Source organism: Ornithorhynchus anatinus, chromosome 9 (assembly GCF_004115215.2).
Source record: "Ornithorhynchus anatinus isolate Pmale09 chromosome 9, mOrnAna1.pri.v4, whole genome shotgun sequence".
Taxonomy (NCBI): domain Eukaryota; kingdom Metazoa; phylum Chordata; class Mammalia; order Monotremata; family Ornithorhynchidae; genus Ornithorhynchus; species Ornithorhynchus anatinus.
The window spans coordinates 35,308,603-35,452,781 of record NC_041736.1 but is presented as its reverse complement, the minus strand read 5'-3'; the positions used below and the strand labels follow the sequence as shown (position 1 = coordinate 35,452,781).

General features: G+C 43.5%; 1 protein-coding gene across 2 annotated transcripts; it reads right to left on the bottom strand.

Annotated features, from left to right (window-relative positions):
- Window positions 1–24,623: 24,623 nt before the first annotated feature.
- On the bottom strand, window positions 24,624–141,914 carry PTCHD4 (patched domain containing 4). 2 transcript variants are annotated; one of them, XM_029072311.2, is made up of 3 exons: window positions 141,309–141,914; window positions 96,676–97,156; window positions 24,624–26,404 (listed from the first exon to the last, which is right to left on the bottom strand). In XM_029072311.2, exons 1-3 carry the CDS (start codon window positions 141,912–141,914, stop codon window positions 24,771–24,773), a joined length of 2,721 nt encoding a protein of 906 aa, XP_028928144.1. In that variant the 3' UTR covers window positions 24,624–24,770. The 2 variants fall into 2 exon arrangements, with proteins under 2 accessions (XP_028928144.1, XP_028928143.1); XM_029072310.2 differs by having other exon boundaries at window positions 141,483–141,914.
- Between the last annotated feature and the right edge of the window lie 2,265 nt (window positions 141,915–144,179).

Genomic DNA, 144,179 nt, shown 5'->3' with positions numbered 1-144,179 from the left:
TGTAATTATTTTTTACTGTTTTTTAAATGTTATTTGTTAAGCGCTTACTATGTGTCAAACACGGTTCTAAGCACTGGGGTGAATACAAGTGAATTAGGTTGGACACAGTCCCCATCCCACTTGTGGCTCAGTCTAAGTAGGAGGGAGAACAGGAGAGGTGAGGCACAGAGATGTTGATGATCTCCCAGCACCTAGCATATTTTGAGACTATGCTTCAATATTTTTTAAAACACCTTTGATTTCCCCATCTCTGCTGGCATGTGACCCCTTCCAGTTCACCACGCATTAGTAATAGTAGTATTTAGTCTTTATTGTGTGCTGAGCACTGTACTAGGTGCTGGGAGAGATTACACAGGTGGGAATTAGATTTTTTAAAAAATAATAATGATAATGTTGGTATTTAAGTGCTTACTATGTGCTGAGCACTGTTCTAAGCACTGGGGTAGTTACAAGATAATCAGGTTGTCCCACGTGAGACTCGCGGTCTTAATGGCATTTGTTAGGTGCTTACTATGTACCAGGCACTGTACTAAGTTCTGGGGTAGTTACAGTTCGTCCTCTAAGCGGTAAGCTCGTTGTGGGCAAGGAATATGTCGGTTTACTGTTGTATTGTACTCTCCCAAGTGCTTAACACAGTATTCTGCACACAGTAAGTACTCAATAAATAATTGAATGACTATGAGCTAATCAGATTGGACATAGTCCCTGTCCTACATAGGATTTAAAGTCTTAATCCCCATTTTAGAGATGAGAACTGAGGCATGAAATGACTTGCCCTAGGTCACAGAGCAGACAAGTGGAAGATCCATTATTGGAAACCAGGTGTTCTACCTCTCAGGCCTATGCTCTTTCCCATATACCATTATGCTTCCTGTCCACCAGAGTGCCCAGTACCTCCTCGATGTCCCATCAACAGAGCAAGACTCCAGCAACTGCTAAGCCATTTTGGTAGCCTAGAGAAGTGCACCTTTAGGGACTGTGTCAATTCCGACTATCTTGTATCTACCCCAGTGCTTGTAACAGTGCTTGGCACAAGGTAAGCGCTTAACAAATACCATCATTATTATTATTATTTTTATTGCTCCATCACCACTGGAGTCTAACAGGGCTTTGTGTAAGGGCAAGTTCCTGTTCAAACAATTCTAAACCAACGATTCAGTGAGGGATTTGGAGTGCTAATCTGCTTCAGATACATTGGGACCCTCTTATAATAGCAACGTGGGACATTTAAGTTCTTACTGTGTGCAAATACTGTTCTAAGTCTTAGAGAAGATATAATATAGGCAGATCAGAAAAAGTCCCTGTCCCACATGGAGCTTCCAGTCTAAGGATTCCAATCCAACAAGCTGCAAGCATGAAAAGACTTTGAAACAATTCTGTAGGAACTACTGTGACCTTGTGCATGCATGTATGAGTGAGGCAGGCTCACAAACAGAGAGAGGCCCTCATTAATAATAACTGTGGTATATGTTAAGCACTTACTGTATGCCAGAAGCTGTATTGAGCACTCAATTCTGTAGGATCTACTGTGACCTTGTGCATGCATGTATGTGTGAGGCAGGCTCACAAACAGAGAGAGGCCCTCATTAGTAATAACTGTGGTATATGTTAAGCACTTACTGTATGCCAGGAGCTGTATTGAGCACTAGGGTGGATACAAGCTAATAATAATAATAGTAATGTTGGTATTTGTTAAGCACTTACTATGTGCAGAGCACTGTTCTAAGCGCTGGGGGAGATACAGGGTAATCAGGTTGTCCCACGTGAGGCTCACAGTCTTCATCCCCATTTTACAGATGAGGTAACTGAGGCACAGAGAAGTTAAGTGACTTGCCCACAGTCACACAGCTGCCAAGTGGCAGAGCCAGGATTCGAACCCATGACCTCTGACTCCCAAACCCGGGCTCTTTCCACTGAGCCACGCTGCTTCAGGTTGGACACAGTCCCGTCCCACATGAGGCTCACGGTCTCAACCCCCATTTTACAGATGAGGAAACTGAGGCCCAGAGAAGTGGTGTGACTTACCCAAAGTCACACAGCAGACAAGTGTCAGAGCAGCGATTAGAACCCGTGACCTTCTACCTACCAGGTATGTGTCTATCCACTATGCCATATCACTTCTCTAACAGAGTGGGCTGTGTTATTCATGGCTAAGCCTTTTCAGTTGCATTTGTGCACAAGGGTAGGCTCTTCTTGCAGCACCTTCTTTGAAAATGAAGAATCGCATATATAGATATGCAAACACACTATTAATAATAATAATGTTGGTATTTGTTAAGCGCTTACTATGTGCCGAGCACTGTTCTAAGCGCTGGGGGAGATACAGGGTAATCACGTTGTCCCACGTGGGGCTCACAGTCTTAGTCCCCATTTTACAGATGAGGTAACTGAGGCACAGAGAAGTTAAGTGACTTGCCCAAAGTCACACAGCTGACAAGTGGCCGAGCCGGGATTCGAACCCATGATCTCTGACTCCAAAGCCCGTGCTCTTTCCAGCAATCCACAGTGAAGAAAGAGTAATAAAAGAGACTGGTATAGTATTTGGGAGATGGATGGAGCTGGGTGACCACAGGACATCAGGCTTTTTACTGAAAGATTAGAAAATCTGAGCCGGCGTCTAACCTTCTATCTGATTCACAGATCCAGACTGTTGCTGGAGACACATCCCGCTTTGTAGGCAGTTTCATCAGTGACATCAATGGCAGCTCCACTCAGTATTGAATGGCAGAACAAGATTGCCAATAAGGAGATCCTGGACCACCACCATTGAGACAATGCTATCCACGCTACACCCTCCCCAAGTGGGACAGTTTAGGGTAAGGAATCTCTACCACATTCTCAGAATTCTATACAAGTACTGATGTTTTAGGATGGAATATGCATCGTCCATTAAAATCAAGGAAAGTTTCTCAGAAGAATGAATCGGTCAATGGTATTTATTGAGAGGCTTACTCGGTGCAGAGCACTGGACTAAGCGTTTGGGAGAGTACAGTGCCACAGAGTTGGTGGACAAGTTCCCTTTTTGCAACAGTGTAGAATTCCTGACATAGTTGCTTGGGGAGCAGTGACCTGCATCCCGTTGTCCCTAGGGGCCTAGTGAACTTGGACCAGGGGATGGGTTAGAAATGTTGGCTTCATCCCTTCTGATGGGCTTTGACTCCACTGTGAAACCACTAATGATTCCAAATGATGCAGAGGCTTTCTACACTGGGCCCTCATAAGAAATGTCTTTTTTTGGATTTAAGCATTTGTTCTTTGCTTTTCTTGGAGTCAGTCGATTGAATTTGAATGCTTACTGTGTGCAAAGCACTGTACTAAATGCTTGGGAGAATGCGATAAAACAGAGTTGGTTGATATGGTCCTGGCCCACAATGAGTTCAAAGTTTAGAGAGAGAGACAGACATTAATGTCATTTACAGATATGTACATAAGTGATGTGAGGTTGAGGGAGGGGTGAATCAATATGACAGGTCAGAGGAAGTGGGGTGGAAAGTCTAAAGTTACTGTTGATCTTTTGCTCCTTCCACTTTAAACTCTAAATGGAGTGCTGACATGTCCTAGCTTGAATTCTCATGCCATATCAGGAAATATTATCCTTTGCTGGCTTCAGGTTACCAGATTCCCATACAGATTTGTATATGATGGAAAATCAGATGGTGAGTGCTAGAATACGAGTTTTCCTTTAAAGGAAATCTCCCCAAACTAGTATCAGTGCATTTCTTCTTACCAAACATTGCAACTTTCTAACCAGGTGAGTGATTTCTGTCTGGGCTGTGATTTCCACAATAATCAGTACACTGAATACTGATGTTTTCAGGATTTTAAAAAACCCATTTGCTTTAATCCAGTTCTTTTCTAATCCAAATCACATTTGGTTCCTCTCTGCTAGAACTGTGAATATCTTTAATTCCAGATTTCTTAATTTTCTGCTCCTGCTGGTCTTAACCACATGCCTGCCGCCTTACTGCCCTGTGAGTTTCACTTATTTGCTGTTCTGATTCATTAATGAAGATATAAAATCAAACCAAATGGCAATGGTGTTTCACAAGATCCTTCCCTTTAGCGGAATTCATTTTCATGCATTTGTTTCTGTGCTCTGAGCCAGTCTTTTTACCTTCCCTGTGGATGCTCCAACCCAAAGCAGTTTGAAATAATTTTGCAAGTGAAAATTTGTGACAGCCTTGGAAATTCCTTGCCAAAGTCAGAATATGGACATGTAGTCTTCGCAGACTCATGCCTAACCTGGATTTGAACGCTTCTTTTAGACTCCCGCTAGGGTTCATTTTGTAATGGCTTAGATATTTTTGAATTCTCATCTGACATCTTATCACAGTACTGGTTCTGTTGGAAATAATCTAGTCAAATGTACAAATGAAAATTTCCAAGATATGTCTGTTATCTCCTGGAGGTAGGTAGTAAAGGGACTCGGCTACTTCAAGAGGAATTCTCTGTAAGTATGAACTTCTCCTTCCTTAACCTTCCTGTTCACACCTTGAACAGAATCAGGTTGGAAGTTTTTAGTTTTCTATGCTGCATCTTTACTTTATTGGAGTTCTCCACCTCCTTTTCCTTCATAGAATTACCACCCTCAGAAGTAGCAGTAGCCCTTCTTGTGCCCAAGGACTTGTTCACTTACCTGCGCAGACTTCACTTTAGTATTTAAACCCTATTTTGCCAGGGTTGTAATCTAGACAGGAACCAGTTTGTTCTTATCATGGGACTTCAAGAAACCTGATGAAATAGGACTGATAGTGTCAGTTGAGAAGCAGAATGACACAGTGGATAGAGCATGGGCCTGGGAGACAGAAGGTCATGGGTTCTAATCCCAATTCCACCACTTGCCTGCTGTGTGACCTTGGGCAACTCACTTCACTTCTCTGTGCCTCAGCTACCTCATCTGTAAAATGGGAATTGAGATTGTGAACGCTTTGTGAGAAATTATGTCTAACCCGATTTGCTTGTGTCTTCCCCAGCATGTAGTAAGTGCTTAACAAATTCCACAATTATTAATTAGTGATTAAAGAGATTTTACAACAGAAATTCCATTTTGCCATTTTCAGTTCCTCCCTTGGGAAAGATGCACTCACTTTCTGCTGCAACGGATGTTTCCCGGCTACCCTGTAGTGAGACAGTTTGTTCAATAACAGAAGCCTGTTTGGATATGGCATCAGATGGTGAGTGCTGCAGTGCGAGTTTTCCCTAACACAAGGTTTTGCATGCAGTTCTAGGAACACTGGTTGTAGCATGTATTTCTAACTGCTAAATCCATTCTGTTTACCTCCCCTCTCTATTCTACACATCCCTTTTTCCTTCGATTTTTAAACCATTTCTAGCCACTGTATTTAATTGAACGTTTAAAATCTTGTTCTGTAAAGTGCCAACCACCAATCTAATTTGGGGTCATCAGAAAGGTAATTGAGAGTGTTTTCTATTCCTTCCAAGTCACTAGACTCCTCCAAACTGACACAGGACCAGTGAGAAATGATCTTTGGGATCAAACCTGGAGATGCCTTCTCTGATCTCCCAGCGGAGCCACACTAATCAAGAAGGTAATTAAGTTAATCTGATCATTTATTTCTGTTTTCCTTCCAGGATAAGACTAGATAAGTTAAATTGACTGCATCAATTTTGGTTCACAGCTCCATGATATGATGTCACAGGCTCTGAGGAAATAATGGAAGCCTGGAGTTCCGCTTTCTTCTTGTCTTGTAAATTCTAGGAGCAAGCTCCTTGCTTTCTAACCTACCACATCTGTGGAGGCCTAGAGTTGCCAAATCAGGAAGGTGGCATCACTCTATCAGTCACATCAGGGAGAGTAGCTTTAAACTCACCCTTGGTGCTTGGAACTCCTAAGCAGCTTCCATGGCTGCTGTCTGGAGAAAATTCTAAAACAGATCCTAAACATAATCATATCCTGTTGGGTTTTTTTAAAATGCATGAAGTCAGAGTTGACAAATCAGGAAGGTGGCAACACTCTACCAGTCACATCAGTGGAGTGTAACTTTAGACTCACCATTGGTGCTTGGAGCTCCTAAGCAACTTCCATGGCTACTGTCAGGACAAAATTCTAAAACAGACCCAAAACATAATCAAATCATGCTTTTTTAAATGCATTGTTTCCAAATGGATCATCCATTAGTACTCACAGAATGGTGACATCTTGCAAACTGCAGTAACTTTGTGAACCATTTTAAAAACCTATTATTTGAAAGTCTATTATTTAAAGCTGATGCCAGCAGCAGTTTTTTTCTAGCAGATTGAGAGGTGAAAAATGCTCATTTATCTCAGTCTATTCCTTAGATTTCCTCTTTGGTTTTTCTGAGACAGAAAAGATGGTCCAGAGCAGAGATGGGAGGTAGGATCTGGGTCACACTGCATCCCCACGAGATGTGACCAAGAGCTCCTCTCTGCCCTTACATGCTATCAGAGAGGAGAGGTATGGAATCATGATGGCATTTTTTAACTTTTGTTTGTTTCTCTGTTCCTGTTTGCCGGGAGGAAAGGGATAAGGGGCGAGAGAAACAGAAAGAAGGAATCAGAGTCCAATATTCTTCTAGAACAGTTGTACTGTTTTTAATGCTATGCTTGAAAGGGAAAAAAGGAACAGGAACACACTTCATTTTCTTTGACAAAATTTTAATTAGAAAACCAGTTCTGATTATAAAAATTACACAAGCTGATAAATCTTGGTAAGTTAGAGAGAGAATACTTTATGAACATTTGATACCTAATAAAAAAGTTAAAATTAACAGCATCCATCAGATTATTTTTTCACACTATGTTTTCTAATATAAAAAAAGCTTATAGTCATCAACCTTTATAGAAAGTCATCATATATGGTTTGTAAATAGCTTTTCAAGACACGAAGGGACAATATTCATATTGAAATGTTATAATTTGGAATGAATCAAAACTGCCAAAAGCTCAAGCATGATAGGTTTATGACCCAGTCCATGTGCAGAATTTAAATCTTCTGGATCCAGCCAAAATGATCTTTTGGGAGCAACCCAAAGATAAAACTGATGTTACATAGTATTGCCCTATTTTCTTGAAATATTTCAGTTCCATTTTTACTTCAAAACATTTCACAATGCTTGCTTTTTTACAGTTTTGCATCAGTGGTGATACCATTGTGCTGGTGTATTGTGCTACCTACTGTAAGCGGGGTGTAATTACCCATAAACTGGAAATCTTCCAGGTGACAACTTCTTTCCTTTTCCATGAATTGGCTATGAACAGATTTTGGAATGCCATTACAAAAATCTTACCTGAACGTGTTTTGTTTTTGTTTTTTTGACACTGACAGGGTTCCTAAGAGATGGCTGAAAAGTTCTCTTCCAATGCTACATTGATATGGGAGGCTAAAAACAATATTCCTGCCGTTAATTTAGGGGCTTTGGCTACAGCCTTGCACAGGAAAACCTTCCATTGACTTTATAGCTATTTTATATTTGCAAGGTCTGAAGTCTTGGCTCCTAACTGTGACAATATTCTCTTCTCCAAAGAAAAGTTTCCAAGCTACAGATAACAGGAAGCATTCGTATAAAATATCGACATTCTTATTGCCCTCAGTAATATTATTTTGTATATGAAACAGAGTTAAAGTAACAATTTAAAATATGCTTTTTCTATATAGTGCATGAGGTGGGAATGTTGACTTGTCTGTGCTATTACAATTCAATTATGAAAAATAGTTATGGGCACAAAAATTACTCATGGTAGTTACATGATAAACCATGTGGCAAAAGACCCTGCATCAAGTGTATGGCTATGACAAATGCCAAAACTGACATCTCTTCATTTTCTTCTGTGAGACAAGGCCAGATAATTTACTGTGCTTTTTTTCTCTCCTCCCCTCTTAAAATGAATCAATGTTATCTTTTGACAAGATGAATGAAAATCATACACTGTGCACTTTGGACCAAAAGAAATGCAGTTATGTTTATGTGCACTGCATGTTTCTAGTATCAATCAATGGCATTTACTGAGTGCTTACTATGTGCTGAGCACTGAACTACTTGGGAGAGTGAGAGTACAATACAATCTAGCAGACACATTCAGTGCCCATAATGAGTTTACAGTCTAGAGTATCCAGCCAAGCGACTTGTACTCTTTAAATAACTTTCATCTCACTCTCATCTTTGCTTCCAAGCAGGTGAAGATGGAATTATGGATTCTTCTTGGGAAGTTTTACCAAATTCTGCATCTCTGATGAGAATCCCCTGTCGCTGTGCCTACAGAAGATTGCTCTTGTCAAGTAATTTCTGCCAAACTGGTGAGCACTGGGGCCAAAAGGGGACATGGGAGGAGGATGGAGGGGTCACTCGCTTCACCTCCCCAACCAGAACCCCAGAATGCTGTGTGGTTCCTATCTTCATCCTTCCCCATTTTGCCAGGAGCCCCTAGTCTATAGTGTTCTGGGCTCAAGCTAACAATTTACCCCACATCTTAACAAAATTTATACTGATTTTTTGATCTGAGTTTCAAAACTTTTGACAAAAAAAATCACTGGTGGCAGACTCCACCTTCCACTGTAAAAAAAACTATTTTAAGGCTATGATTTTTTCATACAATAGAACTCAGTATAATCCAACCTTTAGTTAAATATGAAAAATAGAAGAGAAATTGAACTTTAGCAGAGATGGGCACATTGGGAAATAAGTATGGCTTTTCTTGAATAGCTAGCACCAACCAAGCATCTCTCACAAGGGCCCTGCTCTGGTTTGATGAGTAGAGTAGCAGCAATTTCAATTCACAGCTTTTAGACAAACAACTCACCTACTGCAATATCTAATATTTGTGCTCAAATTTCAAAGGAGCTCAAATGGATGGCTTCTTAGGTTAGTACTGGACTCATGCACAGATCTGGTTATTCTAGACTAAAATAATCACCATCATACCCAACCACGTACAAAATAAAAACAAATATTCAAAGAAATGAAATAGGAGAGGAGAAGGGCAACTAGGGAAGGCAGGTATGAAGCAAAATTGAGGAAAAAAAGCCAGCTAAAAATCTCTGAAAACAATGCAGTGATTCAAGAGGTAATGTTCTACAAGGAATGCATATCATTTCTCCTTTTATTCTAACTGACAAAGTTACCATGACAGACTATCTAATAAGCTTGAACCCATTACCTGATCACCAGAATCTCTAGAACCATCATAGTCTTGGCAATGACAAGTTAAAAGGCTAATATTATTCATCTGCAGGTGAATCCTGTCCAACTACTGGTATTGCAAATTTCACGGGGGTGGGGCATGTACAGAAAGTTTTTCTGGAGCATCACCTGAAAAGAGTCCTGTGCTGTAGCCTCCTTTGACCCTCAGTTTCGAGAAAAAAGTAACCAAGTCCCCATCTAGACAAAACCTGGGCCTACGTGGCCATTTTGCTGTTTTAATGAGATGTTCTTGTCTATCTGTCTCCCCCGATTAGACTGTAAGCCCGGCAAAGGGCAGGGACTGTCTCTATCTGTTACCGATTTGTACATTCCAAGTGCTTAGTACAGTGCTCTGCACATAGTAAGCACTCAATAAATACTATTGAATGGATGAATTTTTGACTTACTTGCTTTCCTCAGTGAAAGCCATGTATCACTGAAAGCTGTTTGTTAATACGGTCCTTGCTGGGGCTGGACTTCCAGAATAGTTTGCAGTGCCACATACAAGGTTTACACCTCTTTTGAAGGTGGAAAGTGAAGCAGCCGACTGAAATTAAGTAAATTAGAGGTAAGCAGAGAGAGGGATTGGCAAAGTAGTCCTCCATTTTGTCTGGATCAGGTTGGACACTGTCTCACATGGGGCTCATGGTTTTAATTCCCTTTTTACAGATGAGGTAATTGAGGCACGGAGCAATTAAGTGACTTGCCCAAGATGATGCAGCAGACATCTGGGATGCAGCAGAGTTGGGATTGGAACCAACGTCCTTCTGACTCTCAAGTCGGTGCTTAGGCCTCGCTGCTTGGCTTTAACTTGGAAACACATAGCCATTCAACTCAGTCTCAGGGCAACAAGAGACCCCTCCAAACCATGAAGGCTTTGGCAGCAACTTGGGGACCTCATTGGTCTCCTTTACTACTAGACCTGCTGGACTCAGGTTTGTTTATGTTATTTTTCCATTTCCATGAAGAACACATGGCCTACTGGAAAGAGCAGAAACCTGGCAGCCAGGAGATCGGGGTTCCAGTCCTAATTCTCCCAATTTTTTTTAAAATGGTATTTGTTAAGCACTTACTATGTGCCAGGCACTGTGCTAAAAGCTGGGGTAGATACCAGTTATTCCTGTCCCACATGGTGCTCCCAGTCACCCTCTATTTTACAGATGAAGTAACTGAGGCACAAAGAAGCAAAGCTACTTGCCTGTCACCCAACAAACAAGTGGCAGAGCAGGGATCAGAACCCAGATCCTTCTGACTTCCAGGCCCATGCTCAATTCAATAGGCCATGCTGTATCACACACTTGCCCGTTGTGTGACCTGAGCAAGTCACTTAATATCTCTGGGCTTTAGTTTTCTTCTCCGTAAAATGGGGATTCAATACCTGTTCTCCTTCCCTTTTAGGCTGTGAGCCCCAAGTGGGACAGGGACTGTGTCCAGCCTGATTAGCCACAGTTATTTCAAGTCTCTCTTTTTCATCTTTTATCTCCCCACTTAGATTATCAAGCCCTGGAAAACCAATTACCTTGTCTAATTTTCACCCAGTTCTCAGTACAGTGCTTTGCACACAGTAAGTGGTTTATAATAGTGTTATTTATTAAGTGCTGGGATAAATACAAGATTATCAGGTCCCACATTGGGCTCACAGTCTACATGGGAGGAAGAAGAGGTACTGAGTCCCCATTTTACAGATGAGGAAACTGAAATACAGAGAAGTTAAATGACTTGCCCAAAGTCATATAGGTTCATGGTGGAGTTGGGATTACCATTACAAGAAGGAAACTTCAGCTTACCTCAACCAAATTGTTCTCCAGACAAGCAAACTAGCAGAAAAAGTTACTCGAATTGTACTTTCCAAGCGCTCTGCACACAGTAAGCACTCAATAAATACGAATGAATGAATTCTGCCAACCACACTTTTCCACCAATGCTAACATCTCATTTGAAAATTTTTGACAAATGCTCAATATTGTCTATGAATTTTCTGCCTGGAAGATGTCAGTCATCATGGGTACAAAGTGCTTTGTTAGCTATTTAATTGTTAAATGTTGTTTTTATTTCAAGGAGAGCCCTGTTCAATCTTTACCAATAGAGAAATGAACTTCATCTCAACTATATGAACCTCAAAAGACAATCTGGGTGGCAGAAATGAAAAGATCTAAGATAAATAAATGCTGGTATGTAAAAATAGGCTGCTCTTGTTTTCTTTTAAAAAATTATTGGAACTTTATGCTTGCTAACTAGCTCAGCTAAGGTACTTTCTTTTATGAATCCAAGTCTGCTGCTGCCTGGGATTTTGCGGGGCAGGGGACATGTCTACCAACTCTGTTACATTGTACTCTCCTAAGATCTTAGTACAGTGCTCTGGTCACAGTAAGTGCTCAGTAAATATGACTGATAGGAAAACTTCATTACTTTCTTCTCTGAGAATCAACATTTAACTTGGGCTTCAAACACCAGTTTCCTTTAATCCTCCCCTTTTTCTGTGTGAAAACATCTGTAGTAAATGTATCTCTAGCCTGTAAACTCATCTGGGCAGGGAATGTGTCTGTTACATTCTCCCAAATGCTTAGTGCAGTGCTCTGCACACACCAAGGGCTCAATAAATATGATTGATTCAAATATTTATTTTTCAGGGACCACTCATTGAAAACAGATAGGATGGGAAGAATTAGTGAACTAGGTGATCCTCATAGATTGTAAACTCCTTATGGTCAGGGATTATATCTACCAACTCTGTTCTGTTGTACTCTGTTGTGTAAGTGCTTAGTATAGTGCTCTGCACACTATAAGCACTAAAATACCATTGATCATTTGATCTGAGTCATTTTCAGGAAGACACAAATGAGTCACTTTTTAGAGCTTTTCAGTATTTTAGAGGGTCTCTTAGTTTTGGGGATTTTTTGAAATGGTATTTAAGGGCTTAGTACGTGCCAGGCACTGTACTAAGCCCAGGGCTAGCTCAATCAGTCATATTCACTGAGCACTTACTGAGTGCTTAATACCATAAAAAAAAAATCAAAATTGTCCAGGTATTCCAGTCTAAGATCTAAGGAAAAGGACACTCAAAAACAGTTTAGGCAAAGAGCCTGGTCAAGTCAAAACTTCCCTTGCATGATTCAAAAAACAAAAAGACCTCTACATGCACTTACCATTGATGTTATTTGATTTCTTTTTGCATTTCATTCTAGGTGGGTAATAAAATCAGCCAAGTCAGTTTCACTGTAGCTTCCAGACAGCTCACAGCTCTTTTATGCTAAATTGTATTGAAATGGAATAGAGAAGATTAGCACAATACCACTTCAATTTGCAGGGAAGTGAAAGAATGAACTTTTTAAATGTTGTTTTTCTTTTGTGTCGCTTCTATCCAAACTGAGTTTTGGAGAGTATAAAATGAACTGGATTATTTACATATACAAATCAGAATGCAACTGATCCAGGCCTGTTAGTAATGTCCTGATGAGGAACTATATAGCCTGTAATACAGTAATATCTTGAATTTGAGGAGCAATTATAATTTTCCCAAATTCAGTGAATTAAATCTGGAACCAATCCCAGTCACGCCCCAAGGGAAATAGGTTAGGAGACACTACTATAGTCCTGATGAAAACGAACTTGGAAGAAGAATAGATAGAGAACAGTAGGTATTCACTTTTCTAAGGGATTCTTTTCATCCAGAAGCATTTAGTGGCAATTAGGCATTAGCAAATGCTAATTGCAAAAAGAAAGTAACATTTATCCTTGCATTTTCCCCTGAATAATGAAGGACTCACAGAGGATAGTGAGGAGACAGTTCAAAATCTCCCTAAAATGTTAGTGCTACAGAGGATTATTAGGTGTTTAGGATCATACGACAGCATGAACAGCAATAAACCCTACCCTAGAATCAGTAATAAGCACTTTCAGTGGCCCCTGCTTCAACACAGCTCACAGGCGATGCTGACTGTCTCGACAGCAGGTTTGGAAGCTGAGAAGGAATCACTGACAGAGAAAGCACACCTATTTCCACATCTCCACTTCCCTTTCCCTCCTCCTTCCACTGTTTCTCAGTAGTGTGCAGATGACTTGTTAAGCAGTTGCATACCCATCCAAATCACTTCCCGCCTCTGATCTAGAAAGATTAAAACAAATGCTGATATATTGCATATAGACAGACATATATATCGACATATCTATAGATATGTACGTGTGTATACTCAGGAAGTAGGTGCGGGCTGGTATATATGTAGACTGGCGGGAATCTGTGAGGCTATACATGCAAGGGAAAAATGTACAGAAGGAATCTCCTGTAAGACTGTATCAAATTATTTTCTCTAATTCACTTTTCCTCCCCCTCTCTCAGTTTACTGCAGTTGAATTATGTCTTCCTGTGGAACAAATGAAACCAGGAATCACCCTACGGCAGTTGGGTGAAGTACGCCCAAGGACTGTAATAATTCATCTGTAATCCAATCAAACACCCCTTAGGTAAATGGCACCTTTGTCTCATACCTAGCAGGTACAATGAAATGTTGTCTTCAGTTGACATTCTGTCAGCATCAGTACTTTCCAGCCAGATCAGAGTGTCTCACCCAGAGAGATGGGATTCCACCACTGTGAACACCCAAGAAAATATATGAGAAATCTTCTGGTGTTATACTCTTGAAACCTAAAGAGTAGTGAAGAAGCTGAGCATAGGAAATGGCATTTTAGCTGGAAAGCCTTGCTGTGCACTGCTACAACACAGGTTGTAGAGGACTTCACTTAGACTGTAAGCCTGTCAAAGGGCAGGGACTGTCTCTATCTGTTACCAATTTGTACATCCCAAGCGCTCTGCACATAGTAAGCGCTCAATAAATACTACTGAATGAACTTCACTGACAAAGGTACATACTTGATTTTTAGGACTCACCCATACAGTGCCCTAGTGGATAGAGCATGGACCTGAGAGGCAGAGGGATCTGGGTTCTAATTCTGACTCTACCATTTGCCTGCTGTGTGCCCTCAGGTAAATCACTTAACTTCTCTGTGCCTCAGCTACCTCAGCTATAAAATAGGGGATAAGACGATGAGCCCCATGTGGGACAGGGACTGTGTCCAACCTGATTAGCTTGTATCTACCCCAGCGCTTAGAACAGTGCTTGACACACAGTAAGTGCTTAACAAATACCATCATCACCACCGTAGCTCCATGCCAGAGGTGTGGGGCCAGACTAGGGAGGATCACTCCACATATGGAAACACCGCAAGATTGCTTGGACTGTTCAGCCTCTGGGTCTCTGAGTCAGAGCTGGAGAGCTCCACCCTGGAGTTTTCCAGTCTGCTCATGGGGCCTGAGGAGAAAAACTCTCAGAGTCAATACAGCCTTTCATAGTTACCTCCCAGGTCTGTACATTCTCCATCCCTTGGGTGCTGGCAAACTGACCCATAATTTTCAGTAGAATAAAAAAAATCACTACCCTAAGAATGCATCTCTTTGAATGTCTTTTTGCCAACTGAGAGGGGCAAAGCATTCTGTCAAATATCTATTGACAAACATTTTCCTACTGAGGACTTAGCACAGTGCTTTCCACATAGGAAGCACTCAATACATACTCTTGATTGAGAACTAAATGACTTTAAACAAATTTCCAAAAGACAACCTCACACATTTCTCAGGAGGATTTCAGATAGACATCCGAGAGAGAATTCCAAAGCAGTCATTCTCTATCAACTCTGTTGTCAATCTCCCAAGCACTTGGTATAGTGCTCTGCTCAGAGTGAGTGCTAAATAAATGCCACTGATAGGTTGGTTAATTCTCCAGAGGTTTAGTTTTCAAACTTACAGGTTAACACCTCACCCGATCCTTTGGCTATACAGAAAACCTAAAAATAAATATCAAGGAAATCACCTAACAGTATAAATCCATGACTACAATGGCCTCACATCTAATACAGCTCTTTTAAAGGTGTGAGGACTCTATTTCTCCTCAGGCTAGAAGGGTAGGGTAAACTTGCTCTTTTTTTCACCTACCTCTGGAGCTGAAAAGAAGTCAGAGGCAGATGAAAGGAGAAGCTGGTGGGCTGCAGGTCACCACGGGGTGAGAACTAGTATCCATTTTAGGTGTGCAGTGATTCTGAAGAGGAAAAGTAGACTCCATATTGCATCCTGCCCCAACCCATCAGGCACCCAATATCAGAAGGCCTCATCAGTGATAAAGTGGGGAGTTTGGGCACTGCTTCATTGTTTGGACTCTTTCCTACATTATTTTTCCTTGGACACACTCTCTGATTATGATTAGTGGTTTTGTCTTTGTTCTTTCTTTTTCACACACACACACTCTCTCTCTCTATCCCCCTCCCCGCCCCCCCACTCCTTCTCTTTCTCTTGACATCTTCTTGCCCTTTATTTTCCATGCTATTTTATTTAGTAAGCACTCAATAAATACAGTTGAAGTGAATGAATGAAAGCAACAGACCATATAGCCAATTGTCCATCTTAGATGCTTAGGGTGATTCATCTGACCAAGCTGTTCTAGAGATCCATGCTGTCTCCTTCCAGATATTCCCCTCTTATTTCCATCCCTGCTGGTGTGGATACAGATGAGGCCTGGGAAGGTGTCTTGAAAGTGGCCACCCACTGAATTAGCCTGGTGAATGCTCAAAGGATCAAACAGATCCTGAACCTCTGTTATTAGCAACACTACCTTTGGCAAAAATCTGCCTTGTAAAGCAACTGGCAAGGAGGTTCAGGAGGACAGACATTTAAACAACTGCCTGCCTTCAATGTCATCCCTGATTATCATCCACGCTTGCAAAGTAGGAAGAAGTGTGGCCTAGTGAAAAGAGCACAGGCCTGTAAGTCAGAGGACCTGGGTTCTATCCCCAGCTTCGCCACTAATCTGCTGTGTGAATTTGGGCAAGTCACTTAAATTATCGGTGCTTCAGTTCCCTCATCTGCAAAATGGGGATTCAATAGCTGGTATCCTTTCTACATAGAAGGTGAGCCCCATGCGGAACCTGATTATCTTGTATCTACCCCAGTGTTTAATATAGTACTTGGCATATAGTAAGAGCTGAACAAATTACCACAATTATTATCCTAACATCCTATCAATATTAGGTTTCAATGTCTCTGAAATCATTTTTAGAAATGACCCAAACTAAGCAAGAAGAGCACACCAAAGTAAAAGTAACCAATAAAAGTCTTGAAACAAATAATCATCTAGTCAGCGAAGAATGTCACTGAGTAAATTCATGTGAACAGACTTATTTAGAATCTTCCAATGGTAAAAAATAAAATTCTATTACCGCATACTGCATGTTTTTTGAAGACATCACTAATTTAAGGTAGAACTGAAGATTCAGTAAGACTGCAAGGAAGCAAAGATATTAGTAAATTCCCTGCTATAGGTGTATATTGCTCGTGAGAAAAAGCAGCAGATTTCAGTATTGTTAGTTTCTCGTCTACAAGAGACACTAGCACTCCATTTGATTGCAACCTTAATAATCTGCCAATACCTGAGGAGCCCTATTCATGCTACTATATGCTAGTCATAGTCTGAATTTCATTTAAATTTGGGAGTTAAGAAGGCTAAAATGTCATCGATTAAATTCATGTGTGCAGATTTATTTTGGTTAATCCTAGGAATCTACCTGTTGACCAAAAATATAATTCTATAACCATGTAATTCATGTTTTCTTGAGATCTATGGATTCAATAAGACTGTAAGGAAGCACAGATCTTAATAAAAAGCTTTAGATAATGCCATGCTCGTTAGAAAACAAACACATTTCAGTACTGTTTGCTCTACATGTATGGATTGAAAGAAGACCTTAGCCCTCAATTGTTAATTTACAGCCTTATTAAATGCCAGTACCTGAGTAAACGTATTACACTTAGTACAGTGCCTTAGCACTTAATACAGTGCCTGGTACAGAGTAAGCATTTAACAAATACAATTATTATTATTTTCATGCAGCTAGACACTAACCTCACTGCAGATTTCAAATGAACAAGAAAAGTTAGTATGTGGATGGAGACCATCTTGGGAACCATTTCCTGAAGTCAGGCAATTGAACAGTATCATAAAGTCATTGAAGACCCTCCTAGCATTCATGATGCTATATTTTACAAAATATGTCAGCCAAAACCATGATTAAAAGGGAGGATACTGCAATCACCTACCACTGATTTTTGTGGGGAAGTTTCTTTCCCATAAAAAAATAGGGTTTGTGAGTTTGTAGGCCAGACCTTGTCCCAATATGTAAACTAGAAAGGCAGAGTTTAGACAGGTAAATGTCTTAACTATGAAGACTATTAAAATTACTTAGATTGTGTGTTCCTTGTGGAATAGGAATCATTTAATTGATCATCTTCTCATCTCTTAAGATGGTGCTTTACATTTAGTCATCACTGCATTGCTCTTTATCAAAATAAGTGAAAATAAATTATCAAAGTTCTCAGATTGTAAGCCCCTGGTGGGATAGGAATCATGTTTTATGTTTGTTTTTAATAATATCTGTTAATTGCACACTGTACTAAGTACTGGAGTAGATACAAGTAATTCAGGTTGGACACAGTCCACATCCCAAATAGGGCTCACAGCTTTAATCCTCATTTTACAGATGAGATAACTGAGGCCAGATAAATTAAGTGACTCACCCAAGGTTACAACAGCAGACAAGAGGTGGATCTGGGATTAGAATTCAGATCCTTCTGACTCCCAGAACTGTGTTCTATCCATAAGGCCATGCACCTTCTTAGGATAAAAATCATGCATTAATTGATCATCTTCTATTGATCCTACCACTTAATACAGTGCTTTGCATATAGTCCAGTGCTAGAAATAAAAACAAATTAAAAAACCCTTTTTGCTAAGACAGAGTCAGAGAGGTCACATGAAATCCTATGGCTGGAAAGGACAACATTCAGTTCATGCCTCTAGCTCTGGAAAGTGTTGCTCTCATGTCACCTCAAGCAGAATGGCTATGCGGCCTAATCTTAGAGATCTATAGGACAGAAGATGAAAATATTTGCCCTAGGAGTCTTGATCTTTGTAATCAGTTGAACCAAGAGGTTCAAACTTGTGTAAAGTTTTTCAGGTTGTTTTTCTGAAATCCAGAGATGAAGGAACGGGAGAATCTGGGAGGCTAATAGTATGAACTGAAGAACTGAAATGAAAGTATCCAATTTCAAACCAGAGCCTGAACTTCATGAATAGCTAGTGAGAAATCAGAGCTACAGCAGTACCTGGTCCCTTAGCCATCTACAAACCACAATTACCTGGCTCATTCAGACCTAAAACCAACCACTTTTGGTGCAATTACTTAGGTATGAGTTTTAAAAAATATTTTACCCAAATTATCTCAGTCTCCAGTTCACTTGGGGTGTGTATACGCACAGTTGCCTGCATATTTGACGAAGATGCTACTCGAGATGGTTTTCACCTCTATAGGGTGGCTGAAAGTTGCAACGCTATAGCCTCATTTCCAACTACTCTGTGCCCACACTAAGACTGTCCTTTCTCATAGAGACATGACTTGAATTTCTAACTACAAATTTTCATTTACTGGGTAAAAGTTTAATCAATAAATGGTAGTAAAGTATCATTATTAAGAAAAAATATGGCTAATATTACAACTATTAAAAGCCCCTGAGATGTTGCATGGCAGAAAATACTGCACTTAGAAAGATATGAGTAGGTGTGCATATATAGTTCTGTTAAATTTGGCCTGGTCTGAACTTAGGAGGTTTTACAGTAGTATTAAGATTAGTTCTTTCATGAAGAATAACAGTGAAGGACAATGCTTTGTTCTTCATATTGACTTTTAAAATCAAATATTTTCTTTCACTTATTCTCAAATCATTTGAGGTAGCTGGGAAAAAAATCTCTACCATTTTCTTTCAGAGATGGATTTCCCTTTTAAAAAAATACAGCAAGAAAGCCTACAGGTAGACTTCTGCAATGTCAATGCAAATGGTCTCGAAAGCATACTCATTCTTCATTTGGAAGTTAAGGATGCTATTACCTCTCTACCTCTATTATATTGTTGCTAAGTGAGCAGAACAAGCATATATAATAAAGAAAGCTATGAAGTTACAGGCAGCATAATGCTGGCCCTAAGCGGTATAACTTAAAGGTTTATACATAATAGAGAAAGACCATTATTGTTAAAAAGGAGGCAGAAACAGCCACCCCTCACAGCATATGCGCTACACTGTGGTCAGTTATGCCTCTTTTTGTGGCTCTTCCTTCTATTAGCTGAGGGGAAAAATGTTTAAGACCTTCATGTGAGTTTACCCAAAGCAGCCATTAAGGATTTCATACTGACCCACTGGTTTTGCAGATGGCTTCCGTTCAATCACCCTGTAAATAGGGTGAAAACTCCATTAACTGTTTCACTTTGGTTCGGAAGTCCAGGAGAAGAATTCTATTTATAGTTACCAAGATACATAAGCTTTGCAAGGTGCATATTGAGAAGTAGGACACACAATTATCGACTGAGCAGTAAATAGTATTTGAGCATTTACTGTGTATATAATACACAGCAGTTGGGAGAGTACAGCAGAATTAATGGATACGGTTCCTGCCCTCGAGGACCTTATAATCTAGCAGGAGAAACAGACACTGTTTAGTACTGCCAGGGAGATGTGTCATAGACAGCCTTAAAAGCCTTAGAATGCATAGTCCTCTTGCCTAAGCTTGCTTCAGAGCAGAGATTTCTGGATGACTATTCTTGCTTGATGAACTTGCTTTGTTTTTTCAGTAATTCTGTGGTGTCTTCATTTCCCTGCTGCTTGCTCTGTGATCATGTGCCTCCACTATCAAAACTGAAGTGGCAGAAAAAGGATAAAATGACTCCTCTATTGTCTTAGGCTAGTGAAGAGTATTTTCATGGCTTCAGGAGGAGACTGGGGAGAAGGGAAAAAAAAAAAGTATCTAGGTCCTAAGAGATAGCTGCTGGTTGACAACACAGACTTTAGAACTTTCAATGAGGCCAAAAGATGCCTCCATCTCATCTCCCTTTCAATTGTGGGTGGCCATTTGAAGAGGTTGGGCAAGACCAATTCTAATAGTGAATAACCTGTAGCCCCATCACCCATCTCTCCCCATGACCACCTTACCCTCACAGTCCATTGGAAGACTTAACGACAAACCTGTCTCCAGGGATATCGGGATGGCTCATTTGTTTTTAGTCACTAACCTGAGTTTGGAAGCATATCAGCTGTATGTAGGGGTGAAGGCTCTCACTGAAATTTGTGGTAGTTCATCTGATCATATGAATCAATCAGTCAATTGTACTTATTACACTCTTACTGTGTGCAGAATCCTACACTAAGTACTACACTGTATTAGAGTTCAACATCTTGATGGGAAATAAAATGTCAGTCCATAATTAAGTGAATTACCTGGTCAGATTCCCATGAGGAGGAAATCCTACAAGAATGGAAGAAGCAGAGAACTATCATTCTGAATGTTAACAGGATGTCATTTCCTGCTTCAGAACGTTGAGCAATTATGAAAGACCCTTGGTTGGGTTATTCTGCTCTCAGATTCATTCATTGGAACAGCGTTCTAATTCTGGCTCTGCCACTTGCCTTGCTATGTGACCTTGAGCAAGTCATATGTGACCTTGAGCAAGTCACTTAACTTTTTGGTGCCTCAGTTTCCTCATCTGTAAAATGGGCATTTAAATCCTACTCCTATCTAGATTGTGAGCCACATATGGGGCAGATACTGTATCCAACCTGATTATCTTGTATCTACCCCAGTGCTTAGAATAGCGCTTGGAACATAGTAAGCACTTAAATACCATAATTATTATTATAGGATGACATTAAAGCAATATCAACACTGAGATTGATTGTGCCCCAATTTGTAAAGGATCTAGTGGCCCCATTAATGAGAAGATGCCAAGTGAGGAGACGCTTTAAGAGAAGGCTGCCTAGTTTTACCCTTTTGTTCACCCACTGATAGGATTTTCCTGTTTATGGAAGGGAAGTTGCTTCTTTTCCCAAAGAAACCTTCTCAGTACGACAAAGACTTGGCACACATATTTATGGACAATGAAACAAAGATGTAAATAACCCTGAAAGGAATGGCTTTACAATCTGAGCAGTATTAATATACATGCATTATGCTGGGCATTTATATCTATTTTAGTCATCGAAATGATGTTACTTAGTATATCTATGGTACTTTGGAGAATACCTACAAGCTGTTGTGAGTGGCAGAGGTCATTTCCTAACACAAACCAGAGCAAGCAGACTGGGAAAGTGCAATGGCTAATTGCAAAGTGGAGAATGCCCTCATTTTAGCCTCCTAAAACAGAATATAAGAGTTGCACAGGTCATTCTTTTAGCAACTCCATTAGTGAGGGAGACTCACTCTTTATCTAGTTTCACCTACAGGTGACAACCTACATTCTGAGGCAACTGAAGGAAATCAGAGGGGTACCAACATTGCTTATCACAATAAACTAGATGGGGACACAATTTCACTTTTAAGAAATACCGGGGATGTGCAGAATTCCACGAGGGGCACATTCATTGGAAGAGTCCATAAGACATCACCTCAGATACCACTCAGGTCAAAATATCAGCTTAGTAGTTCACTGTGATTTGGCAATGTTATTCCCTTTACCCAAATAGAGACGAAAAAGAAAGATGAAGAACAAGAACCAGAGGCTTTTAGAAAAATAAATTAATTAATAAATTAAATTCTACCTCCTAAAAAAATCCCCTTTCTGATTTGCCTTGACATGCCTTTTTCAAAGTCCAATGCTGAATTATCAGGCATGGAAACTCACATGACCTTTGTTAACCTCCCCCAAAACACTGCTTCCAAACTCTGCCAAAAAAACTCCCTCAAATTCCAGCATCAGATTACCTCCAAAAGAAAACTTTTTTTTTCTTTTAAGGAAATCATTCTATGGACCTCACACCCTTTAGAGTACAAACTGAAAAACCTTAGAGAGACAACTTCTTATTGATCCAACAACAATTGATCCTACCACAATTATTCCTCTAGATGTGGCCTCTGTGTCTTCTCCCATGAGTTATTTGGGAAGCTACACTAGACATGAATAATGAACCCGTGCGGCAGAAGTGCTTTAAGAACTGATTTGACAAAAATAGAGATTCACACCCAAATTTCTACAAGTGCCCAAGTAAGGAGAAGCGAGTTACTCCAAAGCACACCACCAAATTTCAGAACTCCATCTTAAGTGGTCAGTAAGTAGGTTGATGGGGGATTTGTCTCCATATTCCACAGAGGTGAAAGCAAGCCACAGAAAGGAGCTTAGAGTTGGTGGACATAGCAGATTCTGCCTGGGTCTGAGTTCCCTGCTGCACCTCAATAGAGTATTTTTGAGAGTTGATCCAACCAACTCTTCAGGACCTGGGGTGCCAACTTGTCAATTATTGCTGTCATACTAATGTTAGCCCCATGCTTTGAGAAACAATTAAACATTAAGACGATATAGCCAATAATTCAGAAATTTTAGACATTGTCATTCTTGAAGACCATATCCTTAGGAAGGCAACTTATTTCCAATCACACTCTTAATTCAGATACCCTTCCCTGTGGGTTGGATGAAATGTGAATTGGAACTATATCTATTTAAGCAAACAGTGGGTCTAATCTCCTCCTCTCCACCCCATGTTGACAATCCTACCTCAGCAGGTCCCCAGAAAACTGGTCCACTAAGGCAACTCCTCTGGATATGAAGGAGAACATATGCACACTGGGGAAAAAACAAACAGATAGGTGGATACTTAATGGAAATTCCCTGCCTGAACTTTCTCCACCCTCTCTAAATAATACTGGTTGACAAGAGGAGGAAGGGGACACGGCTAAAGGAGGGCCGTCTGAGATGAAAGCATTTCTGTAAAAGCAGGCTTTTGGAAGCTGTGCAGAAACTTGCATTCAGATGTGAGTGCTGGGAGACAGGAGCATACACACACCACTCCTTATGAGGTAAGTGTCTCATGCATTTTTGCACGAATCCACAAATGAGGTGGTCTTAAATCCACCCTAATTGTAAAAATGTTCACTATAATACACCTAGGAAACAGAGTGCCCTTTCAGGGCACTGTCAGGAAGACATTACGAAGTCATTTAAAAATAAATCTATTCGAAAGGTAGGACAAAGCAAACCCTCCCTGTTTTTTTTAAAAGAAACGAATTCTGATTTTTCAATGGCAGGAGAGGGATTTTCCTTTTATCGGGTACAAATTCAGGGAAAGGAGGAACTGACTTGTCTGCTTTGGACATTGAGGAATCTATCCATTTCACCGACACTCTCATCCCAGGTGAAGCCGAGAGGATGGACTGCAACGTTCTATCAGCTTGCGTGGCTCTCCCCGAAATTTAGTACTGCAGAAAATCACTCACAGAACACAGAAAAGGGGTGAGAGTCAGAGAAGCTATTTCCACAGCTGGATAAGGAGATTCCTAATGGACTCCGAAAGCTGGGAGCTTTTTTTATTTTTGGTCCTACCTGACATTATTAATCTGCTTGGAGCATAGCTAAAGGCATCTTCTAGTAACCTTCTCTAAAGGAAAGTGCAAAATAAACCCAAGGAAGCATACTGCAGACCTTAGATTTGTCTGCCAAGTAAGCAGTTCTGCACCTCGATTCAGAAGCAGGCAGCCGACACGGTGCATTTTCCAGTCAGCCCAACTGGAGAAGAGCCGTGGGATGGTCTGGACAGAGGAGCAATTTACATTTCTCCAGGTCTAATGAAAGGGTAGGATTCTCCTTGATTGTACTGCAGCCATTATAGTGACCATCGCTAACATAGTGGCCTGGGTTAATTTCCACAACCATGAATGCAAGAGAAGTGCTAGAATTAGTAGGTATCAGAATATCTTTATGCTAGGAAGCAATAGGCTTAGAGTCCTTGTGGTGATCTATTGAACCTTGTCCATCCGTCAATCTGTCTAATGATTTCTTTCCCTCTCTCTTATCCAGCACCTTCATCCAAAGGCAGTAAAGTTTTACCATCTAAGTGAATGATAAAACCGTGACTGGACTATAGACACAAACGCATATACATATATACACATACTTGAATATATGTGCACATATATATATATACATATATAACAGAGTTGGGAAGTCCTTTGGTTTATGTGGCTTCGAATATCTACTTCCCAAGTGCATAGGTTTTCTTTGACCAATCTGCTCAGAAAATTCTGAAAGCAATACTAAAGGTCCCACAGCAATTGTGTTATTTCCTGTGCATTTTTTTAGTATGAGAAAGCCTTTTTTCTTCAATTCTTCTAAGCATTTTTCTCTTTAAAATGCATATATATATATATTTTTGGCTTTCTATCCTACAGGCTATGTATTTATCAGTTTTTCTCAGAGCACCAACATCTCCTAAAATCTTGCCCTTTCTGGAGAACAAGGTTCAAAGAAAACTGGCTCTTTCACTTTGTGGCCTTCCCCCCCACCCCGCCCGCCCTCCCTCCCTCCCCTAGCCCCACCCCTGACCCAAAATAAGATGGCTCCTGGGCATGTCATAAATAACCTCCTTCCTCTCTGCCTGCCTCTCTTCACTGCGGCCAACACAAGCCGCTGAGATCTAGGCTCTCCGTTCACCACATCTCTGTGGAACTCAGGGAAAAATAAGCAGCCGGTCTCCGCCGTTCAGACCGTGGTTACGTGATCAGTGTTCTCTTGGATCTCAATGCACTCGATCTCTTCGCGTTCCTTCCTTTTGGCCCGTTTCTTTTTCTTGTGATGCTTTTTGGAGGGAGGAAAGAAAGTTAGGAACACGGGTAAGATGACAAAACAGTGCAGCAGGGTGCAGCCGCCAGTGAGCAGCAAGCATTTGAACAGTGTGAAGGTCAAGTTTGAAGGCACAAAAAGGAGGGGGACCAACCCAATAAGGAAAGTAGTCACGTTCTGCAAAATGGCTGTCCCATGCTCTTGCAGGGAGTTTTTGATACACTGAGTCCGGGTGTGCTCGGTCGCTAATACGAATGTGTAAAGCAGGGGTGCACAGTGATCCATGGCAAAATTTAAAGTGTAGATAAGGCACAAGATAGAAATGCAATCCATGTCCACGTTCCACAGTGTCATCAAGCCTAGGACTCCCAGCTCTATGGAGGTGACGCTGAGGATGAGCCAGAAGTTTCCCAGGGGATGGATCACAAGGAAAAAGGTCAACACCAACACCACCAGGACCCCAAAGCCCGAGATGAGGACCGGCATGGTTACCGATAAGCCGTACTGGTCCATGAACACAAAGGAAGGATTGAAGACAATGAACCTGATGCTCTGTAATAGGGAAAGTGGCCTTAGCTTTTCCAGCAGCTCAATGACTTCCTTCTGCTTGTTCTCGCTCGTCCTCGCCACCAGGTAGACCCGAGAGGCGATGATGTCGCTCTCGTCTCCGGCCTTGGAGAAGATGATGTCGTTGCGGAAGTGCTGGAACTCCGGTTTCTTCAAGAAGGTGTTTTGCAGCACGCCGATGAAGTCGCTTCTGTTGCTGGCACTGATGTTGCCGGCCTTCAGGAACTGATAGAACTGCTCGATCCAGGACACCGTGTGAAAACCGCTGCAGAGTTTCTTCAGATCCTCTTGCACGGTGCTGTTCCAGTACTCGAGCGGCTCGTAGACGTAGAAGCCGATCACCGGGCTGTAGTTGCTAAAGTACTTTTGCTGGACGACTGCATAGGAGACGCTTGGGGAATCGCTGGCAAGGAGGTTGATGATGTTGGCCCCGTCGCTGATCTGTAAGCACCCCATGAAGGAGAAGGAGGCGTAGATAAGATAGAGGATGACCACAAAGGGCTTCACATAGATGTTGGTGATCCATTCGTTGTAGTGCTCACGGAGGAAATGCTGAATGAAATGGTTCTGGTAGGGGTTGGTCTCATGATGGGAGGTCTGTTGTCGCCCGTCGTTCATCATGGTTTGGAACCAAACGGGCTTCCGGTCCAGGTACTCAGGGGAAGGAATCTTGCAGCAAAAGACACTGTGGTAACGGTTCTGCTCCAATTGGCCGGCAAAGACTAGGCAAGACCCAAAGAAGGAGAATATGTAGAAGTAGTTCAACAGGATGGACACGCACATGTTCTGGCAGAAGACTTTGACGGCCTCGATGTTGGTGAACGGACTGGCGCCCATGCCGAAGGTGATGAAGTACAGGCAGCTGGTCATCGTGTAAGTGACCATGACGTCCGAATAGGCATCTGCCACCCTGTCCTTGAATGGCAGGGTCTCCCTGGTCCTCCGCCATCCAGACAGAAGCTCAAATATCCCTTTAGTTCCATGACCTAAAAGCATTAATAAAAAAAAAACATATATATATGCATATATATGTGAATAGAGCTTCCTACTTACCAGCCCCAGCACATTCAAATGGGGTCAATCACTAAAGAGCACTTGGCTTTTCAGTGCTTATCGCTTTTAATGACAATATACAGTGACAGATTCAAGGCTACTGCAATCAGTTTCCATTCATTCACTCATTCAGTTGTATTTTTTTGAGTGCTTACGGTATGCAGATCACTGTACTAAGTGCTTGGGAGATGAGGACATCAAGGAAGGAGGCCGGGGAGACCGTGGAGGGCCTGGGTTGCTGATCCAGGGCAGCACACAGCCTGGGGCTCACAGGCTTAGTCTCCACTGAACAGATGAGGTTCAGAGAAGTTAAACCACATGCCCAAGGTCACACAGCAGACAAGTGACGGAGCCGGGACTAGAACCCAGCTCCTTCTGACTCCCAGGCCCATTCTCTACTCACTAGGCCATGTTGCTTCTCCTCCCTTCTACCTCCTACCCCGGCATGTCTTTTCTAACACTGCCTGTAGGGAGTGGGATGAACAGGTCACTCCTGAGCTAACCAGTCAACTCATGGTACTTTACTGAGCACTCACTATGTGCAGAACACTGTACTAAACACTTGGGTGGGTATAATGCAGCAGAGTCGGTAGACACATTCCCTGACCGCAAAGAGCTTACAATCTCGTGCAGGGCCCTTTGCCAGCACCTGGCCCATTTCAGCTGAAACACTAGAACTGCCTTTCCTTGAGATTTGACCAGCAGAAGACAAGGCATAAACCAGTTATTGAGGTTGGTCTATCTGATGATGCTGCATTCCTTACTTTCCTCAGAAACCTGGAAATTATAGGAACATTCTAAATGTTGTACAACTTAACTGTTCATTTTTAAATGACTGGGGACATTGGGCCTGACCCCATAGCACACCGGGACAGTGAGATTTTCATCAGCAGTAACTCACTGGATTGCCAAACACAAATAAATACGCTAGCCAACATCTAGACAAGTAGGGGTTTAGGCCTTCAATTGATACCCAAACTGCTTTTGCTATCGAGAAGCAAAGTGGAAGCAATTTTGAGCAGTCAGTGTTTGTTCTTGCTACCTCCTCAATCTCATGCTTCTCTGAAGAATTTAGAGGAGTAAGGAAAGGGGAAAGGCTGAAGCTAGCAGGTCCCTTCATAATAAATGACTCTACGGCTCACCTCTTTCCCTTCCATCGAAGCTGAAAGTTCCAATAGATGGCTCGGAAATGGACAACTTTCCAAGAGTTATGATTATCTTCCGTGTGCCTCTACTCTTCACAGCATGGACTAGTGGTAAGAGCATGGCCTGGGAGTCAGAAGGACCTGAGTTCTAATGGTGGCTCTGCCACCTATCTTCTCTGTGACCTTGGGAAAGTCACTTTGCTTCTCTGTGCCTCACTTTCCTCATTTGTAAAATGGGGATATTTGTTCTCCCTCCCCCGCTTTGACTGTGAACCCTTTGTGAGACAGGGACTGTGTCTGACCTGATTATCTTGTATCTACTTCATTCATTATTATAGTGCTTGGTGCATTGTAAGCACTTAAATACTACTATTTTTATTAGTACAATTATCATTGATAATAAAGCTGCTACCTCTTCCGCTGCTTCTTGCTGACCTCAAATTCTGCACTGGAATCTTCTCTGCCAATGGATTCCAATTGCTCTTGGGCTACTCTCCAAGAACACCATTAGGAATCACATCTGACTTGAGAACAAAGTGGCATCACCCACCATGGAAAATGGACAATCCACTTCCTACCATTAAGGTAAGAGAATGATCTGCTGCACTTTCTGCAAATGAGAAGGGGTGAGGGCAGAACTGCAGCTTTCCATGCTTTTATTTTCTTAATTTAACATTCATTCATGGGAATTTTCCCTGTGAACAATGATCCTCTTAAGGAAAATCCCCAAGAATTACCATTAGACATATGGAAAAAATGAAAAAATAGGAAGTCATGGCTAGCCCCAAGTCTGCAGTCATCTGAGGACCTGAAGATGCATCATGACATGTAGGTAGAGCACACACATGTTGTGTGTTTATCTAGGCTGTAAACTTATCTCTAGAATGTAGCTCGCTGTAGGCAGGGAATGTGTCTGCTTATTGTTATAGTGTACTCTCCCAAGCACATAGTCAGTCCCTTTGTTCTTCCCCTTACCAGCTCCACAGCAATTATGTACATATCTATAATTTTCAGTGGAAAGAGCCTGGGCTTCGGAGTCAGAGGTCATGAGTTCGACTCCCGGCTCTGCCACTTGTCAGCTGTATGACTGTGGGCAAGTCACTTAACTTCTCTGTGCCTCTGTTACCTCATCTGTAAAAAATGGGGACTGTGAGCCTCACGTGGGGCAACCTGATTACCCTGTATCTACCCCAGCGCTTAGACCAGTGCTCTGCACATAGTAAGCGCATAACAAATACCAACATTATTATTATTATTATTATTATTTGTATTGATGTCTGTCTCTTCCCACCTTTAGGCTGTACGCTCGTTTTGGGCAGGGAATGTCACTGTTTATTATTGTATTGTACTTTCCCAAGCGCTTATTACAGTGCTCTGTACACAGTAAGTGCTCAATAAATACAATTGAATGATTGAACGCTTTGCATACGGTAAATGCCCAATATGATTGAATGAATCTGATAGTTCCGTCGGATTGTACTCTCCCAAGTGCTTACTGCAGTGCTCAGCACATAGTAAGTGCTCCATAAATACCACTGATTGACTGATGTGCAGATGCCACTAGAACATATCCTGTTATATTAAATCTGCGCTATACCTCATTTTAAAACATGAATGCTCTATGACAAATGGATTAAGTAGTTTTGCACTGAACTACTCCTGAAGAATGGGATATACTGAGATATTTTAAATGATTAGGACTAAATTGTGGAAAAAACAATCCAGGCTTATTGCTCTTTTCTGCCTACACCTCCCATTCAAGCTGCTGGTTTTCATCTTTAAATTTCAAAGTGATTTGGGGGACATTTTAGAGGTTCTCGCCCTCTCCTGGATTATCATTACTGGAACTGAGAACTCCTGAAAACAGTTCTCTCACTTTGTGTTTCCTGAGCCAAGGGCAGAGAGCTTGCTGTCCTTAAAGGGCCAACTCCCCTGGAGCTCAAAACTCCAGTGCTCGAGTGCACAGTGCATCTGGTCATGGTGCCAGCCCCATCTGTTCCATTAAGCAAATGCCTGAACAATGTGGTGAATCAACACGGTTGAGAAGTCACAAATGAATTTAATTATTGGGTCTCTGAGGTGAATGGTGCCCAGAGAACTACTTACTCATTCAATCAACCTTCCCTAGGAGTTGTTTGAAATGATAGTAGATTGTGAACTAATTCGGTTGCAAAATCCCTGAGGGCAGGGATTTTTTTTTTATAACTCCGCCAAGCACTTGGTCCGGAACCAATAGATTTAGTAATACCCTCCATATTTTGATCGTGTTGTTGGTTTCCCAGTTAGAGTGTAAGCTCCCTGTAGGCACAGAGTGTTTCACTTCCATATTCTGTACTTCCCCAGCACGTAGTTCAGTGAATTGAACCAAGTGGGTGCCCAATAAAAGCTTCTACTATTATGACTACTACTTCTACTATTACTCCTTCAATCAATCAACTATTAACTGAGTGCTTACTATGTGCCAAACACTGTATTGAGGACTTGGGAGAATACAACACAACAGAATTAGCAGACAGTTTCCCTACTTCTATTTCTACTACTACATCTACTTCTTACTACTCCTACTCGAGAAGGAGCATGCTTAGGAGGGAGGCCCAGAAGACAAAAGAACCTGGATTCTAAATCTGGCTCTGCCACACTCCTGTTATGTGACCTTGGGCAAGTCACTTAACTCCTCTGGGCTTCAGTTACCTCATCTGTAAAATGAGGATTAAGAGTGTGAACCCCATGTGGGACAGGACTACATCCAACCTGCTTAACTTGTATCTATCCCAGCTCTTAGAACAGTGCTCGGCACCTAGTAAGAGCTTAACAAGTACCATAATTGCTATTATTATTACTCCTACTTCTCCTCCTCTTCCTTTTCTAAGGTCAGAGCTCTGTGCTCTGTAGGCATACAATAAATACAGTTGAATGCTGCAGAACCCTGGTGGATAGCAGTTGAGAAAGGGATTGTTCCCCTTGAGTGTGGTGGCTTTGTGAATATCGAGATGCGACGACTTGATCTCAAAAACAGACAAGCCATGTATGAGGTAAAAGATGTTATTGCAGCAAAGAACTAGTGATAAGGTCACCCAAGGCTGATCCTTCCAGCTACCAATTTGAAATTTGAATCAAATTTGAATTTGAAATTTGAAAATGAAATCAAATTTGAAAATGAAGGAGGGACACACACACACACCCCTCCCCCGTCCTTTCTCAGCCTGCTTTGGAGCTATCACTTAACTCATTCCTTCTATTTGTAAGTTAGCTTCCCAGACTTTCAGCAAAAATGGAACATGAACTGTTCGTTGTGGGCAGGGAATGTGTCTGCCAACTCTCTTGTATTGTACACTCTCTAGCGCTTGGTATAGTGCTCTGCAATAAAATACCATCGATGATAATGATGTTCTAGACATTGTTCTGTATTTGTAACAAAGACAAAGGTAAAGAAGTGATTAAATCCCTCATCTTTTTTTCCCCAACTTCTGCTCTCAGTTTTTCAATTTTGCCTAATGAAATATTTTTGACAATAATTTCCTACTGTTTCTCTTTTGTCTAATACAACTGTAGATGCCTTTTTTCCTTTTATGCCTCACACTAGATTCATCTTATGGGCAGGGAACACGTCTGCTAATTTTGTTGTACTGTACTCCCCCAAGTGCTTAGTACAGTGCTCTGCACCTAGTAAGTGCTCAATAAATGCTATTGACTGATTGATATTCCTAGTCTTGTTCCTTCACAGTTATGCATTATGTTCTAGTGGAAAGTATACAGTTCAAGGCACCTGGATTCTAATCCTGGCTCCACCCCCTTACCTGCTGGAGAATCTTGGGCAAATTAACTTCTCTATGCCTCAGTTTCCTCATCTATCAAAATGGGGATAAGATACCTGTTCTTTTCTCCTCGACTATGAGCCCCATTTGGTATAACAACTGTGTCCACTCTGATTACACTGCACTGTATTTGTTTCTACTCAAGAGCTTAGTATGGTGTTTGGCATGTAGCACTTAAACATCACAATCATCATTACTGCTTTATATGCGTGACTAGTGATTTGTGTTAATGTCTACTTTGTTTAATTTTGTTATATGCTCTATCATATGCTCTAGTGTCCATTTACACCCATTCCCTGGGGTGGCTTAACCCTATCCTAACTTTCCCTCCACCTCTTCGCCAATGACTCCCAAATCTACATCTCCAGACCAGACCTCTCCTAATCTCTGCAATCTTTCTTTTCCACCTGCTTTCTCTACCTACTTATCCCACTGTCACCTCAAGATAGCTTCTCATCTTCTCTCCCAAACTCTCCCCACCCTGTGACTTTCCATCACTGTTGAGCACACCACCATCCTCCTTGCCTCACCTGTCTCTTTTTTCGACTCTTTTCTGTCTCCTTCAGCGAACACATTAAGCTCTTGGTGGGCAAGGAACATATCTGTCTTTATATTGTACACTTAGTACAGTGCTTGGCACGCAGTAGGCACTCAATAAATACAATTGAATGAATTCAGTCATCCAATCCTGCCTGTTCTATTTCCTATCATCTCCAGAATCTACCCTTTCCTCTCCATCCAAACTACCTCCACACTGTTCCACACACTTGCCATAACCCGTCTTGCCTACTGGCTCAGCCTCCTTGCTGACGTTCCTGCCTCTAACCTTACTCCTTACCAGACCTCAGTTCACTGGGCTGCCAGAATCATTTTTCTAATATGACATTCTGCTTATTTCTTCTCAGTCCTTGAAAACCTCCAGCAGTTGCCCATCTATCTTCATCAAGCAGAAATCCCTCACCATTGGCTTTAACTGTGGTATTTGTAAGGCACTTACTATGTGCCAGGGACTGTTCTAAGTGCTGGGGTAGGTACAAGATAATCGGGTTGGAAACAATCCCTATCCTACATACTGCTCATAGTCTTAATCCCCATTTTACAGATGAGGGAACTGAAGCACAGAGAGATGAAGTGACTTCCAAAGGTCACACAGCCAACACGTGGTGGAGCCAGGCTTAGGAGCCAGGTCCTTCTGATTCCCAGGCCTGGGCTTTATCCACTATGCCAAGTTGCTTCTCCTAGGAAACCAGCTCTCTCCCTCCTACTTATCCCTGCTCTTTCCTATGACCATCCAACACACACATTTCCCTCCTCTAATGATACCCTACTTCCCACTGGGCCTTGCTCTCATTTGTCTCATAATTGGATCTTTGGCCGCCCGGTCTTGCCCGGAACTCCATTCCCCTTCATATTTTGTAGATCACTACTCTCCTCATCTTCAAAGCCCTACTAAGATGACCCCTCCTCTAAAAAGCCTTCTCTGACTAATCTCCCATCTGCCCACTCTCTCTCTCCCTATTGCATCAACTCTGCATTTGAGTTCTTCCCCGACCCTCACCGCTATAAAGCACTTAGGAAGCTCACTCCACCCTAAACCCACAGCACTTTCCTTATATTATAAGTATTATATTGGTCACTTTCCTTACCTATGGTTTATTTTACTGTCCATCTTTCCCACTAGACTGTTAGTTCCTTGAGGGTACAGATCATATCGACTTACTCCATTGCACTCCAAAGATTTCTGCACAAAGTGTTCAGTAAATACAATTGATTAATTGATTGCTCCTTAGCTCTCTGAATGACTGGGTTTAGTCAATTTACCACCTTGTTACTTCCGAGATGTTACCAAGCAGAAAATCATTACATACTCTCTATCACTGGATCCAAGTAATATAGCATGTAGTTTTAGCTTTGCAAGTTCATTCATTCATTCAATAGTATTTATTGAGCACTTACTATGTGCAGAGCACTGTACTAAGCGCTTGGATTTGTACATCGGTAACAGATAGAGACAGTCCCTGCCCTTTGACGGGCTTACAGTCTAATCAAAGTGAAACTGGGAGTGGTAGTAGTTCTAAACTGGGGTTGTAGGTGACCCCAGGAACCAATCCTCCAATTATATTTTGTATTCCCTGAGGGTGGGGAACATTTGTCTGATTCTTTGTAATCTTCCAAGGCAGTAATATAATGCTTCATATTCAGTAAGGCGCTCAAAAATTTGGTTTAATGATGCTGTCCATTATACTGATTTTTATCATTCTGTGAATTTGAGGCCAGTCTGCCTCAGTACAACTTGAGAAAGTTCTCTACTGGCAATTAGCTCCTGGATTGGATTTAAACAGTGAGTGAGGTCCTTGGGTCTCAATTTACCCTTTCTAGTCAGAAGAAAGTCAACGTTTTTTCTCCCTCAACTGACTGCATCTAGATCATACATTGGAGAGCTGCCTAAAACCTACTCCAGTGCCTGCCCATCAGTTGCTCGCTATGTTTTTACAAGCTATGGGGCTTTTTGTGATCCCAGAATTAGAACAGGGGGAGCTGTATAGCAATAAAGCAATCAATCATATTAATTGAGCACTTATGTGCAGAGCACTGTACTTAGCTCTAGGTAGAGAACAATATAACAGTAGAACAGAGTTGGTAAACATATTCTCTGTCTCCACACAGCTTACAGTCTAGAGGGGATAGCAGAGAAATTACAGGGGTCAGAGCCCCCTTTGATTAAGAATTCCTGGGCCAAAGAGGTATTTAACGCTGGGAAGCAGCGTGGCTCAGTGGAAAGAGGACGGGCTCGGGAGTCGATCATTCTCGGTCTCCTTCGCTGGAGCCTCTTCCCCCTCCCATCCTTTAACTGTTGGAGTTCCTCAAGGGTCAGTTCTCGGCCCTCTTCTGTTCTCCATTTACACTCACTCCCTCGGTGAACTCATTCGCTCTTATGGCTTTGACTACCATCTCTACGCAGATGACACGCAGATCTACATCTCCGCCCCTGTCCTCTCCCCCTCCCTTCAGGCTCGCATCTCCTCCCGCCTCCGGGATGTCTCCACCTGGATGTCGGCCCGCCACCTAAAACTCAACATGAGCGAGACTGAGCTCCTCATCTTCCCTCCCAAACCCGGTCCTCTCCCAGACTTCTCTATCACCGTGGATGGCACGACCATCCTTCCCGTCTCTCGGGCCCGCGATCTCGGTGTCATCCTTGACTCGTCTCTCTCGTTCACCCCACACATCCTATCCGTTACCGAGACCTGCCGGTTTCACCTCTACAATATCGCCAAGATCCGCCCTTTCCTCTCCACCCAAACGGCTACCTTACTGCTACAGGCTCTCGTTATATCCCGGCTAGACTACTGTGTCAGCCTTCTCTCTGACCTCCCTTCCTCCTCTCTCGCCCCGCTCCGGTCTATTCTTCACTCCGCTGCCCGGCTCATCTTCCCGCAGAAACGATCTGGGCATGTCACTCCCCTTCTTAAACAACTCCAGTGGTTGCCTATCGACCTCCGCTCCAAACAAAAACTCCTCACTCTAGGCTTCAAGGCTCTACATCACCTTGCCCCTTCCTACCTCTCCTCCCTTCTCTCTACCACCCACCCCGCACGCTCCACTCCTCTGCTGCCCACCTCCTCACCGTCCCTCAGTCTCGCCCATCCCGCCGTCGATCCCTGGGCCGCGTCCTCCCGCGGTCCTAGAACACCCTCCCTCCTCACCTCCGCCAAACTGATTCTCTTCCCCTCTTCAAAACCCTACTTAAAACTCACCTCCTCCAAGAGGCGTTCCCAGACTGAGCTCCTCTTCTCCCTCTACTCCCTCTACCACCCCCCTTCACCTCTCCGCAGCTAAACCCTCTTTTCCCCCTTTCCCTCTGCTCCTCCACCTCTCCCTTCCCCTCCCCACAGCACTGTACTCGTCCGCTCAACTGTATATATTTCCATTACCCTATTTATTTTGTTAATGAATTGTACATCGCCTCGATTCTATTTATTTGCCATTGTTTTTACGAGATGTTCTTCCCCTCGACTCTATTTATTGCCATTGTTCTTGTCTGTCCATCTCCCCCGATTAGACCGTAAGCCCATCAAACGGCAGGGACTGTCTCTATCTGTTGCCGACCTGTTCATCCCAAGCGCTTAGTACAGTGCTCTGCACATAGTAAGCGCTCAATAAATACTATTGAATGAATGAGTCAGTGGTCGTGGGTTCGAATCCCGGTCCTGCCACTTGTCAGCTGTGTGACCGTGGGAAAGTCACAACTTCTCTGTGCCTCAGTTCCCTCATCCGTCAAATGGGGATGAAGACTGTGAGCCTCACGTGGGACAACCTGATTACCCAGCATCTACCCCAGCGCTTAGAACAGTGCTCTGCACATAGTAAGCACTTAACAAATACCAACATTATTATTATTATTATTTAACTTGTAGTCTGAGGGATTTTACCCAAGTTGGCAGGTGGGAAGTAGGAGGCCGTTGGAACTGGAAGAGACTGTGTGGAAGAGAGCATGGAAGAGAGTGGGAGCAGGAACATATGGGACCAAAGGATAACAGTTTGGCTAGAGCCGAGGGAATGAGCAGAGAACAAAGGAACATGATGGAGAGTTGCATTTGGGGAAGGATGGGCTGATGGAGAGCCCGGTGGCCAATAGGAGCAAAGAGTTCCTACCATGTGACTGAGGATTTGGGAGAGGGGAGATGTGTCACTATCACATAAACAGCATGTTCATGTCTTGTGCCTGGGAAGGAAGAAGTGCTGAAGTCTGGTGAATAAACTTGAACTGCAGAAGAAAAAGACAAACAAGATTTTTGGCATCGGAAACACCGGCCCGGCTGATTTGAAGCCCACATCGCATCTGCGGGTCTGAATTCAGCTGACGAGTCATTAAAAGCTCACAGTCCTCCCTTCCCCTATCTAAACAGCCTGGGAAGCAGGGAGCCGCTACCGCTGCTCATTTAACATTCCCGCGCCCCTTTAGAAATGTAAAATGCCTATTAATCAATCAGTGATAGTCATTGGATGCTTACTATGTGCAGAGCACTGAACTGAGCACTTGGGAGAGTACAAATTCAGAGCTGGTAGACACGTTCCCTGCCCACAGCGAGCTTACATTCTAGACAGGGAGACAGAAATTAATACACATAAATTGTAGATATGTACATAAGTGCTAGGGGGCTGAGGGAAAAGGTGAGTACCAAGAGTCCAATAGGTAATAATTTCAGTTCTACAACAATGGCTGGTTTTGTTACTAGAAAATATAGTTGAGCTTGAAAGAGGCAACACTTAGGAAATGTAAAACCCTCATTTCCCCACCCATTCACCTTCCTCTCTGCATCTCCTAGGGGCTTGCGTCTGTATCCCTTAAGCAGCATGCATGGCTCAGTGGAAAGAGCACGGGCTTTGGAGTCAGAGGTCATGAGTTCGAATCCCAGCTCTGCCACTTGTCAGCTGTGTGACTGTGGGCAAGTCACTTCACTTCTCTGAGCCTCAGTTACCTCATCTGTAAAATGGGGAGTAAGACTGTGAGCCTCACGTGGGACAACCGGATTACCCTGTATCTACCCCAGCACTTAGAACAGTGCTCTGCACATAGTAAGCACTTAACAAATACCAACATTATTATTAAGCACTTTGATACCCTACAGCACTGATGTAGAGATCTTTATCTCTGAAGCATCCTCTATCCTTACTTTATTTTAGTGTTTGTCTTCCCAACTAGACTGATGTCTCCTCGGTGGCAGGGATCAAGTCTACTACCTCTGTTGCACTGTACTCTTCCAAGTGCTTAGTATCAATCGATGGTATTGATTGAGCATTTACTTGTGCAGAGGACTGTACTAAGCACTTGGGAGAGTACAGTACCATGGAGTTGGTGGATATGTTCCCTTCCCACAATGAAAAGATCCATTATTTTTTCAGATACCACAACTGCCAGATATTACTGTCCAACTACAAACTAATTGAGTCTGATGTACTGCCTTTGTATTATCAGCATGAACTTTAATTTCTGGTACTGACACCTGGTACACAGTGGAGAACAAGAGTGTTTCCAAAAGTCATACATAAGACAATATACGGGGTGGGGTCAAAGACGGACAAAGAGAAAAGGAACATAGAAATAGAAGAGGGGGTTTTTGTTTCTTTTAGCTTTTCTTCATGTCCAACATGAACAAAACCAAAATAACCACTTGTACCTTTCTTGAGTCACAAACATACCTTTATGGACTGATATAAAACCAACTTTACCTCCAAAAGGTCAAAATAAACCTGCTCAAATAGGCTTTGTAAAAAATAAATCTTGTCTCATCAATTTTAAAGTTTCCCTAAACTAAGGAGTACAAGAAAGTTAATGCTTGATTTCTGGAAATCTTCCAAGTGCTCAGTACAGTGCTCTGCATGCATAAGCGGTCAATAAAGACCACTGACTGATTAATGAATAAAACATTCATACCTGGCTCTGGTAAGGGCCAGCCTGAACAGCTGCAATCCCAGAGCTCTGGAATCTCACCGACTTGGTTGGATCCAATCCTGGAGTCCCCCTGATCGTGCAATGGAGTCTGCTTTTCTCTAGCAAAAGATGAAAATCCCAGTGGTGTGTTGTACTCACCCAAGCACTCAGTACAGTGCTTTGCACATAATCAGTGCTCAATAAATATGATCGATTGATGGGTGAATGCGAACCTCTCGGACCTCCTTCCCTAGTCAGAAGGGCAGGCAGATAATCTGGAGGGAGGAAGGGACATTTGCCTCCAAAGTGAAAAGTGGTGAGGAGAGAGAGAAGGTTTAAGAGGCAGGAAACTTCTGCAGATCTGAACAAATCTTTAGTCCTCTAAGGGTGCTGTCAGCATTCCCATAGCATTACACCCTGGGAGTTAGGATGTGGGGATCCTCAGTTGCACCAGAGTCTGCTTCAGAGCTGGCCATGAGCCCCTCCGGGTGAAGGTGCAGTAGCCGGAGTGATTTAGCTAGCCCTCCGCATCTGGCTGACAGGCCATGTTTCACCTGACTTTTTCTCTCCTCCCTCAGAGTCAAAGCTGACTAGAAGAGGGCTGGCAGTGATTCTGCCCCTTGGGCCACACTTCCCCAATTCCAGACTAGACCATTGCTGGGTTGGTTGCCTCTGTGAAAAGCCATCTTGGAGCAGGAGGGCAGGGCAGGGAAAGAGGAATGAGAGGTGGGTTTTAACAGGAAGTGATTGTCCTCTATCCCAGATGATGTCTAATTCTGTCCTCTATCCCAGAAGATGTCTAACTCTGGGCCTTCCCCAGGCAACAAGTGAAGCACTATGTGCCTCTAAGCAGGACCATGGGCCTTGTTATTCCTTCCCCAATATAAACACATTTCTGTCTCCTCTTCTTCCTCTACCTCTTCCACCTCTTCTCCCACTTCTTCCTCCTCCTCCCCTACCTCTTCCTCTTTTTCTCCTACCTCTCCTTCCTTCTCTTCCTCATCTTCCACCTCTTCCTCCTCCTTTTCTGCTTCTCCTCCTCTTCATCCCCCGACTACAGGGGCCAGAAAGCATACACACAGTTATAATTTCTAGATAATTTGAGAAGATGATCGCTCTCCCCACCTTATTAAAACACATCTCCTCCAAGAGGACTTCCCTGACTAAACCTTCATTTCCTCTTTTCCCATCCCCTCTGTGTCTCCTTTGCAGTTGGATTTGCACCTTTGATTTAACCCTTCCTCAGTCCCACAGCTCTTAGGTACATATTGGCAATTTATTTATTTATATTAACGTCTGTCTTCTCCTCTAGACTGCAAACTCGTTGTGGGCAGAGAATGTCTACCAATTTTATCATATTGTACTCACCCAAGTGTTTTGTACAGTGCTCTGCACACTGTAAGTGTTCAAAAGAAATATTGATTGGTTGAAGAAGAATCTGATGACTTACATCTTTATGCTAACATCTAACTTCAGCATTAAGAGAAACAACTCAAAATTGGGAAACTTCTAAAGGTACATGCAAGGAGATCCCTTCTAGGGACTGGTTTCTGTCCCATGGAATGAATACAAAGAAAACATTTGTCAAAGGCCCACTAGAAAGGATGGATCTTTCCCAGTTCAGTCAGGATGGTGCTTAGGAAAAGCCATGAGAGCTGTCAAAAGCAGTGTGGCTTAGCGGAAAGAACACAGGTCTGGGAGTCAAGAGATTTGAGTTCTGCTACTTGCCTGCGGTGTTTGGTTGAGTTGCAAAGTATCTGTGCTTCATTGTCCTCATCCGTAAAAAAGGAATTAGATGTCAGTTTTCCCTTGCCCTTATATTCGTATATAGGTACTCTCCAACATGATTATCTTGTATCTACCCCAGCCCTTAGTAGAGTGCTTGGCACATAGTACTTAACCAAGTATTAGCATTGTTACTATTAAAATGCCAAAGGTTGGTGATCAAACAAATTAAATGCCCAGAATCAAATAGAACAAAACTTTCATTAGGATGGGAAACAGAATGATGACAAGCAATTCCTGATGGGGCTAGTTTTCAAAACCAGAGGAGCAGTGTGGCCAAGTGGGAAGAGCCCAGGCCTGGGAGTCAGAAGGACCTGGGTTCTCATCCCAGCTCTACTAATGAACCTCTGGGTGACTTTAAGCAAGTCACTCCACTTTGTGCCTCAGTTACCTCATCTGTAAAATGGGGATGAAGACTGGGAGTCCCGTGTGGGACAGGGACTGTGTCCAACCTGACAATCCTGTATCTACCCCAGCACTTGGTACAGTGCCTAGAACCTAGAAAGCACTTAATGAGTACACCAAAAAAAGAGCTAGACAGTCTGTGATGGTATGGAAGGGGTGAGAGAATTATCTGAGAATCTACAGTTTAGATACATCAATCAATCAGTGGTATTTCTTGAATGCTTACTGTTTGCAGAGCACAGTACTAAGTACTTGGAAGAGTACAACATGACAGAGTTAGTAGATATGTTCCCAGTCCACAAGAAATGAATGCTGCCTTAGATCACTGCTTCTAAACACTAAGATTCTGTTTTGGTGCTAAACCCTTCGCAGGGGTTAAAGACATTCAGGCCCCCACCGATGGAGTGAAATGAAATTAAACTGGGCATTTCTACTAAAGGACAGAGTAGAGGTGTCATTCATTCATTCAATCATATTTATTGAGTGCTTACTGTGTATAGAGCACAGTATTAAGCACTTGGAAAGTACAATTCTCAAGTTAGTCCCAGGAGGAGCATTATATGTGATAGGGGTAATTTGGATCCTGACAAGAATGAGAAGCAGAATGTTCCAGGACAACTGGGACAGATTTTAGGATGACAGATAGGTTATTATTATTGTTAATAATGATGATAATATTTGTTAAGTACTTACTATGTGTCAAAAACTGTTCTAAGCTCTAGGGTAGATACAAGCTAATCAGATTGGACACCATCCCTGTCCCACAGGGGCTTTACAGTCAAACTCCATTTTACAAATGAGGTGACTGAGGCAGAGAGAAGTGAAGTGACTTGCACAAGGTCATACAGGAGACAAGTGGCAGAACCAGAGTTAGAACCCAGGTCCTTCTATGCTCTATCCATTGGTCCAGGCTTTGGGCTATTGGCTCAAAGAAGATTTTATCTGGATTGGGGGGTGAAATCATAGCCAGTCAGGTGAGCAAAGACTGAAAAGGAAATGGAGGGAGAGGTACAGATGACTGTTGAGGAGCATAATGCAATTTGTCTCATCTAATAAAAACAGACATTTCTGTGATATCAATTAGCCTCATAAGAGGAGCATCAGAATGAAACCTCGTTCCATGGAATTCCGCCAGGGAAAGAAAAAAATAACTCAGGACTAGCTCAACTTTCAGGCAGCTGTGCTGAAAGCAGCAAGATTAGCCTGTAAAGTTGCCAAGGCAATATTAGATACTTATGACTATCATCATCATCTCTGTTATCCACTTCATTTTAGAGAACGCATCCATTCTCATTCGGCATCAGGGCTAGGCAGAGAAAGCGGGAAATAGGGAACAGTATGGTTAAAATAAAACAATTGAAAAATATGGGGATTCGATTTACTATACTAATAAAAGCAACGACATAAAACCAACAAAAATGTCTTCTGATATTTTCTTTTCTAAGGACCAAAGATAGGATAGCTCAAATGAATCTGGAATCCAAGATAGCCAGTTAATCTTTCTACCTCTGCTATTCTCTTGGAAAACTATTAATCACAATGAATTGCGGTATTTGTTTAGCATTTTTTCTGTGCCAACCACTGTACTAAACTCTGGGATTAGATATAAATTCATCAGGTCAGACACATCCCCTCTCCTACATAAGGCTCAGAGCCTAGAGGAGTGGGAGTACAGAAATTTAATCCCCATTTTACAGATGAAGAAACAGGCATAGAGAAGAGAAAGAAAAGGGAGATACAAAGCACTTACTATATGGCTGGGACTGTACCTAAAAACTGGGGTAGATACAAGCTAATCAGGTTGTCCCTCATGGGGTTCATTCTCTTAGTCCCCATTTTACAGATGAGGTAACTGAGGCACAGGGACAATAAATGACTGCCCAAGGTCACACAGCAGACAACTGGCAGAGCCGGGATTAGAGAGCAGGTTCTCCTGACACTCAGTCTGTGCTCTATCCCCTAGGCAACACTGCTTTCCAGTACTTTGGTTTCACTGTATTGGTCATCTCATAGAAAGATAGGACATGGAGCATGTTTTGCCATGTTTAGCACCAGAAATAGCCCTGGTTCTTTGTGATATGAATCGACCTAGCAACAACACATTTAAATCACTTATGTAAACTAGTGGCAGCTACATCTAATTTCTCTTTCTCCCCTCCTTCTTCTAGTAGCGATAATAATAATACTTATGGTATTTGTTTAGCACTTACTATATGATAGGCACTGTACTAAACGCTGGGGTAGATAACAGATAATTGGGTTAGACACAGTCCCTGTCCCACAAAGGGCTCACAGTCTTAAGCTCCATTTTACAGATAAGGTAACTGAGGCCCAGGGAAGGTCACCCAGTAGGCAAGTAGCAGAGCTGGAACTAGAACCCAGGTCCTTCTGATTCCCAGGCCCGGACTCTATCCATTAGACTACACTGTTACTCCTGTAATATTAGCATTTATTAAGTTCTTCCTGTGAGCAAAGTGCTGTTCTAAAAGCTGTATTATTTTGTGCCAGGAATTTACAGCAGAATGAATCCTGTGGATTCGCATTTTCTTTCTCCCTCAGCGATGCGGCCCCACCCTCACGCACGCTTCTCTCCAACGACTCCCTCTTTTGGTTAATTTACTACGGGCTCCCACAATTCTTCTCCTGCTCTCCTAAAGTCAGAATATTTTTTAACAATTCCTCATGTCTCCTGACCTCTCCCCGAGGGAGCATGTCAGCAGTAGAACTTCTGTTTCCTAAGTATCCCCCGCTCCCTAAAATCTTAAATAAACTCCCTTGCATTTAGCCAGTTTTCAAGTCTCATTAACAGCTCATTAATATGCATGAACTTGATCAGAAGCATTAAGCCCAACAGGAAATAATTAGGCCTGTGGCACACACTACCTCACTCTAATCGCACGTGGAAAATACCTCCCTCCAAGGCATCAATTTGCCGACCTGGTTAATTGTCCAATATTTTGGTATTTGACTTGTAATATTTATTCATCTCAGGATGCTCAAGGCTGGCAAAACGGTTAGATATTGTTTGTCTCCTCAGTCTCCACCTCAAACATCTGATGGCATCTGCAGCAGATGAGAAAGCCCTCCACAGAATAGAAAGTGCACCAGTCTGACATTCACTTCCCCCAACCCTCCGCAATCCTTGGGTGAAAGAGGATGAATAATTACATGGATAGAGGAGCCCAAGTCTGGGAATTTTTTTATGCATGTCTATGAGTGGGTGACTGCTAAGGGGAGGTCTTTTTCATTTGAGAAAAGATTGCATTTGTGGTAGAATCTTTTTCTACCTGCTTAGCACTTCAGCCTTCTGAAGATTAGATTTCAGAGGCGGCAGAGAATGTGTGTTATGTGTGCTTGTCCTTGTCCCATATGAGATCCTAAGCCAAGTTGATTAAATTTATTTATTTATATTACTACTACTACTAATTGTGGCATTGAAGCGTTTACTATGTGTCAGCTGCTGCACTAAGTGCTGGTGTGGACACAAGCAAATCAGGTTGGACACAGTCCTTGTACCAACTGGGACTCACAGTTTTAATTCCCATTTCACAGATGAGGTAACTGAAGCAAAGAGAAGCAACTCATTGCTATTGTTTTTGTCTGTCTCCCCCGATTAGACTGTAAGCCCGTCAATGGGCAGGGACACACTCTGCTCCTCTAATGCCAACCTTTTCGCTGTACCTTGATCTCATCTGTCTCGCCATCGACCCCTTTCCCATGTTCTGCCTCTGGCCTGGAATGCCCTACCTCCTCAAATCCAACCATTACTCTCCCCACCTTCAAAGCCTTATTGAAGGCACATCTCCAAGAGGCCTTCCCTGACTATGCCCTCTTTTCCTCTTCTCCCACTCCCTTCTACATCACCCTGACTTGCTCCCTTTATTTATCCCCCCTCCCAGCCCCACTGCACTTATGTACATATCGATAATTTATTCATTTTTATTCATGTCAGTCTCCCCCTCTAGACTGTAAGCTTGTTGTGGACAGAGAATGTGTCTCTTTATTGTTATATTGTACTCTCCCAAGTGCTTAGTACAGTGCTCTGCACATTGTAAGCACTCAGTAAATACCACTGATGATGCTGAGAAGACGTAGCCTGGCCTAGTGGATACAGCATGAGTTTAGGAGTCAGAAGGATCTGCGTTCTAATCCCAGCTCCTCCACTTGTCTTCTGCATGAGCTCGGCAAGTCACTTAACTGTTCCATGCCTGTTACCTCATCTGGAAAATGGGGATTAAGTCTGTGAGTCCCATGTGGGACATGGGCTGTGTCCAACCTAATTATCTTGTATCTACCCCAGCCCTTAGTATAGTTCCTGGCACACAGTAGGAGCTTAACAAATACCAAAAACAAAAGAAAAAAAAAAGATGATGATACTCTTTACCCTCTCTCTGATGCAGTCTGTATTCTGCAGCCGTACAGTGGGTTGAGGGCCATATATCAATTTGCTGAAATATTTCCCTTCTTCGGAGCTTAATGTTATTCAGCGGATTTTGGTTAAGGCGGCCAAATACCTCCTTTCATGCTAACAAGAAGCTGAGAGCATAAGTTGTCATTATTTACTTTGCCTCTGTGCTGCCAGTCCGCTGTCAAAATGAAATTTCTGCGGGATGAATCCAGGCAGTATTGCTTAGCAGGGAGTAAAATTCCCTGCCTCAGCACATCAGCCCAGCAATCTGGCTTCTGTGGGAGTGTGGTGATTCATTAATGTCCCCTGTCTGTTTGGAACAACCGGATGGGATGTGTTATTTTCCATGGAGTTCCCCGCTGCTCCAGGGCACGCAGAGAGTATACGTGGGACTTCTCAAAGAGGCGCTGAAAAGACTCTCTAACGAGGCCAACGCTCTCTCTGGCTGGACAACCTGACTTCACTCCAGGCACTGAGCCAAGGCCAATATCATTCCTTTCATCTCAAGGATGGGAGTGGGTGGATTGTCTTAGTTGCTCTTTTTTTTTTCTTTTTCCCCAGGTGAGGCGGGGGAGAGTAGGAAAGAAAAGAAATGATCAGTGCTGGAGAAACTGTAAATTTTAAACTTCAAAAGAGTTAGTGAGGGAGACCGGGATGTCCTCTGGAAGTTGTATTTTTAGAAACAGCTCTCATCTTGCTGAAAAGGGAGAGAGGTCCAATGACTTCTAAGGGTCCCTTCCAACCTACAGTTCTATGAGGTATTCAAGTGAGGGGTAGGAATTGTTCATAAACCATAGCTTTTACTTCTTCATTTTCCTCTTCTACCATATGCCTCAACCTGTGAAATCAGAAGTGGATGGATTTGGCTAGAAGTTATATCTCTAGTTGTTTTGAGACCTCAAAGGACAGTTTATAATTTTAATCCATGGCAAAATGTGGAGACCTAACCCCTATTTAATTTACAAAAGGTGGAGAGTCAGAGCACTGTACTGTCTGGGAGAGGACAATGCAACAGAGTTGGCAGACATGATTCCTGTCCATGACAAGCTTACAATTTAGAGGAAACTGTCAGAAGCATGTGGTTAATCCCCTATGGGATGGGGTCCAATGTCCAATCTGATTATCTCGTATCTACATCAATGCTTAGAATGATGCTTAGCACATAGTAGGTTCTTAAATACCCATTTTTTTTTTCAGCAGAACTGCCTATGTACAGTATTAGGCACTCATTGACTTGACTGGGAGTTTCTCAATCTAGATGATACACCTCAGTCCAGTAACAAATGATTGAGGGCCAACAATCTGCAGGAAGGAATTGATCGTGGTGCTAGCAATTTGTGCAAAGCCACCTGCATTCTCACTGCATTTCATGTTCGTAAAGGGACAGTGGGTGCACCGAGTGAATAGGCAAGCAGGGGTTGAGCACACTGCAGAATTCAGGTGAATGATGGGGTATGAGCCAATGGGATTGACTGAGCTAACATCAAAAAGCAAAAGAAAATATCTTAGGAGTCATATTGACATATTAATAATCACAACAATATTTTCAGATAACTATCAGTTGCCGAGACCCATCAATGCTTTAAACCAAATTTATTTTAAAGTAATTTCTTGCAAAGGGTCTGAGAAGCTTTGAGAGTACAATACCCTTTCTAAGCGATTCTCAGAGGTGGAGAGGAAGATAAGTAGCAAAAGGTGAAGGATGGAGTCAGACGTGGAGCTGGATGGAGAAGGAATCAGAGATAGTACCAGTGCTATCGGGAACTGTGTATTATTTGTTAAGTGTTCACTAAGTTTCAAGTACTATACTAAGTCTGGGGTAGGTTCAAGATAAACAGGTCAGATTCAGTCCCTCGCTTCCATGGGGGTCAAAGTCTAAGTAAGAGGGAAAATGGGTATTGAGACCCAATTTTACAGATGAGGAAACTGAGGCAGAGAATTGAAGTGGCCTACTCAAGGTCACACAGCAGGCAACTGGCAGAAGCGGGTTTGGAATCCAGGTACTTTTTTATGGTATTGTTAAACTCTCACCCTGCGCCAGGCACTGTTCTAAGTGCTGGGGTAGATACAAACTAATGAGATTGAACATGGAGCTCACAGTCTTATTTCCCATTTTACAAATGAAGAGAACTGAGGCACAGAAAAGTTAAGTGACTTGTCCAATATCACACAGCAGTCAAGTGGCAGAGCTGGGATTAGAAGCCAGGTTCTGCTAACTCCCAGTCCCGAACCGGCCATTTGGCCACACTGCTTCTCAAGAAGAGAAGACAGAGTTTGCTGTTATGCAACACTACGAAGATGGGCCAAAAAGTCACCGTGCTGTCAGTCAATCATATTTCTTAGTGCTTACTGTGTGCAGAGCACTGTACTAAGTGCTTGGAGGGTACAATATAACAATATAACAGACCCATTCCCTGCCCACAGTGAGCTTGCCATCTAGAGGGGGAGATAGACATTAATATAAATGAACAAAGGTATGTACATAAGTGCTGTGGGGTTGGGAAAGGGGATGAATAAAGAGAGCAAGTCAAGGCGGCGCAGAAGGGATGGGAGAAAGGGAAAGGAGTTCTTAATCAGGGAAGGCCTTTTGGAGGAGATGTGCCTTCAGGAAGATTTGAAGGAGTGAAAAGCAATTTCCCAATGGATATGGAGAGGGAGGCAGGACGTGGGCAAAGGGTCGGTGGAGAGATAGACAAGATCGGGGTACAGATCCTAAGGGAAGGCAGCCCTAAGAACTGAGGGCTGAAACCAGTCTCCAGGGTTTTCATGTTGTCTGCTGAGGACATACTACCATTTCTGGACTTGTTAGGTGATTGCTAGATATATTGTCTCCTGTGAATAAGCATTTTGACCTGTTAGATATTTAGTTTAATAGAGGCTGTGGGGTTCCACCACAAAGAACTCCTATTCGATCTGTGGTTCAACAATTGGAGAGTTTGGCTCGTGGTCTAAGCCCTGATCCCCTCTAATGCTCAGGTGCTCAACCCCATTTGTGGGCCATCACCTAGAATGCTCCTTCCCTCAAGACAAGATGGAAACTAAAGCTTGGATCACATTGCTTCTATAAAGAGCACATCCTGTAACCCACTCTTCGGAACCTGAGATAACTGGGGCTGTCTGTGCAGTGTAGTTATGTAGGTCAACTACATGGCATTTTTGGTTTTCATTTCATATTTTGCTTGCAAAACAAATGGGCCCTGTCTTTCTAAAAATGGGCAGATAACCTAAGAGCCACTGTTCTCTTCCTCTTCTTAGCTGTGTTAACTTTCCTTTATCCATCAATCATATTTATTGAGCACTTATTATTTGAAGAGCACTGTATTAAGCGCTTGGGAGAGTACAGTGTAACAGAATCAGGAGGCATGTTCCCTGCTCTCAGTCTACAATACTTGTTGCCAATTCAAATATCTATTTATGAATAGTTAACAGGTTTCATCTCTGCTCCTCTTTGTTTTGGGAAAGGAAATCTTTTAGGGAGAGACCAAAGAAAGCTGGGAACAAAGACAAGAGGAATTCATTCCCAGGTCTAAGAAATGCATTAAAACAATCAATTATTTTTCACATAGCTGTTTCTTCTTACTAATTTGTAACAATTACCCATTTTTTTTTCCTGGGGCCTCACTGCAATTCAGCATGAACCTTATCCAATAAAGACTGTCTGCTTGAGGCAATAACTAACTTTCTATAGCAAAAAGTCCACATTGGTAATTTTGTGGCTAAACCTAAATGAAATGCCAAATGTATTTTACGTCCCATGTGTTCAGCTAGGAATGCATTTGGAAAGCAGCCTGAGGCATTAGAAGGTAGGTTTTTTTAAAGTTGGCTTAAAACTCTTCAGTTGTGCCCGGCAATTCCATTTGCACTTGGTATTCTTTCTAGAATCTTAGAATGTTAGTTCTTTTTGGGTGCGTGAATTCTATGTGACAAATGAGCACTTCTCAGGATTATTAAGAAATCAAATCAGGGCCAGAGGAAAAGAAAATTATTTATGGGCTTATTGCAGGCTCCAATGTGGAAGCCTGAAATTAGTGAGCTTTTTCTGACACCTGCACACTCACAGGTAGATTTGATATCATAATTTCATAATAATGATAACTGCGGTATTTGTTAAGCACTTCCTATGTGCCAAGCTGGGGTAGAAACAAGATAATCAGGTCTCACGTGAAGTTGACAGGCTAAGTAGGAGGGAGAACAAGTATTATATCCCCAATTTTCAGATGAGGGAAAGGAAATCTTACCTGCTGAGTGACCTTGGGAAAGGAAAGTAGTAGAGTCAGGATTAGAGCCCAAGTCCTCTGACTCCTAGGCCTGTGCTCTTTCCACTAGGCCAGGCTGCTTTATTTTCCAAGAAATTGAAAATAGCTGCTTTCAAGGTTAGGTATTCAAAAATTAAGGTATCATACCCCTGTGGTGCTGGTAGTCACAAAATCATTCCAAATTACTCCAGCTATCTATAAATCTCATGTCAGTAGCACTCCTTACCATTTACAAGAGACTATTGTATTTTAAACATGCCTTTAAGTCTAAATTAAAAGGCAATCTGCCACCCCCCTGCCGCTCTGCAGAGGGATTCAATAATCTCTCGAGGTCACATCTCACTAAGTCAAGAGACCAAATTCTAACTCTTAATGGCCCCCAGGTCTATAATCAGTACAGAAAATTATTTTGATAAGAATGTGAAGTGAAAGTGGAATCCACCGGAACAGAGCTCTTTTGACCACCTTGCACATCTCTTCAGGTTATGAGTTTTACTGGATACCTTTTGAAATAAAGCTTGTTTAATGCCCCAGTCTTTATGTTATTGTTGGAATTTACAGAAAGATGGGCCTCTGGGGCCAACCAACTTTCGTCCCCTAATTGTAATTGATCCCTAGAGCTTTGTTCTAGGTCTTCTACTCTCTTCACTTAACACTCACTCTCTCAGAGAGTCCATATATTCACTTGGCTTTCACTTTTTCACCACAGAATCCCGAACTTTCACCTGATCTGCAATCTCATGTTTCCTCTTGCCTTCAGATCAACTCCACAATAGTGCCCGGACAGCCTCCACAAACTCAATATTTCTAAAATTGAACTTCCCATTTTCCCTCCCATACTCATTCCTCTTAAATTTCCATCATAGTTGCCAATCCCATCATCCTCCCAGTCCCAGAAGCCATTATACTTGATATCATCCTTACCTCACTGCTGTCCTTCAACTTTCTGACTGTCTGATCCAAAATCCTGTTGGTTTTTCCTCTACAGTCTTTCCCAGATCTACCCAGACTTCTTCAGTAAAATGCCCACCGCCCTAATCCAAATACTTAACATATCCCAGCTAGACTACTATGCCTGATTTCTCACTAGCCTTCCCCCCTCCAGCCTCTCTAGTCCATGCTTAACTGTGCTGACACAATCATTTTTCTAAAATACTGCTTTAGAAATATCTCTCCACAAACCTCCATTGGTGGCTGCCCATTCTGCTCTACCCTTCACCTCAAGTAAGAACTCCTGATCATTGGCACCAGAGAAGCAGTGGGGCTTAGAGGTTAGAGATGGGTCTAGGAGCCCAAAGGACCTGGGTTCTAATTCCGACTCTACCACATGTCTGCTATGCGACCTTCAGCAAATCACTTAACTTCTCTGTGCCTCAGTTACCTAATCTGTAAAATGAGAATAAACATGAGATTCCCCATGTGGGACAGAGACTGTGTCCAACCTGATTAACTTGTATCTACCCCGGTGCTTAGAACAGTGCTTGACACATAGTAAGTGCGTAACAAGTACCGTCATTATGATTTTTATTATTAAAGTATTCCACCTGCTATCTCTCACTCTCTCAATTATCAGCTCTTTTCTCCTGCTCCATCCAAATTCATAGTCTTCCTGCCCCACAAACTAAGCTTTTGACTGTGCTTCCTTATCTCTCTCCACTCCTTACATTGGGCCTTCCTCCTGCTTGGAAATTTCTCCCCTTTCAAACGCTCCAGACTAATAATAAAAATTATTATGGTATTTGTTAAGCACTTACTCTGTACCAGGGAATGTTCTAAGCACCTGGGATGAACACAGTGGACAGAGTCCCTGTCCCAAGTGGGGCTCACAGTCAATACAGTTCTCTCCATCTTTAAACCTCCTCCTGCCATTAGCATTTATGAATATTCTTGATGAACATTGTATTTACTTATCCTCCCATACTTTGGCTACCAGCAGGTGAAATATTGCTTCTTCCTCCTCTTTGAAATTGGTTTACTTAGTTGAACCTTCCTAATCAACCAATAAAAACAAGCGATGTATTGTCCAAATGAACAGGATAGAGTGGAAAGATTCTGGGTCTGGGAGCCAAGAGACCTGGGTTCTAACTCTAGCCTTACCACTACCCTGCTGTATGGCCCAGATCAAGTCACTTGACCGTTACGCCTGAAGACAGCAACAGATAAGTAGTAGGATATAGTGGAAGAAAAGAATGGATTGAGGAGGAGAGAGATGATAGAATTTCTGCTTGATGTAGAAAGGATTGGTTTCTGCACATGAGTGAGGCAACATGTGTAGTGCAACATTTTGGAAAAATAGCATGGACTACTGGATAGAGCATGGGCCTGGGAGTCAGAAGGTCCTGGATTCTAAACCCAGCTCTGCCACTTTGCTGTGTTACCTTGGACAAGTCACTTAACTTCTCTGAGCCTCATTTAATCTCTAAAATGGGGATTACGACTGTGAGTAGGATGGACACTGTGTCCAACTAGATTTGCTTGTGTTCACTCCAGTGCTTAGTACAGTGCCTGGCACATAGTAAGCACTTAAATACCACACTTCTTTTTCTTCTTATTATTATTATCAAGACTAAAGAATGGACTCAAGACAGGAGCGACTAGCTGCAAGAATATCAGCAAATGTACTACAATTATTATAATCTTGGCTTGCTAGTTATAAAATTAGTCTTTGAGCCAAAGAGTAACAGCTAGAGAAATGTCTGCTTCTGATGTTGGATCAAGTATAACTGCACACCTGTGAATGGATTCTGTTCAGTTTATAGAAGGCATACTGAGATCTAGACATAAGTTCACTCTAAAGCTACCAATATGGCTAGGGCAAAGCTGGAAAACTCATTCAACAAAAATTTTGGGAAACGGAGAATATTGCAAAGTTTTTTTTAATTTTTCTTCAGAGAATCTCTGCTGGGTAAAAACAATTTGCTCACCTTGAAGAGGCAATGAGGGTAGCAAGACCTGGCTAGGGGAACGATCCCTTATATGCTGGGACTCCTGAGAGACATTCTGTTTTTTGCTCATTTCAGACAGATGACTCCACCCTTTATCTCCATTCATATTAGGGGATAGATCTGAGTAATAATGGAAACTATCCAAACATGAATGAACCCATACTGCTGACTATTTCTAAGACTGTAGGATTGGAATTCTCCCTCACCTACCCAATCTGAATAATCAACCCCTTTCACATTTATCTTTGCCCTGGCCCTCAATAGGCAAAGGATCACACTTCAAGGCCAACGATCCTCCTGAAGGGGGAATTTTAACAACTTCAGATCTGGACTCAGCAATCTGGATATAGGTGTCCTTTGAAGGACCGTCTTGGTCCTTTGGTGTCTACAGTGGGCCAACGGGGTGCCATTTTGGCATAAGAGAATGGAAAAGAACCCCGCAGGTATATGCCTGCCGCTTAATAAACTGTTACCTCAGTATTAGCCCAGGTGGGAGTCTTGGTGGGAATGCTGGGACTTGAGAGACACCCAGAGCTAGGGAATGAGAGGTAGAGGAAGGGTCAATAAAAGAGACTGACCAAGATCAGCCAGGGAAAGAGTTAGCAGAACCAGGAAAGGACTGTTTCAGACAACCAGACTGTGGATCTGATACAGTAGGCTCATGGGGTTTGCTTCCTTCTTTATGCCTCCTCAATCGATCAATTGTACCGATCAATCAATCGATCAAACGCTGTACCGAGCGCTCGGGAGAATACAACAGAGTTGGTAGACACGTTCCCTGCTCACAATGAGCTTACAGTCCCATGGCTCTGCACAGCAGGCAGTGGAGTCCCCTTCACATTGGACCTCTGGGGTCCACCTGAGGGAGTCCAGATTGGCAGCAGGGCAAGCAAGAGGACATAGGAATACTTGGAGGCCAAACACCTTCCCTATGGAGGGTTGAAACGACATAACTGCAGCTGGGGAGAATTGAAGAAATACATTTAAGAACCAGTGAAGCAAAACCTCTCATACTGAGGCAGGGGCGAAGCAGCCAGGGAAGACTGTTCAGTTTGGTTTGGAGTAACCCAAAATGGGGTGATAATCTCAGAAAAGAGGCTGTGGAAGATTGTAACAGCAAGATGGAAAAACAACAATACTTCCATGTATGAGTCAGCAACGCCACGGGGCCATGAAGTGGCATCTTTAAGGCATGTGATGGGGAAGCGTGCTGACATCATGATAGCCTCATTGCCAGAAGCCTCATCTCCCACCCTGAAAAGATAAGATAGTCCCCTCTTTCCCTTACAACACTTGCTAAAAGATCGACCTATGAGAGATAGGAAGAAGGGATTCGGTCTATGTGACTTTGGAATCGCTTTCTTTTGGCTTCAGTTTCACCTCCTGCAATATGGAGAATCAATATCAATCTGGTGGAAATCGTGGAAGACACAAATAACAAAACTAACTATAAAGCGCTTTCAGATGTGAAGTGCTGGAGAGGACTTTGTCAAATGCTATGTTTTCCACTCACAAATTCTCCCAGCTTGCTGTTCCTCATGGGTTCCATTTCCCCTCCCAAATGCGGGGAACGCAAATGATGCCTAATTTCATTTCGACGTTTCACTCCCATCACGGTCCACCCGTCCCAATTCTCAAACGATTCCACATCCACATGCTTGCTTTCCTCTTCTTAACTTCAAGCCTCCAGAGTTTCCTTGATGGCCTGTGTTTTGTTCTACTTCTGCCTGCCACTAATCTCTCAATGAATACAGTATTGCTGACTGGCAGGACCAGACTGCTATATCCCAGATAACTGCCCCAGAGGTGACTAATCAGCACTCATGTCCTGTCTTGATTTTTAAACAGCGATGCTTCCTGTTCTTTGTATTTTCTTGACCAAGCACATAACAGCTTCTGCGATTGATGGCCACGGTTTTCAGCTCTACCAAGCAATCTGTGGAGAACAGACTGTTTTACCCATTGGGTGGCAGGAAGGGCTTCAAAACTTCATGCCAAGACATCTGCTCGGTGCTATTCTCACCCCTGAAAGCACCATCCACCTGGGGTACTTCTGAAAGAGGCACTAAGACCGGAAGTGGTTTTGATATCGAAGGTCAGACGATGGGCATATTGGGTCCTGAGGCTGCATTTGGGATCCATGGCCTAGGCAACAGTACGGGCTTCGGAGTCAGAGGTTGTGGGTTCTAGTCCTACCTCCACCTCTTGTCTGCTGTGTGACCTTGGGCAAGTCATTTAACTTCTCTGTGCCTCAGTTCCCTCATCTGTAAAATGGGGATGAAGACTGTGAGCCTCATGTGGGACAGGGACTGTGTCCAACCTGATTACCTTCTATCTACCCCAACGCTTAGAACAGTGCATGGCACATAGTGAACACTTAAGTGCCATAATTATTATTCATTCATCCAATTGTATTTATTAAGTGCTTATTGTGTGCAAAGCACTGTACTAAGCGCTTGGGAGAGTACAACACAACAGCAAACAGACACCTTTCTCTGCCCACAACGAGCTCACAGTCTAGATACCAGGAAGCTCAGAGGACTGTCATTAAGGACGGTGAAGCTCTGCCAAAGATTTCAAGGAACTGGAAAAAAATTCCTTACATAAGAAAAATAGTCGGTGCGGGGGTGGTCCCCAAAAGGGATCTTTGTTGGCACTTTAAAACAGGAAAGTGCTTATATTCTGGGCTTTCTTTTCCCTTTATTCATCCCCTCCCTCCCTGGCCCCAAAGCACTTATGTACAAATCTGTTATTTAAATATCTTATGTAAATATCTGTTAATATTTATTCATATTAATGTTTGTCTCCCCTTCTAGACTGTAAACTCGTTATGGGCAGGGAATGTGTCTAACAACTCTGTTATACTGTACTCTCTTGAGAAGCAGCACATGGCATAGTGAATAGAGCAAAGGTCTGGGAACCAGAAAATAATGGGTTCTAATTCCAGCTCCACCATTTCTCTGCTGTGTGAATTTGGGCAAGTCACTTCATTTCTCTGGGCCTCAGTTAGCTCATCTCTAAAATGGGGATTGAGATCATGAGCCCCATGTGGGACAGGGACTTTGTCCAATCCAATTTTCTTGTATCTGATTTGACTATCCACTCCAGGGCTTAGTTCAGTGCCTGGCACATAGTGAGTGCTTCACAAATAACACAATTATTATTATTAGCACGTAGTACAGTGCTCTGCACAGAGTAAGCACTCAATAAATATGATGGGTTAATTGGCTAGGTGGACATGTAGAAATGAATTTAAGGGAGAGATGAAAAGTTAGACAGGGCAGCTCACTAAATAAATCCATGGTATTTATCAAGTGCTTCACGTTTGCAAAGGACTATACTGAGCATTTGGGAGGGTACAAAAAAGCAAGTAAACATGATCCACACTCTTAAAGAGCTTACATTATTGTTGAACAGCTAGAAACTGGAGGGTAAACCCTTGGATTAGGGAAAAATGTTTCTAAATTTCTGTTCAGAGTTCCCCAGGCTGTTTTTTTCAAGTGAGCAGTATGGAGAATTCTCTGATCTTAACTGTAGGCAGGCTTGGATCCGGAAATCAAAGAAAATGATGGATGTTATGGGCAGGGAACTGTCTGCTAATTCTGTTGTACTGTACTCTCCGAAGTGCTTAGTGCAGTGCTCTGCATATAGTAAATGCTCAATAAATACAATTGATTGACTGATGATGGAGAAGGAGGAGGAGAGGAGGAAAAGGAGGAGGGATAAGCACCAAATTGGGATAGGCGTCTGGGGGAAGGAGTCTAGCATTTGTCTCAGAGGACAATTAGGACTGGACTCTAAGTGACTCTCACCTTTGTGGCCTAAACACTCAGTCTAATGCCCCCAGCCCAACCTGAAAATATATACAGTGGCAGCTTTATTAGATGCCAGCCTTGGGGAATGAGAGGTGCCAGATAGGTAAAACTTGATTATTTCAGTGCTTGCCAGAAGGGGATTTTAAATAACCCCACAAGCCATTTTAGAAAAGCCTCTCTGGAAGGCCCAGTGGTACCACCCTGCTCTGGAAGAGAGGAGAGAATTGTTTGCTAATCACATTAGCAGAAGTGCAAATCCCACTAGAAATTTATGCTCAAGAACAGACATTAGTGAGAAGGAATGGAAGCTTTGGCTAATCACATTAGCAGAGTTTCGGCCAATAACCTAAAGGAACTGTATACCCCTGGGGACGGCCACGGAATTTTAAGCTTCATGAGCAATCCCTGGATCGACAATGACTTTCTGTGAGAGTGTCTTACAAGCCACTGAATAGATCTTTCCAGTTTGTAAGGTGCATGGTTGCAAAGCTTTTACTTGATATATGATGTATAAGCGAGTGTTGCGTGCACCCTGTGTGGCCTAGTTGAGAAAGCACGGGCCTGGGAGTTATGACTCTGTCACTGGCTGCTCTGTTGACCTTGGCAAGTCACTTCACTTCTCTGTGCCTCAAGCACCTCATCTGTAATATGGGAATTAAGACTGCGAACCCCATATAGGACAGGGACTGTGTCCAACCTCATTAGTTTCTACCTACCACAGTAAGTGCTTAACAAATGCCACAGTTATTATTATTATTAGTAATAAAATGATTAATTTCTCATCTTCCCAACTGCAACTCTGACTTCCAAGCACTTAGTACAGTTCTCTGCACAGAGTAACTCTCAATAAATACCACTGATTGATAGACCCTATCTGTAATCAGAGCTCTAGTCTCTGCCCTAATTCCAGCTGATGGTGACCAAGACTCGGAGGGCCTGAGGGTGAGGTTGGAGCTAAGGGGGAAGGCTCCATTCCCTGCCGGCCTACTGTTGTTGCGGAAAAAGCGTTCTTAACCGGAATCATCATTCTATGACTTTTCCTTATACCCCAGCTGAGTTCTACCCCATTCTCCTTCCAAATCTACCTCTACAGTGCTGAAGTACAATTCTGAATTTCCTATGGCCTCCAGGACATCTACACTAGCACCTCCAAAACTGAACTATTCACCTTCCCTTCTAAACTCAGTCCTTCACCTGACTTTCCTCCACCTGCCTTTCCCATCTCCATCGATGACACCACCATCCTCTCTAGCCCAGAAGCCTTAATCAACTTACTCCCTCCTACCTCACACCTAACTACTCTCCTACTATAACCCAACTCACACATTTCATTCCTCTAATACCCACCTTCTCAATGTACCTCTAACTTGTATCTCTCCCAGTGGCGAGAGAGACGAGACAATCAGGTTAGACACAGTTCCTGCCCCATATCGGGCTCACTGTCTTAATCCCCATTTTACAGATGAGGTGAGGAGCAGAGAAATAAAGTGACTCGCCCATGGTCACACAGCAAACATGTGGTAGAGCCAAGATTAGAACCCAGATCCTCTTGACTCTCAGGCCCATGTTCTATCCTCTAGGCCATGAATAGAGTTTTAAGATTTCTACATATATGTTACTTGGAGGACAGCGTGGCTCAGTGGAAAGAGCATGGGCTTTGGAGTCAGGGCTCATGAGTTCGAATCCCAGCTCTGCCACTTGTCGGCTGTGTGACTGTGGGCAAGTCACTTAACTTCTCTGTGCCTCAGTTCCCTCATCTGTAAAATGGGGATTAAGACTGTGAGCCCCACATGGGACAACCTGATTCCCCTATGTCTACCCCAGCGCTTAGAACAGTGCTTGGCACATAGTAAGCACTTAACAAATACCAACATTATTATTATTATTATCAATCGTATTTACTGAGCACTTACTGGGTGCAGAGCACTGTACTTAGTGCTTGGTAGAGTCCAATATAACAATAAACAGACATTCCCTTCTCACGACGAGCTTCCAGGAGTTGGGAATGGGTACTGAGTACCCAAAGTATGCTGTGGAAGTGCCGAAGGGGCATGAAGGGAGGAAATAAGATGGGGAGATGAGAGATTAATTAGGGAAGACCTCCCAGAGGAGATGCAATTTTAGTAGGCCATTAAGGATAGAGAGTACAGTGGTCTGAGGAATGAAGGGTGAGAGCAAGAGGTCGATGGTGAGAGAGATGAGATGAGAGATGAAACACAGTGAAGCTCATCTTCCCACTGCAGGTGTCCTAACAATTCACACTGTTTGAAATTTGTGTTTACCAGGTTTTTCTGCCCTTCAGGGCAGTGTGTGCCCACCTTTTAAGCTTTTAAGTTGGCATGGAGCTGGATGTCCTGACACAGTTATGGCAAGAACAATCCCCCAAGCTCTATTTGGAAATTAAACAGAAGATTGGTTCTTAAGCTGCCTTTTTTTTTTAAGGGCATAAAATATATGTACCCATTCCTTGGGAGTCCAAAGTGCTATACTGCTAATGTTGTAATGCTATGTTATATTGTACTCTCTTAAGTGCTTAGTACAGTGGTCTGCACATAGGAAGCGCTCAATAAATATGATTAATCAATGTATGAGTGTCGCCAAAGAAATCAGTGCAAAACTAGTGATCCGAGGATCCTTTGCTATTATCAGCATCAGCTGCTGTTTTCAATTCTGCTGTTCTCTCCCCATTTAGACTTGAAGGCTCCTAGAAGAACTAGAGGAAATTTGTGAAAAGGCTAGGGGCAGGTCCGTCGGTGACTGAACTGATGATACTTAAAATACTCTGGGGTTTTAAAAAAAATAAAGCTTATGCAATGAAGACTTCACTGTTCTGTTGGAAATTCAGCAACTCTGTAGCTCCAGGAAACAAACACAATGTCACTTTTGATAAACTATCATGGAATTCTTTGGGCCTTACTTTAGAGAAAACCCGAAGTAAAAGATGCTCAAAAGATGCCGAAAACCATTTTCAAATTTACATTCAAATGCATATTTTCCAAGCTCTGCTGGGATAGAATGAGTTAGCATTCTTGCGTACCACAGGCTGGATATAGAAAATATTTCCGCTTTCATTTTATCTGGAGTTGTATAATAACGGTGGCACATTTCTATGTCCCAACAGCGGCGCTAAGCACTGGGGTACATACAGTATAATCAGAGAGGAACACAGACCATGTCTGACGCGGTTCCTCATGGTTTAAGAGGAAAGGAGAGCAGGTATTTTACATCTTTTTTACATATAAGGAAATTAAGACTCAGAGAAGTAACTTACCCAAGGTCAATTCTCCGGCAGGGCATGGGGGCAAACTTATCCAGGATTATTTTTTTCCTGCTCTGCCTTTCAGATTTGGAGCCTCGGAATGAACTCACTGGGGGCCGGGAATGTATTTGTTTATTGTAGTACTGAACTCTCCCAAGCACTTAGTACAGCGCTCTGCACACAACAAGCACTAAAGATTGAATGAATACCAACCCTACAAAAAAAGCTATGGAAATCCATCAAGGCATCTCATTTTCTCATAGACAGTACAAAAATATCACCATCTATAGACACCTGCCTGCCATCTCTCAGTTTTTGCTGGAATTTAAGAGATTGAGGCTAAACCACATTTGTTTGTTTTGCCTGAATTTCCAGAATTACATGAATCTTTCCTCCTTCCCACCCTCCCTCAGCTTGCTTTGGTTGCTCCAGCCTAGATACACCAGAATTAAATGTTCTCCAGGATCAGTAGAAATAGAAAGTGACTCACACAGATTGGAAACTGAAGAATTGAGTGGTCTATCTTTTTTTAATTACGGTATTTGTTAAGTGATTACTATGTGCCAGGCACTGTACTAAGCATTGAGGTAGATGCAGGTTACTCAGGTTGGACACTGTCCATGGGCCTCACAGTCTTAATTCTCATTTTACAGTGGAGGTAACTGAGGCAGAGAATAGTGACTTGCCCAAGGTCATACAGCAGACAAGTGGCAGTCAGAATTAGAACCCAAGTCCTTCTGATTCCTAGGTCTGTGCGCTATCCAGTCAAGCTGCTTCTGCCATGATCTATTGGTTCATTCTATCATATTTAATGAGTGCTTACTGTGTGCAGAGCCCAGTACTAAGCATTTGGGGGACAGAACAACGTAACAAGAAACCACCATGTTCCCTACCCAAAGTGAGCTCTATTCTGACTATTTCTTTAAGCATGGCCTTAGGAAAGTTATTAGAATACTCTTTGCCTCAGTCTCCCCTTAAATGGAGGTAAATGGAGGTAATTTACCCTAAGTATCTATCATGAAAAGCAAGGAAAGGACTTTGGAAAGTCTTTGAAAAGGATCATATTAATGCTTAGTTTGAGTTTGATCTCTTACCAACCAACCTTTTCCTCTTTAGGGAGTGCTGCACTTTCTGGAAGAACATTTGTAGGTTGGGTATGGCTGAAATGCTAAAGCAAAATATCTCAACTAGGAGATGAAATGCTTAGAATGAAATGCATAAACAAAAAGAGTAAACTGATATGGCTGTTTCAGTGGAAAAAAACCCCAGGTAATTGTATAATCATTAATTTTTGATTGCAGAACAATGAAATGCTCACATAACTCAGTGCTAAAGTGCCATTTGCTTCTATGCATATTCAGTATGTACAATGGGAAGAAGAAAAATATTTTCATTTCCATTTGCTCTGCTTTCTTTTGGGAATAAGTAGGCTTTTTTCCCTGACTTGCAAGCCGATTAAGAGATTGTTCATATTCTAATATTGAAAATAGCTGGGATGATGAGGAGGCTGACGATGACGAAGATACATTATATATCATTAAGGAGGGTTTTTATGGTATTTGTTAACTGCTTACTATGTGCCGGGAACTGTACTGAGCGCTGGGGCAGATACAACATCCACATAGGGATCTCAGTCTTAATCCTTATGCTACAGAAGATGTAACTGAGGCACAGAGAAATTGATGTGCCCAAGGTCATACAGCCGGCAAGCGGCAGAGCCAGAATTAGACCCCAGGTACTCTACCAGGCCTGTGCTCTTTCCACTGTGCCATGCTGCCTCTAAGGAATTCAAACAGTATCCAAGGAATGGAGTCACTCTTTTTTCTGTTGTCAGAGGAATACAGAGGGCAGGAGATATCCGCTCCTTTTTGATAAAGAGGTTAAGATCCAGGGAGGTAGAATGACAAAAAGGCTAAATGATGGGATCAGGAATAGAATCCCTTTCCATCTCCACAGCCCAAACCCTAAGCCATATGTTGGTCTTCATCAACAGGATTAAAATCACGGTCTTCTCCCTATTATTATTACGGTATTTGTTAAGCGCTTATTATTCGGCAGTCACTGTACAGAGTGCTGGGGTAGATACGAGCAAATCAGTTTGGACACGGCCCCTGTCTCACGTGGGGCTCACAGTATCAATCCCCATTTTACTGATGAGGTAAATGAGGCTGAGAAGTGAAGCAACTTGCCCAGGGTCACAAAGCAGACAAGCGGCAGAGTTAGAATTAGAACCCATGACTTTCTGACTCCCAGGCCCGTGTTCTATCCACAACACCATGCTGCTTCCCTAGTCTCCCATCCCCAATATCATCAATTCAACCCCTATCCCTCCAACATCCACCTCCTTGCTTAGTGCTCTCCTAGGCAGCCCACACTCTAAACAGGACAATGTTGTCTCCTGAGGGTCATAACCAGAACTAGCCATGGTGTCTTGTCTCCTGGTTAACAATCTATCCATCTGTGGTGTTTGAGTGCTCATCGTGTGCAGATCACTGTACCGAGCACACTACCATAAAGTTGATAGACCCAATCACTCTCTTGAGGAGTTTAGTCTAGTGGTGCTATTTGTTGAGCACTTTATATATGTCAAACCCAGTACTAAATGCTGGGATAGATATAAAATAATCAGGTTGGACCCAGACCCTGTTTCACAAGGGAGGGAGAAAAGGTAATGACTTCCCATTTTACAGATGAGGTCTACACGGTCTAAATCCACTGGTTCCATCCTGAAGAAATGGGTTTGAGGACTGCCCTAGCTTTCTTAAGCACTAATCAATCGATGGTAGTAACTGGGGACTTACTATATATAGAACACTGTACTAAGCGCTTGGGAGAGTACAATTCAACAGAATTAGCAGACATATTTCCATTAATCCATTTCTCCTTTCCCTTCTCTCTCCCTTCTTCCTCTTTAGTGGCCAGCTCTAATCGGAGAGAAAGAAAGCAAAAATCTTCGAATAAATTTAAAATGGGGGTGGAAGTTCTTCATTTGGGCCATGGAGAAGTTCTGGTCTGCCACATCTGCAAAAAGGGAACAAACTGTTTCCTTCCAGCAGAGGGAGGTAAGTCCCCAGGCAACTAGGACAGCTTCTGCTTTACCGAGCCAAATTCGAAGTGCGGTTTATTCATCGTAACAATCTATTTATTAAGTGCTTTCCGTATGCCAAGCCATGGCCTCATCCTCTTCTGGATACCGTATGCTTTAGCCCTGAAACTCTCTGGGAAGGCCATACTTCAAATTGGAAGGTAAAGCTTCCATCGGCTACTAACTTCAGCTACCTTAAGAGTCGCCGATGAGTATGTATTGATTGTCCTTAGTGTTTCAGCAATGACAGTTGAGGCCTTCGTGTGCTGTGAGCACGCTCTCTGTGATACACTTGCATCAGTCAAAAATTTGACAACTGTGAGTCTCCATCTGATGGATATGTCCAGGTAAATAGGACCAGGCAAGCAGGTTAGCAACAATCCCTCCTGTCTGGAGAATAATAACTAATAATAGTAAACAGTAATAATAATGATAAAATAATTGTGGAATTTGATAAGCACTTACTATATGCCAAGCCCTGTGCAAAAGTGCTTGGATGGATACAAGTCGATGAAACAGGGCACAATCTTTTTCCCACTTGGAATTCACAGTCTAAGGGGGAATGAGGACAGAAAATCCCCCTTTTACAGATAAGGAAACTAAGGCACAAGGAAGTGACTTTGCCAAGCTTATCTACTAGGGAAGTGGCATAGTGAGGATAAGAACCCAGGTCCCCTGACTCCCAGGCCCATGCTTTTTCCACTAGGCCACTCTACTTCAGGGAGCTTCCAGTTCTACTTATCTATTTCAGTTTGTCCTCAGAGATTTTCACCTCGGTTTCACCTCCCATCAACCTTTCCTGAATTTCCCAGAGAACCAACTACTGATTGTGATTGGGATGTCTACCTCAGCCTAACAGCCTTGAAGGTCAGGGTACTGGTTCACAAACCTGCATCTAACATAGGATTCAGCAACAGTTAATTGTGCCCAAGGGACCTCCCGCTGGCCACCTCACCCTGGAGTGGGTGCCGACTGGATGCCACTTATGGCCTTCAGTGTCAGTGTTTGGTCCAGATTCTGGTGCCACTTCCATTCCCCACACCCGAGTCTGACCTCATCTCAGACCTCCCCTGTTCCTGCTGGAGTTGGGGAGAGCACACCTAGCTCCTCTAATACCAAACTTCTCACTGTGCCTTGATCTCATCTATCTCGCTGCTGACCCCTTGCCCATATCCTGCCTCTGGCTAGAACGCCCTCCCTCTTCATATCCAACAGTTACTCTCCCCCAGTTTCAAAGCCTTATTGAAGGCACATCTCCTCCAAGAGGCCTTCCCTGTCTAAGCCCTCCTTTCCCCTTCTTCCACTCCCTTCTCATCCTCTCTCCCAGCCCCAAAGTGCTTAAGTACAACTCGGTAATTTTATCTATTTATATTAATATCTGTCTCCCCCTCTAGTCTGTAAGCTTCTTGTGAGTAGGGAAGTTGTTATATTATACTCTCCCCAACACTTAGTACACAGTTCTGAACACATTAAGTGCTCAATAAATACAATTGACTGACTGAGCAGGGAATTTCTGGGGGTTCTTTGAAGCAGGAGAAGGTGTTGCTGACTAGCTAGGGGGCAGGGAATAGCTTATCCATTTCGATTGAGGTCCAGTCCCATGGCAAAAACACACTGCCAAACCCATTCCTCCCACCTGGAAATACTCTGAATCCAAGCCTCCGTTCAGAATCTACAACTGTAACTTCCATTAAGATGCAATTTATGCTCACCTGCAACCTCCCCCCAATAGCCTCTCTGGTGGTTCACAGTCCCAGGCTAACTCACAGGCCAGTTCTAAATTTTTATTTCCTTCTTCAGGTTAACTGAATCAGTCAGACTCAGGAATCCACTGGAAAACCAATTCTGACACCCCCTCCTCTCAGTGTACTTTCAAATTGTACTGGGAAAGGTTTCAATGGCAGGTCTAAGTCAGAAGATGACCTTCAAGAATGGACTTTTCCAAATGAAGGAACGAGAATCAGTTTTTGGGGTAACTCGTTTCATTTATATATCTACAACTGGGATCAAGCAACATCACCGGAAACCCTCTGTGGTTTCTGTCTTTCTGCCACTTTTAATGTATGCAGGCTAAAATGCTGACTTATGTGACTTTCTGTCACATAAGTGGACAATGTAGACATAAGTCAACGTATGTAGATACTATGCCTTAGAACTTCTCAAAATGGGAGAAAAGTAAGGGAGAAAATTAAGCTACTAAAGTCATGACCTTTCTCATTGTTTGGTTTGGACATTACCCCGTTCCTAATTTTCATCTCTGAACTCTCTCCCAGTACTTAGTACAGTGTCCTGCATACTGTAAGTGCTCAATAAATTTCATTGATCGACTGATACTGCTCCCACTTTATGCTGGTTTAGTTAGGAATCATCAGTCACCATTAGCATTTGTGAATTGCTAAATGGGTGCAAACTGGATTTCATCTCAGTCTCATTAGCTCCCTACAATTTGTTGATCCATTCACTTGCTGAACATCTGTCCCTTGTTCCTTCCTGTCTGTGAATCAAATTGAACTCTTACTGTGTACACAGCATTGTACTGAGCACTTGGGAGCGTACTATAGAGTTAGTAGACACATTCCCTGCCCATAATGAGCTTATAATGTAGAGGGGAATCACAGTTTTTTTAATTGAAAATGAGACTAGAGAAATGGGGGGTAATCCTATCTCTACCACTTGACTCCTGCATGACCTTAGGCAAGTCACTTCACTTCTTTGTGCCTCAGTTACTTCATGTTTAAATTGGGGGCTGTTCTCCAGAGAGGGAGAAATGGCTTCACTGAATCTCTACTTTGGGTTTTATTTCCTCCTCTCATTCAAGAGCAGATTGGCATGGAGTGGAGTGGGGTGGGAAATTAATTGACTAAGGTGGCTGCTTAATTTGGCCTGAACGTAGGTGATTTTTCTATGGTATTTGTTAAGCACTTACTACTTGCCAGGCATTGTACTGTGCACCTTGGTAGATACAAGATGATCAGGTTGGGCACAGTCCCTGCCCCACATAGGGCTCACAGTCTTAATCCCCATTTTTTAGATGAGAGAACAGAGGCAAAGAAAAGTTAAGTGATTTACCCAAGGTCACACACCAGATACGTGGTGGAGCCAAGATTAGAACCCAGGTCCTTCTGACTCCCAGACCCATGCTCTACCCGCTAGGCCACACTGCTTGCCCAAGGTCACATAGCAGACAAGGGCTGAAGCTGGTATAAGAACCATAGCCCCCTAACTCCCAGGCCTATGCTCTTTCCACTAGTCCACTAGACTTTCCACTCTGCTGCTTCTCTCCCCTCTGGACTGGAAGCTCCTCAAGGTGAGGGAGCATGTCTACCAACTCTATTGTCTTGTACTTCCCCAAGCACTTAGTACTTCATTCATTCAATTGTATTTATTGAGCACTCACCTTGTGCTAAGCACTGTACTAAGTGTTTGGGAAAGTACAGTATAACAATAAGCAGACACACTCCCTGCCCATGAGCTCATAGTCGAGAGGGGGAGGCAGACATTAATATAAAGAAATAACAGATCTATAAGTTGCAAATAGTAATTTAGGACACTGCTCTCCACATAGAAGGCACTCAGTTAATATCATTGATTGATTAGAGAAGCAGCGTGGCTCAGTGGAAAGAGCCTGGGCTTGGGAGTCAGAGGTCATGGGTTCGAATCCCGGATCCGCCACTTGTCAGCTGTGTGACTGTGGGCAAGTCACTTCACTTCTCTGGGCCTCAGTTACCTCATCTGTAATGGGGATTAACTATGAGCCTCACGGGGGACAACCTGATCCCCCTGTATCTCCCCCAGCGCTTAGAAAAGTGCTCGGCACATAGTAAGCGCTTAACAAATACCAATATTATTATTATTAGTTGATTCTCCAAGATAACCTGACCCTCCTAAATTGCTCCAGAACCTTTGGTTACACAGCCCAGGGGTGGAAGGGGAAGGAGAGGAAAAAAGCCAGACCACTAAAGTGAGGCATAAGCCATGTCGGAGGAAGGTCTGGTGCTGAGAATATCAGAAATTGATTAAGGCCATCGGGTGCCTTATCAAAACAGGACAGGACTCAACTGAAAATTGGACAGTCCGGAGCCCCACTAGTCCTCTGGATACCCTAATCTCTATTTGTGTCAAACCCTGACTGTGCAGACCTGGTCAGATGAATTAATCAATCCATCACTGTTATTTCTAAAGCCCTTACTGAATTTAAGGCACTGGGAGAGTACAATAGAGTATATTCATGCTATTCCTGCCTTGAAGGAGGCAGACACTAAAATAAATTACAGGTAGGGAAGTAAACTGAGTATAAACACATGTGCATAATAACTGTGAGGGTTGGAAAAAAGGTGAATACCTAAGTGCTTAAGGGTTACAGACTCAAGCACAGGGAGGTGGAGTAGGGAGGGTGGATAGGATGAAGAGAAATTAATCAGGGAAGGTTTCTTGGAGAATCAGTTTTAGTAGGGCTTAGTGGATAAGTTAGGTGGTGATTTTTCCTACCTCATGCATTAACAGCAGGAGAGAAGTAGCGTGGCCTAGTGGTAGAGCACCGGCCTGGGAGTCAAAAGGACCTGGATTCTAATCCCAGCTCCACCACGTGTCTCCTGTGTGACCTTGGGTAAGTCATTTCACTTCTCTGTGCCTCAGTTACCTCATCTGCAAAATGGAGATTAAGACTGTGAGCCCCATGTGGGATATGGACCGTGTCCAACCTGATTAGTTTGTATCTACTGTGCCTAGCACATGGTAAGTGTTTAATACAAAAAAAAAAAGAAAAAAGAACAACTCTGCTCTCACAATCTTCCCCCAGTAGCCATTAGACATGGATGAGGCACTTGATAAGCCCAAGACACTTGGTTCTCTGGCTCTATTCATTGTGGAAGAAAGTCATAAATCTTTGACAAATGGGGTCCCCCAAACTTTCCTCTTTTATCTTTCATACTAGTTTAAGACCAACACCTGTCCTTTTCCTTTTATACTAATCCCCCTCCAGTTGCATTACATTTAACATACACAGGACAAGAATGAAGCTGAGCTAGGAATAGATTCAGCAGCACTACGATTCTGGGATTTCCAGCCTATTTCTTCCCAGTGCCGTGATTTCCAAATTAAACCTCATAAAATAGAATAGAATGAAATAGAAAAGAGATATTGAATGAGTGCCATATATTTACTCTTCTGATAGGAATTCCCTGATGACACCTGGTTGAAGATTTCTGAAAAGTGCAGATCATAAGTAATCGGCCTTTCTAGGTCACTTTCTTACATTCCAGCCTAAAATTAAAGTCATCAATACTTTCCGCCCCAACTTTCAATAGGCTTTAATGGGTAGACGAGGAAATAAAACCTCCTTTTCCTAACCTCATCCCTCAGCAGGAATGGTCATATTAGAAACAGATCTCAGAGAATATGAATAAACCTTTGGCAGAGCAGCAAATTCAAGACCTATTTCTTTCGGGGCCATGCATGGAACTGGAAAACAACTAGAAAATGTCCCATTTCATAGTCCTCCTTATTGATTCAAATGAGAATGATTGTGCATCTTCCTAGCCAGGGAACTCTGATCTAGCCAGCCTGAATCCATGGGGAATAGCAAGAGGTTGTTTTAGCACAATATCACAGGGCAGGAAAGGAGGAAGACATCACAACACCTCTATTTGAATGTCCTGCCAACACTTCAGGAAATCTTTTCACAACTCTCCAACTTGCCTACTTTGCGACTTTGGGAAAGTCCATTCTTCTCAGTGCCTCTGTTTCCTCATCTGTAAAATGGGGATTAAATACCCGTTCTCCCGCCTTCTTAGATTGCAAACTCCTCTGTGGGCCATGGACTATGACTAACAACTGGATTGGGCAAAGGAAAGGCACCAATGTATCTCTCCAGCACTCCTCTTCCTCCACCTCATTTTATTTTTCCTCTCTCTCCTCAACTTTGTTTCCCCTCTCTGTTTTCTCTCCTCAGTAGGTCAATCACTTTCAGAATTCTAATTCCAACTCTGCCACTTGCCTGCTGTATGACCTTGGACAAGTGACTTAGATTTTCTGTGCCTGAGTTTCCTCATCTTAAAAGGTTGGTTGACTATTTTTCCTTCTAAATAGTTTGTGAGCCCATGCGGGACAAGGGCTTATGTCCAATCTAATTAACTTGCATCCCAGCACTGCATACAGTGTTAAGCACATAGAAAGTGCTTAACAAATACTATAAAAATAATAAGTATTATTAATCTCTGGCATATAGAAAGTGCTTAACAAATATTATAAGAATAATTATCATTCTCTGGCCGTGATTTCTAATTCAAGCCTCATTTGACTGAGTGCATATCTGACTATTTGTTTCGGATTCTCTGGTTGTCTAGTTCCAAGAAATCTTTTTGAAGAGTCCGACTTTCTGTCCCATACTTTTTCCCACCTCCTGCAAGGGCCTTTCACCACCCCCAAACGAAAAGTAGTCCTTTTACTGCTTCAGATATGAAATCCAATTCACCCATCCCCAAATTTCTGCTCCAAGACAGTTCAAGGGCTTCAAACCCCACCTCCTCTATCCCCAAATTCAGCCCTAGAAACTGCTGGCATCCTGAGGCTCTTCCCTGCCTGTTGGGCACTGCAGCCTTGGCACTCTTGCTCTCAATCAGAAAAATGTTTTGGGGTGGACTTCTTGGAAGCAGGTCACTCTCTTCCCCAGAAGGAATGAAACCCAAACCCCAGACCGAGAGCTGCTAATTCCGAAAGTAAGCTTTACTTTTGTCGGAGCAGTTCATCTTTTGACCTTCCAGACTCTTCTCTCTCCACGTTTCATCTTTACAAAATGTAAAACTTTTTTTTCCCCCTGCCCAAGGGAAAACCAGGAACTTTTCTTTTTTACCTTTAATGCCTTGGCTTGATGGCTTAGTATAGTACCTGGCACATAGTAAGTGTTTAACAAATACCATTATTACTCTTAAAATTTTTCACATAGTCTACTCAGCGTCTCAGCTGGCGTTCAGACATCCAGGGCAAAAGCCCTTAGTAATACAAAAATGTTTACTCCAAGGTTGCTCTATCTGCATGGAAAGCTAACAGCCTGTGATTGTCCTCAAAGCTGACCCGAGGGACTTGAAAATCCAAATTTAACGTTTACCATTTTTGGTGAATATTCATACCTTTGTGCATATACACCACCCATGGCTCTTCTTTATAGATCAATTTATTCATTCGCTCTCTTTGTTTATCCATTTTTTCATTCTCCCGCAATTACCCATCATATCTACGCCTTTCCTCTCACAGTATAGCTTTATCAATGTACACGCTCCAATTATTTATTCACTTTTCCACCTTGCTAAGTCTTAGTCATGTCAATGTTTTTCCTCCATCTCCACTGTATGTATGCAATGTGTGTCAGGCGGCCTCCCCTCGTCAGTTTGTAAACTCCTCATAAAATGGGGATTGAAACTGTGAGCCCCAAGAGGGACAGTGACTGTGACTAACCTGATTTGCTTGTATTCACTCCAGGGCTTAGTACAGTGTCTGGCACAAAGTAAGCCCTTAACAAATACCACAATTATTATTATCATTACCATTATTAAGGAATGTGTCATTTTCTGCTGTTGTAAATGTCTAAGCACCAGGAATCACATCTACTATCGTACTGTACTTTCCAGCGCATTCACTTTGTTCCTTTAACGCCAACACCCTCACTGTACCTAGATTTTATCAATCTTTCCACTGCCCACGCCCTGTCTCTGGCCTGGAACACCTCCCCACCCCCCCATATATGACAGAGGATCACTCAGCGTAGCTCAGTGGAAAGAGCATGGGCTTTGGAGTCAGAGGTCATGAGTTCGAATCCCAGCTCTGCCACTTGTCAGCTGTGTGATTGTGGGCAAGTCACTTAACTTCTCTGTGCCTCAGTTACCTCATCTGTAAAATGGGGATTAAGACTGTGACCCCCATGTGGGACATCCTGATTCCCATGTGTCTACCCCAGCGGTTAGAACAGTGCTCAGCACATAGTAAGCGCTTAACAAATACCAACATTATTATCACTCTCCCCACCTTCTAAGTCCTATTATTCAATCGACCAGTGCTTACTATGGGTAGAACACTGTACTAAACGCTTGGGTGACTACATCCAGCGCTTAAAACAGTGCTCGGCACATAGTAAGCGCTTAAATACCATTATTATTATTGCAACACAACAGAATAAGCAGACGCATTCCCTGCCCATAATGAGCTTGCAGTCACTTTGCTTCCAAGAGGCCTTCTCCAACTTAGCCCTCTTTTCCCCTATTCCCTCTCCCGTCAGTACCTCCCTTGCAATTATATTGTGCCCTTTATTCACCCCACCCTCAGCCCCCTGGAACTAACATACATATCTGTAATTTATTTTATTGTCTGTCTCACCTGCTAAACTGTGGGCAGGGAGAGTGTCAACCATCTCTGTTACATTGTCCTCTCCCAAGTGCTTAATACCATGCCCTGCACACAGAGAGCACTCAGTAAATACCACTGATTAAGGACCTAGGAGTTGCTCCATAAATGCTGATGAATTAAAAATCATTCTTCTTGAATAAACCCGGTCAAAATCAGAGGTCAGTGAGTGATCTTACACTGGAGTTTGCTCTACTTTCCAATCAAACAACTGGAATTTTTTATGGTATATGTTAAGCAGTTACTCTGTGACAGGCACTGTTCTAAGCGCTGGGGTAGATACAAAGTAGTCAGGTTGGACGCAGTCCTTCTCCTCCACGGGGCTCACCGTCTTAACCTCCATTTTACAGATATGGTAACTGAGGCACAGAGAAGTGAAATGACTTGCCCAAGGTCACACAGCAGGCTAGTGGTGGAGCTAGAATTAGAAGCCAGGACTTTCTGATTCTCAGGCCCTTGCTTTATGCATTAGGCCATGCTGCTATTCATTCCTTCATTCAATCATGTTTATTGAGTGCTTACTGTGTGCTTATTGTGTGCAGAGCCCGGTACTAAGCGGTGGGAGAGTAAGCTCGGTATGGGCAGGGAATGTGTCTATTTTATTGTTATACTTGTACTCTCCCAAGCACTTAGTAGAGTTCTCTGCACACAGCAAGCGCTCAATAAATACAATTGACTGATGATGGTGGTACACATATTCCCTGCCCACCTGACTTATTTGAGTTTAGAGGCATCTCACTGTAGGGATAGCATAAATTCTGTATTTGTGTTGAGGTGCTACCTAACTGAGACCAAAAATACCAATCATTTTGAAATTTGAACCCTACTCTGCATGCCCTATGCAAGGCACAGCAAAGGAAATGTAGGCTCAGCAATTTGGGTGGCTTTTAAGGAGTACATCTCTTATGTGAATTGCAAATCTCCTCCCTCTTTGACTGACTGCCTGCTCTGGGCTGCCCAAGAAACATCAAAGAAAGTCAAAGGTTGCCTTCCTGTCTCCCACTGCGGCTTTGGGAAAATCACAACCCAGGGACCAAAAAAATGTTTCAACAACTCAACCTGCCTTTCCATTTCCATCAGTGACAGTTGATCTAGAGGAACGTCAAGATGTAAACAGATGGTTCAGTGCCAAAGCCAAGATCAATTATCTGAAGACAAGAGATGGGATGTAGACAGTATCCTGATACTGGCAGCCGGAGTTAAAATTAGATGAAAATGCTGAACCAGGAGAAAACACAAAGCCCCGGGTTTTAAAGACAGAAAGAGGGTGATAAAGCCAAACCCTTAATGAGTCACTATCAGGATTCCAAATTCATTTCTTATATAAAAATTCACCATCAGTTCACAAAGATTAGAGCAAAAGAAGCCATGGATACCTTGGCCATATTTGCAAGCAATCTCTTGAAGCTTTGTGACTTATGTTTGAGAATTTGAGGCTCAAATGGGCACCGCAAAGAATAGGCTCTTCTTCGTTGCCCTTGAATAATGATGATGATAATAATAGTAATAATAATAATTATGGTCTTTTTAAAGTGCTTAGTATGTGCTAAGAACTGTTCTAAATGCTGGGATAGGTACAAGATAACCAGACAAGACACAGTCCCTATCCCACATAGGGTTCAAATATAAGGTGGGAGGGAGAACATATTTAATCTCTGTTGTACAGATGGGAAATTGAGGCACAGAGAAGTGGAGTGACTTGCCCAAGATCACAAATCAGGCAAGTGGCATAATCTGGATTAGAACCCAGATCCTCTGTCTCCCAGGCCCATGTTCTTTCCACTAAGTCACACTGCTTTTCAAATACAATATAAATCTCTTCAGGGTAAATGGCAGAAATATTTCCTCTTCCATGAATCTTCTGGGTTACCCAAAGTTCACTGTTGTTGCCTTTGCCTTATAGGTATGGCACCACAATTGACCGTAAACTCCTGGTGGGCAGGGAACGTGTGTCTTTACTGATATGTTGTACTCTCCCAAGCACGTAGTACAGTGTAAGTACTCAGTAAATACAAATGAATCAATGAATGAATTGGTTTCCATGGGTAAGTGGAGCCAGCAAGCAAGTGGAGCCTAGTGTATAGAACATGAACCTGGGAGTCAGAAAGACCTGGGTTCTAATCTCAGCTCCACCACTTGTCTGCTGTGTGACCTTGGGCAAGTCACTTCAGTTCTTTGTGCCTCAGTTTTCTCAGCTGTAAAATGGGGATTAAGACCATGAGCCCCATGCGGGACATGGCATGTGACCCATCTGATTAGCTTGCACTTGCCTAGCACTCAGCACAGTGCCTGGCACATAGTAAGCATGTAACAAATACCGTAAAAAAAAGTGTTATTGGTTCATGGGACCCAGCACAGTTGGTACAGGTGAGAAACTCAAGTGAGTGCCCTTGTTCATCTTTAACGAACAAGGGAACAAGCAAAAGTGAAAAATCAACATGGTGAGTCATGCCAGGACTGAATAATAATAATAATAATGTTGGAATTTGTTAAGCACTTACTATGTGCAGAGCACTGTTCTAAGTGCTGGGGTAGATACAGGGTAATCAGGTTGTCCCACGGGAGGCTCACAGTTAATCCCCCTTTTACAGATGAGGTAACTGAGACACAGAGAAGTTAAGTGACTTGTCCACAGTCACACAGCTGACAAGTGGCAGAGCCGGGAGTCGAACTCATGACCTCTGACTCCGAAGCCCAGACTCTTTCCACTGAGCCATGCTGCTTCCCCAGACCGAATGAGAGCCTGCTTGGAAAACAAGGAAGTGATTCCAACTCTAGACTGTAAACTCAAGGTGGGCAAGGAATGTGTTTGTTATATTGTTATATTATACTTTTCCAAGCACTTTGTACAGAGCTCTACACATAGTAAGTGCTCAGGAAACACAATGGATTGATTGATAACTCCTTTTACCTCTGCATTAGTCTTCCCTGAGTCCAACACTAAGACATCACCATCTCTACCACCTTTCTTCCCCCATCTCCAAACTGCTCCTCCTCTCCTGTTTCCTCACCCTCACCACTCCACCATCAATATCATCATCATGAGTATTTATGGACATCTTCTGTACTGAACGCTGGGGTCGATACAAGCTAATCAGGTTAGACAGCATCCCTGTCCCACATGGAGCTCACAGTCTTAATCTGCATTTTACAGATGACATAAATGAGGCCCAGAGAATTTACGGGACTCATCCAAGGTCACACAGCAGACAAGTGGCAAAGCCGGGATCTGAACCCAGGTCTTCCCGACTCCCAGGCCCGTGATCTATCCATTTAGTCCACGCTGCTTTTTTTCTCTAACCATTGGCCCTCTGACTAGCTCCAGGTGACTCTTTTCTTATTCCAAGATCGTGAGCCAGAGACAACCCAGAGCAGTTACTAAGGTATCCGGAAGCCTGCTTCCCTCAGTATCTTAGTGGATCAGTCTGGCCCTGATCAGCTGATCATGATCTAATGGAGCATCCTAAGATGGAGTTGTAGTTCTGTCTTTCCACTGGTCACGCCTCAATCTCTCCAGGTCTCAATTTTATTTGAAAAATGAGGATTTTAACACATGGCAAAGATTCCATGTTAGGGGTTTAATGAAATATGTCCAGTGCACTGAGTTTCATGAAAACAACGGACCATAGGAATCCACTATACAATTTTCATCAGAGTTATGAAAAACATATGCAATTTCTGAGAGAGGGTTTCGGACCAGATTTCACATCCACATGTGCCAAGGTTCTATTTATGATGGAGATGTACAATAAGACATATACCATAAAACATACAGAAAGGCATGTACAATCAGATGACTTAATGGGGAAATAGATGAAAGCCTGTATCTGATCCAAAGTACTTTGCCAGGAGAAATCTCTCTACTGGGAAAAGATGTGAGAGCCATAGCAATCACTTCAAGGAAAAGCATTCTCCATTTAAATGATTGAGTTAAACAAGACATCATCTAATGTATTTTGGCACCTTCTTAGCCTCAGCTTCATTGCGAGCTTTTATGAACTTCCAATGGACACTATTAACCTTACTTGAAAGTTTAATATTTCTCCGCGTCACTTTTTAGAGAACGTATCACATCGCAATACTTGGGGACCTTTCCTCTTGGCTAACCCATGAAATGCTGCTCAAATTTATACTTGCTCTTCTGTTAATGACAAACGAAAAGACTCTCCCAGTGGAATGGAACTAAGTAACAGTTACAGAAGCATTTTTGTATGACATTCGTTAAACCCTTACTATGGGCCAGGCACTACGCTAAAGTGATGGGTAGATACAAAATAGTCGAGTTGGACACTGTCCCTATCCCTCATAGAACTCACTGTCTTAATTCTCATTTTACAGATGAGGTAACTGAGGCAGAGAAGTTAGGGACTTGCCCAAGGTCATGTAGCAGACAACTGGCAGAGCTGGGTTTAAAACCCAGGTCCTCTGACTCCCAGATCTTAGCTCTTTCCACTAGGCCATACTGGTTCTGAGTATTAAACCCAGACCCATAAGCATAAGAGATGACAGTTAAGTGGCACCAATCTATCCCTCCACATCTAGGAGTGAGAGTCTGCGTGGTTCCATAGACACAAGGGAGAAGTTAGCTACGTAGTCAGGATCTTGCCAAAATCCACTCTTGGAAGGTTGATGGAAGTAAGTTTAGGAATGTGGTAAGAAAGCAAGGCAGATGGAAGCAGAATCCCAGGGAACCTCTTCTTTGAAAAGGAATTCATTTGTTCATTCATTCAATCAAATTTATTGAGCACTTTCTGTGTGCAGAACACTGTAGTAAGCACTTGGGAAGTACAGTACAATAAACAGACACATTCCTCTTCATAGACCCACATAAACAATGGAATTGCCATCATAAAGGGCTATATGTGGCATATTTTATCTATTGATCTGGTACCAGGGGACTCTGGAAAGGACCTTTGCAGATAAAAGGGGAAAAAGGATTTGTCATCTGCAGCAAATCTAATCTTACTGCTTATTTCTAGAGGAATTTTGCATCTAAGTAGAGAGGCACCAGGAAAGGCTGAAAGGAAATTGCCTGGCAGAGATCTTACAATAAAAAACCTACTTTAGGCTTGTTGTGGACAGGGGATGTGCCTCTTATAATTTCCCAAATTCTTAGTACAATTCTCTGCACACAATAAGCACTCAATAAAGAAGATTGATCCATTCTGCAGGAAAGCCTCCTTACACCATTCCTCTTTGCAATAATAATTATAATAATAACTGTCATATTTAAGTGCTCACTATGTGCCAAGCATTGTACTAAATGTGTGGGTATACACAAGATCATCAGGTCCCACATGGGGCTCACAGACTAAGTAGGAGGGAGAACAAGGATTGAATCCCCATTTTGCAATTGATGGAACTGAGACCTGGAAAAGTTAAATGCCCTGCCCAAGGTCACACAGCAGGTAAGTGGTGGAGCCGGAATTAGAACTCAAGTCCTCTGGTTCCCAGGCCTGACTTCTTTTCACTAAGCCATGCTGCTTCTCCAGAGATGTATATCCTCCTGATATGCTTCCCAGAATCAGAGTGGTAAATTTAGGGGATGATGCAGGCTAGAAATCATGGCGCCAGTACACTAACCCCAGTTTCCTGGATACCTTCCACTTGGTGCTTAGTACAGTGCTTGGCACATAGTAAGCACTTGACAAATACTATAATTATAATTATTAACTATTAGACAGACTTTATTCCCTTAGTGTCACTTTTCTTGCCCCCTACTTCTCCACTTGCAAAATGAGGTTGAACATTCCAGCCTTATAGGATCATTGTGTGGTTTTAAGATTTTTTCTTGCATTCCTTTTGGAGTAATAATAATAGAAATTGTGATATTTGTTAAGCACTTACTATGTTCTAAGCTCTGCACTAAGCGTCAGGGTTGATATAATCAGATAAGACCCAATTACTGTCTCACATGGGGCTCATTCACTAAACTGGAGGGATTACTTAGGCACAGAGAAGATAAGGGATTTGCCTAAGGTCACTCAGCAGGCAAGTGCCAAAGCAGGGATATGAACACTGGTATCCAGATTCCCATTCCTGTACTGCATGCTTCTTCTCAAGGAAAGGAAAAGACCTTATTGTAGGATTATGCCCAAATCTGGAATTCACAACAAAAGAGAGGCAAAGGAATTGAAGACTTTAAGTTCCTTGTGGGAAAGAATCTCATTTACTTGCTCTGTTATAGTGTACTTTCCCAAGGGTTCAGTACAGGGCTCTGCACACTGCAAACACTCAATAAATAATATTGATTGATTGGCTTGAGGAAGTTTTAGGGGAAGGAGCATGATAAGGCTAAAGAACAGGAAAATGAGTATTGTGAAGAAAGCCATTCAGCTTTATCATGGGAAGTATAAGAGAAAATGGTCTACATTTGGAAAGTGACTAATTTTGTTAAGAAAAAGCCCTTTATTGTCAAGTCTGGAGGTAGGGATTTTCCCTGCAGGATACTGAAATCTGAAGTCTGAAAAATTATAATTCAAACAAGAGTATTTGGCATGCTTAGAGTACTGTGCTAGGTGCCCATCAAGTATAGAGCATTTTACTAGGTGCTTGGGAAGGTAGAATAGCACTCGAGATGGTCTCAAAATACTCTTGTTTTCAGTACAATATCCTGAAGGCAGAGAAATGTCACAATGACTTCTCAAGACCTGTTCAGTAACTTTGTCTCGATGGTTAAGGAATGGAAAACCTTGAGGAAAAAGGTGTTTTTCAGGCACAAGGTCATGTTAAAAAGGAAAGCATCACCAACCAACAGTGGAACAAAAGCAATCATAATGGACCATCCTCCATCCTCAGATCTGAGACCTGAGGAACATCATGGCCTAGTAGAAAGAGCACAGGCCTGGGAGTTAGAGGACCTAGATCCAAATCGTGGGAGCACACTTGTCTGCGTGACTTTGGGCAAGTCACTTAACTTCTCTGTGCTTCAGCTATTTCATCTGTGAAATGGAGATTTAGACTGTGAGCCCCAAGTAGGACAGAGACTGTGTCTAACCTGATTAGCCTGCATTGACCCCAGTGCTTAGTACAGTGCCTGGCACATAGTATTTATTAGTATTTATTGACTGCTTATTGTATGCAGAGCACTGTACTAAGCACTTAGGAGAGTACAATACAACAGACATTCTCTGCTCACAACAAACTTAAGCACTCAGTAAATACAAGTGAATGAATGAATAATCAGGGCCAAATGGCCACATCTGGAAAGATGTGAGAATGACCCAAGCCTGCTAAAAGTTTTAGATGCACTTTATTGTTCTTGTTTTTAAAATGATATTTGCTAAGCACTTTTTTTTAATGGCATTTGTTAAACGCTTACTTAAATGTCAAACACTTCTAAGCATTGAGATAGGTACAGGTTAATAAGGTTGGCCTCATTCAACCCCGCGTGGGGCTCCCAATCTAGGTAGGAGGGAGAATAAGTATTGAATTTCCATTTTACAGTTGAGGGAACTGAGGAACAGAGAAGTGAAGTGACTGGCCCAAGGTTACACAGCAAGCAAGTGGCAGAGCCAGGATTAGAACCTAGGTCCTCCTACATCCCGGGACCGTATTTCTATCCACTAGGCCATGCTGGAAGATTTGTTTGCTGTGTACACTGAAGGTGCCTCCAAAGAAATGGACAAATAACCAAATTTCCAATAGTTCCTGGATCTGCATTTGTTAGAGGTGTTTTATTTAGAGCAAACGACTCCAAATTTTAGATCCAAATTCCACATTAACAGGCTTTTCTCACTTTTTCATCCCTACAGTTTCTATAATATGTTCACATTTCTCCGAGAAAGGGAAATTGTTTTCAGTTGTTCCAGGAATGAGTGTTTTGGGACGGAATTATCTTCTGAAACGCTGGGCATTTTGCCATTTCTATTGGGTTCTGGATTTTTTTTGATGGTTTTCAAGCCAAGATCCAGGCACTCATTTGAGTTTTGAAAGCTAGAATAGAATTAAGAGTTATTACTCTAACTTATTTCGCTGTTGCTGGGGCACAAGGAATAGAGATGGTAATTGAGAAATTTGATGGGTTCGATGGAGAGTGTAGGTTTGGAGAAAGGCTTTGGTCAATTTTGCCTCCTGCTTCAACACAACATTGCTTCTTCAATCAATGGTAATTATTTTTAATGGTATTTGTTAAGCACTTACTTTGTGCCAGGCACTGTTCTAAGCGCTGGGGTAGGTACAAAGTAATCAGGTTAGACAGGTTAGTCCATTTCCCACACACATCTCAATCTTAAAACCTATTTTACAGATAAGGTAACTGAGGCACGGAGAAGTGAAACGACTTGCCCAAGATCTCACAGATGACAGGTGGTGGAGTGGGATTAGAACCCAGTTCCTTCTGACTCCCAGGCCCATGCTCTATCCACTAGGCCAAGCTGCTTTTTCTTCACTTCGTTATTGACTGCTTCCTTTATGCAGAGCATTGGGTTAAGGGTTTGGGAGAGTCCTACACAGCTTATAGAAACAATCCCTGGCCTCAAGGCGCTTGCATGTGTGGGAAAACACAAATGCTTCACTAATTAAGATCTTACAGCCATTCTCTCCTCTGACAGATTGTTTTATCCTCTCTCCCTCCAACTTGGACTGTGAGCCCCTTATGGATCAGGGACTGTGTCCAATCTGATTACCTTATATCTGAGCAGTTAGAACTGTGCCTGACGCATAACAATCAATCAACGGCATTTATTGAAAGCATATTGTGTACAGAACACCCTATTTGCAAAAGTATACTACAGCAGAGTTGGTAGATACGATCCCTGCCGACAAAGAGCTTACATTCTACAGCAGGAGACAGATATTAAATTAAAAATAGGGGGGAAAAGTAGACTATAAGTATATTAACGTGAGTCCCATGAGACTGGGTTGAGTATTAGAGTCTTTAAAGGGTACACAGATGTGTGGGTGGGTTTTGGGGAGGGCAGGATTAAGGTGGGAAGATGAGAAGTTCTGTTTTGGACATTTTAAATATGAGGAGCCAGCAGGACATCCAAATGCAGATGTCCCAAAGGCAGGAGGAAATGTGAGACAGCAGAGAAGGAGGGAGGTCAGGGCTGGAGAGGAAGATTTGAGAATCATCCAGTTGAAGCCACAGAAGGAAATGAATTCTCCAAGGCTGTGGGTGCTAATGGAGAATAGAAGGGGCCCCAGAACTGAACTTTGAGGGACCCCCACAGTTAGAGAGTGGGCGGGAGAGGAGCATGAAAAAGAGATTGAGAAGTGAGACAGGAGGAGGACCAGGAGAGAAAAGGATCAGTGAAGTCAACATTAGGTATTGATTCCAGGAAAAGGTGAAAGCCCTCCAGGTTGAAGGCAACAGAAAGATCCAGGAAGATTAGGGGAAGAGACCATTGGATTTTGCAAGAAGGGGGTCCCTGGGCCTCAGAACGAGTTGTTTCCATTGAGTGACTTAATCAATGGTATTTATTGAGCATTTACTATGTGCAGAGTACTGTACTAAGCGCTTGGGAGAGCACAATACAACAGAATTAACAGACACGTTTCCTGCCCGTAACAATCTTACAGACTAAAGGGGAGTGAAGAGAGTGGAAATCAGATTGCAGAGTTTGAGGAGAGAGAGTTGGAGAAGTGGAGGAAGCAAATGTAGACAAGGAGTTTGAAGGTGAATGGTAGGAGGCAGGTAGAGTGATAGCTGGAGGTAGAGTAGAGAAAGGGGTTGAGAAGGGGTTTTTCTTTCAAGGTAGGGGATACAGGGACATGTCTGAAAGCTGTGGGCAAGAAGCCATTGGAAAATGAATGGCTGAAGATGGTGGTTGGGGGGGGGGGGGGAAAGAGGGAGGCAATAAAGAGGGAGGCAATTGTTTTGAGAAGGTGAGAAAGGATGGTGTTAGAAGGTTGGAGGGGCTAGACTTTGAGAGGAGATGGGAGATCTCCACTTGAGATACTGATGGGAAAAATGGTAGTGCCAAAGAGTGGCACAAGAGGAGGGAGAGATTGAAGAAGAGCAGGGGATATTTCAGAACAACCATCCTGATGCTTTCAATTTTATTGAAGTATGTGGCCAAGTCATTAAGAGCAAGAAATAGGGGCGTAGGAGGAAAAGGGAAATGAGAAGAGAGAAGTCTGAAACAGCTGGTATGGTCAGTGAGCATAAAATTCTACAAGGATGGAAAATTATTATTGCTGGGAGGAGGAGAGGGCAGAATCCGAGGAGGTGAAGATGAAGTTATGATGGATGAGGTCAACCTGGTGTCTGGATTTCCCCCAGAAGTGCTCCGCAGTTCATGAAGCTGTCCAGGATGGGACACTTTAGTCTGTAAGATTGTTATGGGCAGGGAACGTGTCTGTTAATTCTGTTGTATTGTGCACTCTCCTATTCCTTAGGAAGGAATGTTATGTATGTAGGATGCTAATCATGAAGACAGATGTTAGGGGAGCCACCACCCTCTATTCCCACAAGCGTACTCCATCGTCCCTGCTGCGGACAGAACACTGGGCCAGGTGGATTATTAGTCTGACTCAGTATGGCCTTGCTTGCATCCTTACGCCCTACGTCGTAGCACACGATGGACTCCCAAGTATTCCCAAACACTTCTCCTTTTAAGCTCCCAGTCCAAGAGTAGAAATCCAGGTAGAAATGATAAGAGCCCACTGGTGTAGAACAAGAAATAAAAGAAAGGGAAAACAATTTTCCCAAAGGATGATGACACTTAAGAGGTTGGCAGGTAGAAGTCCTTTACCCTGTCACCGATCCAGTCCTACGATTCCAGCGTGGCTCAGTGGCAAGAACCTGGGCTTGGGAGTCAGAGGTCATGAGTTCGAATTCCAACTCTGCCACTTGTCAGCTGTGTGACTGTAGGCAAGTCATTTCACTTATCTGTGCCTCATCTGTAAAATGGGGATTAAGACTGTGAGCCCCACGTGGGACCACCTGATGACCCTGTATCTGCCCCAGCGCTTAACATATACCAACATTATGATGATGACCACCAACAATGAAGAAATAGCCGACATAAGGTTGCAGCTGAACAGGATGACATAGTTTTTTTCCAGTGTTCCGGGGAACACTGCTAGAGTCTCACCGTACTTGTGTTTATTAAGTTTGATGTTCTTCTATGAGTAACCAAATTTTCCCATTTCTTTTCTTGAAAGTCCTATTGATTTTCAGACCATCTTCCCAGCCAATAATAAGCCCAATATTAAGAAATTATGTCAAAAAAGTTTTCCGAAGTTAATATAAACTTTGGTGGATGGAGTCCGTAAACATCACTCTTCTATGGATTAAAACATAGAGGAAAGGGAAAGTCCATAAAATAGAAATGAAAAACGATGGTTGGAATTCAGTAATTCTCCAGGGAACCTTCTGAGTACCTATGAATGCAAACAGGAAAATAAAGAGCTCCCCAATCCTTGGACAAAATGTCAGCAGTAAAGGCATAGATATATTTGAAAAAGCCCACAGAAAATAGTCTTTAAAGTGAGACAAATAGAAGACACTTTTAGGTCTAATGAAATCAGAGAATTGTGAGATGCCAACAGATTCTTCCACTGCCTTGCATCTGTACCTTTACATGTCCTCAAAGGTGTGTTCTAGGTCCCCTTCTCTACTTTCTCTCTGTTGGCTTATCTAGCTTGTTGTTAGGTAAGCTTATTCACTCCAAGGTCTTCATCTAGCATCTCAGATTCCCAAATCTACTTCCCTTGGCTGGATCTCTCTCCTTCTCTGTGATCTCACATGTCCTCCAGCCTCCACAGTATCCCTACCTTGGATGACCCACTTCAAGTTTAATCTCTCTAAAATTGAGCTTATCATCCTCCAATTCTTCTCCCCCTCTAAATTTCCCACCACAATTGACAATGCCACTACCCTCCTTATCCATGAAGCTACAACTCTGGCATTATAGTTGAATCGTCCCTCTGTTTCAAGCCCCGGGCTGAGTCTGTAGCCAAATACTCTTAGCTTTGCATCCACAAAAGTACTAGGTTCTGCCCTTCCCTCTCCATCCAAATGACTAAGTATGATATAGACATTGGTCTACTGCATCAGCTGCTTTCAGTCCACAGCTTCCGCTTTGCTATTTGGACCATGCTGTACGCACCCCACTCCTAATAAGCTTATAATGCTTGCCCCTTGCTCTCCATATTTCTTCAGACAAACCCCTAGCCACTCGCTTCAAGACACTCAACAAGACAGTCTCTCTTCCCTTTAACCACTCTTTGATCCCACTTATAACTCAGCATGTACTTTGTTCCTCTCAATATACCTAATCACTACTCATTCTATCATATTTATTGGGTACTTACTGTGTGCAAAGCACTGTACTAAGCACCATGCCTCATTCCTACCAGCCTCTTACCCAAACCCTTTGCCTGCCTGGAATTCTCCCCACCCTTTCACATTCAGCAAAAGAGTGTTCTCCCCAACTTCAAAACCCTCCTGAAATCACAATTCCTCCAGGAGGCCTTCCCCAATTAATTTCTACTGTCCCTAGATTATTTATTTTTCATGGCATTTGCTAAATTTTCCAGGTGCTGTCCTCAGCAATGAGGTAGATATAAGTTAAACAGGTTGGACATAGTTCATGTCCCACATGGGGTCATGGTCTTAATCCCCATTTGACAGATGAGGTAACTGTGGCATAGAGAAGGGAAGTGACTTGCTCAAGGTCACACAGCAGACAAGTGGCAGAGCAAGGATTATAACACAGGAAGTGCTCAATAAATATGATTGAATGAGTGATGATTGGGGGGACACTGAGGCTGGGAGGTCGGCAAGAAGGCTGATTCAGTAGTCAAGGTGGGATAGTGTGTCAGTCACTGTTCTAAGCACTTGAGTAGATACAGGATAATCAGGTCAGATAGTCTCTGTCTCACATAGTGCTTAGTACAGTGCTCTGCACACAGTAAGTGCTCAATAAATATGAATGAACATGGGGCTCACAGTCTAAGTAACTGTAATAATGCTGGTATTTGTTAAGCGCTTACTATGTGCAGAGCACTGTTCTAAGTGCTGAGGTAGATACAGGGTAATCAAGTTGTCCCACGTGAGGTTTACAGTTAATCCCCATTTTACAGATGAGGGAACTTGGGCCCAGAGAAGTTAAGTGACTTGCCCACAGTCACACAGCTGACAAGTGGCGGAGCTGGGATTCGAACCCATGACCTCTGACTCCCAAGCTCGGGCTCTTTCCACTGAGCCACGCTGCTTCCCATAGTCTCCCAAGCACTTAGTATAGTGTTCTGCCTTACAGTAAGCACACAATAAATAGGATTGATATAATATTTTGTAATTCTAATTATAGATTCAGGAAGATCATGGGACAAAGATGGCATTAGAAAAGGTAATACTGGTTAAATATTTAGTCAATGAGAACATTTTGTGCAGTAAAATCATAAGACTCTAAGTATGCCAAACACATTTAACCCCATTTCCTGACCCAACCATAATATAAGACATTGCCTGGAATGCAGCAGGTGGGATATTTAAAACAAAGAACGTTGCTTCCCTCTTCCCATTTGAAGTGTCTCATGCTAAGATAGAAATGCGTGGCTTTCTACAAATATAATGTTCTGTAAGTTCAGGTAGGTGGGTTAGTGTAAGGGTTAGGGAACTAAAATGTAGCTTTCCCACAGAACAAAGTTTTTCAAGAACACAACTCCCACATTGCAGAACTCCCTGTACTATATACACATAAAAGTATACAGTTTAGCTATATATGTCCTGCCTCTATAGCTTCTCTTCCTCCCTCCTATGTATATATATATACATATATATATATATATATACACAAAATCTCGATATATATATTATTCACTGTCCCTCAGTTCATAGGCAGAAATCAGACCACCGAATCAAACTTTTTGGTGCTCTCATTACATTTTCATTTTTCAAAATCAAAAGACCATCCAAAAGAAAATTAATATCATGCATACTTGCAAACATGCATTTTCTTGTGGAAGAGCTGGCTGGAGAAGCTTATGCAAATGACAACCAATTTAGTAAAAGGTGGAGATGGCAAAGGGTAAAGCTGAATCCAATTTGATTTTCCAGCTTTACTGATCATTTAGAAGAAGGAGAGCCCACCACCTACATGCACAGATATTTCCGGAGAACTGGCGCCAAGAATGCAATCAATTAATGGTATCGATTGAGTGTTTACTGCATGCAGAGCACTGTACTAAGTGCTTGGGAGAGTATAATGCAACAGAGTTGGTAGACACATTCCCTGCCACAATAAGCTTACAGTCTAGAGCGGGAGACGGACTTTAATATAAATAATTTACAGATACGTACAGTCCTGAGTAGAAAGAAAAAAAAAGCCAGGCTGAGGGGATGTGTGTCAACCATGAAAATTGGAGGAAAGTAAGGAAATTTTGAGACCCAGATAGTCAGTCAGAGGGAAATATTTGGACAGCAGCTGTGCTCTAGAAGATCCAAGGGGGAGAATGGACAGAAAATTAGATCTGAGCTTGCAGCTGGAGGTGACAGGAAGGAGAACCAGTGTTATTTTGGACTGCTAAGGGAGAGGCAACCTAGATAGCACAGACTAGGAAGGGATCCTCTCTCTTGATCACCGAGAAGAGCACCCAGAGATCTGGATAAGCTGACACCTCCACATAGTCCCACTGGCGCCATCGAGGCTGTAGTTAAACCTGAAGCAGTTTTTTGGGGTTTTTTTTGGTATTTGTGAAGTGTTTCCTATGTGCCAGACACTCTACTAAGCCCTGGGGCAGACAGAGAAGCAGTGTGGCCAGGTGGATAGAACACTTATCTGGGAGTCAGAAGGACCTGTGTTCTAATCTTGGCTCTGCCTTTTGGCTGCTTTGTGACCTTGGGCAACTCTTCACTTCTCTGTGCCTCAGATACTTCATCCATAAAATGGGGATTGGGACTGTGAGCTTCACATGAGATAGGGACTGAGTCCAACCCGATTTGCTTGCATCCACCTCACCGCGTAGTACAGTGCCTGGCACATAGTAAATGCTTAACATATACCATTATTATTGCTATTATTATCCACCCCAACACTTAGTAAAGTGCTGGCTCATAGTAAGCACTTAACAAATATACAAAAAGGCTAATCAGGTTGGACACAGTCCCTGTCCCACAGGGGGCTCACATTCTTAATCCCCATTTTACATATGAGGTAACTGAGGTCCAGAGAAATGAAGTGATTTACCCAAGGTCACACAGCAGACAAGTGGTGAAACCAGAGTTAGAACCCAGGTCTTCTGTCTCCCAGGCCTGTGTTGTATCCACTAGGCCATGCTACTTTCCAGCAAAAGGGGGGATTACTGGGGACAACATAAGATATGTCAGATCCAGCTTCAGGTGTTTGACATGTCCTTTCCCCTATAGACTTAGACTGTAAGCTCCTTGTGCATTGGTACCATATATCTGTTTGTTGTTATATTGTACTCTCCCAAGTGCTTAGTCCAGTGCCTTGCACACAGTAAATGCTCAAATATGATTGAATGAATGCTTACCAAATACATATACTTATAACAATAATAATAACTGTGGAATTTGTTAAGTGCTTACTATGTGCCAGGCACTGAACTAATTGCCAGGGTGGGATAAAAGCAAATTGGTTTGGACACAGTCCCTGTCCCATGTGGGGCTCACAGTCTCCATCTCCACTGTACAGATGAGGTAGCTGAGGCACAGAGAAGTGAAGTAACTTGCCCGAGGCCACCAGCAGACAATTGGCTGAGCAGCGATTAGAACCCATGACCTTCCAACTCCCAGGCCTGTGCTCTTATCCACTACGCCATGCTGCTACTCCCCAAAGAACCCAGGGGACCAAAGAACATAATAAGTATTCAGTAAATATGACTGGTTGATTCACAGGTATGTTGGTCCCTGGGGAAGACTAAATCTCCTACATGTAGCCAAAAACTCAGTCTAGGGGGTTCAGAGAAAAAGCCAAGTGATGGGAGTGAGAGAGGATAACAGTGACTACAGCCAAGATCGCTCTAAGCCAAAGGAGGAAAGCCCCAGAAAAGATGAGCTCTCCTCTGGACGGAAGCCAGGAGGAGAAATCTCTAATGAGCTGAAGGGGTAATGGGCCGAAGCGGGAATAGTCAAGAATGGGAGAGGAGACAACACGAATGCCTAGGTCAGCTCGTCTTCTGGGGACTCCTTTAAACGGGAAAAATGGAAGCTACTTCTCAGGTATCATTTAATCATAATAATAATAATAATCATACTTAAGCACTTACTATGTGCCAAGCACTGTTCTAAGCACTGGGGTAGATACAGGTTAATCAGTTGGACACAGTCCCTGTCCCCCATGGGGCACAAACTATTAATCCCCATTTTATAGATGAGGTAACTGAGGCCCAGAGAAGTTAAGTGAGATGGCCAAGGTCACACGGATGCTTGGAGGAGTTGGGATTAGAATCCAAGTCCTTCTGACTCTCAGGCCCCTTGCTCTATAACAAATAAAGAATGCTACATTGAGGGTTATGAAAAACTAGGCAGCAAACAATTCTGCACACAATGATTCCTCCAGCTTTAGGAATCTGCAAGTCCTTTTTGAGACTCCTGTTCTTTTCAGGATGCCTCTTATCAGCGTTAACAGCCATTTAGCTCTCTCTTCCCCCTATACCCCAGTTCTCACATTCTTTTTCCTCTCAAGCCAAACTAACTCACTGTACTTTATTCTGGTCCTTCCCATCCCTGACCCCTTCTCACCCCCTACTCCTCCTGCCTGAAACTCTATCCCCTTCAAATCCTGTGGACCACGTTCTCCTTCTCTTCAAAGCTCTTCTGAAATCACATCGTTCTCAGGAAGCCTTCCCTGATTAGTTTCTATCTTCGCATATTCCCCCATGGTTGTGATCAACACTTCTGTGTTACCTCTTTACCCTCTCTAGCGCTCACAAATGTATCTGCTGCTTTGCTCTACCAGTAATTTATTTTAGTGTCCATCTCCCCTGATGTATTGTGAGCTCCTTGAGGGCTGGGTTTGTATCTACTCTGTCTACTGTAGTTTCACAAACACTTAGCTCAGTGTTCTGCACAAAGGAGGTGGGCAATAAATACTTATGATTGAGTCAACATTCCCTCTATCCAATTAACGCTCTTGACCATTTTCTTTAAAATCGTGATCATCAGGACTGAACAGACTCTCATTAAGTCTCCCTCGTTCACACCTTGTCTCCCCTCTCCAAAACAAACAGATTTTTCATTTTCCCTTTCTATCCCTGTCTTGACAATTCAGGAGGAGAAGGAGGAGGAGGAGGAGGATGAAGCCCTGGGTACAGCCCACTATTTTAGAAATGGAAGGTGATGCAGATAAAACCTCCACTGAAAATGAATCAATATTTTTAGCAAATTTATCAAGCCTGATTATCCCAGTGCCTAGGTCATTCTGGGATAGTCATTTAGTCAAATATATTTTGTCCAGTGGGTGAGCAGCAAAGTGAATGTAAACAGGCATTAGTAAGGAGGACAGTCAGGAGGACCTGGGTTCTAATCTGGACCCTCCCCTAGTCTGCTATATGACCTTGGGCAGGTCACTTAATTTCTCTGTCCCTCAATTAGGTAATCTGTAAAATGAGGATTAAAGGGGTGGGCCCCATGTGGGACATGGACCGTGTCCAAGATGACTAGCTTGTTTCTACCCCGGCATTTAAAAGAAATATTAAAAAAAAGTCCTTTCCCTCAGAGTATGCAGTCTACTGCAAGTTAGAGTAAGTTACACCCATGGGTATGGAGTTATCGGAAGTTGGGCTTTAATGAATGTCCTTGGGCAAAGGCTTAAAAAATTATTCCACTTTTCGTTCCCATATATATGGGTTGAAGACATATGAGAGAATAAAAAACCCCAACATATTAGCTTTACATTGAAATGGGCTTGAAGAAACCCAACACTGAAGCCAAAAGCTCCTCTGAGTGTGTTCAGGACTTCACGATTATTTACTGTTTAGCCACGGGTTTTCTGCCTAAGCCACACTGAATGCATCCCTTGGGCTAGGGGGTGAATGTCTGGGATGTAGATGGTTCTATAGAGTATGATTAAGCCACCGGTTTTCACAGGGGTTTCTTTTTTCTTGTTAGGCTTCGTGTCTATGGCCTGCCCTGTCAGTCAGACGTATTTATTGACCATTTACTTAGTGCAGAGTACTGTACTAAGCACTTGGGAGAGTGCAATACAACAGAGAGGCATATTCCCTGCTCATAATGAATTTACAATCTGGGGGGCGGGGGTGGAGGAGAAGACAAGATATTATCTGTAGCCAACTGACTACCAGAGCCCAACACCTTTTTTTTTAAAAAAAAACAAAACCTGATAATAAGAGCTTCTATGTGCCAGACACTGTACAAAGTACTGGGGTAGATACAAGCTAATCAAGTTGGACACAAGTCTCTGTCCTACAGTGGGCTCATAGTTTTATTCCCCATTTTCCAGATGAGGTAACTGATTCCCAGAGAAGTGAGGACTGTAAGCCCGTCAAAGGGCAGGGACTGTCTCTATCTGTTACCGATTTGTACATTCCAAGTGCTTAGTACAGTGCTCTGCACATAGTAAGCGCTCAATAAATGCTATATTGAATGAATGGTAGAGTTGGGATTAGAGCCCAGGTCCTTCTGACTCCCAGCCCCAAGCTCTATCCACTAGGCTATGCTGTTTCTCTCCTCCCGAGAGATGCCAGGTGTAGTCTTTAAGAGTCATTCTGTCAGTCGATGGCATTTATTGAACTCTTACTGTGTGCAGAGCACTGGACTAAGCCCTTGGGAGAGTATGACATAACAATGTAACAGAAACATTCCCTGACCACAGTGAGCTAACAGTCTATGGGGGAAACAGACATTAATATAAATCAATAAATTGCAGGGATGTACATAAATGCTGTGGGGCTGGGTTGGGGGAAGGATAAAGGGAGCACAACAGGGTGAGTCACCACCTGAACTCCAAAGATTAGCCTGCCTTCATTTCAGTCACCGCCAGTACCATGAGTTCAGATTTTCTCCTGCAACAGGCAAGAGGAAACAAGATGGGTACACCCAGGAACACCCCCATTCTTAAAAGACCCGTTACTGAAAGGCTCTGGACAGTTTTGTCTTTCTAAGATATCTTGTTCCTTCCATAAACCCATCCTTCTTCATCTCAAAACCTCCTAATTAGAAAATCACCACCTTTAATATTAATGTCTATAGTCCGTATAAGTAACTAAGCCCTTCTGGATTCTCTGGATTCTCTATCATCAGATCACCCCATTTCACAAACTTTACTCTTCACTCATGCCAAGCTAACTTTCTTATTCTACTTCACTCTTGACATCCCAGGCTCTGGTTCTGGCTGACTACCTGCTCAAGGTTTTCCTCATCCCTCTCCCCTACTCAAATCTGCATGACCACACACTTCTCTGTCTTTCAAGCAGCTGTAGTAGTAATGCTATGTATTGAGCACCTATTAGATGAAATGCACGGTATCAAAAGTTTGGGAAAGTACAAAGGAAATACAAGACACGTTCCTTTCCCCCTAGGTTGCTGACTCACTATTATGGTGGGGAGACCCAGAGAGAAGAATATTTACTAATAGTAGGCTCAAAAAAATAATTGAATAATTGAATGTACAGTTGAATCTACATATGCACATAAATGCTAGAGATGGGTCTAAATGAATATGCAGGGGGCTGAAGAGGACTTTTAGAATGATTTGACTTGATCAGGGAAGGCTTGTGGGAGGATTGCGACTTTTGGATGGTTTTGGTGGGAGGGGGAGACTTGTGGTGGTGTTTGATTTGGGGAAGGGGGAGAATTCCAAGTCAAAGGAACACCACAAATCAGGGGCAAAGGTAAAAAAGTGGAGTACAACTACTGAAAATCCACCTCTGCTAAGAGTCATTTCCACCCAAAAACACCACTTCCAGGAGTTATTCTTCATCCAAACCCACTTCCTTAAGGAGTTATTTTCACCTAAATCCACCTTTGCCAGGAGTTAAATCCAACCTCTCCTGATCAATTTATATTCCAACATCCCCCCCTCCCCTAGCACTTAGGTATATATCAGTGTTTGTAGTCCATTCCTGAATTTTTCCATTACCCTTGATTTTGCCAATTATATCCATATTTTCCCACCTGTTCTAATTGATATCTGTCTCCCCGACTAGACTGTAAGCTTCTCCAGGGAAGAAAAGCAGCATGACCTAGTGGAAATCTGGGTGATCCTGGGCAAATCACTTAACTTCTCTGTGCTTCACTATTCATCTGTAAAATAGGGATTCAATACCTGTTCTCCCTTCTACTTAGACTATGAGGCCCATGTCAGACAGGGACTGTGTCTGACATGGTAATCCTGACAGTCAGTCAGTCAGTCAATTGTATTTATTGAGTGTCTACTATCTGCAAAGCACTGTACTAAACACTTGGAAGAGTACAGTGATATAACAGACACATTTCCTGCCCACGAGATAACAGTTTCACTTTGTATACTGCTTGGATACCACAAGTACAATTATTATTATTATCATTTCATCATTTATTGTACTCTCCCAGGTATCTAGTACAATGCAGCACAAATAGTACGTGTCAATCAAACTACGGGATCAAGCATTATCCCATAGGAAATGTTTTCAACAAAGTAACTACCCTAGGTACTTCTCAAATTGCTTTTCAGATTGCTTTTTGGCATCAAGTCTCGATATAAGTCCTTGAAAAATAAATGCAATTGAAATAGTAAGTGTGGTATCTGTGAAGCACTTACTTTGGGCCAAGCACTGTACTAAGCACTGGGGTAGATTCAAGATAATAAGGCCGGACACTGTCCCTGTCCCACGTGGGACTCACAGTCAAATGGGGAGGGAGAGCAGGTATTTAATCCCCATTTTACAATTTAGGAAATGGAGACACTGAGAAGTGAAGTGACTTACTCAATGTCACACATCAGACAAGAGGTGGGGCCGGGATTAAAACCCTGGTGCCCTGGCTCCCCGATCCATGTTCTTTCCATTGACATCCCTCATCCCACTTGTATCAAGTTTATCGGAACATTCCCAACACGACCTCTAATGAAGCCCTACCTTTAAAATACGTGAAGCTAAAGTTAAACCCTCATGGTAGTTTTTATCACATGGTGGCACTCAATCTCTTCCTCGCCCAGAGCTGTCATTCATAGGCTTTTTTGTAAGTAGTCTTGTGTCAGGAATATAGCGTTCTATTACCCTAGAACACATTGGTGCCACCATCAAGCACTCTCCTATTAATGAACACATTTAAGAATGATTGTGACAGATTGCCTTTGCAGATGGCTCACACATCAAAGCTGTGAATCTGGAGGGGCTTCCACTCCTCAGGAAATGGAAGCTACTACCAGTTCTTTACTATGCTAGCATCATTATCATCAGTGGTATTTACCGAGAGCTTACTAATAACGATAATAATAATAAAAATTGGGGTATTTTTTAATTTGCTTACAGACACTGTTCTAAGTGCAGAGGGAGATACATGGTAATCAGGTTGGACACAGTCCCTGTCCCACATGGGGCTCACTGTATTAATCCCCATTTTATAGAGGAATTATAACTGAGGCACAGAGAAGTTAAGTGATTTGCCTAAGGTCACACAGCAGACAAGTGGCAGAACTGGGACTAGAACCCAGGACCTTCTGTCCCACTCCCATGCTCTATCCACTAGGCCATGCTGCTTCTCTATTGTTGGACTGGGTCCTACCCAATTGTCTTGCATCTACCCCAATGGTTAGTCCAGTGCTTGGCACATAGTAAGCATTTAACAAATACCATAATTATTACATTATTTCTATGTGCAGAGTACTGCATTAAATGTTCTGAAGAGAGTTGTTACGCACATTCCCTGACCTCAACAAGCTCACGGTCTCTCCCACCCATTTGGGTGGTGTACTCTCCCCAGCGCTTAGTATAAGGCTCTGCACACAGTAAGTACCCAGTAAATACCAGTGATTGCAAGGCAATAGCCTTAATAGCATTTTACCCAGCGGGAAGCCTTATAAAATAATTGGGGCCCCATGCTTTTTAAGTTGTCCTGACAACACGATGTCGGATTCAGAAGATGCTTTGCGAGGGATTCTCCCTAATTCTGCCATGTATCTGGTATGGAAAGGACACTCATCAGCGCATTAGCGATGCTCCACAATTCAGGGTAGGCTCAAAGCTTATGCAAATTCTTCTTGGACCTTAAATAGAATGCAATCTTTCTTGGTTTGTAATACAACCGAAACTGTACTAAATAAAGCAAACTGGAAGTGGATGAATTGGATTTAAACAAAACCATTAAAATGCCCACTAGGTGCAGCTACTTCATTATATAATGGCGTTGATGTGGAAAAATAAAAACAATATACAAGGTTGTGTGGAAGAGAGGACCAGAATTTGCATCAAAAATAAAGAGAAAAGGAAACAATGGCAATACAGCTTGAATACAAGCAGCATCACACTGCAAAAAGTGTGGTAAGGCAACTAGCCATGGTGAAGAAGCCCTTATTTGGAAAAATACGTTAATCTTGCGAGAGAGCGAATCACTTAAAATTGTTTTGTTTTACCTAAAGGACTAAAAAGGAGCAAAAAGCAGCAGCACGCAAAAATCAATCGAAGAAGGCAGTAGCACACACACACACACACACACTTAAAGTGGACCAGAGGGTAACATTAGTGTTTACATAGGTATCTATCTTGGGAATATATGTATATTCAATTGTACAGTGCAGTGCACAGAGCACTGCACTAAATATCTGGGAGAGGACACTACAATTCATCCATTCAATCGTATTTACTGAGCGTTGACTGTGTGCAGACCACTGTACTAATCCCTTGGGAGAGTAGAAAATAACTGTAAACACACTTTCCCCACCCTCAACGAGCTTGCAGTCTAGAGGCATGTTGGTAGACACGATCCCCGCTCACTAGGACTTCACGGTCTAGAAGGGGAGAAAGGGGAGATGGACATTAAAATAAATTATAGGTTTACACATAAGTGCTATGAGGCTGAAGGTGGGGTGAATATCATGTACTTCAAGAGTACAGACCACAGTGCACTGGCAACACAGAATGAGTGTAATTATTTTTATATCCATCTCCCCTGTTGAGATGTAAGCTCCTCACAGCTGTGGGGCAGATTTCTCCCAGTGATCATTAGTACATTCATTCATTCAATCATATTTATTGAGTGCTTACTGTGTGCAGAGCACTGTACTAAGCGCTTGGACGGTACAGTTCGGCAACAAAGAGAGACAACCCCTACCCCACCACCAGCTCACAGTCAAGAAGCGGGGAGACAGACAAGACAAAATGACAGACATCAAAAGCATCAAAATGAGTAGAACTATAGATATACACACGTCGTTAATAAAATAGAATAATAAACACGTACATCTATATACAAAATGCTGTGGGGAGTGGGAGCTTAATAAATACCATTAATACTGCTTTTACTACTCCTAATATAGTGCTACAAGTTAACGCTGCTTCTCCTACTGCTACTAATAAATGCTACAATTATTAATGCTACTATTATAGATGCCACTATTCCTAATGCTTCAACTCCGACTGCTATTGCTTCTAGTTAGTGCTACAACTATTAGCAATTAGCCATTAGCAATGCTGATGTTACTCCTCCTGGTGCTACTGCTCTTATTAGGAATGCTCCTATTATTACTAATGCTCCTCCTACTATTCATTCATTCACTCTTGTTTATTGAGTGCCCACCATCTGCAGAGCACTGTAATAATAATAATTACGGTAGCTGTTAAGCACCAAGCACTGTTCTAAGCGCTGGGGTTGATTTGGGGCAATCAGATTGTCCCATGTGGGGCTCACGCTTTTAATCCCCATTTTCCAGATGAGGTAACTGAGGCCCAGAGAAGTGAAGTGACTTGGCCAAGGTCACACAGCAGGCAAGGGAGAGAGCGGGGTTAGAACCCACGTCCTCTGACTCCCAAGCCCATGCTCTTGCCACTAAGCCATGCTTCTTCTGTACTAGGCGCTTGGGAGAATACAGCAATAAACAGATACCTTCCATGCCCACAGGGAGGTTACAGTCTAGAGGATAATTCTGCTACTACTAGTTATGTTGCTCCTATTAGTTATGCGGGCACTCTTACTACAAAACCAAATACCAAATGAATGGAAACAGTCTAGAGGTAGCACAAATGGGACCAAGGATCAGGAGATAGACTTTTCTTGGCCAAGTTCAATTAGGAGCCCCAGCTTCATCAAACAGAGGTCATCAGCAGAGTCATTATTTGGGAGAAAAGGCGCAAATAGGCCTTTGACAAATACGGAAATCAAACCAGTAATAATAATAATAATGTTGGTATTTGTTAAGCGCTTACTATGTGCAGAGCACTGTTCTAAGCGCTGGGGTAGACACAGGGGAATCAGGTTGTCCCACGTTGGGCTCCCAGTCTTAATCCCCATTTTACAGATGAGGTAACTGAGGCACAGAGAAGTGAAGTGACTTGCCCACAGTCAGCTGACAAGTGGCAGAACCGGGATTCGCACCCATGACCTCTGACTCCAAAGCCCGGGCTCTTTCCACTGAGCCACGCTGCTTCTCGAAGAAGAGAGATATTGCATGGAGACAGGATGCAGCGAAAACCAAAAGCTACAGTATGATAGATGTTTTCATGGTTTGGTCAAAAGAAGGATGAGATCATTGGAGTGTCAGATTTTGAGAGGAAAGGGGGAGGCACTGAGGTTGTGTGAGACTACACAAAAAGGCAAAGATCGATTGCAAGATCCCTGAGGATAGGGCTCAGGTCTGACTGTTCTATTGAACTCTCCCAAGACCCTAAATACAGTGCTCTGCACACAGTAAGCACTCAATAAACTCTACTGATTCCCCATAGAAAATAATTTAATAGTTGGGGGCAACAAAGATTTGAAAAAATAAAATGCTATAAAAGGAAAACAAACAAAGCTATCCTATACCATACTGAAGTTTGAGTGAACACAACTTTTAATAAGGTCAGTATTAAGGGAAAGATAAGGAAGACGAAAAACTTGAAGAAGTTCAATCAGAGGGAAAGAACATCCTGAAAGACTGCTTAAAACATGTAAATATATTTAGAATATATTTAATCCCCATTTTACAGATGAGGTAACTGAGACACAGAGATGTTACGTGGCTTGCCCAAGGTCACACAGCAGACAAATGGTGGAGTCAGGTTTAGAACCCACTTCCTCTGACTCCCAAGGCCTTGCTCTTTCCACTGTCACACTAATAATGATGCAACGTTAAACAATAACACAATCTAGTGCTCTCATTGATTCAGTAGTTTACTTAATTTAACACTTATGCTTTGAAAGAGCTAACAGCTTCAATTTCAGGTAGAGTTTAGCCCCTGAGAATATTTAGGGAAGGTCGGGGGAGAGCGGGATTTACTACATAATCCTTCAGTGGGCAGGCCTCTACAAAACTGTGGAAAACGGAGGTTGATATATGTGATATGCAATAAGGTTTTGAGTTGTGGAGAAGGAGGAATCTAAATCATTTCCAGGTATTATTGAGCTTATTCTCTTCAGTATTGAATAACTCATTGTGGGCAGGGAACATATCTATCAACTCTGTTATACTGTACTCTCCCAAGCATTTAGTATGGTGCTCAATAAATGACTGATTCATAACACCCAGGATTGTTAGGTACCTCTGAAACCTACTCTTTAGTCCACTGGTGGAACTTAAAAAGCACTGCTTCTTAAAACTCCCACAAATGCCTATGATGTTCTGCGTGCTGACAGTTTGGTCACCCCACCCTTCAGAGTATGGCTTATTGAAAACTTAGGTTCTATCTATTCTTGCTGGGTGACCCTGGGTAAGTCACTTAACTTCTCTGGGCCTCAGCTTCCTCAATTATAAAATGGGGATTAAATACCTATTCTCCTTCTGCCTGAGAGCCCCAAGTGGGATAGGGACTGTGCCTGGCCTGATTAACTTGTATCTACCCCAGGGCTTAGAACAGTTCTTGACAGGCTTATCATCATCAAGTATTAATGCTTGGGAATGTACAATTCAACAGAGTTGCCAAATACCATAATAAATAATAGATAAATCATCTATCAACCCCAGTGTTTAGTACAGTGTCTGGCACATAGTAAGCGCTTAACAAATACCATCAAAAATACAAATCAATGCATCACTTGGCGGGGTGACAACAAGAAGGAGCGAGTGAAAGAGTTTGCCCGCCTACGCCCCACCCACAGTATTGCTTTGCACATAGTAGGCCTTAGTAAGCGATGAGCAAATATTAAGAAAATAATAAATAAATCACTTGGAGGGGAAACAATAAGAAGGGAACAAGTGGAAGAGTTTGGTCCCCATCAGACATACACACACCACACGCTGCACTGCCTGACATATAGTGAGCGATGAACAAATAGCATTAAAAAATAATAAATAAATCCCTTGGAGGGGACAGAGAAGAAGAAGCAAGTGGAGGAGTTTGCCACCCCACCACACCCTCCCAAACACACGCACCCCCATGTCAAACCAAGGGGCAGGAAAGGCCTTATTTACCCATTGCGAAGAAGGGGACTCCCAGCAGGGTGGAGTTGTACTTGCCATCGGTGATGAAGAATATACCCGCGGCCGTGACGCTGGCGATGCAGACGGTGAGCACGCCCAGGATGCCCAGGAAGGGTTTGCTGCGCAGACAGTCCTTCATGGAGCTAGACAGGGTGGCCGTGGCCAGGATCAGCACCAGGCTGACCAGGATGGGGCTGCGGGCCAGGAGGCTGGTCTTGTGGAAGTCCTTCCAGAGGCTGAAGGAGGCCAGAGAGTAGAGCTGCAAGGCTCGCTGCTCCTGCCCCAGCCTCGCCATCAGCTTGCAGAACTCGCCCTCCCACTTCTCGCCGATGCGATCCTGGGAGGCCGAGCCGTGCGTCTGGAGGTAGTAAGTGATCTGCACGGCTCGGGCCGACTTGACCCGCTGGTCCTTGCTGTTTGGCGTTTCTAGGACGCCGCCGAGCTGGTGGCCGATAAAGCTGCTCCTCCCGTCCTGGGGGGAGAGACAAGGGGGAGGGCGTCAGGGTGGGGTGAGCGGCCCAGAAGGGAAAGCCAAGTCCGCTTGGGCTAACGGCTGGGAGGCCACGGCGTAGATGACGACGGTCAACTCGGGGGCCACTTGGAATGACTTTGGTCTCGCGGAAGCGCTATGAAATGTGGTCGGTGCCACGCCAGGTGACGGGGAGATGGAAAGTTTTCCCCTTTCCCCCCACACATGCAGGTCGCTTATTACAGTGCTCTGCACACAGTAAGTGCTCAATAAATATGACTGATTGACTGAATGATGGCCCTAGCCCCAGTGAGATCACCCCCGTCCTGGCAGCCGGCTGGAAAGCTCTCAGAGCTTTGCTCTGTGCATTCTCCCCTTGTCTGGTATCATCATCAATAATAATAATTATGGTATTTGTTACATGCCTATTATGTGACAGGCACTGTACTAAGCACTGGGGCAGATACATGAAAATGGGGTTGGACAAAGTCCCTGTCCCACATAGGGCTCAGGGTCTTAATCTCTGTTTTACAGATGAGGGAACGGAGGCAGAGAAAAATGAAGTAACTTGCCCAAAGTCACACAACGGACAAGTCGGGGAGCAGGGATTAGAACCCATGACTTTCTGAATCCCAGGCCCGTGCTCTTTCCACTAGGCTATGCTGCTTCTACAATGGAATGTATTAAGCACTTGAGCGAGTACAATGCAAGAGTGGGTAGACACATTCTGTGGCCACAGTCTATTAGTCTAATAGGAAAGATTACGGGATCCATTAGAGAAACAGTGTGGCCTAGTGGAAAGAGCACAGGGTTCTGTTCCGGGCTCTGCCACCTGTCTGCTGTGTGACCTTGGGCAGGTCACTTCACTTTTCTGGGCCTCAGTTACCTCATCTGCAAAATGGAGAGTAAGACTGGGAGCCCCATGTGGGACAGGGACTGTGTCCAACCTGATTACCTTGTATTCAGTCATATTTATTAAGCGCATACTGTGTGCAGAGTATCTGCCTCAGGGCTTAGAACAGTGCTTGGCACATAGTAAACTCTTAAAAAGAACCACTACTGTTATTACTACTAACATGCTCCCAAACCATACTGGAATTATGTCCAAGGGCTAAGCACATAAGCACAGTAAATACTTAAGAGCCCTTCCCTTATTCTACGGAACACACTTAAACTGTTACTGCAGAGACAGAAACAAAGAAGTAGAGACAATAGAAAGTCACCATTATGGAAGATGAATTGCTTGGCCATAAAAGAGCCCTTAGGAGGGCTGTTAAATGGTACCATTCACCTGGATTGCCTCTTCCTATATGAATGAGAATCTGGTCCAAATCACTGCCTGCCCCTGAAATCTGAGCATTCTGCTTTATCATCAGAGAGGAAGATGCTCTTGCTCATCTTTCCCAACAGGATTAGAATAAACCACGTCAGGACTCCGAGAGCCCTTCCGGAAGCCAGAAGTCCAGGTTGGAGTCTGACTTCTGACGCTAACCTTCTGTGTGTCCAAAAGCAAGACATGGAACGAGAAGCAGCATGACCTAATGGAAAGAGACCAGGCCTGGGAGAGACGGAGAACCCGGTATCAATCCCGGCTCTGCCACTTGCTGTTGAGTGACTGTGTCTAATTTGATTAGCTTGTGTCTACCCTCGTCCGTAGCACAGTGCCTGGTGCATAGTAAGCACTTCAATACCAAGAAAAAAAAATTACTGGACCTGATATCCTGAGGGAGCTGGCTAAAAGAAATCCCCTGAGAGAAAAATAATCCACAGACTACGATCAGGAGAGAGATTCCATTTGGAGGGCATGGGGACATACTATTGGATCTGGAGTTGATTCGTTCATTTCATTCAATCGCATTTATTTAGCACTTACTGTGTGAAGAGCACTTTACTAAGCGCTTGGGAGAGTGCAATATAACAATATAACAGATATATTTCCTGCCCACAATGAGTTTATAGTCTAGAGTGACAGACCGGTTAACCATTTTCCAGATGCTGTTCATTCATTTAGGTTAATAATATTGCTATTTTGAAAGTGGCTCTTTAATGCTGATTTGAACCTTTGGGCACCAAGGGAAAAGATCCTAAATGACTGAGCTCCTTTATTTAGTAATGCTCCCATCACCAGCACTCATTCTAGTCAAAGATTTCTGAGGGATTTTTAGCGGATGAATAATCTGAAGATTTATGAGTCCCTCAGGAGTCATCTGGCAGATCATAATGGATCAAAGGGAATATTGAGGTTATACCTGGCCAAAAAGCATTCTTTTTCAAAGTAGCCTAAATATAGATTTTTAAATAACACATCCTCAGTGGATTTTGTTAATTCCCCTTTCTTGAGGTTGCTGGATTTTATTTAGAAAATCACTAATTTTCAAAAAAATGTTTCTCTGTCTCCCTTCATTGTGTTTAAATGAAGAGAACAAACAGGATGAAATGGATTAAAAGTCTCCGGGATCCTCGGATGGCAGTTAGAAAGTACTAAAAGACAAATATTTTTTGGTAATTAATCCCCAAACATGATTTCTAGGAATGGAAAGAGGCAGTGTGGTTTAGTGGAGAGGACTGGGAATCAGTGTACCCTCATTCTTATCTCACTGACCTGCTCCTTGGGTAAGTTACTTGACTTCTCTGGGTCTGTTTCCTCATCTGTAAAATTCACCCTAACTCTAAAGAGAAATGAATCCTAATTCTAGCCCTAACTCTAACACAGTCAAGGGACTGCATTCAATCTGATGTCTTTGCATCTAATCTGGTGTTTAGCACGGAGTATAAACAAATTTAAAATGAAAAAAAAAAGGTTTAGAGGTCAACATTTTGGAAAGAATACTGCCTCAGTGTGGCAAGTCCCCCGGAGGACTTCCTCAGACCTGGAAATTGCTGGCCATTCTTGTGAGTTGGGAATAATTTATCTCCCTCATTCTAGATCCCAAAGAAATTGGACTACCAGAAACTCAGTTGAATCCAGGACAGAATCACTGCCCCCTTCCCAGTTCACCTACTGGTCTAATATTTTACAGTCAGGTTTTCAACAACTAATAAAATAATAATTGTGGTATTTTGTTAAGTGCCTAGTTTGCACCACACACTATTCTAAGTGCTGGGGTGGGAACAAGCAAATAGGGTTTTACACAGTCCTTGTCCTACATGGGGCTCCCATTCTTAATTCTCATTCTACAGATAAGGGAACTGAGGCCCAGAAAAGTAAAGTGACTTATCCAAGGTTACACAGCAGACTACTGGCAGAGTAGGGATTAGAATTTTACACAGATCTACATCTCTTCCCCTGTCCTCTCCCCCTCCCTCCTCCTGCCTCCAGGGCATCTCTACCTGGATGTCTGCCCGCCACCTAAAACTCAACATACATGACCAAAACTGAGCTCCTCATCTTCCCTCCCAAGTGGTCCTCGCCCTGACTTCCCCATCACTGTGGACGGTACGACCATCCTCCCCGTCTCTCAGGCCCGCAACCTCGGTGTCATCTATGACTCGGCTCTCTCGTTCACCCCACACATCCAATCCGTCGCAAAAACCTGCCGGTCTCACCTTTATAAAACGCCAAGATCTGCCCTTTCCTCTCCACCCAAACAGCTACCTACTGCTACAGGCTCTCGTAATATCCCGGCTAGACTACTGTCAGCCTTCTCTCTGATCTCCCTTCCTCCTCTCTCTCCCCACGCCAGTCTATTCTTCACTCCGCTGCCCGGCTCATCTTGCTGCAGAAACGCTCTGGGCATGTTGGTATTTTGTTAAGCGCTTACTATGTGCCGAGCACTGTTCTAAGCGCTGGGGTAGACACAGGGGAATCAGGTTGTCCCACGTGGGGCTCACAGTCTTAATCCCCATTTTACAGATGAGGGAACTGAGGCACCGAGAAGTTAAGTGACTTGCCCAAAGTCACACAGCTGGCAAGTGGCAGAGCTGGGGTTCGAACCCATGACCTCTGACTCCAAAGCCCGTGCTCTTTCCAGTGAGCCATGCTGCTTCTCGTCACTCCCCTTCTTAAAAACCTCCAGTGGTTGCGTATCAACCTCCGCACAAAACAAAAACTCCTCACTCTAGGCTTCAAGGCTCTCCATCACCTTGCCCCTTCCTACCTCTCCTCCCTTCTCTCTTTCTACTGCCCACCCTGCACGCTCTGCTCCTCTGCCGTCCACCTTCTCACCGTCCCCCGTTCTCGCCCATCCCGCCGCCGACCCCCGGGCCACGTCCTCCCGCGGTCCTGGAACGCCCTCCCTCCTCACCTCCGCCAAACTAATTCTCTTCCCCTCTTCAACACCCTACTCAAAGCTCACCTCCTCCAAGAGGCCTTCCTAGACTGAGCTCCCTTTTTTCCTCTGCTCCCTCTACCCCCACCTTCACCTCTCCGCAGCTAAACCCTCTTCTCCCCACTTTCCCTCTGCTCCTCCCCCTCTCCCGTCCCCTCCCCTCAGCACTGTACTCGTCCGCTCAACTGTATATCTCTTCATTACCCTATTTATTTTGTTAATAAGATGTACATCACCCTGATTCTATTTATTGGCTATTGTTTTAATGAGATGTTCTTCCCCTTGATTCTATTTATTGCCATTGTTCTTGTCTGCCTGTTTGTCCCGATTAGACTGTAAGCCCATCAAAGGGCAGGGACTGTCTCTATCTGTTACCGATTTGTACATTCCAAGCACTTAGTACAGTGTTCTGCACATAGTAAGCGCTCAACAAATACTATTGAATGAATGAATGAATGAATCCAGGTCCTTCTGGCTTCCAGGACCGTGTTCTATCCATGGGCCATGCTGTTTCTCTTCCAGAGATGAATTTATAAAAATAAGTGGGCCTCAAAATGCCCAATTATCCACAAAATTGTGACTGGGAAATACCCAGCTTATAGCACATATGAATTTCTTAGACCTTCTGCTCTCTCCCTGACATGTCATTCGAAAACGATAGCCCGGTGGACCTCTAGAGAGGGTCTTGAACATATTTGTCTTCTTTTTTTTGTTAGCCTGACACTTTCTGCATGCAAAATCTTCACTTGTTCCTATCAACAGGGATGAGTTAAGTGTTCTTTGGCCCCCTCCTCTGCTGCTATAGCTCCCCTGAATCATGGCAAATCAATCAGTCAGTGGTATTTCTTGAGTGCTTACCATATACAGATCAGAGTCTGCAACTGGTCACTACTAATTGGGGCTTTGACTGATGATGGCGTCCCTTCAGGACTATAGATGGCTCCCCTAGGATGGTAACATGTCCTGAACCCTTTCTCCATCCCTGTCCTTTTTTTTTCATGGACTTTGTTAAGTGCTTAGTTATGCACCAGACACTGTTCTAAGTGCTGGGGTGGGTACAAGCAAATCTGGTTATTCCCAGTCCCTGTCCCACATGGGCTCACAGTTTTAATCTCCATTTTACAGATGAGGAAACAGAGGCACAGAGGTCACACAGCAGACAAGTGGCAGAGCCAGGATTAGAATCCATGCCTGTGCTCTATCCACTAAGCCACACTGCTTCTGTCTTCCATTTGTAGTAATGCCACATTCATCCACCCCTAGCCATACCCTCCTGTTACCATTCCTTCACACGTCACTGGAATAAAATAATTTGCATCCATGAGATCACATTCAGACCTCATCCTCAGGTACCAATTCCCTCCTACCCCCAAAGCAGCTTGACTTGGGAGTCAGGTTTGGGAGTCAGAGGATGTGTGTTCTAATTCTGTCTCCACCAACTGTCTGCCTTGTGGTCTTGGGCAAGCCACTTAACTTCTCTGTGCCTCAGTTACCTCATCTGTAAAATGAGGACTAAGACTGTGAGCCCCAAGTGGGACAACCTGATTACCTTGTAACTACCCCAGTGCTTAGAACAGTGTTTGGCACATAGTAGGTGCTTAACAAATACCATAATAAAAATAAATGGAAAGAAACTGATCTTAGTAAACCTCTTCTAAAGTCACCTCCTAATTATCTTTTAGGTTTACAGACTAGTTTTAGGTGTTAGAGAAGATTTGACCTTAAGATTTTTTCAACATCTTGAGCAGCCAAAGTCTCAGTATTCACAGAAATCCTAGCTGATCCCCAGTCTGGCCCTGGCAGGGCCAGATTACTGCAGGGGCTCAAAGGCCTGAATAATAATAGTTAAAATAACAATAATGACAACTGTGGTGTTTGTTAGAGAAGCAGCGTGGCTCAGTGGAAAGAGCCTGGGCTTTGGAGTCAGAGGTCATGAATTCGAATCCCAGCTCTGCCACTTGTCAGCTGTGTGACTGTGGGCATGTCACTTAACTTCTCTGGGCCTCAGTTACCTCATCTGTAAAATGGGGATGAAAACTGTGAGCCCCACGTGGGACAACCTGATTCCCCTATGTCTACCCCAGTGCTTAGAACAGTGCTCTGCACATAGTAAGCGCTTAACAAATACCAACATTATTAAGCACTTACTGTGTGCCAGGCACTATTCTAAGCACTGGGGTAGATAAAAGGTAATTGGGTTAGACACAGTCCCTGCCCCACATAAGGCTCACAATCTTAATCCCTGATTTACAGATGAATAATAATAATAATAATGTTGGTATTTGTTAAGCGCTTACTACGTGCAGAGCACTGTTCTAAGCGCTGGGGTAGATACAAGGGAATGAGGTTGTCCCACGTGAGGCTCACAGTCTTCATCCCCATTTTACAGATGAGGGAACTGAGGCACAGAGAAGCGAAGCGACTTGCCCACAGTCGCACAGCTGACAAGGGGCAGAGTCGGGATACGAACCCATGACCTCTGACTCCCAAGCCCGGGTTCTTTCCACTGAGCCACGCTGCTTCTCTGAGACAAAGGGAATTGAAGTGATTTGCCCAAGGTCACACAGCAGACAAGTGGCAGAGCTGGGATCAGAACCCAAGTCCTTCTGACTCCCAGGCCCGTGCTCCTATTCCCTAGGCCACACTGTTTCTCAAGAGGAAATTTGTTATTCAGTGGTAAAAATCGAAGGACAGAAGGGAACTAGAGTGCTGAGTGGTGTGGGCTTCCTAGTCACGTCAGAGGGAATTGTGCAGTGAAAGGTCCCCAGATACTGTTTTGAAATGATAGGGCAAGTGTCATATTTACTCCGTATATATGCCGTGTTGACATTCAAATGTTTTCAATCACTGCAGGATAGTTCAGCAGCACAGCTCCCGCCTAAGACAATGGATTGTTATTCAGATTCCATCGATTTCCTCTGCAGCATACACTGCAAGGTTATTGGAAATTCGGAGACTCTTAGCTGCCTTTTTAGCAGAAAAGAAATCTGTCCAAAGAAACGTACAAGCAGGAGGATTTTTAAGGGGAATGCAAGTAGAAGAATCCAATCAATTGATCTTATTTATTGAGCGCAGTGTGCCGAGCACTGCATTGGTTGTGGATGGGGAACGTACCTACCAACTCTGTTATAGTGTACTCTCCCAAGTGCCTCGTACAGTGCTCTGCACACAGTAAATGCTCAATAAATATACATTGATTCTTAAGTGCTTGGGAGAGTACATTATAACAGAATTGGTAGACACATTCCCTGCCCTCAAGAAGTTGACAGTCTAGGAGGAGCAATGATAGAAATTCCTAGATTCAGCATCTTTTTATCTCTTCTTCTTATGGCATTCATTAAGTGATTACTATGTGCCAGGCACTGTACTAAGTGCTGGGGTAGATATAAGCTAACTTACAGTCTTAATCCGCATTTTCCAGATGAGGAAAATGAGGCATAGAGAAGTGAAGCGATTGCCCAAGGTCACACAGCATGCAAGTGGCGGAGCCAGAAGTAGATCCCAAGTCCTCTGACTCTTAAGCCTTTGCTTTTCCACTAGACCAGGCCGCTTCTCAACCACTGACAACCCTCCGGCCCAAAGAGTCCATCAAGATTAATTTCCAAACAAGAGCTCTCCTTCCTCTCCTAACTCTGTTCCAAGATCAAATCCTGGACCAGAACATATCTATATGCTCTTCTCGTACGTGAGCCCTGAAAGAAGGCTCAGGCAGATGCAAACTCCATCTTCTCACCTCGAGTGAATTAATTTCATTTAGATCTTCATGTTGCAAATATCATCTTAACACAGTGCACAACGGCAGCATTGTATTTTCAGCATTTTGTAGCCTTTTTTCCTTGTGTCGCTTCTCAATCAAGTTTCTCAAGTACATATTTTATAGTGAATGGAAAATTTAGCTTCTTCACTGCACCTCTCATCCAGATGTCGTCGACAGAGATTCCATATTGGACCACATTTAGCACCATATAAGAGCATCAACCAAATGTTGATTATGAAGGGCTCACTATTGATAATGATGGTGCTATTAGGCTTCTAAATTTAATTCTTACAGAATATTCTAAATGGAAATCTTTTGGGTACATCTGGAGAGAAGATCAATGTGAGTCTGGTAGAAGAGGGGAAATGAACACGAAGAGGGATGTGCTACAAAGTAAAGCAATTTCAATCTCAGCAATCGTTTCAGTACCACATCCACTCGATAAATTCCTTTCAAGAAAAGATGATTTGCTGTCAGGCAGTGTGGCGTAGGAGAGCACTACACCAGAAGTGGAGAGACCTGGGTTCGAGTCCAAACTCTGACACCAGACTGCTGTGCAACCGGAGGCAACTCACTCTCCCTCCCTATACCTCAGTTTGCTCATCTGCAAAATGGGGATAAAAAAAACTTTCCTTTAACATACCTTCCTCAGAGGGCAAAAATGAGATAAGAACTGTGAGACTGCTTTGGAAATAAAAGCACTATACTAAAACTAAGGTATTATTTATTATCTATCATAGAACCAGAGTTTGTAATCAGCAAAATGGATACATAAACTGAGAGAGAACAGAGAAGGATAGATTCTTATCCAGGGTGCATGTGTAAAGTTAAAAGACAGGTATAGGTCCATCTGTAATAAGTGCTTGGGAGAGTACAACATGACACATTCCCTGCCCACGAGTTTACAATATTTAGGATGAATTTACAATCTAGAGGATGTCTCACCAACACCTCAAATTTAACATGCCCAAAACCAAACTCCTATCTTCCCGCCCAAACCCTGTCCTCTGTCTTCCCCATCACTGTAGGTGGCATCACCATCCTCCGTCTCACAAGTCCGTAATCTTGGTATTATCTTAGATTCATCTCTTTCATTTATTCCACATATTCAATCTGTCACCAAGTCTTGTTTGTTTTACCTAAAGACATCTCTAAAAGCCACCCTTTCATTTCCCTATAGACTGCTACTATGCTGAGCAAAGCACTTATATCTCACCTCGACCGATGCTTCAGCCTCCTCTCTGCCCTCCCGACCTCGTCTCTCCCGACTTCAGACCTTACTTTGCTCTGCCGCCCAAATCATTTTCTAAAAAGGTTCAGTTCTCCCCATTCCCCGAAGACTCCTCAGTGGTTGCCCATCTGTTTCCATATCAAATGGAAACTCCTTATCATCAACTTTAAGGCACTCAGTCAGCTCTCCCCCATCTTATATCACGGATTTCTTCCTACAAGGCAGCCTGTATATTTCACTCCCTTAATGTCAACCTACTCACTGTACCTCCATCTTATGAATATCATCATGGACCCCTTGCCCATGACCTCCCTTTGGTCTTGAGCTCTCTCTCCTTCTACATCTGCGAGACCATGACTTTCCCCACTTTCAAAGCCATCCTAAAATCACATCTTCTCCATCAGGCCTTCCCTAAGCCCTCATTTTCTTTACTAGGTCTCCCTTCAGTATCACCAGTATACTCCATGCTACTTCTCTATGGTATTGTGCTCTTCCAAATGCTTGGTTCAGTGTGCTCTGCACACAGTAAGAGCTTGATTAATACCGTTGATTGATTGAGTTCCTTGTTACCTTCCACAGTTGGATAAGCATGGGAAAGTCTCCTTCCTGACAAAAAGGACAAGGGCATAGGAATAACCTCAAGTAGCTGTGGCAGTGACATTTCCAAAATAATTATATAATGGGGGCTATTGGAGACCAATCTGGAGTTCTAAACAGAAACTTTCAAATAAAGAAATTTTAAAGAAATAGCAATGTCAGGGCCAGCGAGAAAGATTAACTGAAAAGGAAACCAAAGACAACTTTAAAAAATCTAGACATGCTAAATTTGAGTGGGGAACAAAAGGATGTGACCATTCATAAAAATCTAAGGGTGAAGGACAGGAGAAGTATTGAAAGATCCTGTCCAGTAAAAGATTGTAGGATTTTAAAAATCCGATATTGCATTACCAAATAGCCTAGGATATTTTGAAGTTATGGGCCAGGGAGCCGCGTGACTCATAGATGGGTTTTTTAACATGAGGAGACATAAAACCTGGTACTTTGAAAACCAAGTACCATGAACATCAGTTCAAACTTGGTGTTGATATTTAACATTGTAGGGGAAAGCAGGAAGGTGTAATTGTTTAAGTGGGCCATCAAAGGATAGGTATAAAGAAATTACAGGGGCAAAAAGAATGTGGAAGAAAATTCACTGGAAATGAGGAAATATTTTATATTTTAAAACATATAAAATCAAAGTTTTGTTTAATGTTAGATGATTCTTGGAAAAACAAAATGAAGAACTTCACTTTCAACAACTCAATCCTTTCCTGCAACATCAATCAATAGTATTTATTGAGCACTTACTGTGTGCAGAGCACTGCACTAAGCGTTTGGGAGAGTGCGATACAGAGTCGGTAGATACATTCCTTGCCCACAACAAGCTTACAGTCTAGAGGGGGAGACACACATTAATGAAAATAAGTTTGGGATATCCTAATAAGAGTGTTGCTCACTTTTATTCATGTATTTTTGCAGGGGTGCACAGGGAAGTGTGGGCTTTTGGGGGCTGAAAGGGACAGGGAGAAGTTATAGTGGACAGCTCCATGCATCTCTTGCCTTATTCCCTAATGATGTTAATTCAGAGCTTATTTAGTCCTGTATGCCATTCCCAGCCACTCTCTATGAAATTAACCAATTTTCCCATTGAAAGATTGGGATTTTGAGATGACAAAACTTGGTCTACTTAAAAAGCATTACGGGGGAAACTGTCATCAGAATGCTGGGCTCCTGAACTTTGAGTTTTGCCAGGCTTAATGGACAAAACACAGTTAACCTGGTGGAGAGGGTAAGTTTTGTCTGAGAGGTTATGGGAACTGTTTCGAAGTCACAGCAGTGACTACAAAAGAAGCCCTTTGATAGATGCTTTCTAGGAATGAATTATTAGCTTAATGTATTTACAATGCCCTAAAAATTAATCATTTAGAACAAGAGATGGTGGTTGCTTTTAGCCTATCTGAGCAGTTGGCAATTGAGGGATTGTGTGAAACTCTAGCCAAGAAACATCAGGGTTGGAAACTAGGGAGAAATCTCAGTTATCTGAAATGGTTGTTACTACCTTCTACTCCACTCCATCAATGGCACAAAATAATGGGGTTTTTTGCTATTTCCTGAGGAAAGCAGCCTGGCTTAGTGGAAAGAGCATGGGCCTATGAGCCGGAGAACCTCAGTTCCAATCCTGGCTTGGCTTCTTACCTGCTATTTAGCTCCGGACAAGCAGCTTAATCTTCCTCATGTGTAAAACGGGGTCTCAATACCTATTCTGCCTCTGACTGTGAGCCCAAAGAGAGACAGAGACTATGTGTGACCTGATTATCTTATACCTACCCCAGTGCTTAGTACAGTACTTGGCACATAGTAAACATCTAAATACCATAATAATTATCATGATTATTATGATTTCCTGCTGTGGTACTGTTTGAGCCCTACTTATTGCATGTCTCTGTCTACCTTTCCACACTATTACGATCCTTTTTCATTTGTGCTACTGGCCACATTTATCATTCCTGAAAAGGTCATGGAATGAGGAAGGGCTAAAAGAGTTGGGTGTCCCATGGGGCAGGAGTAGACACTTAAACATCACGGGGTGAGGGGTAAATGCCCAAACCATCCCTTTCATCAGGTAAGGCAGAGCAGAAAACGGGAGACCCTGAAGAAACTGAGAGGCTGGCATCCGAGGAACAATGCCAAACGGGTAGAGAATGGCCTGAAATACTCTGCCCCCAAACTCCCTTCAAAGCCTTATTGAAGGAACATCTCCTCAAAAAGGCCATTTCTGATTAAGCCCTCCTTTCCTCTTCTCCCACTCACTTCTGCATCGCTCTGACTTGCTCCCTTTATTGATTCCCCCCTTCTAGCCCCACAGCACTTATGTGCTTATCTGCAATTCATTTATTTATATTAATGCCTATCTCCCCACCCGAGACCTGTAGGCTCACTGTGGGCAGGGAATATGTCTGTCCATTGTTATAGTGTACTCTCCCAAGGGCTTAGTACAGTGCTTTACACACAGTAAGCACTCAATAAATACGATTGAATGAATGAAGATCCAAGGAAGCAGAGAAAAGCCAGAGAGGTACAAATGGTTAATAAAATCAGCAATTCCTGCACAATTTCTGAGAATTAGCACCAAACCATTTCTGTTCAGCTGTAATGGACCAGAACTAGGTCCCTGAAGCAAAGGATGTAATTCAGTGTTGTGCTAGTATGTATTAGTAAGCTCAGCCTGCTTAGCAACACTGATTTCACTAACTCAGAACAAATCTTGAAAAGTGAAGGTTGAAGGGAAACACACATTTATCTAGTTTAAAAATCAAATGACTAGATCACGGGCCCAGATAATATTATTACATGGAACCAGCTCAGCAATGCAAATCTGACCGTCAAACTAACCATTTGAAAAATCCCTTTGGAATGAAGTTTGCCTTTGAATGGGAAAGCTAAATTTCAACACAAAATCAGAACATAATGGCTGTGGATTAGTCATTCCTAATCAAAGCAGGCTCCTTTTTCAACAATACTCTTAAAACACAGGAAAGACATGGATTAAAGAGAAGCTTTGAATGAGTGACTGGAGGGTGAAGAGAGAAGCGGCGGCCTAGTGGAGAGAGTATGGTCCCGGGAGCCAGAGAACCTGGGTTCTAATCCCGGCTCTGCCATTTGCCTGCTTTGGGCAAGGCACTTTATTTCTCAGCGCCTCAGTTACCTCACTGTAAAATGCGGATTAAGACTGTGAGCCCCATGTGAGACAAAGACTGTGTCCAACTCGATTTGCTTGTATCCACCCAGCATTTAGCTCAGTGCCTAGCGCATAGTAAGCGCTTAGCAAATATCACAATTACAATTATCATAGGAAGGGTGGGGCAGAACTACTAAATCCCCTAGAGTGGAGAGCCAAATTCCAGTCACTTTTGGAAGCCATCATTTCTGCCTGACTGGCATGGAATCCATAGAAGGGATGTATTCAGGAGGTGAGTGGAAGTTGGGAATCTCAGTGGAATGGCATCTGAGAGGCTGGTGGTTGGAGTGGGGGGAAAGGAGGAAATCCCCTAAACAACAGTATTTAAAGACCACTTATTTCATGCAGAGCACTGTACTGAGCGCTTGGATATGATAAAGTAAAGAGACCAGATCCCTGCCTTCAAGGATCTTACTTCTCTTGATAAGACTTTAAGATCCTTGAAGGCAGGGATCATGTCTATTGACTCTACCAAGGAAGTCAGACACTGAAATAGATTCAAGGTAGAGGAAACAAGCGGGTATTCAGAGATGTACAGGAACGTTGTGGGGGGAAGGCATGGAGTATGAATACCTAGCTGATTAATGAGTGAGTACTTAAGGGCACACGTGACCCTGCAGAGAGGGAAATAGGGAGGGGATGTGGGTGATTACTCAGAAGAGAGCTATATTGATGGTATTTATTAAGCACTTACTATGTGCCAAGCAATGCTCAATGTTTGGGTTGTGGATAGGTTAATTTTGAGCACTTGAAACAAAGGTGATAGGAACTTGTTGACAATTTACCATTACCAAATTTAGTCACTCTTCTGATCCATGTAATCACTATCCTTCTCTGGACATTAAGGATGGACAGATCACATGGCAGAAGGAATTTCCATTATTTCAATTTCACAAGCGAGAAGGCAGAGGCACAGAGGGATGAAATGATAGATGGGTATTGGGAGAAATTAAAATTTAGGATTACGGAGTCCAATTATTTCCTGGGCCAAGACAGCTCCTCAAGTTGTGGATTCTATAAAGGCGGTTTGCTCATGACAGAAGTCATTTCCTTGTCCCTTGTCATATGTTTTATGTGCTGATGTGGCTCTCAATAATAATAATAATAACTGTGGCATTTGTTAAGCGCTCACTATGTGCCAGGTGCTGTATTAAGCACTGGGGTTGATACAAACAAATCAGGTTGGACACAGTCCTGCTCCACATGGGCCTCACAGCCTTTATCCCCATTTTATAGATGAGGAAACTGAGGCACAGAGAAGTGAAGTGACTTGCCCAAGGTCACGCAGCAGACAAGTGGCAGAGCCAGGATGAGAATCCATAACCTCTGACTCCCAGGCCTGGGCCCTTTCCACTAGATCACACTGCTTCTCAAACCTAATATTTCTGAGACAACATACTGTACACTTCTCAGATCTGTCTGTAGACCCATCGTTCAAGACATGATTGCTACTGGCATCAAGCTTTCCAAAATTAACACATGGGAAGTCAATGAAAATCCCTCCTTTGCCTCTAATCAGTTCTCTGTCCAACAGATAAAGCATCTTTCTGAAACAAAATGAACTTTATGTTCTACTTACAATTATTCAAGATGCTGCAGAATTTCTGGCAAAGTTAATGACGGCAATATGAAGATTCACTCTCACAACATCCCGTCTTGCCTTTCAAGGCGATCTTTTCTGTCGCAAACTGTTGTGTGATAGTACTGGACATTGTAAAGCAGGTCTCCATTCTTCCCCCAAAAGAGTACATTTCCAAAACCAGTGGGATGACTTGGAAACTGTGTATCATTACACTTCTGAACTTGACTTGCTCTTGGGCAAAGCTCTTCCTTTGATTATTTCTTAGTAATATCTGGTGTATGGTCAGTTAATAATGCTCTTCACTTGGAAAACCCGTTGTGGGCAGGAAATGTGTCTGTTATACTGATATACTAGATTATTCCAAGTGCTTACTACAGTGCTCTAGAGGACACAGGAAGCACTCGATAAAAACGATTGACTGACTGAAAAGGAAAACAGAAAAACCCCAAGACTGTGATCACTTCTCATCCAGAAGTGATATTATTTTTGAATTTTTCAATACTTCCTCACTTTGGACTGCTCTCTCACTTGCTATTTTTGGACTGCTGAGGGAGGTAGCGGTCTAGACTGCAAGGTTGTTGTGAGAGGGGAACATAACTGATGATACACTGTAGTCTCTAAAGCCCGTAGCACAGTGCTCTGCACACAGTAAAGCCCTCAATAAACATCAGTGATGAATGGCCATGCTTTTTGTCTCATCTCAGACCACCCAACACAACCACATCATCTTGAGTGATGGAGAACATCTCTGCATTTCCTTTTCTCCATCTTACCTCTGTCCTCCTCTGCTATGCTGGGCAACCTCAGTCTAGAATCTAGACTCCTGGTAAGTCAGAGGTGAGAGACCAGGAGATCTGAGGCAGAAACCATCACTTATGAAGACTTCTGGACCAACAAGAAGACAAGCAAAGAAGGCATATGCCACAGATATACTGTCTTCACTCACCAAGCTTAACCTGCCATGCCCAATTGTGAGAAAGAATTAAAAACCAAGACTTGCAATGCAAGGCCACAAAGTAGCAGGGGGCATCTGTTAGACTTCTTTTAACCTTTTTCTTGAAATTCAGATGAAATTAGCCCCTTTGCAAATTTGATCTGTTCCTGAGCACCAAGTTATATGAAGCCTTGATGATTATTTGGTTCACTTAATCAAAGGTGACTGACAAAATGAATTGTTCAGATCCTAAGGGTATTTTTTCAGTTTCACACTGGCACAAAGAGCCAACCTACATGACTTTTCCGTAATCACACGGCAAAAGAGATGGAAGGTTTTAGAGAAATACCGAGTTGCTGAGTTAACAGCCCATTCCTATCAGAACGTATTAGAATGCTTTCCAGCTGCAAGACTAAACAGTAGCATAAAAAAAGATACATTTTGGTATTATACTGAATTAATTTCTCTCACATAATGTCCAGAAGGTCGCACCAGAAATGAGATAAAGATATTTCACTGTGAGAACTGATCCAACAAGAGCAAATAAACCTGACTTGCCAGAATGTGTGATTTCACTACATGTTTTGGCTAGGATGTGGCTAGGTAAATAGGGACCATTTGTTCAGGAACATGAGCCTGCTTGGATACAGAACACCACGACAGTGTTGGAAGAAATAACTTGTCCTTGTATGTGTGTGGAGACGTCGCAGTGTTACAGAGGTAGTTTTCTCTGAGTTGAACTCTCACAACCCTTAAACAATGCTCTACACTCACTAAGTATTCAATAAATACCACTAATACAGAATTATGCAAGAACCAAAGCCCAGTGTTTTAGGAGAACCGCGTGTATTATTAGCTAAGCATCACTGCCCTCCCTGACAGGACAGCTTCGAATGATGTAGATGTACAGTGTTGGTTGGGGCCAATCACCAAATTAATTTAGAAGCTCTGCCTGATTTAGCCACAGTTCCTTTGGTTTAAAATCCAAGTTGAATGCTCCTCCTCACACATCTCCATTTAATAATAATAATAGGAAAAATGATGGTATTTGTTAACTGCTTATTATGTGCCAGGCACTGTACTAAGTGCTGGGGTGGATACAAGATAATCAGGTTGGACACAGCCCCTGTCCCACGTGGGGCTCACAGTTTTAATCCCCATTTTCCAGATGAGGGAACTGAGGCCCAGAAAAGTCAAGCGACTTGCCCAAGGTCACACAGCAAGCAAGTGGCAGAGCCAGGATTAGAACCCATGCCTTCCTGACTCCCAGGCCCACGCTGTAGCTACTACGCCATGCATCTGGAATAACCCATTTGCCTCTAATCATGAAAACAGATTGAGTTTCAGGGTGATACTCAAGAATGCCGGGCACCCCTCACTCTTCAGCTGAGAGACAACTTGTAGGCAGGTGTCATATTAACCAACTCTTCTGTAATGCACTCTCCCAAGTTCTTAGCAGAGTGCTCTGCACATAAATACCATTGGTGGGTTGACTGACCCCTTTTCTTAACCCCCACCCCCATGCACACACAAAATGTGGATAGATCAGTGAAAATCAGCTGCCAAGTATAAAACCATACCGCTGGCCACTTAGTGATTTCTGGGCTAGTCTGGAGCAAGATGTGCAGGATCAGAGTACTTGTGAAACTGAAATGTAATTTATTCTCTTCCATATGTTGAACTCATTCATATTTCATCTAAATAGATCTGCTACCCCTCTTGTCTATGTCTCAGTTATGTCCACCACTCTTTCTCACCCAGAAATATGGTTGGCAATGCTATCAAAGGAGAAAATGCTCTTTTTCTTTTTCATTTCCCCCGTCTTTCGTTATTACGTTCCAACCCCTCTTTCCTCCTTGACACACTCCTCCTTCCTCAGCTACTCTGTCTCCTTTTCTTTTGACCAGCAACTTTATAGTTCCTGAAATAAAGTTAAATTCCATTCAACGATATTTACTGAATACAGAGCAATATACTGGGCATTTGGGATAGTATAATGGAAGTAAAAGACAGGCTTTTGCCCTCAAAGGGCTTTCAATTTAATGGGAGAAGACAAGCAGCCAGTGGGAACACGAGGGAAAATATAAATGATGGATAGCAGGAGTATGGAGAAAAGAATACATGAATAAATGTATAAACAAGTGAGGACATAAACAGACATTTATGTAAGTGCTGAGGTCAGGGGTAGGGTCTAGCATTTCTATGGTACTCCCCTACTAAGCACTTAGTTTAGTGCTCGGCCCAGAGTAGGCATTCAATATATACTACTGACCTAGAAAAGCGTCCTGAAAGAGATTGCTTTTCAGGAGGGCACTGAAGGAGGGAAGTATATGATCTTGCAGATTTCAGGGGGCAGGGAGTTTCTAGTGGAGGAGATAGTTGGGATAGAAGGGGCATAAGGAATGGATAAGAGAGGGGAAAATTGAGGGCAAGGTATAGTATGTAGATTAGGGAATCTGTGCAACAATTTATTTTGACGGTGTTGTAAATATTCTTCTGTTTGCTCCCTCCATTAAAGTGTAAGCCCCCTGTGGGCAGTGAATAGATCACTTTGCTATTCTGAACTTCCAAAGGGCATAATACTGTAGCCTACTGCACCAAATGGGTGCTCAATAAATGCTGCTGCACTGTAGAATACCGCTGTTGTTTCATGGCCTAGTGAACAGAGATTGGACTGGAGAGTCAGAAGGATGTGGGTTCTAATCCCAGCTCTGCCACTTGTCTGCTGTGTGACCTTGGACAAGTCACTTAACTTCCCTGTGCTTCAGTTACCTCATCTGTAGAATAGGGATTAAGACTGTGAGCCCCACACGGAGCAGGGACTGTGTCCAACCTGATTTGCTTGTATCCACCCCCGTGCTTAGTACAGTGCCTAGCACCTAGTAAGTGCTTAATACCACAATTCTTCTTCTTCTTCTTCTTTTGGAAGAGGACAGATTAGGAAATAGGGATTGGGAAAGAGGTGGGAAGCCCACTGTACCAATTGGATTATAACTGGCACCGCTCAGGTCAAATGGCCCAGCCACCAGATGGTGGCAACAATTGGCATGGGCATTCTGGGATGCACTAGACAGAGGTATTTCCAGATGGGCTGGTGGAGATGAAGTATTGTGGGTGTTTGCAAATTTGGACAATTCTGATTGGAGATACTTGGCTGTGCCGGTGGAAGCCCTCTAGCTCAGAGATGGTCACAGTCCAACAGCGTTTGGATTGATGCATAAAGGTCTGAACGTTACCATATCCTGTGAGCCTCTGTCCCTCAAACTGTCATTACCTAAGACTTTAAGCTTGGGCTGGAAAGGGGTCTGTTACATTGTTATATTGTACTCTCTCAAGTGCTCAGTACAGTGCTGTGCACCCAGGAAGTGCTCAATAAATGCAACTGACTGGCCAGTGCTAAACCCTCAACGGTGGCCAAAGACCTAAACGTAGGTTTCCTAAGTAATGCCCACATTACAGGCAACTTTGGGGATTACTCAATTGCAGGAAATAGAAGAGTCTGGGAAGAAGGAAATAGAATCAGCCGCTTCCTTTCTCAAGTCCCCAGAATACAATCTGTAACCACCAATAGAGGTGATTTACAGGGAAGCAGCATGGCCTAGTGGCAAGAGCCTGGGTTTCGACCTAAGCTCATTTTTTAGCTGTGTGACATTAGGCAAATCACTTAACTACTCTATGCTTCGGTTTCCACTTTTGTACAATGGGGATTCATTCATAGATGGAAGCAGCGTGGCTCAGTGGAAAGAGCACGGGCTTGGGAGTCAGAGGTCTTAGGTTCGAATCCCAGCTCTGCCACCTGTCAGCTGTGTGACTGTGGGCAAGTCACTTCACTTCTCTGTGCCTCAGTTACCTCATCTGTAAAATGAGGATGAAGACTGTGAGCCTCGAGTGGGACAACCTAATTACCTTGTGTCTACCCCAGCACTTAGAACAGTGCTGTGCACATAGTAAGCACTTAACAAATATCAACATTATTATTATTATTATTTTGTATTTGTGGTGTTGTTATAGTGTACTCTCCCAAGAGCTTGGTACAGTGCTTTGAGTAAAGTGAGCGCTCAATAAATACAATTGAATGAAGTGCTTTCCATCCTACTTAGACTGTGAGCCACTGGTGGGACCAGGGTGATGTGGAACCTGCTCATCTAACATTTATTAGAAGGCTTGACACATAGGAAGCTCACTAGAAGCACAATTATTTTATTATGATTATTATTCTGCTTCCCGGAGTGTTGATGACATTTAAGCATCTCTCAGAAGGAAGCACCCTAACCTTAAAGAAGGTTCTACTAGTAAACTGTTGTGAGACAAGTGCTTCATATAGAGCACTTGGTGAGTAAGGATCAGTCAGTGATATTGAGCACCTATTGAGCAAAGAACACTGAACTCACAGCTTGGGAGAGTACACTACAAAAGAATTGGCAGACACAAGGAGCTTATAGTGCAGAGGAAAAGAGCTTATAGTGCTGAAGCAGGGTGAAAATCAAATGTTTTGGAAGAGATGTTGCTCTCCTAGGTTGGAGCTGCGTAGAAGACACCAGAGGGTTTTCTCAGAAATGGAGACAGCCTCGGTAGATAACAGAGACAGTGTACCAGGAGTGTACACCCAAGGGTCTTAAAATGTAGTGGCTTTATCTCACAAATCTCCACATTATGGGAAATTCATGCTGAAGATGTTGGGTACATAGAAGCAGTGTGGTCTAGTAGAAAGAGCATGAGATTGAGAGTTAGAGGACCTTGGTTCTGATCCCAGTTCTGCCAAATGTTCTCCCTCCTACTTAGACTTAGTACCAGACAGGGCAGGGACTGTCTCCGACCTAATTTGCTTGGCTCTACCCCAGTGCTCAGAACAGTGTTTCATACATAGTAAGCACTTAAATACCATTTTTTAAAAGTTATTTTTCCTAACCCCATGATGCCCTGTATTCGATAATAATAATCCAACCTGATGGCCTTGTACCCCAGTGCTTAGTACAGTGCCTGACACGTAGCACGTGCTTAATCAATACTTCTATAAAATAAACTGCTTCACAGGCTTCCTGAGTTTTCATCAATGCCCACAGAGTGCAAGGGATTTCAACATTGGTAGTGTCCTCTTCAGAAGCACATCAATCGTATTAATCGTATTAATGCTTTCTATGTGATGAGCACTGTATACTGTCCTTGAGAGAGTACGATATAACAGAGCTGGTAGATACGTTCCCTATCCACAAGGAGCTTTCAATATAGAGGAAGAGCAAAGAGGAATTAAATATTTGTACACACCTCCTTCAAACAACTCTGCCACTGCCGACTTCAATCGAGTCATTTTTCTCCTTCCACCGCCCCCCCCCCCCCCATCCACCAGGTCTCCAGGCACGGGATTCCTAGGGGACTCTTGCCCCATTGACCATTGCTCGATACCTTTCTAAACCAATAGAGAAATCAATCCAGAACAAGTCCCAAAGCAGCCCATCTCTGTAAACGCTGCTCAGCATTTCTTAGCACGTTAATTGTCCTGGGCAGTTGGGAGGAAGTGAGACTGTTTTGTACTCCACCCTGTCTCTGTCCCAGATGCTTACGTGTATGTATGTGTCCTTCCGATTGGAATGGATTTCCAAATCACCATCAACTAAATCAGCAACAGTACAGCTCTCTCCTTCATTACCATTTGCTGATTCTAATTATCCTGCATCTCCCACAGTGCTAGACACTCCAGGCATTAGAGCTGACAGGTAGCATTTTCCAGCTTTCAAAATTCAGAATGGAGACGAGATTTCTAGGTGTTACTTCCCACTATTTTTTTTCTTCCCTTTGCCTCAATGTTGGGCCTCAAAAAAAGCCACTTAACCTCTCTGTACCTTGGTTCCCTTCTTTGTAAAATGATTGGAAGGTTACCTTACCCATTTGGGAGTTTCAAGAGTGGAATTACCCAGGAAAAGCACTGGATTTGATTTTTGGACTATTGTTGTTCCTTAAATTTAAATATATGTCTTCACTGTAGGTGAAAAATAACACCACAATCAGGGTGCAAACTTCACTCCAGACCTTAAAAAAAGACTCACCGAATACATCACATCGGAATTCCTGGCATGTCTGGCTCCAAAGAGGATGCTATTAGAAGCTCATCACATGGAACATCACAACATCTATTCATAACTCTCTAGTTTCATCTGATCAAAAAAAGGTGCATTGCTTAACCCACATGCAGAAGAGATGGTTTGCCTTCACCGAACACTTGATTGAAAACTCAGACTGATCCTGAAAACGATGTTCGAGTCTCTAAATGGCTTTAAGGAATATGGAAGGGGGGAAAAACGGTTGCTGAAAATGGATTTCTGGATTCTGAAATTCTTTCCCTCTCCTGATCTAACATTTCCTCAGGGCTCAACCCAAAAACCATCTTTCCCTGCTTCCTCCTCGGAAGGGTTTAATGGTGCAGTTCTAGCTGTCATCCTTTCCATCTTAATTTTAATTTTTGTACTTACAGTCTGAGACAAAGTGAAGAAGGGAGCAAATTGAAAATACCAGAAAAGATAGACCTGGCCAAAATGCCACAAGGAAAGTTCCAAGAGATTTTCAATTAAAAAAGGTGACAATTATCCATCTTCCCTCAGTGGGATTTCTTGGCTTCCACAGCTTTGAGTGAGTCTTTATCTAAATCTTAAACTATACATTTGAATTATTTCTTTTGTCCATCAGATCCTCCTTGACAGTATGAAAGAGCAAACCAAAGACACACAACCTTTTCCCCTTGCAGAATCATTATTCAGTTGCTCTTTGTTCCTTGGGCCAAATCATAGCAGAAGAATCTTTTCCCTCAAAACATATCTGCCTTTTGATGCAACAATTTTTGGTTAGAAACCTTCAGAAATAGGATTCTGCTTTCCCCTTCAATGAGGAAGAAGAAAACATTCTCATCCATTTTAATGGGTAAAGTTTGACATGCTGAAGACGCGGGTTTTAGGAATTATGAGGGCTAAATTTTCAAATCTCGTTTGCGTGCTTTCCAAATGACAAAAGTCTTCAAAATTCTGTTAGGACTTTATTGATTACAATAGGTGCTGGGTTTTGCTCTAATGCATCATAAGACACAGTGTCTGCAATTTTAAGTAATCTTCGCTAACAAAGTGTGCACTCTAATGAATTCACATCTTCCCTTAAAAATATTCTGCAAATCCTCAATTATTCGCAGTGCATACTGATCTAACACAAGTGAACCTGTTTCATATTTCCAATACATTACATTATTTCTGCTCATGTCCTTAAGTAGATTATTCTACCCTTCCTGTTTGCATGTACCCACTTCAGTTCACAATATTGCAATTGTTTGGGTATCCTGCGATAGACCCTTTTTTGCTTACATGCTTCACCTAATTTAAAGAACCAGTGAGGCAGAGCCTTAAATTATTCAGACAGCCAGAACTGTTGGGAGACCACGGAAGCAGACAGACCAGCCAGGTGGCCAGAAATTGAGAAAGAGGCTGCTCTCTTTGAGCAAAGATTTCATAAAGATCAAGATGCCAAGAACAAAACTCAAATACAGAGATAGGCTCTATAAGGCACAAACCCATTAATGCATCAAAGTACTAACTTTAACATGCAAACACTATGGAAAGGAGGGAGTGTGAGATATGCATGAATTTCTCACATTTGCAGGAATAGATAGATAAGATGTTACCATCAGTAACATCTTTGAAAACTGAAATATATATATATATATATATATATATATACACACACACACACATATATATATACACACACACATATGTGTGCACACAGTCATCAGAAGACATACAATAATAACAATAATAATGATTGTGGGTTTTTTTTTTAGCACTTACTAGATGTCAAATACTGAACTAAGTGCTGGAAGAAACAGAAGATAATAAGGTCAGACAAGGTCTTGGTCACCCATGGCACTCACATTATAGACAGGAGGGACAGCAGGTATTGTATCCCCATTTTACAGATGAGGACACCGAAGCACTGAGAACGTAAGTGATTTTCCCAAGGTCAAATAGCAAGCAAACGGTGGAGCTGGGATCAGAACCTGGCTCCCAGTACATGGTACTTCCTGTCTCTTTGGACCATTCTTCTTAAAAGAATGTGTGTGTGTATGTATGTGTGTGAGTTTATACCACACTGCTTCCCACCTCTACTCTTCCCTTTACCATCTCTACTGAGATGGTGTTGAGTCATCACCATCGAATGAGTTTAGGAAGTCATTTGTTCATCTCTGCCTCCCGGCCGAACTGTATCTAAATAATCCATGACATGTTGGCCACATACCTCATTCCCCTCCTCCCCCCCCCCCCCCCAAAATCTCCATAGAAAGAGACTCCATAATGTACAATGCTGTTCATGTTAACAACTTTACGATCAGATCGTTTCTCCCTAAAATCTAACCTAAATCTCATTCCTTCTACCTCTTTAATCTATATTCAGTGGCCTGGAATATAGATTAACAGCAAGGAATACTTGAGTACAAATACAAAAAGCAAAAGGAAGGGCACTGCAGCTATCATGAAGTAGAGGTTAATCTGAACTTAAAAGTTCTTTCCTTTTGGTCATACAGTGAGCACAGAATATGGAGAAAATCACTATAAAATGGGAGAAATCAGTGGTATTTTTTGAGCACTTACTGTGAGGAGAGCACAGTACACTTGAGAAAGCTGTTTATGCTCACTTGTGACAGTTTTTTCTTTCTTTAAGATTTAAGCTTCATTTCTAAAGTCCTAAATCCACAACTGGCTAGATTCTTATTTAGAGAATTCCACTCCGTACACTTTATATGCCCTCTGCAATTTCTCCTATGTAAATCACTAAATTAGAGCTGGCATCTTGCACTACATTAACAGATATTATTGAGCACTTGGGTGTTCCCCTAATCTTTAACTCTTTCAATGAATAGTATTTATTAAATACTTACTTTGTTTAGAGCACTAAACTAAGTATTTGGGAGAATACAATGTATTAACCCTGCATCAAGGAGTTTACAATCCAGTGGGGCTATCTGCAATGAATTACAGGCAAGGGAAGGAACCCAGTATAATGATATGACCATATGTGTTGTGAGGGTTGGGATGTGGTGATTTTGTTTTTAAATATGGTATTTGTTAAGTGCTTTTTTTTGGCCAGGCACTATTCTAAGCCCTGGGATAGAAATAAGGTAATTAGGTTGGACACATTCCCTGACCCACATGAAGCTCACAATCTTAATCCCCACTTTACAGATGAGGTTACTGAAGCCCAGAGAAGTTAAGTGACTTGCCCAAGGTCACAGACCGGACAAGAGGTGGAAGCGGATTAGAATCCAGATCCTTCTGCCTCCCACCTAATTGCTCCTCAAATTGTTTGGAGGAAAAGCAAAAAGACCAAGGAGACACCCCATGAACAATGCAGCCAAGACAGTCATTCCAATGTATTTTTAAAATTCATTCAACCATATTTATTGAGCACTTACTATGTGTAGAGTACTCTACTAAGCACTCAGTCTCTGAAGAGGCTAGCTGATTTAACTTTCCCCGCAGAACCCCAGGTAACCCTGATCCTCTGGGCTAGCAAAATGGGAAGAAATCAAGCAGGTAAATGGCAAATTGCCTTTGCAGCTTCTCCTGCAGGGGCCTAAGCCCAGTGATTTTATAGGCCTTTCCCGGCATTAATGTCAGTAACTAGGTTTGGCAACATTACCTTGTGATTTAGCACATTTAGCCTCAGAGGCCTCAGGTCATTCATTCCCCCCCACAAAAAAATAAAAAATCATTTAACATGCTGAAAGCACCAGTGGTGCCCTATCCCAGACAAAGATCCTACCCTGCTCAAGCAGCTTTACAGTTTAAAAGCATTTAGCACCTAAAAGGCAGAACTCGCCAGCAGTGAGGGAAATCAATGCGGATTTCTCTCCCCCGTTGGTGAAGAGGGGACAGCGAACATTGATTGGACAACATGAAGGCCTTTGGGTGATCTCAGGGAGGTGTCCAGTTTGGACTGTGCCCGATCTGATTATCCTGTATCAACTCTGGTGCACAGTACACTGGTTGGCACCTAGCAAGGGCTTAACGAATAGCACAGTTATTAAGTAGACTTCAAAGAGAAAGCGTTCTCTATCTTTTTTCAGCAAATCGTGGCCTAGTGTATGGAGCACAGATCTGGGAGTCAGAGGATCAGATTTCTATATCCAGCTCAAGCCTCACCATTTTGCCTGTTTCGTGACTTTGGGCAAGTCACTTAACTTCCCTCTGCCTCAGTTTCCCCTCATCTGTAAAATGGGGATTCAATGTCTGTTCTCCCTCCGAATTAGACCATAAGCACTATTTAGAACAGGGGCTGTGAACAGCCTGATGATCTTGTATCTACCTCAAGCATTTAATGTGCACATTATAGGTGCTTAAATACCATGTAATAATTAATGAAGGGTTTAGATTAGGTAGAAAGAAATAGTTACTTAGAGCAAGAGCTAATTCCCACTGGAATGGATTCCAGAGGGTAGGAATGAAATACCCCAAGGCTTATCAGCCTGGGATCAATCATATTTCCTGAATGTTTACTGTGCGCAGAGCACTGTGCTAAGCATCTGGAAGAGTACACTGTAATAGAGTTAGTAGACTACATTACCTGCCCAATCAATCGTACTTATTCATTCAATTGTATTTATTGAGTGCTGACTGTGTGCAGAGCACTATACTAAGCAGTTGGGAGAGTAGCACTACCTTGTGGACAGAGCAAAGGCCTGAGATTCAGGTGGTTATGGGTTCTAATTCCAGCTCCACCACTTGCCTGCTGTGTGACTTTGGGCACTTCTCTCTGCCTTAGTTACCTCATCTGTAAAATGAGTATTGAGACTGTAAGCCCCCTGTAGGACAGGAACAGAGTCCAACTTGATGATCTTGTATCTACCCCAGAGCTTAGTACAGTGCCTGGCACATAGTAAGTGCTTAATAAATTCCAAAATTATTTTTATTACAATGCAACACAGCCGGTAGAAATGTTCCCTGCCCACAGTGAGTTAACAGTTTAGGGCAGAAAAGACGGTAGGGTCTTTTTCTAAAAAAACCCAAAAAACTGATCAGATGGTTCATCAAGATTCTCTTTAGCCCTATGATTTTGTGTACTACAAAATGTCACATGGGGAAAATGATTCCAGAAATAGAGCAGCATTGAAGAGCTCCCAGCTACATCTGGTGGGAGAAACCACTGGAACCCAGGACCTCAAGATGAGTGAAAAGAGCAGACTCTCTCTGCTACGTGAACTTGGGCAAGTCATTCAACTTCTTTGTGCTTCAGTTACCTCATTTTTAAAATGGGGCTAAAGAATGTAAGCCCCATGTGGGACAGGGATTGTGTCCAATTGGATTGCTTTGTATCTACCCCAGTGCTTGAAACAGTGCCTGGAATATAGTAAGCACTTAACCAATACCCTTAAGAAAACAGATTCTGCAAGAGCTCTAAGCACCAAGAATACTATCAACAAAGATAGTGAAAATCTTCCACAAGAGAACTTGCCTAAAAGCAGTTTTAAGTCATGTACCTGGGGCTAATGGGATTAAAGAGATTCGACAAGAAGTTTGAAGTTTAGAAAATATTTCCCAGGAAGATTCAATAGCCTAAGAGGATGGTCTTTCAGGAAGAGAGATGGGCATTCATAGCCTGCATATGACTGTGATTGAAAAGTGCCAGAGAACATTCCTCCATGAGCTCTTGGATGGGAATGGATTCGATGCTAAGGTAAGGGTTCTTCCATTTTCAGTCTCAAGTTTTCCAAGAGATCCATTATGGAATTGGTCCTTATGCAGCAAAATTTAAGAGCAAGGCATCATGGGTTTTGGATGGATAGTCTGTTTCTTTGGAGAACTGCAGTGAAAACAGGCCTGTACTCATCATCTAGGGCCACCTAGGGAAGTCTACTGGGGGACTTTTATAAAGACCATCCATCAGGAACTCAAACACTGGGATCTGCCCCTTGCTCTTTCCTCCCCGAGAACCACTCATGGAAACATGGAAGAAGGTAGCATATCCACAGAGGCAAGAGGATCTCTGCACTCTGAGAGGACTAGAGTGGCCTACCGTAACCTGAGGTACCCACCGGAGCCTATGTATAGCTCAGAGGCAGAAGAAGATGGCCGTGAGCAAGAATGATCAGAACCCTCACACCTTCATTTAGCCACACCGTTAAATGAGAGTCTTTGTACTGGCTCAGGGTTTTTCTCGAGCAGTCTGAAATCTGATACGATACAGCAGAGAAGAGAATCTCCCATCGGAAATGAGACGGGAACTTTGATTGTGAGACTACAGCATCAAGATCCTGCAGGACAGGGTTGATTCTAGAGCTAGTGGGGTTTCTCTCTCTCTCTCCCCCACTCTACTTCTCGATCTCCCCCACCCTCACTCACTTCTGAAAAGCAGCATGGTGTAGTGGATAGACTAGGAGCCTGAGAGTTAGGTCATGCTTCAAATCCCAGATCCAGCACTTGCCTGCTGTGTGGCCTTGGGCAAGTCATTTCACTTCTCTGTGCCTCAGTGATCTCATCTGTTAAATGGGGATTAAGACTGTGAGCCCTATGTGGGACATGGACCGTGTTCAACCTGACTCTTTATAATAATAACAGGATTTGCTAAGTACTTACTATGTGCCAGGCACTGTACTATCTACCCCCAATGCTTAGTACAGTGCTTGGCACAGAGTAAGCATTTAACAAATACCATAAAAAAGACATCAATGCTAGGTAGATGGCATTGGGATGGTTGTGACCTGTGTAGGTAAAGCTTAATAAGAATATCCTGGAGGAGGTGCATTTTCAGATGAGCTGTGAGGATGGTGAGAGCTATGGCTTGGCAGATTTGAAGAGGATGGGATCCGGAAAGGAAAATGGTACAAGTGATGGGTCAGAGGTAGGAGGGTCAAGAATGAGACATGGTAAGAAAGTGTACTTGGGGAAGAAGGGAGAGAGAGAAATGATAAGAAGGAGGGAGAGAACCGATAGCAGTTCCTTGAGGACAATTCTTCCTTATAGGGAAGCAGCATGGCCTAGTGGGAAAGAGCACAGGCCTGGGAGTCACAAGGATGTATCCCAGCTGTGCCACTTGTCTGCTGCGTGAGCTTGAGCAAGTCACCTCACTTCTCTGGGCCTCGGTTTGCTCCTCTGTAAAATAGGGATTGAGACTGTGAGCCCCGGGTGGGACAGGGACTGTGTCCAACCTGATTATCTTGTATCTACCCAAAGCTTAGAACAGTGCCTGGCACACAGTAAGTGCTTACCAAATACCACAGTAATGGTCAGGAGTTTTTAATTGATATGGAGATGAATGAGTTTCCACTGAAGAATTTTGAGGACAAGGGTAAAGTTTACTGAGGAGGGGGGAGAATAGAGAGAGGGTGAACAGTGAGGAGAACAGTGAGTTAAGGGAATGCTTGGATTTAGGAAGCAAGATGAGGAGTGCCGTTTTAGGTATACTTAAAATAACTGTGATATTTCTTAAGTGCTTACTATGTGCCAAGCACTGTACTAATCACTGGGGTAGCTTCAAGATAATCAGGTCAGACACAGTTCCTGTCCTACATAGGACTCACACCCTAGGTTAGGAAGAGAACAGGCAACAAACTCCCATTTTGCAGATGAGGAAACTGAAGGACACATGTAAGGTCACAGACCAGGCAGTAATAATAATATAAAAATAATAGTAGTGGTATTTAAGTGCTTACAATGTGCCGGGCACTGTACTAAACCCTGGGGTCTTGTCTTATGCCGTCAAGTCGTTTCCTACCCATAGCGACACCATGGACACATCTCCCCCAGAATGCCCGCTCTCCACCCACAATCGTTCCAGTAGTGTAATCATAGACTTTTCTTGGTAAAAATACAGAAGTGGTTTACAATTGCCTCCTTCTGAGCCGTAAACTCGAGTCTCCGCCCTCGACTCTCTCCCAAGCCGCTGCTGCCCAGCATGGGTGAGTTTTGACTTGTAGCAGATTGCCTTCCACTCGTTAGCCTCTGCCCAAGCTAGGAATGGGATGGGTAGGCCTCTGCTTGACTCTCCCTCCCATAGCCGAGAGTAGTACAGTACTAGAAACTCTTCAGGTGTGACCCTGAGAGGGGAAATCCTGGGGTAGATACAGGATAATCAGGCATAGGACTCACAGAGTAAGAAAGAGGCAAGTGGCAGGGATTAAAACTCAGGTCCTCTCTTTCCTCTAGGTGACACTGGGTCAACCTGAAGTTGAATAACAAAACAAGATTGCAGAGGGGTAGAAAAGTCGAGGCTAGAGAGAAAGATTTAGGACAGACAGGTGGTATCTCAAGTTGCAGGAGTGGAAGTGTTCAATCAGTCGTATTTTTTGAGCAGTTATACGCGATCAGTGAGGGATCCGGCACAAAGTGCGAAGACCTAGAACGGATGCTTCGGGGATAAGAACTTTTAGGGGCAGGAGTGAGGAGGGAAGCCAAGCCAGAAAAAGAGACTAACAGTGACTGGAGAGGTAAGAGAAAAATGCAGAACACCGTGCCAGTAAAAACAAGATCAGATAGTGTTTCCAGGAAGAAGTGGTTCCCAAATTCAAAGATTCTTCAATTTGGAAAAGGGGAGATCATTGCTGACTTGGGAGAGTGTGATGTCAATAGAGTAAAAGGGGGGGAAACCAGATTGTAGTGGGTGAAGAAGGGAGTAAGAGGCAATGAGAGTCCACAGCCCATTTGAGGGGTTTAGACCAGAATGAGAGCAGGGAAATAAGGCAATAGTTGGAGAAAGCAGGCGTAATAATTTATAATAGGTAGAAGTACTCCAACAGCCTAGCATACACAATTTTAAGCCCAAAGGGCACAAAGAAGTAGAAGATATAAAAGTGATGAGGTAGTAGTGAGGGCATAAGCTGGGGAAAACAACATTTAATTGGGGAAAGTTCCCTGGAGGAGGTAGGATTTTAGAAGCACTTTAAAACTGTGTTGGTGGGTGTGAGGTGGGGTGATGCAGGAGATCCGCAAAGTTGAGAAGTGAGAGGAAGTGGGTGGCTGGATGGTCACGAACAGACCCCAAGCATCCTGAAGTCCGTAAGGATCAGTGTAGAAGAGAATGCGAGAAAGAAGGAGAGTGTCAGAGTTGCTGAGAAAAACCTAAGAAGAGCTGGAGGGGTGGGGGCGGCTGTGGAGGGCTGAGAGAACTAGTTGTGGTGGGTGGGAGAGACAGATGGTGTGGGCTTTAATCCCAAGAGTATGGGGTAAAACATGTTTAGAAACTATAAAAGGAAAAGTCTGCCCTCCAAATTGTTTTCTTCATTGAGGTTCACTAAAGGCCAGGGATAGGAGAGTCTATGGAGAAATGTAGGCTGCTTGTCAATTTCTGATAGTAGCAGTGGAAATTCCCTTTCTTAGATTGGCCAGTGGTGATTAAGGACCATTTCAGAAAACTATTTGGGGGAAAAAACAGACATTCTGCAGAGTCTCCAAGACAGTCTGTTAATTTTTGTATTGTAGTCTTCCAAGTGCTCAGTACAGTGCTCCGCAACAATGAATGCTCAATAAATAGGATTGAATGAATGAATGACAGTAGGAGCCTTGGTCCACAACTTTCTACCTTCTACCTTCACTGATCAAACCCTAAAGCCCAGATTAACGATGAAGGGCCGATCCCCCCAAAGGCAGATCCTGAGTGCACTGAAGCAGTTATCTACAGAGTAGATGATCTAAGGGGAAAATGACCATATTTTCTGGAACTCAGAGTGGGATGAGGAGACAGTGGGTGGGGATACCTCCAGGGAGAGAGATCCATCCTGAAAGAGGGTTCGATACTCCAAGCATATAAGGGAAAAGAGATGTCATAAAGGAAAATACAAGTCAGATACCCACCAAGAAATATTCTATAAATCTGTGGCAGAAGATAAACTAAAGCTTACTGAAGCTACTATAACCACAGGGGGCTACTCCATATTTCCACTACAGCTGTCCATCAAAAAGCCCGTAGTGTCTGGCAGAGACAGCTGTATCCCACTGAGAAGTTGTGTGGCCAGTAGATAGAGCTCAGGCTTGGGAATCAGAAGGATTTGGGTTCTGCTCTGTGACCTTGGTGAAGTCACTTAGCTTCTCTGTGCCTCAGTTCCCTCATCTGTAATATGGGGATTGAGACCATGAGCCCCATTTGGGACAGGGTCTGTGTCCAACCCAACTGGCTGGTATCTAACCCGACACTTAGTACAGTGCTTAGCACAGAGCACTTAACAAATAGCACAATTATTACTAGTGTCCTGTGTGGTTTACAGATGGAACAAGGAGCTCACCATGAAGGATTGGCAGATATTGAGGTGACCAGTGGCAGCAAGTGGCAGGAACACTCCAACCTGTCCAACATTGGCTGCTGAGATGCTTGGGGTGTGGCCACCATGAGCCTAATCTGTCATAATTGTATCCCCAACATTTTCTTGTTAGTTGCTGATGGACAGCACAAAATCTGAGAAAAGTCTAGGAAAGCTAGAATTGGAAGACCTATGGTGGGCTGAGCTCAATGAGTTAGGCTCTTGCTTTTCATTTTATTTTCATGGCCTTGTTAGGTGCTTGCTAGGTGCCAGGGACTGAACAGTGCTTGGCACATAGTAAGAAGTTAACAAATACCATCATTATTATTACTAAACTCTGAGATAGATGCAAAGTAATCAGGTTGGGCACAGTCATGAGGCTCATAGTCTTCCTCCCATTTTTCAGATGAGGTAACTGAGGCACAGAGAAGTGCTCTAACCATTAGGCCACGTTCATCCTTGGCCTCTATCTGATATGTAGCTGGAAAGAAAAACAGGCTAGAGTGAGCGTAAATGTTTATTGTCTTTTTCAGGTGCTTACTATGCACTAGGTACTGTACTAAACCCTGGGAGAGACAGAAAATAATTGGTTTGAAATTGTCCCTGTCCCACATAAGGCTCACGGTCTTAATCCCCATTTCAGGGATAAAGTAACAAGCACAGAGTAGTCAAGTGACTTGCCCAAGGTCACACAGCAGAAAAATGGGAGATCTGGGACTAGAACCCCAGATCCTCTATATCCCAGGACAATACTCTTTCCATTAGGCATCACTACTTCTCTACTTGATGGTCCCCTTCCAATGGAGATGGAAGATTATCAAGATATCTAAAAATGCTACTGAGAAAAATGAGAGAGGGCTTTCTGTGAGCTGATTTTCCAGATATATTTTCCAAATTGATCAAATTCATCAAGTAATTGCTCATTTCCCTATTATGATGCCAGTAGAGATGCATCTTTGGAGCCTAAGCAAATTTGCTTTGTTCTCCTCCTACACCATAAAGCTGCAATTTCTCTATTTCTGCAGGTGGGATCATTCTAGGTCACTTGTTTAAAAAACACCATAGAGGTGGATTAATGTATCAAATTTGTAATCGATCAGTGGTATTTATCTGGTGCTTACTCTATGCTGAGCCCTGAACTGAGTGCTTGGAAAATACAGTACTATAGAGTTAGGGGCCTTTGAGGAGCTTACAATACAGTAATGTTTTCCTTAAAAGAAAATCAGACCTCATCATTCTGTTCTTTTAGTGGTTGACAACCCCAGAGCTTTCAAATATTTTCATTTGACTTGGTTTTTATCAGTTTTCTCATATCCAGAAAATTATGGAAAATTTTGAAAGTGTGTTGAGAATAACTATACTCATATACTCTATACTCATCAGTGATGGGGAGATAGAGTGATATGTTTGTTTTATGATATTTGTTGAACACTATGTGTTAAATATTGTTCTAAGCACTGGGGTAGCTACAAGTCAATTAGGTCAGACACAGTCCCTGTTCCACATGAGAAGTTAAGTGTTTTGACCAAGGCCACAAAGCAAGCAATCGGCAGAGCCGGGATTAGAACCCAGATCCTCTGTCAGGCTTGTGCTCCTTCCACTAGACCACTTTCTAATTGCTTGAAGACCCCCACCCTATTAATGACTCCAGTTCGTTAACCTGCATGTTTGAACCAGACCCTTAGACTATTTCCAAGGTCCACATTTTTCATTTTTGGTAGTTGGTTTTTTTTTCCCAAAAGCTTTAGACCAGCCTACTCTGAATTAATTTTTAACTAATGATCATCGCTGGGCTTTTATGCTGATTCTAACTTTCAGAGTTAAGTGACCATGGCAAAATCTTGCCCTGGTTATATTTCAGTGAGCTTGATCAGGCTTTGGATGACTTTAATCTGAATGGCAACAACTGATGGAAAATCTTTCAAATCTAGCCTCAAAAAACATCTTGGCATGACAAGTCCTACCAATATAATGGACCTCCTTACAGTAGCTCAAGATTTTCAGCCACTGATTATCTCGTCTGTGGCCTATTCAGGATTTTTGCTTTTGCTTCTCTCTTCTGCTTTCTCCTGAGGACAATTGCCCCAGTAGACTATAAGCTCACTGTGAGCAGGGGCTGTGTCTGTGATATTGTTATGCTGTACTCTCCCAAGTGCTTAGTACAGTGCTCTGCATACAGTAAGAGCTCAATAAATACCACTTTTTGATTGTTAAACTCCTCAGGTGACTGCCTGCTCATCTCCTAAGGAGGGTTCTGGAAATACAAGCAGAGGAGAGATCCAAATTAACACAGCTACTCAGGTAGAATCCATAGAAAACAAAGGGGCTGAATTATTGGATAACATGAGTTAGAATGTGGATTATCTGTGATTGCATTATACTCTCCCAAGCACTAGTGTATCCTGTCAAATGCTTAGCACAGTTCTCTGCACACAGTAAGCGCTAGGGGGAAGCAGCATGGCAGAGTGGCTAAAGCTCGGGCCTGGGAACCAGAAGGTCATGGATTCTAATCATGCTCCAACACTTGCCTGCTGTGTGGCCTTGGGCCAGTTGCTTGACTTCTCTGGGGTTCAGTTACCTCACCTATAAAATGGGGATTCATTCATTCAATAGTATTTACTGAGCGCTTACTATGTGCAGAGCACTGTACTAAGCGCTTGGAATGTACAAATCGGTACATTCGATTATCGGCATTAAGACTAAGCCTCATGCCGGACAGGGACCACGTCCAACCCAACTTGCTTGAACCGTCCCCAGCAATTAGTACAGTGCCCGGCACATACTAAGTGCTTAAATATCACATTTATTATTATTAATGTACACCACTGATTGATCCATGGCGTTTAGACCGTGAGCCCGTTATTGGGCAGGGATTGTCTCTATCTGTTGCCGCATTGTACATTCCCAGTGCTTAGTACAGTGTTCTGCACATAGTAAGCGCCCAACAAATACTATTGAATGAATTTGGCCTCACTCGCCTGACCCCATTCTCAGGGAGATTTGAGTGTGGGCTGTTGAGTTGCTGATGACTCCAGCAGAGAACAGGAGAGTGGTAGAGAGGATTGTGAGCTGCTGTTCTCCATCTCCACAGAGGAAGGGTCATGAGAAAAAAATGTGTTTTGATCATAGAAAAGTTACAAGGAAGGGTTTGTAGAATAAGCTACAAACAGAAGCTATGTGGTCTTACCTGGAAGTTCCTAAAAATGGGCCAAATTCCATCTGAACAGAATGGTTTCGAGTTCTCCTACTTAAAAGGCAGAGGGTCACTCAGAGCTCTCAAAATCTCTTCCAATTTTGGGATTCTCTATTGACCAAGTACACCTATGGAGGTGCAGTACAAGATGGACCAACTCACTGGATAAATATAACATTATGCTATAGTAAAGTGCCTAAAGAAAAATAAGCACAGGGCTAGAAATGGGGAACTCAAGGTCTGGTCCCAAAGCTCCCAAGCGCTTAGCACAATGCTCTGCATACAGTAAGCGCTCAATAGATAAGACTGAATGAACAAACTCTGCCCCTTGCTTGGGGCGTGGAACAAGTCACTTAACTTCTCCATATCTCATTTTTCCTCATCTGTAAATAAAATATCTGTCCTCCCTCCCTTATCAACAGCGAGGGACAGACAAGGGACAAGGACTGAGTCCAATCTGATTATCTCATATCTATCCCAGCGCTTTGCATAGTGCTTGGCTCAAACATGGGGGCCAAATCAATACCATCATTGGCAAACACAAAGGAATTTGGGGAATTTCAGATGCAATTGTTTCCCCTCTCAGGAAAGGCTACCATTATGAATGGTCTATGAGGCTCAGCTTGTTTCACACAGGTTGGGGAATATTATTAAATTACACTGTCTCAAGAGATTTGTAATTGCTATTTTAAAACAATAAGAGGAGGGAAGAAATGATTTGTGAATCTACTCAGCCACTAATGGAGAGATTTCTACTGACCCGAGCAGAATAGAGAGCTTTGCTGTGACTTTCCGAAGTCTGAAATCCCCTTAACTGTATATGCATTTTGAACGAAAAACACTTTTCTTCTAATATGCCAATTGCTTTGTAATATGGGTCTCTTTAGGGAAGTTGAGGCAGCTCCAGGAATGAATTATAGTGGTCTTAAAGGTTCTGACAGTTATTAATTAATCCTCTTGTGACTTGCATCACGTGAGATAGAGCAATTCTTTTCACGGATGGAGATACTAAAAATGAAAAATTAGCAGATAGAGAAGAAGGTTCCCCCGGAAAACTATGCTAAAGCAGGACTGAAACTAAGAATTTCTGGGGGCCTTTATGGTATTTGTTAACCATTTACTATGTGCCGAGCACTGTTCTAAGCGCAGGAGTAGATACAAGGTAATCAGGTTTGAGACAGTCAATCCCCATTTTATAGATGAGGTAACTGAGGCATGGACAAGTGAAGTGACTTGCCCAAGGTCACACAACAGACAAGTGGCAGAGCTGGGATTAGAACCCAGGTCCTACTACTGACGTGAGCAGAATAGAGAGCTTTGCTGTGACTTCTGGATGTCTGAAATCCCCTTAACTGTATATGCATTTTGAACGAAAAACACATTCCCAGGCCCTTGCTCTATTCACTAGGCCATGCTGCTTCCCAGCACCAGACTTCTAACATCTAAAACGATGGCGCTAGAGCCAAGTTATGAAGATTTCTTCATCCACTAATAACCTGCTCATTTAACAGTGATATCACTTTTTTGGTGTTCTTTATCCCATGGCTCAGTTTTGCTTAACCATCTTAATCAATTTTCATCAATTCTATCTGCAGGCTTTCTCCATTGTTACATCAGATCTTTACACATTTTACTTCTCACCTGTACTAAATTGCTCCCTGATATTCTTGTCCAAAATGTCCTTAAATCTACCATGCTATATTTCTGCCTCGTTCAGTGGTTTCTTCTGTTGCTTTTCTTATTATTGGTCCGACAGTCTTTGAGATTTGCATTTTGCTCTCTGTATTAAGTTCATTAGATGAATAATAAGATGCAGATCAGTTATTAAACTCTATGTGCTAAATGTTGGGGTAGAGGCAAGGTCACAGAAATAAGACCCCAACATGGGACTCTTTGTTTTGTGGTTTTCATCCATCTAGTTCAGTGAATTGCACCAAGTGGGTGCTCACTGAGTATTATTACTATTAATAGACAGCCAATCAATAGTATTTATTGAGCACTTACTATGTGTGGAGCACTGTGCTAAGTGCTCGGTAGAGTACAATGTAACAAGACTGCTACTGATATTGGCCACAAAAATACTTTGGATGAATATGACTGGTTAAGAAAATTGATGATTTCAGGCACTCATAAGATAAAGATTAGGAACATTTCAGTCTTCTGGGGCATAGGACAGTCTTTCTGGCTAATGCTGTATTTTCTCCGGTTGATATGTGAGCAGTGAAAACCCAGAGAGGTGAAGTGATTCGCTCAAGGTCAACCAGTAGACCCAGAGCAGAGAGACCGATGGCATTTTTCTTCATTTTCTTTTACAAAAGCCGACTATTTACAACCAGCTCATAATGAAATATTTATATCGATAAAAGCAATTTTTAGAACTCTGTCCTGAACAGTCACTCCTATCTGTGATCCCCCAACACCCCTCTTTCGGTCCATTAGATATTGGGCATAGGGAGAATCAGTTGATCAATTCAATCCCTTAATCCCATCCTCACGTTAAATGATGGAACATTACGAATTTGCTTTTGTCATTTCTATGAAACAACCCCAGAGCCAGGAAGGACAATGCCATCCAGGAAGACTTCAGAGACTGGAAGTACACTAAGCTGAGCTTTTGATTCTAGGGATTCAATTTGTTCCCATCAGTCAGGAAATCATGACCCTGAAGAGGATCGTCTATCGGGAATTGGGAGGGTCGTTTGGGTAGAGAGCAGGTATGTCCGTGGGAAAATCTTTCAGGGGAGAGGGAAGTAAGGAACTGGACTCATCACTTTCCTGAAGGGATGAACCCCCGGCAAAAAAAAAAAGAGACAGGAGAGTGAAGGAGCATCCCCGCCCGACACAGCATTGTATCCAAGCTTCCCTGCTGCTTTAGGGTCCTCATCGGAGCTTGTTGTCCTAATGCCAAGACCTAAAAGGCCAAAGGAGCCATTTTCCCCTAAGAGCATGCTAATGTTTATCAGCTCCGGAGATCGAGACACGTATCATTGTCCCCCGGGGTCCCCCAGGTAGGGAATGCCGTTGAGAAAGGGTCATTTGCTGCAAAAAGAAGAGACCATCGGTTTCAAGTGCTGTTCATCAGAGTCTTTCACAAACTCGGGGTTTGCTTGAATGACATAAAATGAGCCTTGATTTGTGAAAGACTGAGTAGCACACAAATAATTGTCTCAGAAAAGCACAGACTGAGGGACCTCTTCAAAAAATCCTCCCGCTATAACTGTATTTCTCTTTCCCCACACTTTCCCACATAAAGCTACAATACCTCGGGTTCTTACATAATATTTACATAATTGGCTATAACTAGAGTGTAATGCTGCTATTGTGTAATAACTGTAAAGAAGTCTGAAGAATAACAGCTGATTTTTTTTCCCTTAAAGGAGCGGTTTTATTTAATTTCAGAGTTTTCAGAAAATATTGAAATACAGTAATTAGCACTGTGCCTAACCAGGTAATGGCCTCAATTTTTATCTGGATTTTACAGTATTCTGAAGAGTGGGAAAAGTACCTGCTAAAATTCTCTAGACGCTCCTCTGAAATCTCCCACCCGCCTACATAAGACTCTTGAGCCCTATCACACCATTTCAGATCAGATGCTCTGTTCTCTCACTGAATTTGCTTGAACCCCTGAAGGGGACTGCTACAAAACGACTTTGAAACCCAGCTACCTGCCACCACCAACTCTGACTTTAACAACAATTTGAAATTAAACCCTCTAGTTTCTGAAGCAACTTGACCGTCAAACCTGGACTCGATCGATGCTTTGACTAGCCTCTGCTAAGAGGTTTTAAGAACAGATTTAATAGGAACTCTGCCTCTGCCAGGACAGAGGGGAAGGAACTGGGATTATTAAAGCTAAAGAAGAACAAGACCGGGCAACAATAACTTGGAATATATGAAAAGTTGTAAACCAGGGGTTGCTAATCAAAAGTTGTTCTGTTGTGGGTTTGTTCTTTTAACCCCTTGAAGGGGGTACAAAAGGAAATGGGTATAAATAATAACAGCTCATAAATAGTGGCGGCCAAGAGATGAACTTTTGGACTATAGTTTGTCACAAGAATAGAATTAAATAACTTCTTTCTTGAATGTCTTTAAAATAGGATGCTTAGGAGATAGGAGGCTGGCTAAATGACCCTAAGATAATCTTTCCAGATCTTTAACTTCCACAGTCTATGCTCTGTGAAAATCTTCTGGGAAATTCCATCTAAGCAATTATTCTTGCATGCAGTCCCGCTTGCCCTCAAAAAGATGCCGGCTTGAGAACGTGGATTAGCGTATTAACAAAGTTTGACAGGAGAGATGGCTGCATCAAAAGAAAATCCACCTTAACGTTCAGGGGCATTGCAGTAAAGACCCATAGCTGTGGTAAAATTCATTACGAAAGGCATAGGTCTTCAGCTCCTTGAAGAGGCTGTCTCTCTCACCTAACCCCACTAGTGGGTTCAGGACATAGAAGCTTTTTTTGTAACCCTGGTAGCGATGTAAATGTCACTTTCTTGGACTGACATAGTTGATGGACATTCCTGTGACCTCACCCCTCTGAAGCCTTTCCTTCCCTTCCCTCAGAGACTGTCCATTTTTTTTTTTTTTAAAGTAAAGGAGGAGTACCTGAAATTACTTGTTGCGGTTCAATGTGCCCATAGGTTCTGTGCCAGAAACCAGAAAGGGAGAAAATTTCATGAGATTGTAGGTGTTTGGCTTTCAAACATCACAGTGCCTCCAGACTGTGAGCCTGTCATGGAACAGGTAAGTGTCTGTTGTACCGTTGCATTGTACTCTCCCAAGCACTTGGTACACCGCTCTACACACAGTAAGCACCCAATAAATACAATTGATTCACTGATTCTGTGTGCCCCCTCTCCCAGGAGGGCTGACTCTGGACATGCTTATCCATTTTTTTGTTAGATTTCCAGCAAAACCATATCCAGAAGCTGATTATTCTCCACTGAGGTGTTTAGATATTTCAGCTCAGTGTTCTCCAGAGAAAGTGTCTTCTATTCAAACCACAAACCTCTGGCCCTGTGTGTCTGCAGATATGAGGTTTGTTTTACACTAAGATGCAACCCATTTTGGATGACACATGATGGACAACACTGTGGCTCTGATCATGATAATTATGGTATTTGTTGAGCGCTTACTATGCGCCAAGCACTGTTCTAGGCACTGGAAGCACTTTTTAATAGTATTGGTTAAGTGTTTACATGTCACGCACTGTTTTAAGTGCTGGGGTACCTACAAGTTAATCAGTCCCTGTCCCACATGGTGATCACAGTCCAAGTAAGAGGGAGAACAGGTATTAAATTTTGCATTTGAGGAAACTGAGGATCAGAGAAGTTAAGTGCCTTGCCCAGGGTCACAGAGCAGGAAGGTGGTGGAGCTGGGTTTAGAACCCAAGTCCTCTGGCTCATTCATTCAATCGTATTTATCGAGCACCTATTGTGTGCAGAGCACTGTACTAAGCACTTACGGTCCCGTATTTATTCCACTAGACCATGCTGCTTCCCTTGATGGCCATTTAGGGAGATTAAAAAACACAAAGAGAAAAAAATTGGGTTCTCAGAGTGGGAGGGGAAGAGGATAATTTAGGTAAGAGAAATTACTGAATTAAGTTTGGGTTCGAGCCCTGAAGATACCATTAGAATATGTGCCTCCTTTCCCACAAAACATTATAAATTCATATTTCAACACTTTGTATTGCCTGCTTTATTTCTGACAGCTTAACTCAGTTTACAGGCTGGATTTCAATGCAGTGATACCCTCTCTGTTTCTACTTTTTGGTTGTAATCAAGTTAGTGCATTCCAAAGTTTTCTAAAAAGTTCTCTTAAGCAGTTGGTCTTCTGCTTTTCTAGCTAAATTTCCCCTCCCCAAAGCATTTGTCTTCTCCATACTGCCAAATACCCTTAATTCCTCCATTCCCCACAACAACTGTTTCCCTTTTGCCTTCCAAGAATCTCGCTGGCTTCTGCTTATCTACTTCTTGCAACCATCCTCGATCTCTCTCTCTCTCTCTCTCCTCTTCTCTCTCTCTCTCACACACACACACACACACCCCACCCCCACCCTAATGGCTCCCACTCAAAGAACACTGAGATAAACTTAATCTGAAACAGGATGGAGATGTCCAGACCATAAGACCAAGGTGCACGTGCAATTCCTAATAGTCAGTCTCTGTTACCTGTCATTCACTGTATTGCTCACCATGAACCAAATAATTCATATTATATAATCACTAGGTTATAAACCCAGTGGACTTAATATACCCTCAGATGTACAAAATATTCATTTAGGCACTCTAGGGACTCACAGGAGAAAGAAAGTAGGGTAGGTTTTTGAGACAAGAAGGTGGATTTAAGGTTAAAGGAGTTTTCTTCCCATCACATTTCCTCCCATATGGAACTAAATAGGGTTGTTCAAGGCTAAGGAGCTTTCTTCTATCTCTCACTTATTTCCACTGTAAGTGATGATGCTTAAACTTCAAGATTTTAGGGGTCTGATCTCGATAAGTTTAGGAAATTAAAATAACTGCACACACTAACGTGTATTCAGGTGCACACACTAATGCGTGTTCAGGTGCACACCCATGTGAGTTCACCCGCCCCCCCCTCCCCCCCACACACCCCTCAGCCTCTTCTCTTTCTTCCTTTAATCAGTGGAGAGCTGGGGGAATCCGTATCCAGATTTAAAAGAGTTGATTCATCAGTCCAGTTATGCTTAAATCACCAGGAAAGCGAAAACCCTTGCCGGCTTCTAGATCTCTTTAAAGTGAGTATAATAGATGGTTCTCACATTCGCCAGGCAGTTGGGAGCTTTCCTAAAGAATCCTAAGGTAGGCACACTTCAAAGTCTTTCCAGTCCATTCAGTGCTAAAATAAACTCAATGAAAGCTTAGGGCTTTCCCTCCCATGACTCTCGAGAAATTATTTATGAATTGGGGACACCGGAGAAAGGTCTGCCAATGCGCGCAGGTTGAAAACGCACCAATAATACATTTGGTTTCCCAGCTGTCCTTGAGTCCAGGGATGTGGAGGTCACTTGGGGGAAGTGCTGGACTCCACATCTCTGTGCCACAGAAATCACTACGGTCCTCTAGACTGTAAGCCCGCTATGGGAGGGGGACGCATCTACCAACTCGGTTGTAGGGTATTCTCCCCAGCGCTTAGCACAGGGGTCTGCACAGGGCGAGCACTCGATACATACCACTGACTGATTCAGACCGCGCTCCAGTTGGCCAGTTCTTACAATTAAAAGTCGTGTCCAGCGCCGGCCCTCTGAAAAAGCTTACCTGACTCGCCAGATCACACTTTAGAAAGAAATCACAGCCCCAGGGCCAAAACTCACATTCACCTCGGACCCCCGCTCAGCCTGCCATTTCAATCGATCCCCTTTATTGAGTGCCGTGCGCAGAGCACTGTACTAAGCGCTCGTACGATATAACAATAAACAGACACATCTCCTGCCCACGACTAGCTTACGGCCCAGAGGGAGAGACGGACATAGAAATAAATCCGTTACAGATATAATTCTCCCCGCCCCTAGTGAGGGCTTCCTGAGGAGGGAAAAGCAAAAAGCAGGCAAGAAAGATGAGGCGAGAGGGATCCAGGAAGAATACACGCTGAAATAAGGGGACAGGCCATAAGCGAAAGGGGAAAGCTACAGGAGCACCAGAGGGAAAGCAGAACCAGGGCACATCACGAGCATGAAAAACGGGGAAGGGAGGGAACCTGTTTCCTACCGAAAAATACACGAACAGCAACAAGAATGAGGGCAGAATAGAGAGGAGCTCCGAGAGAGGCAGAGGTTGAGTGAAACCACAGAGGAGACTCTAAGCCCGTCGCGGTCAGGGAACGTGTCCCCCAACTCTGCCATACTGGCATCTCCCAAGCACTCAGTGCAGGGCTCCGCACACTCTGAGCGTTCAATAAATACGAGCGATTAACACTTTTTCTCCCATTTTTCCCAGTCCTGATTAAAAATGAACGTGCTCGAATCAACCCAGAACCACCCTGAAAGTTACAAAATAACTTTACTGATTCACACTTTGTCTTGGCAGGAGGAGATCCCCATTAGCTTTCCGAGTGAAGATGAACCTATCTTTAAAACTTCTAGGAATTTCAGAGCATCTCCACTCTTCAAAGAGGGTCGGCCTCTAGCCCCAGAGTGATGCGGTCACCACCGCAAAGGCGCTGGGACAGCACGCGTCTAGAGAAAGCCCCGGAACCGAACGTGAGGCACAAACCCTTCGAACACCACAGTCTATCGCCGGACCCCTCGACTCCCGAAACGATTTCTCCGGACTGCCCCGTAACCGGGATTCCCGGCGATGGGCCGGCTGGACTCTCATCACGCGGGAATCTCGTCTGGGGTTGGAACTCCGTGGGAGCAAGCGACTCCGGCGCCTCCGAGGCTACTCGGCCCACCGCTCTACGAAGTCAGAGGCGGATCCGGATCTCCTCCACCGGCTACGAGACGTGCATCCAACCCCATCGGCTTCTGTCCCCCCGGGGGTTCGGTACGTCGCTCCGGCACCCAGCGAGCGCTTAACGGGTACCGCCATCATCGTCGCCCCATCGTTCCCCAACGCCGTCCGCTCACGCCCCCGCACAGATCTCCGGGAATCCCCTACCGCGCCCTTGACCCGTCGCCGGCGGTCCCACCCTCGGGGACCCAGGCTCACCTCGTCGGCGAAGCCAACCCGAGGCAGGCAAATAAGTAACGGCGGTTCAGATAGACGTCACCAACGGGACGGGTCGCCCGTAACAGTAGAAGAGAAAGAAAACAAGACCCATCGCCCCCGAATCTTACTTTAGGAAATCAGTCCCCAGGCTCGGCCCCATCCGGAGATTCATTAACCCTTAAGAGAGATGCAGTCGCGGGGTCTTGAACGGGAGTCTCCCTCTCCCCCCCAAAGCGGGGGCTTTTCTTTGGGAGGGAGGGGGGGATTGGAGTCCCCGACGAACCGTACCCTTCCCACGGTCACTTGCCCGGGTCCATCTCCCCCCTCCTTTCCCGCAACCCTTCCCCGGGATGGGAGAGGCCCCATCTGGGGGAGCCCCGGGAGGCCGGGACCTCCGCCTCACCTCTCCCGGACGGAGGGAGAGGCACGGGGCGCTGCCTCTTTTAATCGTGGAAAGCATGCCGCGGGGAGCCTACCTTTAATTTGGCGTTGGGATAGTTCACCTGGCCCCCGGCCGAAGTCTTATTGGAGACGGCGGCCCGCCTGAGGTCCTCTAGCACCGAGAGGATATCATCCAGCACGCACCGCTTATCCTGATTCCTCAACACACACAGATGGGAAAAACTATAATTATAGCCTCTGTAGTTCACCTTCATCTCCAGCACGGCTCGGTGGGTCTGCAGGATCCCCTCCGCCCGGAGCAGAATATTGTCTCCGGGCGGGGAGAGGAGGATGAGCCTGCCGAACCTCCCCGGGGCGTGCAAGTCCGAATAGAGCTGGCTCTTGGACAGGTCGAGGGGGAAGAGGCTGCCGGCGAGGCTCCGCTCGATCTTGGCCAGGCTGTGGCTGGGAGCCACCAGCCGCTCCAGGTCGCCCTCGGGCTGGAAGCGGTGGAGGGCGCCGAAGCCGGAGGCGATGGTCAGGACGGCGGGGACGGTGAGGAAGAAGACCGGGTGGCGGCTGACGCACAAGCCCAGCCTGTAGCAGAACCAGCGGAGCCCTCTGCGAACGACCTGCCGCAGCATCCTCCACCCGAGCCGCCCGCCGCTGCCGGCCGCTCCCGGACGCCTTCCACAGCACATGTGACATGTGTCAGCGCCCCGGCCGACCCCTCTTCCCCGCCCTCCCTTTCCCCCCCCCCCCCCAAAAAAAGACCGATTTAACACACACACACACACTCTCTCACATACACACACACACACTCAGAGAGGCCCCCCTCCTCGCCCCCGGGCCTCCGCTTTCAAACACTGCAGCAAGTTGCAGCACCCAGGGCAAATATGAAGAGGGGCAGGGGCCGGGGGGTGGAGGGGCAAGGAGGAGGGAGGGAAAGAAGGGACTGGAGGGGGAGGAGCAGGGGGGCGGGCGGGGGGCGAGAAGAAGTGGTGGAAGAGAAAGAAGAGACGGAAGGGGAGGGAGAGGAGGGGGGAGTGGAGGAGGAGAGGAGGGGGAGAAAGGGGAGGGGGAGGAGCAGGGGGCGAGAAGAAGAGGTGGAAGAGAAAGAAGGGACGGAAGAGGGGGGAGAGGAGGAAGAGAGGAGTGGGACAGAGGGGAGGGGGAGGAGCAGGGGGCGAGAAGAAGAGGTGGGAGAGAAAGACGGGACAGAAGGGGAGGGAGGGGAGGGGGGAGAGGAGGAAGGAGGGGAGAGGAGGGGGAGAAAGAGGAGGGGGAGGAAGAGGAGGGTTAGAAAGGGGAGGGGGTTAGAAAGGGGAGGGGCTTAGAAAAGGGAGGGGCTTAGAGAGGGGAGGGGAGTTAGAAAGGAGAGGGGGAGAAGGGGAGGGGGAGGAGCAGGGGGCGAGAGAGAAGAGGGGGAGAGAGGGGAGACGAGAGAGGGGAAAGAGGAGGGAGAGGAAGGGGGGAAGAGGGGGAAGCAGAAGAGGAGGGGGCCACGTGTGAGTTCCGTTTGGGGGGTGGCTCCGGCTGGAAGCAGCATTGGCGGGGTCCCCGTCCCCCCCGCCCCCCCATCTCTCCCAGCCCCTCTCACCGCTGAGGGTCAGGCATGCATGAGATGCCGGCTCTGTCTCTAGCCCTTCGCCTCTCTCTTTTCTCTCTCTCTCTCTCTCTGCGGCAGCCCCCTCCTTCCCTCCCCACCCCTGTCCAGCCTCCCCGGCTGAAGTGGGTTCAGGGTAGAGCCGTCCGGCCCCGGGCCATCCGAGTCCTTCTGCTGGGAAAGAAGAGGGGAGGGAGAGAAGCTCGGGCCGGGCCATGTGGCCGCCGCGGGCTTGGAAGAGGCAGGCGTGCGCCCCGGGATGCAGGGAGAAGGGGAGCATCACCTGCCCTTTTGGAAGCTGGTGGGGGCTCGGGGGGGGGGGGGGGAGAGATGCCGGGGTCCCGGCTTGCAGGTGGAATGGGGGGTGGGGATTCAGGAGGGGAGGGGGAGAGAAGGATCCCGGCCTCCGCGATACCCTCTTCCCTCAGTTGCCCTCCGCCTTGGGAATTTCGTTTTCCCACCTAGGAAAGGGGGCGGGGAGAGGAGGAGGAGGGAGAGGATGATGCTGCATTTTAACACCCCAAAGCATGTGCGCTGGCTTTCCCCCCCGAGCCTCTCCCCCGCTTCCCCAAAGCGGGGGACTTCCCTAACCGGCTCTGCCAGCCTAGGGCTCCCCCAGGATCCTCGCCACCCCCACCCCCTCCGGAGCCGAGCATCTGCCGAGAAGAGCTCGGAGCGTGCGCTCAAAGTGAGAATAGAGAGCGCCGAATGCGCCTTCCCGGCTTGACAGCTAAGGGTTAAAGCGCTCTCCCCCTTCCCCATCCGCCGTGGAGAACTGCAGGTGAGCCGAGCCGGGCAGCCCCCGAGCGCTCAGTGCAGTGTTCTGCACCCAGCGAGCGCTCAGCAGATACCACTGACTGACAGATTGGTTGATGATAGTGATGATAATGAAGGAATCCGTTAGGCTCTACGTGCCGGGCACTCTACTGAGCTCTGGGTCCATAGCAGTGACGATAATAATTAGGGTATCTGTTAAGCCCTAACTATGTGCCAGGCACCGTTCTAAGCGCCGGAGCGACCGCGAGGGAATCGGGTTGGACGCAGTCTCCGTCCCACGTCGACCTCACCGTCTTCACGGGCAGGCTCGCCCTCCCCGCCGGTTGAAATTTCGGGGTGGCCATCCCACAGGCACTTTAGGAATTGCAGGAGAAGGGAAGGCGGGGACTCCCCCCCCCCCAACTGCAATCACCTGATGGGGAAGAGGTGGGAGGCAAAGACTAGCGAAAGATCCCGCAAGACCCACTTCTCCTCGCCTCCCTCCCCGTCACCGAGATTCCGACCCATCTCTAGTACATTGGACCGGAGAGCTGGCTACTTCCAGAACCACAAGAGCTTGGGGAGCGGAACAACGGCAAAAAAC

Coding starts and splice junctions, on each gene's coding strand:
- PTCHD4 (XM_029072311.2), bottom strand. CDS start 141,914: ATGTGCTGTGGAAGGCGTCCGGGAGCGGCCGGCAGCGGCGGGCGGCTC. Junction 97,157..141,308: donor ATCCCAACGCCAAATTAAAG/GTAGGCTCCCCG, acceptor CTCTCCCCCCAG/GACGGGAGGAGCAGCTTTAT. Junction 26,405..96,675: donor AGTCCCCTTCTTCGCAATGG/GTAAATAAGGCC, acceptor TAATGCTTTTAG/GTCATGGAACTAAAGGGATA.